Source organism: Diplotaxodon limnothrissa, linkage group LG12 (genome assembly GCF_057381915.1).
Source record: "Diplotaxodon limnothrissa isolate DT_005_m linkage group LG12, D_limnothrissa_male_GT1.1, whole genome shotgun sequence".
Lineage (NCBI taxonomy): Eukaryota > Metazoa > Chordata > Actinopteri > Cichliformes > Cichlidae > Diplotaxodon > Diplotaxodon limnothrissa.
This window is the reverse complement of record NC_140607.1, coordinates 34,702,401-34,843,904: the sequence shown is the minus strand read 5'-3', so window position 1 is coordinate 34,843,904 and position 141,504 is coordinate 34,702,401. Positions and strand designations below refer to the sequence as shown.

The window sequence follows — 141,504 nt, the reverse complement described above, 5'->3', positions numbered from 1 at the left end:
GTGAATGAGACATCGATTTACTCATCAACATCACTTGGACATAAAGCAATGACATCGGAATTTCATTCGGATTGGAGAAGTGTAGCTGGATGATAACAAAGAGAGGGAAGGTAATCAGAACTCAGGAGATTGAACTACCAGAAGGGAAAATTGCAGATATCAAGGACTGCTACAAGTACCTGGGAACAGCATCAGCAGGTCCATGCATGGCATGTACCACTGCCAGATACAAGAAGTGGCTGACATTGAGAAATCCTACCAGTTCCTGGACAAATGCAAGGCATAAAACTCCATAACCAAGTGGCTGGCATAGTATACAGGAACATGTGTGCCGTGTGTGGCCTGTAAGTCTCCATGTCAAAATGGGACACATTCCTTAGGGTGGTTAAGAATGACTGAACTAAGATCCTGTTGGACTTCCACAGACAGACAACAAACTGTTGGCTAACCGAGCAGTGGTGGACAAGCAGAGGAAAACGGTTCAAGAGACAGACCAAATGAAGTGCCCAAACCACATCCTTCACTTGTAGAGGAGCAGCAGCTCTATTCTGAACTAGTCCTGAATCACTAAATTCCACCCACAGAGTCCACCCACACTACAGAGGAAACTCATTTGTGCCTCTTCTGTGCAAGATCTCCCCTTTTTGGTAAATGACCTCAGCTCCAGTGGGGAAGTGAGGGTAGGAATATATGTCGCAGAGTAAGTCAACAGCTTCACTTTCCGCTCAGGGATCTCCTCACTACCAGACCGGCACAGCATTCGCACCACTTTTGGCTCTATCCATCTGTTAGTCTGTCCTGTTGCACTCTTTCCTCATTTGTAAACAACACCTTCCTCGACTGAGCAGAAACGTATTCCCAACCAAGAGTAGGTTGGATCTGAAAACTGCTGTTCACAAACGCTGTCCATCTAATCTGACTGGGCTGGAGCTGTTTTGCAAAGAAGAATGGGCAAGAATTTCAGTCGCTAGATGTGCAAAGCTGGTAGAGACATACCCTAAAAGACTGGCAGCTGTAATTGCAGCCACAGGTGGTTCTACAAAGTATTGACTCAGGGGGCTGAATAATTACGCACACCCCACTTTTCAGTTATTTATTTGTAAAAAATGTTTGGAATCATGTATGATTTTCGTTCCACTTCTCACGTGTGCACCACTTTGTGTTGGTCTTTCACATGGAATTCCAATAAAATTGATTCATGTTTGTGGCTGTGATGTGACAAAATGTGGGAAAGTTCAAGGGGGCCGAATACTTTTGCAAGACACTGTAGTTCTCATTCATATTCAGCTGCAAAAAAGTGAGGTGGAGATTGCTGGTCATTGAAGGCAAAAGGACGAGACCACCATCATACTGACTAGCCATTGGAAATTTATATCCAGTCCAGTCGACTATCCAGTCCAGAATTGGCGTAACTATTACAACTGATTTAGTTAAAACCACACTTTCTTAAGCCTAGGCTGTGTTTCCAGCTGAAAAATACAAATGTATAAAATATAAATGTTTGATGGGTTCTAGTGCTTCTCTCCACAAAAAATATGTTTTTTAAGCAAACAATTGTATGTACGAGTCTGCAAGCGATACAATGTTCAAATTCCTGCTGAAATTAAATGTTTTCTCTCCCTTAGTTTAAAATCCTAAAATTATATTTAACAAATGATGCAAATATATGTTAATTTATTTTGAATTTTGTAATCCTGAAAATCTTGTTTCTTTTGAGGCTAAATTTCAGGGAACCAATGTGAATCCACAGTAGCAGACGGAGTTAAATGAGCTCCGGAGACGCATATGCAGACGTATACGTTCATATACACATTGAGCTTCTAGGAAAGATCTCATAGTACATCCTGTCTCCTCAGGTCCAGTTAGGCAGCCTTGTTAAAATAAGCAAGCAGCTCGTCTCGCCCCTGTTTGCAGTCTGGCTTTCTCTGGCACTAAATATTGGTGACAGGTGTCTTAAAGCAGGCACAGCAGCACCTGGACTTCATTATCCAACCAGACGCAGCTGGAGCCCGGCCAGCTGCCAAACACACATACAGTCAGACACAGCCACACATGTGCATACACTCAGCCAGTTCGTGACTCTGTACACACACACTTAGACACATGCACACTGAGTATTGTGCACGTACAGGTATGCAGACATCATGGCATAAATGTACGCGCTCAAACACACACAGTCAATCACTTTCTCCAAATCTCCTTCTTTGCTGCTTACACATATTTGCACAATGATATTAACCTACACCCAAGTGTATTTTAATTTTAACCCTAATTGCTCTTTTGAGAAAGTGAACTCGCCAACATGTCAAAAGTTGGTGCTACTTTGGATGGTCTGCTATTGTAATTATCATGGTGTGAGCTATTAGCCATATCTGACACTTGTTGAGGAAATAATTTCAACTCCTTTTCCGAAGTTTCCAAGTGTGGCCCACAGTTTTCGATGAGCCACATCTGGGCTTAACAGACAGTGTTGAATTAGGAAGAGTTTGGCAGATTTAACTTAGCCACAGGTACGTGTTATATCACCGCAGGCCCCACCTAATGACGTCTGGGCCACAACATTTGCCAGTCTAATAATTGAGCTCTCAGTGTCAAAAGTAGCCTAGACTAGGCCCAGATGTTTCTATTAGCTGAGGTTGATCTGGAAGACTACGCCAGCACGGACAGAGTGTGACGTTTACACAGGAGGGAGGACAGCCTTAAGGTCTCCAGGCATTGCACAACTGACAAAGAGGCTGTTCATTCCCCAAATAATTTCGATTAAATAACAATAAGGCATTGATGTTTTTACTTATTGATCTGTCTGCTCCTCCTCACACCTGCCCAGCCGTCTAAAACACCATGTATTGGTAGTCGATGCTCCGCGACTCAAAAACGCTTAAAAAATATTATCACTCACTGTTAGAAGATTTAATGTTTCTGTAATTCTTCGTTATACAGTCGTGTGCAAAAGTTACAAATGTATTCACGAAGGTTTCATTAGCGACAGTATCCTCTTTTTTGTATCTTTCTTGGTCCTTACTACAAGTATATTACGTGCAGAAATGTTACCCTAAAATCCAGTTTAAATACACTGTAAACTGCATCATAAGTCATAGGCACTATTATAACTAAACACATCTGGTCCTGGTAGAAGGAATACCTTCTACCTGGAGTGAAATAAACACACACACACACACACACACACACACAATCCAGACACAGTCTTCCTCTTTCCTTCTTTCCTCCGCTGTCGTTTCCCAGGCGGCCAGGCATAAGACAAAAGTAAACAGTCCCTCATCCTCTCTGACTCTCCCTCCCTCACCCCTGAGCCGTCCCCACCCTGAAGGCCCCCTGGGGCCCCTCGCCTTGCCGTTTTGTTTATGTAGCACTGGCAGCCTCAGCAGATAGACAGACAGCAGTAGTCTGTCTGTCCCCTGAGAGGTTGGACTGAATAAGACCGGTCTGACATATCAAACAATATATCAGACCAATACTTGATTTTTATTATCTAATATTGGATGCTTTCCAGTCTCTGGTGGCCACATGTAATGGAGATGGATACAGTTATGCAGTTGGACAGAAAATAACCGAATAATTTACTACGTATTGTTTACATTGTGTTTGAAAGCTATTCTTCTGTTAACCCTTTAAGACCTACCATAGAACCAAGTCCGCCAGAGCTTATATTATATTTTTACATGTTGTAGTGCCATTTTTGGGAGCATTTCAAGTTGCTATACATCAATACAACCATTATAGCCCAAATTTTAATAATATGTATGCATTAAGTGCATAGAAATTACATAAATTGCAAGAAAGTGCAATAAACTAAAAAAAAATTGAAAATCGTTTTTGTGTTTTTAACATATATTTCTAGTTAGAGAAATGTAAGAGGCTTATCCCTCAAAACTGTGAATACAAAAAAGTTGCACAAAATAGTTTCCCACCACAGGAAATGTATTTTGAGTGTCTTCATAGTTTTCTTTTTGAAATACACCAATTTTTATACACTGCAGGAAAAACGAAAATAAATATTATAGTGTAAATTTGCAAAAAAGCAGAATATGCATCAAAATAAACTATTTCCAGCAGTGCAATTTTAGTTCTAAGCATCCCAGAAACGACACAGAAAGTCAGAAAGTCAAACATAACTTAGGCTCATGAGGCCCTGATGGTAAAAAACTACATTTTCGCGAAAATGACGTCACTTCCGGTTTCAGGCAGGTAATGGCGGACACGCGATAATTCACGCTGACGTCTATTCTAACGTAGGAAGTGTTACAAACAGCTGATGGCATAAGATGTAAGTACAACTCCTCCGGTTTCATATGCAAAAAAAATTATTGCGCTAGCTTACGTGGTTGCAGTTCTAAGGGATTTAAAAGTAGTTGCGCAAAACGGACCGTGCCCGCTCCGACTGGTTTTAAAGGGTTAATACCAATGAGATATATGTTACACACTGGCTTTAGGAGGACTCTGTCTATGATCTTCCATAAATGATAACGCTGTCTTCTGAAATACCGAATGAGCCTGTCAAACTCGCCCAACAATCTCCCTCTCTACTTTTAGGATTAGATTTCAAACTTTCTTTTTTGATAATGCTTATAGTTAGGATCAGATGACCTTGAAGTATCCTTTAGGTATTCTACTACAGTGCTGTGCAAATGCCTTAAGTCACCCCTCTTTTCTTTATATTTCGGTTCTTGAGCAATGGTTCTCCAGGCTTTCTGAAGGTTTTACAAAGTTGTTTTTGGACATTGTCTGCACTCTTTGTCAGCCCAGTTCTTGTTTCTGAACATCAGAGTAGACTCTTAACACTGACCCGTGAAGACACCTAACTCAAGGGATGAACCAGTGTCGAGTTCAAACTTGGCATAGTGTGTCCTTAAAAAATGTGAGGAAACTGGATCAGTGGAGGCAGGCCTAAAAAAGCAAAAGCTAGCTTTAGCAGGTAAACAGTATCTGAAAGTCACGTCCTTAATAAATAGGACAAAAATCCTGCAATCCAGTCATCAGTATGCATGAAAAGTGAAGGTCCCTGTCATCTGTAAAACACAGTGCAGGCTCTGCTATGGATGGGTGGTGAAAACGTGTCGCCCAACTGAAAATACTAAGTCCAGATGAACAGAATCTACTTTTTAGATATTTCCTTACCTGGACGATTGAGCATACATCAAAAAGGCTCTGTCATAGTTTGAGGTTACCTTTAGTTTTGGGGATTTTGTCAAAATTGATGGAATTATGAACAGAGAAAAGTACCATCAGATTTTGGTCCACCATGCAATATCATCCAGCTCCATTTTTCAGCATGATCCCAAACACGCTACCAATCCTGCAAAGTCATACTGAGACAGAAAAAAACCCCGAAGTGGAATCCTAGCAGTCATGGTTTGGCCTCTCCAGAGCCCAGATCCCAACATTATTGAAGCCGTGTGAGATCATCTTAACAGAGAATGGAACAGAAGGAAACAAACATCCAAAGACGAGTTTTGAATGTCCTTCAAGAATCCTGGAGAAGTATTCCTGAAGACTGCTTAACGAGCCTAATAGAGTTCAGGCTGTGTTGAAGAATAAAGGTGGTCATACTGAATATTGGCAGGCAAGCTCATTGTAATTGACTCTGTTTTGCATCTACACATACCGTATCAAAATTAGTTTTTGCATAGTACTTATATAGGCTCAGCCTACTGGTGGACTTCCCATGATGCAATGAGCACTTTTTCTCCCCTTGTATCATTCCTGATCTATTTCTTTGCCATTATTGCCTGTCGTCAGTTCGTATTGGACTGTGTGATTGTTGGAGCTCGCTCCAATATCTGTGGGTACTATATACAAAGATTTTTTTTCGGTAGCAAATTGGAGCCTGGTATTTCTGATACTCTTTCATCTGCTCTAGGAAGCAGATGAAGGAGTATCAGAAATACTGATATCATGTTCCCATTGTCTGAAGTCATCAGTGCTGTGGGCTGCAGTGGAACTTGTCTTGGTAATTTAAAATTCATTCTCACACAGCAAACTGCCATGAAAGGTGCCAGTCTGGCCATCAGGAGACATTCAGATTTCAGTGTCTTGAAGCACCAAATGTGCGATTAACAGTTCATTTTCTCTGCTGAGTCTGGAAAGTTTTGCAAATATTGTGTTTTTTCACAAGAAAGCAAACACAACTTATGACAATTGTGGCGCACTTTACAGCTAACTCATAAGAGTTAACAGGATAATGCTTCTCCAATATTTGAACCCAGAAAATTAGAGTTAATGGTAAATGCAATTTAGATGTAAACTGCATACTTTTGACATAAAAAGTGCAATGACACATAAGTGAGCAGAAAAATCCCAGTGCGTCATTGCTTCCCAAAATTCGGATAACGTCATGGAGGAGTATGAGGCGGTTGGGGATGTCTGCTTGTCTCCAGGAAGATTCATTCTCCTGCCTTTTACCCCTTGAGCCAAACTCTTTTCCTTTCTCAAGTGTGCATGCAAAGCTGAAACAGGATCCAGGCCCTTCCCTTGTATACAGAAAGGAAAAAAGCCACCAAGAGAGCCAACAATGATGGATAAGTGAGCAAAAGAAACAGAAAGGAGGGAAGACGCAAAGGATGAGTAAGAAAGGCAGTCTGAGAAGTTGAAGATGGGTCAGCAGAGTTCAGATGCCCCTGGGACAAACAGAGACTGGGTTAAATTGCTCACACTTGAACCCTGACCTATTTATTGATTCACTTTTCAGAGCTGGCTTACCCAGGAGAAGGACCACGCTCAATTCATCTTTATTAGACTCACTCACAGTGAAAAGAAGCAGGTCTTTTGAATGTGCTCGAACCAATCAGTAATCCACTTTGACCACAAGGCTAAATTGTGGTCAAAGGCTAAATCTTGGACTAAATCTGTGTGGACTGATAATCACATTGGTGAAGAGCAACAGTGCTTTGTTCACGAACTAAAGGTGAATTCTGTTGTTATTGTGAGCAGTTACAATCTGTGAAAAACCAGCATATTAACGTTATTAAGGGAACTCAACAATTGATTGGGTAATGCTAATCAGCAGCTCATTTATGTATTTATATATAAACACATACAGAACTGTGGATAACAGCCAACAAATCAGGCTGTCCGAAGTTGCTCTTCTGCATGTGGTTCACAGCAGGGAGCGGTCCACTTCAGACACATTTGCTCTACTCGCAATACTTGTTTTGGTTTCGGCAAGGGTGGAGCCTGGTACAGCGTGCAGGAAGCATGACACTCCAAACTGTGAATTCACTAGACAATTAACTCTGTTTCTCTATGAGCTCAGTCCAATTTATTGTAACGTGAACTCTTGTACTGTGGAGCTGGCTGGTTACAGACCTCTTTCATCTATTTGAACTGTATTCTGATAATGACCCCACCAGAATATGTCGTTCTTTGTGGTAAATGGCCTGTATTTGTATAGCGCTCTTACTAGTCCCCCCTAGGGACCCCAAAGCACTTTACACACCCAGTCATCCACCCATTTACACACTGGTGGAGGCAAGCTACAGTTGTAGCCACAGCTGCCCTGGGGCAGACTGACAGAAGCGAGGCTGCTATATCGCGCCATCGGCCCTTCTGGCCAACACCAGTAGGCGGTAGGTGAAGTGTCTTGCCCAAGGACACAACGACCGAGACTGTCCGAGCCGGGGCTCGAACCGGCAACCTTCCGATTACAAGGTGAACTCCCAGCTCTTGAGCCACGATCGCCCCATTGTGGACAGTTTCACTTTTATTTTAGACAGAATAGTAGAATAGACAGGAAAAGGGGGAGAGAGGGCAGAACTCAAACCCAGGCCTCCTGCAGTAGCTTTTGGAAATATAAGTCATTCACTCAGTCAGTGAGTTGCCTTTGTTTTTGAATACGCTCAGCAATCAGAGGACCAACAAAGTAATAATTCTTCCCAACAAAAGTCATTTAAATTTTCTAAAAAATTGGTTTTTGGTTAAATTTGGAAACTTGTGCTAAGATCATCAGCAATGGTGACTTGTATTTTAGAGTTACACAAAGAAAGCATATTTTAAGAAATTACAAAATATCACCCTACTGTGTATTTTTGTTTAAGTACATGGCCAATAGGTTAAAAAAAACTGTAGACATTGTATAAACCTAACATTTAATAGATCAGTGGCAGTTTGTTAGGTGTTATGAGTTTAAACAATGAACTATTCCAAACCTCTTCATCTGCATTTTTTTTAATGGCAAAACCATCAAGTCTGTGCTTTTTAGGCATTTTAAAGGCTGACACAGCAAAAAGCCTTGACATGTGACTTACTTTCTAAAGCGTTACTTTAATAATGACCTAAATGTAACTTTCCTAAACTATTAGGAGGACCTTTGGTGAGGGAAATGCAACAGGCAAGACGTGGGGAGATTTTTTTCTTCCAATTCTCTACAGCAGTTTAGAGCCACAAGAGAGAGAAAAAAACTACACTTTGACAAGTAGCACTGGCACGAATATTAGCCTCTACCTCACCAGTTTACACACACGCACACACATCTCCCAACAGCTGACAAGTTTCCAGACAGACTCGGGCCTCTCCAGGATCTCACACACAAACACACGCACACATGCATGCCTGCACAAAAACACACACTCCTCTGAAAGAGAGTCAGCATTATTTTGTGGATTTGTTTTGGTCTGGTGCAAAGCACAAGTCTCATTGGCTCTGGTGTGCCTCATAAACACACACACGCACGCGCGCACACTTAGATGCACACACACATTGTACACAAAGAGCAGAGGCCAGAGGCAAACCAGCACATGCAGACATGCAAACAATCACACACAAAAACACACAGGATGAAAAACACACAACTCAGAAAAACTCTCACACAGTATAAACACACTCACACACACACAATCATGCACACATAGAAGGAGGTTGCAAATATTTACCCACTCACCTCGCCTGCAGCAGTCCAAGGGCGTCTCAGTCTGTGTTGAGGATGCCGATTAATGTGTGTATGTGTGCGTGTGTGCATGTGTGTGTGTATGTGTATAGGTGTGTGTGTGTGTGTGTGTGTGTGTGTGTGTGTGTGTGTATGTGCGTGTGTGTGTGTGTGTGTGCGTGTGTGTGTGTGTGCAGGGATGTGTAAGTGTGTGTCAGCCTGCCAGAGACAGTGGTGGTGTGTTGTGGTGTTTTGGTGAGAGCTGCTGTGGAGTGAAGAGTGGGAGAGACAGAGAAAGGGAGGAAGAAAGTGAGGAAGGAAGGGAGGGAGGTAAGGTGTGCTCTCCCTGCATCCCTCTTCCTCCTCCTTCTCCTCCTCCTTAGTTAGCAGGAGCAGCAAGAGTGGTAGCAAAGGGAGAAGGTGGGAGGATCAGTAAAGTTAAAAAAGAAAAAAAAACAGGAGCACCCCTGGTTTGGTGCTCTGGCTTCTTTCTGTTTTCTTCCTGAGTTTATTAGAATCTCAAGTCCAAAAACATACAAACAAAAACTTCATATGTTTATATTCCATCCAAATGTCCCTTAACTTCAGTCTGCCTCCATCTTTCCTTCGGAGACTGCCGTTGGGATCAAGCGTGTCACTCTGAGAGGCAGACAAATGATTGAACAAAGACACAGACAGACAGGAACTGCCCATTTCCCACAGTGCTCTCCTCCCCTGGGTCCTCTGCCCTCCATACTGAGCTGAAACTTCACTTTCCGGAAGTTCTCAATCATTTTCTTGTGTTGCACTGATCTGGATTTTCTATGGAAGCAAAAATAGATGCTGATACACTTTTCTATGAGAACACACAGAGCAAGATGCTTCTGTCCTGCAATTTAAGGACAGCTGTAATCTCCCGAAATACAATCACAAACTTCTCAAGGTGGATGCGCTGAATTTATGATAGAGATGTGCCACTTCAAATTCAGTTACACTGAATATTTAGATATACGTGAAAGGAAGGCGCAGACATTTGACAAGGTTTTTTTTTTTTCTTTCTAATGATAAATTCTGGTGACGTCAACCGATGGCAAATGGAAGCACAAAAAAAGGTCAAGTTGCTTGTTTTTGTAGCAACTTTGAAAACCACCTAATTTGCATTGATCCCTCACACGCCACCAAGAGCACAGACCCAACAGGGGCATACCAGCACATCTCTTGCAGACACATTGGGTACTGTGGATCGTGGGGGGGATCTCTCAAGAAACAGGAAAGTTAAGAGTCTGGGTTAACACCTCGAGTTCTTTCTTCAGTTTGTTCCTGAGTAGATTTTGCAGCTTTTTGGGGAAAACTGTTGCTATAACAGGCTGATACAATCAAAGAGTGTAGCTGTCATTTGTAGGTTTGCTTGGAAATTGAAGTAAAAACAAAACCCTGAAAGAATGCTCCATAAATACAATAAAATATAATACAAATCTGCATGAAATGTCTTTGGCTTTGGTGTTTGTCAATTTATTGAAATTTGTAAGCACCCACAGGCTAAAAGGGCAATAATGCAAATGTTTACTGATCATGGGACGTCTATATGACAGCGACTGTGTGTTTGCATTTTTTTAATCGTATTATTGTACTGTTGTGAACTAATAATCCAAACTGAACAGTGAACTGAAAAGAACAAAAGCACTCTACCTGAAACGCACCTGAATTGAAAATAAAACATTTCAAATGAAATAAAAATAAAATTATAGCTGCAAATAAAATTTGGAGCTATAAGAGCGATGGCTTGCAACAAGGTATGTGTCAAGGTGACATCCACAGGACTGTCAGGATCTCACAGAGCATTACATAGTAACAAGGTGATCAATGCTGTGGCCGATCAATGAATATCTGTTGTGTTGAACAAAGTGGACATGGAGCTGTTTTGTGTTTAGTGTGAGGGGTTTGTCCTTTCATGCTGCGCTTTCTTTTTCAGGTGAACTAGTCCTTTAAGTGATCCGAAACACTCTGAGGAAGCCAACAACAGACGGGAGGACAGCGATTCAGACAGAGGAATGAGAGACGCTGTGGGAAGAGTGAACGATGAGGAGGACAAGCAGACATCTGAGGACCACCGTGTCTGCCCACCATGTCGTCTTCCCCTCTTTTCCCCCCATCTGTCTGCCTCACTCCCTCCTGTTCATTACGATTTCTGCTATTCTCACGTATGTTTTTCTCTATCGGCTTCTTATTTCTCACCCCTCCCTCTCCTCCTCTCCGTATGTGCCTCTCTCCTCTTTCAGTTTATTCGCTTCTCTGTTTCTACAGCTGTTTTTGCAGCGCTGCACTTGTTCTCTTTGTTACTGTCTTGTCTCTTTCCCCCCTTGATCTCTCATTTAATTCTGTCCATGTGTAACTTATGTCCTTATTTTAATCCAAATAAAATGTGTCAGTTACTTAATAATGCACTTGGTAATAACTTTAAATATATTTTTTGAATAGGGATACAGATGTTAATTTCCATTAATGATTACTTTTGTGTTGTATTGGCACATTGTGAAACCTAATGTGAGTCATTCAGGTGGGTGACTGTGTGGCGCCTTGGAAGAAATTATGTAAGGTGCATGTTGGGTTATTTGGTGATTTAAGTTGGCCATCAGTTGGAGGTAGGTAAAGTGTTTTAAGTGCATAGTATTAAACACTTTATGAATGTATGGTATGCAATGTATCCTATGTAAATGGCGCCCCATTTAAAGCATAATGCAACATTCTGTACTGTTCTTTTAACAAAGAAGTGAAATCTGGCCACCTGTGCAGCAAGTCCAGCTGTGAAAATTCTTTGGTCCTAAATATTCCATATTTAACTTTTAGTGGTGTTATGATGAAGTGGAAGCAATTAATAATGACAGCAACTAAGCCACAAAGTGGTAGGTGTCGCAAAATCACAGAGCAACCACTCTGGTTTTACGTGGTCCCTACTCTGACCTCACAATTTTCTGCAGACTCAATAGCTGCAGGCCTCCTGACTTCATTTGGCTTTAGATTAGCTCAAGGACAGTGCGTACAGAGCTTCATGGTTTCCATGGCTGTGAAGCTGCATCCGAGCCTTACATCACCAAGCGCAATGCAAAGTGTCAGATGCAGTGGTGTAAATCACGCCATAAATGGACTCTAGAACAGTGAAGATGTGTTCTCTGCAGTGGCAGATCACACTTCTCAGTCTGGTAATCCGAATGATGTGTATGGATTTGGTGGCCCCTCTTCTATGGAACCAACTTCCAGTTTGGATTCAGGAGACAGACACTATCTCTACTTTAGGACTGGATCAGGTGACCCTGAATCTTCCCTTAGTTATGCTGCAATAGGCGTAGGCTATTCCCATGATGCACTATTTCTTCTCCCATCACCTTTCTCGCTCACTATGTGTTAATAGACCTATTTGCATTGAATCAGCAGCACGATGGCACGGTGGTTAGCAATGTTGCTGCACAGCAAGAAGGTCCTGCGTTCAACTCCACCATCAGGCTGGGGTCTTTCTTTGTGGAGTTTGCATGTTTGGTACTCTGGCTTCCTCCCACAGTCCAAAGACATGCAGTCAGTGGGGATAGGTTACTTGATCAGTCTAAATTGCCCATAGGTGTGAATGTGAGTGTGAATGGTTGTTTCTCTCTGTGTGTTAGACTGGCGACCTGTCCAAGGTGTACCCTGCCTCTTGTAAGGACGAGAAATTAATTGTGGACAAAACATGACACCCCCCATCATCTTTAGTTACAATATTATAGTTAGTTAAATGGTCTGATTGTTCAAATATGTATTTTCTTTGATAGTTGTAAAATAATGTGTGCCCCAGTCTCCAAAAATGACATAGTGCAGGAAGGGTAGTTATTCCTCCGTTACACCACAAGAGGGAGTATCCCCTAAAATGAGCAGCTCCAGCGGGAGTAAATAAGCCCAGCCACTAACCATAAGGCAGTGCGCCTATAAGAGTTGTGTGAGACTGCAAAAGTGTGTAAGGTTGTGCTATGTCTACATATATATATATATATATTTGCAGATACAGTGAAGGCGAACTCACAAAGCCACACTGGTTTCAATTCATTTTAATCCAAGTGTGTAACACTCATCATGCCTGTTATTAATCTCTGTCTCTCTTCCACAGCATGTCTTTTATCCTGTCTTCCTTCTCTCACCCCAACCGGTCGCAGCAGATGGCTCCGCCCCTCCCTGAGCCTGGTTCTACCCAAAGTTTCTTCCTGTTAAAAGGGAGTTTTCCTTCCCACTGTCGCCAAAGTGCTTGCTCATAGGGGTCATACGATTGTTGTGGTTTTCTCTGTATGTATTATTGTAGGGTTTGCCTTCCAATATAAAGTACCTTGAGGCGACTGTTGTTGTGATTTGGCGCTGTATAAATAAAACTGAACTGAACTGGTTCCCAGGCGAACAGTACATAGCTGATGACATGTTGCCAAGTGTGAATTTTGGTGGAGGATCATGGTTTGGGGTTGTTTTTCAGGAGTTGGGCACAGCCCTTCAGCTCCACTGAAAGGAACTGTTAATTCTTCATAATATCAAGACATTTTGGACAATGTCATGCTCCTGACTTTGTGGGAACAGTTTAAGGTATAGCCCCATCCTGTTCCAACAGTGCTGCACACCAGTGCACAAAGCAAGGTCCATAAAGACACTTTTGGGATGAATTAGAGCGGTGACTGGGAAACAACATCAGTGTCTGACCTCACAAATGCGCTTCTGAAAGAATGATCAATGTGCACTGATAGCTCTTATGCTAATTATAGATGCAAAACAATATATTTTTAAGTTTTCAACAGATGTGCCTCACATTTATCCACTGGCTATCATTCTCCAATTCATTTACTTACTAAAAACTCAAAGGATGTGTGAGACTTTGTTTTAAACTTGCAACCCTCATTAGAGTAAAATGTTTTAGGGTTTTAACCAGTTCTCTGTTAGCTCCATTTCCTCGTGGTTGCATATTGTGCTTCAGCGCAGCTGCCATATTGTTACGGAGCAACCACGCCTCCTACTATTTACGACAGCAGGAGTTCTGTCCAGACTTGAAATTATCGAGTGGTTTGGTTTGGTGTATATTTCTGATATGGTTTTCTGATTCCTCATGAATTACCCTTCTTCTTGGTCCCTCCTTTTGACACCCCATTCAAAATATCCTCCAAACACCCTTGCTAGAGGCTGTTTGTGAATTCTTTTGGGCAGTTTCCTGCACAGAAAAGCCTTAATTCCAAAAATATTCTGTAGAGTTTCCGCAAACTCAACAAGCCAAATTTATTGCTTCTGTAATCAGCATGACACTTTAGCTGAGCTAAAGGGGTTAAAGTCTTTAATCCTTGAGAATTCTTGTTCATTTGTAGTTAGTTTAATCCACATCTTCTGCAGTGTTTCATTCAAGTGCAGGTGACAAATGTGCCTTTTATTATATTCTCCATCATTTTGTGCTTTCTCTAACTTTCCACTGATCCTCCTCCATCCATTTTTCTTCTTCCTCTAAGCCTGCTGCCGGTGTGTCTGCTGGCTCTCCGCTCCAATGCTAGATTTACAAGCTGATAGAGGGAGTTTATGGAGGCTGCCAAACCAGAGGAATATGCCCCGTCAACCACTAGCAACACCAATTAAAGCTACCCTCCCTCCGCATGACAACAAAATAAAAGCTATTATGAAAATGTGTTGTGCGAGGGCATACAACACTCCCATGGGTGTGATTTGTGTGTGCGTGTGTGAGAGTGTGACCATTTGCAGCATGCCAAACAAAGTCTGGAGTCATTAGGGTTGGCGCATGCAGACAAAAAAAGCAATTAAAGCAGTTATAAACACAACCACAGAGAGAAGAGGAGAAATTAGGAGAAAAAAAAGTTGCCAGTTTCAGCCTCGGCCTTAAATGTGTGAAACAAAACCCACTTGTACTTTCAGGAAGAAGGAAAGGCAAAAGTAGATGAGCATTTGAGAAGGTGACAACTAAATATCTGAAAAACTAAAAGTAAGAGTCAAAATACATTAGTCTGGGGTGAACATTAGCTCTCAAAGTAAAACAACACGAGCAGCGTGTTGAAGAAATCTCTCGAAGTTGCTTTCCATTTGTCCTCGGTGACTGGGCTCACTAAAACTCAAGCACCTCCAGTTATTTGGAAAAGAAGGCCCAGGGGTCAGAGGTCGCAGCTATTCCTTACTGAATCAAAAAGAAGCCTGTTGTTTTTTCAGATGCGTTCAGGAAGTCTGGCCTGCATTCCCACACTAACCCGCCGTGTTTAGACAGAGGGGTGCTGAAGTGAAAGTCACCACAGGCCACAAACTCTCCTCAACAAGAAGAACTAATGGTCCTCACACTGAGCTGCCAAAAACTGTGCATTCATGGGCATGTAAGTCTCAAACCTGCATTAGAAGGGCTTTTTCAGCTCTTCCTAATTCCTATTGACATTACATGGAGGACAGAAACCGCCAAAATTAAAAAATAAATGCAAATTTGACTCAGTAGAAATTCGACTAAACCACTTCAATTAGTTTTTTGGCATTCTCCTGACTTAGATATTTAATCAGCTGTTTGTGATGTGAGTGAGTCTGGTTAATGAATAAATCTATAGAGGGGAGTTCATGAAATGCAAATACATGCTGATTAGGAAGATGATCTATTTCAGTGCTTTTCAAGTGCAGCACAGTTTTGCCTCCTGGGAGAAATGATTACATCATTTAAACGACACATTCACATATCTGCAGTGATCAGCTCTCGGCCGTCAGCTCTTCATATGGAGTGGCCTCTTTGACCTTTTGACCGCTGTTTTGAGGGTGAGAGAGGGCTCAGTTCAGGGTCAGCTAAGGCCATCTGACTCTTTCTGCCACTGGCAGTGGTCATGATGAAAACTTGCTTTGCTGCCTCAGTTTAATCCAGTGCAGCGTTTTCAACTTTTCAACAAAGTGAGTTGAAGACACACATTGTTCTCCCTGAAAATGAAGCTGTGCTGGGTCCTGCAGTGGGAAGCCAAAGGTTACAAAGACTGACCCACATTTAATTTGCACCTAATTAAATAGGTACTCATTACTTCAACACTCATATGTTAGAGTGGCCACAAAGATTGCAGACACTTTTGGAAAAGAGTGTGCAGTTCCCGGCAGAGGGCGTGGTGAGGCGACTCGGGTTACTGAAGCACTCCGAGAATCTGAGGCGTGTGGTGAAAGCCCTCAGCAATACTGCACCCTTTGTGCCGTTCAGCAGGTGTAGCAGCTGACAGGAGAGCACCAGCTGCTGCCTTGCTGCTAAAGGGGAAACGTTCAGGCTGAAATTCTTTCTGGGAACAACAATGCCGAGAGAAGTCAAATATGGCTTCGCTTTGAGGAGGCAAACAGAAATCTGCCTTATTTGGTGCTCAAGTTTCTACACAGAGCTTTGACTCGGCTGAAACATTCATTAATCTGATTAGATCGTGTGCCGTAAAAATGACATGGCTGTGATCGATTACTGCGATCGTTCTGGGGATCTAGTTGTTCCCAGGTCAGATTGCAGTCTCTTCAGCTCAATTTCAAAAGAAATGTCTTTTATTTTTTATATATTTGGGAAGATGAGCTGTCAGGCATGTTTTCTACTGTGCATTTCAAGTCTTCTTTTAAAAACCATGAAAGCTTTTCTTTGGTTTCATTGTTTTCATTGTTACTTGTATTACACATTACGTTTTAAAAGTAGTGGAGTATGTTACTGAATTACTCACAGAAAGCAGTTGTTACATTACTTTTGGATTACTCCATTACATGACCTGGAATGCATAATCACTCCCACACTGACACAAATCCCTATCCTGGCACATGTGATCTTTCTTTTAGTGTTTTGTATGAACACAAAGACAACAACACAAAGCAACAGAAAACCAGCCAAAGTCACTTCAAAGCGATCGCCACAGTGATTCTACTTAAGAAGCATTTATAGGCAGAAGGTGGCTACAGTGGCACAAGCCGGCTCATCGCTGGCTTCGTTACCTGTTGAAGATCAGCCTGATAGGCTGAGATGATCATGCACTCTGCTGTAACCTATAATTTCCTTCGGGATTAATAAAGTATTTCTGATCCTGATTCTGAATATCCCTCTGAGCTCTTTGCTGGCTTTTTGTTGACATGCAAAGACGCAGTGTTGTGTATGATGCAGTTGTTTCTGTCCTGGACGTAGTTTGCACTTTACCATTGTGCTCTTGTTCTTTCATATAATAAAAACTGGTTGAGTTCTCTGCTGTTGTCCTGCTCGCTGCACAAAAACAAGAGCAGCACAAGTCTGAAGGATGTTTTTGTCTGCCAGGCAAACAGATAGCTGAAAAACCATCGTAATGTAATGTGATTACTGAATTTAGTACAATAAAATATTACATTACTGTATTAAAGAAAAATGTAATGTGATTACAGTAACGGGTTATTTTGGAAAGCATTACACCCAACCATCAAGCCAAAGTCTGTCAACAAGCAGAGCTCGACACTCAAATGCCATCTTTAAGATCTCCAGGTAGTTTCTCGGGCTGTTACTTTAGTTATGATCAAAATTAACTTTATTTCAGCGGAAGTAGAAGATGTTTATTTTCTCCTTGTTACTATGTGGAGAGGTATATTCTGATTGTAAATTTGTTGTTTGGTTTGGGTTAGGACCGGAGATAAATGTTAATATTAGTTTGTTCCCTGATTTTTGGTGCCCACTTGTAATATAAGTTGGAATGTAGATAGGGGGCAGGGTTTAATAAGAATATTTCCTTCTTCCTGCTCCTTTTCACACATGGTTGTAGTGCTTTATTGATAGAAAGTGTGGTTGGTTTGTTTGATCTGTTGTACTAAGTGTGAAATAAATAAATAAATGAAATGAAATGAAAACTGCATGCATAGAGTGACTGATGAATGGAAAAAAAGGAAAATGCTTAAAAATGTGTCAGATTTTTGTTCTAAAAAGGGCTTAAAAACTTGTTTTCACACTCCTGGTAATGACTTTACAGTCCTTAAAGTTTGCACAGTCTGCGGTCTGATTCCAGTAGGTTTCTTAGTCGCATATGACTCTCACAGTCTACAGACATGCCTTTTAGGTTAGTCAGGGATCCTAAATTGACTAAATGTTGAGTGAGAATGTGATTGTTGTCTAGCCCTCTGTGTTAATCCTGAGGTGAACTGGCAACCTGTCCAGAGTGTATCCTCCCTCTAACCCAGTAATCTATCCAGCTCAACCCCCCCGGTGACCCTTAACTGGGCGAGCGATGAAGAAAATGTATGGCTAGAAAAAGAGCTGATGTTTTTTTGTATATGCTTGGCTTCCTAACGATGCAGACTACCCCTGCTGAGTTTACTGCTATTGCAAGTTGTGAAATATTTGAATAAAGAGAGAGATTTTGAGCTAGAACTACCTGTTTTATATTACGAATGAATACATTTTATATCATTTTATTAGGTCAGACAAAAAAAAAAGATCGGCTGGCAGGAGAGCAGCAGCACAGTCAGTTGAGAGAAAAACTAAAAGTGAGTTTTATGTTTTGGTATTTGAGTCATGTTGAGATAATGACAATTCTCCAGAAAAACAGACGATTCTCCAGAGCAGCAGAAGTATTTACCACCATACACAGAGCCGGGTGAATGTCTTTACTTTAATGGGAGGACCTCAGCAGGGTCGGCTCAATGCCACATCGCACAGCCGCAACACGCTGAAACATATGACAGCTGTTTCTCAACAGATTTCATGTGTTGGTTTAGAGTGAGACTCCAGACTTGGTTAAAATCAAATTCAGAAAAAATGGTTGGTTTGTTTAAACCTCACTGAGCAACATATTCTTTGTAGTTTTTAATATGTTAGTGAGGTTAACTGCCAACTATTGCTATCGGATGCAATATTTCACTGGAGAAATATGGTCATCTAAAGAGACTAATTCACTAGGAAAGCAACCGCAGAGAAGAGCTGACTATGAAGTCTGCTCCCTCACAGTAAGGGACAAGAAAAAAATACAAACTGTCTGCAAACATGCTGTTTGAAGAGACCTGGACTCACCAAATGTACATATTTTCCAATCATCCCAGCTGATAGAAAGTACCAGACTGACCTCGAAGCACTTCTGAGAAAGTGCTTTTTGAAAGCAAAGCTGGATTGGAGATGGAAGTTAATCCGTTCTGGTAAGAAAGTCTCCTTCCCACGTGTCCTCTGTGGTACGGTTGTGTATGGATGCATTACTAGAGCTGGTTGCCATCTTCCCTTTGCAAGATAGCAATTTTGGAGTTATATTTAATGAATTTCAACTAAAAAACTGCAAAGATGTATGAGATTAAAGCAAATGGAAAACACACTTCACTCGGGATGCTGTTAACTGCACAAAAACTTATTAATAAAGCTTTATTAAAAAAAGAAAAGAAAAGACCCTAGCAAAAATGCTTTTGTGCCTAACTTGGACTCCTTCCAACAATGAAGGTTCAGAGGAGAGACATAGTCAGACATAGTGGTCTTTGAATGACATCACATAAAGATAGATGCAGTCCTGAATAATGCATTTAGCAAGATTGTTTCCAAGGCTTTTTAAAACGGTGTGACATAAGTACGTTTCTTTATATAGAGCCTTTCAAAATAAAATCACAGGGTTCCTCACATAAAATAAAAACAGCAAAATAAGGAATAGACACTAAGTTAAATTTGCAAAGTTAAGAAGGTGGTGATGGAGGGTAGCACGAGATGAGTCAGATTTCTAAAACTTGCATCATATTTAATCAAAAATGATCTGCAGTTAGCAAAAGAAGATGTTTACATGGATTTTTTTTTTTAAATCCAAGGGGGTTTAGATGCCATTCTTTCCACCAATAGTTATGTGAAGGCCTTGTGAGGGGAGGTGGTCACATTGTGCGAGAGTTGTGTTGGGATGATATCATTAGATAAAGTTGCACAAATGTGGATTCGACTCAGATCTTTGGAACAAGTTAACCACAATAAAGATTTTGGGATTGGTCTCTCAGCTGGACGTCTGCTCATTCCAGCCTAAACTTCAAGTTGACTCACAACCACTTAGTGTCCAGTCCTGGTTTCAAATAGTCCATAGATATGCTACATTATGTTATGATGGCTCTCACCCTGCCCACAGCCCCTCCCATGTTGCACTGGTATGCAAACAGCTGACCAGCGATGACACTGCACATACAGGCCTCAGTGGACCTGCCATCCACGCGGACATTTAAACTTTAAAGGGCCAAAGTGGACAGCTGGGTGTGTTCATGCTGCGTGGGAGTGTGTGCTGTATGAGCATCCTCATTCACTCACACACCGAAAGACATAAGACACTCAAGGACTATACCATCTGATCTCACACTTTATTGAACTTTGGATAACTTTAATTTTACCTGCCAAAGACTCAAGAACCTTTGAGGCTTAAAGGATAAACTATCATCTACAAGCTTTGAGTCGACCATCCCTTCAGGAGCCATGGGTGCATTTATTGCCAAGATGCTGCTCCCTACAGTCAGCAGCCTGGTGTTCCTGCCTACAGCCAGCGTGGCCGCCAAGAGGGGCTTCCACATGGAGGCCATGGTCTACTTTTTCACCATGTTCTTCACTGCGGTGAGAAACTGTTGCTGTTCTTTAATCTCAATGACCTGACAAGCAGTTAGCTGTGTTGAACTGTGAATAGGATGATGTGAGAGTGGTTAATAGACCTCCTGAATGCTGTATTCCTGCAGATCTACCATGCATGTGATGGGCCAGGTCTCTCCATCTTGTGTTTCATGAGATACGACATCCTGGAGTACTTCAGTGTTTACAGCACTGCACTCTCAATGTGGGTCACACTTATAGGTGAGTCCTGCTACACAGAAAGTGTTCTGGCTTGACTAGTTAATAGCAGTATTCAACATTTCTAGATGTATCTCTATACAGCAAATATGTTTTTTTGGATTGATCTTTTTCACTACAGTCTATTTCGGTACCAGATTTTTAAAGGACACAAGCAAGCGATGAAAAACAAGCTCGGTTTGCAGCAGTTGGTGATAACACATGTTCAGGCTTTGCACACAAGTGCTCATGAAGACTTGCACACACAGACATAAATACATTTGCTTCTTTTTTTTTTTTTTTTTTTTTTTTTTTTGGCCTGTCCCGTTTGGCTCTTTTGCCATCAGAATTGTTGTCTAAAGGCAAAGAAAGATGCCCAACGGATTTACTTTACCAAACTGACCATCCCAGCCTTGCCGTAATGGTCCATTTGATTCACCTTTTATTGTTTATTTTATTTTCACTTACTGAATACGGGACAGACTTGACTGGAGGAAAGAAGGGGAGAAAGAAAGAGGGAAAGAGAAACAGCTGAGAAGAGGGACGGGGGAGAAGGGCAAAAGACAAAAACCAACAGAATGAGCAGAGGAAAAAAAAATGCATATATCAATCACCTGGATCACCTGCTGAGAAAGAAAAAAGAAAGCAAGCAGAAGAGAACAAGAGTAATAGAATAAACAACATCACAATGATATATGGGAATATGACAGTAAATACTAAATGTTAAACATTATTGTGCAGCACATAAGATCAACAGAACACAGTGTGCTTTGAGGTAGGAGCCAAAAAGGGTGTAGTTTGTGGGTGTGATCACCCGTGTGTACACCTGTGAGCATGGACGCGCTTGTTTTTTGTTTTTTAAAAGGTTCCTTCATGTAATAATCTGCTAGAGGGTGTGGGGGGGCCACAGCCCCGTCCTCCAGGGCGTGAAGCAGGTGTGGAGGAGATCAAAACTCCAGACATCCAGAGGCCCCCAGAACACAAGAGACCAAGGAAGACCAACAGAGGGGCAGCTGCGCCACTGTCCCGGAAAGAGCTGAGGAGAGTCCCAGATGAGGGCTCACTCAGCAGCCGCGGAGCAGAAGCCAGGGGGAGTTGCAGTGACGCGCCCGTGAGCTCCGCCGGCAGCCAGCTGCGCCTGAGTGACCGAGCCCCAGGCCGAGAGGCCGGGGGCACCCCACCTCCGAAGTGGCCCGAGCGAGCCCCAGGCTCCAGGCCCCGATAAGCGGCCGCCAAGGAGTGAGCCGGTGTGTACCTGGACGCCCATCCCCGGACACAAAGAACCACCAACGCACCGATGTCTGAGGGGGTCCGCCACTGGCAGGGGAAGTGGTGGTAGGGGGAGATAGGCCTCCAAACCTTGGAGGGCCTGAGATGTCCCCAGAGAGGTGGCGCCTGACACCCAACCTGACATATAGACACAGACATACAGGCACACACAGATACAAACATCCATTCCCACCCTCATGCTCTCATATGCACTTACTCCACACTCAACCAACGTGGAGACATAAAGAGACGTTGTACACACGATCACACTCCCCAAGCGTACTCTACAAACCGGGTCTAGGTGCCCCCGCCCCTGGAGGGGGGAACTGCACCCAGACCCAGGTGGTGTTTCCCTTTTCCCTGCGGTGGGGGGAGGCAGACCGCCCCGACTCCGCAGCAGCAGGAAGGCTCCACACTCCAGACCGCAGTCGGACGGCCAACTCCTCCTCCTAGTCCTAGCCCCCCTGCTCCAGCAGGTCGCAGAGAATGGGGGTGAGAGAAGACTCCAAACCTCCCTCCACCCGCTCATTGTAATGTTGATGCATGTGTGTTCTAAGGTGCATTTAAAACCCAGGAGGGCTTGGAGCTACCTGCCAGAGAGCAGCAGGTAAGCGCATGGTCCCTCCTGCTAGCCCTCAATGTCTACGTGTATTTAAAATTGAGAGGTGGGCAACGATGCCAGGGGTGGGGTGTACACCCTGATGGTACTTTGGACTCCGTGTATCGTGCCCACCCCCAAGATCCTATATGTATGTGTAATGAGAGTGTGAGTAATGTGAATGTCTAAGTTGTGGGATAAAATTGAGGCAGAGGCAGCCAGAAGGGGACAGGGGGGGGGGGGGGGGGGGGTAGCCTCCTCTGCACCCTGGTGACATACCCCTACTCCAAGGCCCTGCATGTGTGGGTGGTTGTGGTGGAGCGGGAAGAGGGAGGCAGCTGGAGATGGGGAGGGAAGGAAGGGAGGGGCAAGTGACCCCTCCCTGGGGCCAGCTGCCCCGCTGACCCCAGTAGGCACCCCCATACTCCGCGACCCGCCAGGGAAAGGGGGCCCAGGCCCATCCAGACCGGGCCCAGTGCAGCAGCGCCGCCCGGCCCCACAGAGCCCGGGACAGTCCACCCAACCCCACCACAGAGAAAACTGCACCCACCCCACCATCCACTCATCTTCCAGACTACATAAGACAATAAACACCCAGGTTGAGATCTTCCTCCACCTCTCCTGTATCTCCCCCTCCTGCAGAGGGAGCTCCTGAGGAGAGGAAAGCTCCTGCATTTGCTTCTAACTCCCACCTGATCCCCCAGAGGTTTTGCAACAAGGGCTTTAAATCACATGCTGCTAAGAGCCAAATGCCCTGACAGCTGATTTAACTGATGGGGTCCTCCTGTGTCTGTGGGAAGGCTGCCAGTAAAATATTGATCCATTTTCATTTTGTCACCTTCATTTAATCAGGAAGGGAAATTCTTAAAATTAGAACTTCTTTTGCAAGATGGTCTTGAACCATGATAGGACGCATTCAGACTGTTTTCAATCTTGAAATTATTTATATAAAACCTTTAATGTTTAATAGTGCCGACAAACTGTGCTGTAGCTTTCCTTAGTTATTTTAAAATTGTGTACTTAACTGCATTTGCTGATGATTTCTTCTACTAATTTCAGAATTCTTAAAACCTTTTTTTCTTAGTTTAAGAAAATCAGGTCTGTTGTTAAATTCAAACAAAGTCTTTACAATGTTCCTGAAGAGTTTATGGACCTTATAGCTAATTTTAAGAAAGAATTTGTAATTTGCGGTCTCTATCAGAGTAAAAAAGTATGATAAAATGTAGCATGCTTCACAACAGGACTTCGTAAACCAAACTCTGTAGACAGTTGGTGGTAAAAACATTGCAGGAAATGTTCAGTTCAGCCTTTTTAGTCTTCTTTCCTTATACACTTCAATCTGAACATATTGTTCACACCTCACATCAGTGGTTTTATGAAATTTTGCAGTTCCTATCCATGTATTAGTGAAATTTTGGTCCTGAATTGATCAAATTTAGCCCAACAAGAGAATAAACTTAATCTGTAATCCCTACTTGGCAAACAGTGCAGCACCTCTGCAGTGTAATGATTTTATCCATGAGGGAAAGAGTTTGAAATCCTTCATCTGCTTGTCTCAGCTCTGGGTGACTTTGATGAACCCCAGCGCTCCACTATGACTATGTTTGGAGTGTTAACCATCGCTGTGAGGATCTACCAGGACCGCTGGGGCTACGGGATCTACTCCGGGCCAATCGGATCAGCTGTCTTCATCATTACTGTCAAATGGGTCAGTGGCAAAAAAAATGGCAACGTGTATTTCAAATATTTTTCAGTGTTTCTTCTACTCTATCTCCTCCTCTCCCTCTTTATTCATTATCTCCACCTTGAATAACTTCACCCTTGCTGTTATCTAATGTGTTCTTGTGTATTTCTTCTTCTTTTCAACTAATCCATCCATTCCTTGTACTCTTTCCTTTCTTTGCTATCCCCTGCACCTTTCTTCTTCGCCTTTTGCACTTTCTCTTTTTTCTTTTGTGTGAAGTCTGATGTGTGAATATGATTGTGATGAACTCCTGCTGTTGCAGCTGCAGAAGATGAAGCAGCTGAGGGCGGTTTATCCGGAGAAGACAGTGTACACGCAGCAGGTCGGTCCAGGCTGCTGCTTCGGTGCTCTCGCTCTAATGCTGCGCTTCTACTTTGAGGTGACTGCCGCCAAATCACAAACAGATATTTAATAAAAACATACAGAATACTAGAACATCTACTTAAAGAGTCTGAGGTTTTATCTTCTGTCACAACATTTTGTGTTGTTCATCGATATCCGGTTACATACTGAAAGAGTGTGATGTTTTCACTCCACAGGAGTGGGACTACGCCTATGTCCACAGCTTCTACCATCTGTCTCTGGCTGTTTCCTTCGTGCTGCTGCTGCCAAAGAAGAACCGCTATGCAGGGACGGGAGAGAATGCTGCTAAGCTCAGCTGCTTCACCCTCTGCTGCTGTGTACGTTCCATTTATATACACTATAGAAATCCTGTAGTAATGAGACTTTCAGTTATTTCATCTTAAAGTAAAATGAGCTTGTTCCGGTCTATCTTATACTGGGGTGCAATACAAAGGCGTTTTATGAGATGTGTTTCTCTACAATGGTAGAGAATGTGGGTGTGGCTCAGGAGGTACAGCAGGTCATCCAGCAATCGGATGGTTGGTGGTTTGATTCCTGGATGCTCCTGTCTGCATGCCACAGTATCTTTGTGCAAAACACTGAACCTCAAGTTGCTCCTAATATGTTCACTGGAGTGTGAATGTGTATGACAGAAAGCTCCTACACTTAGAAAAAGTGCTTCTTATGATTGCCTGTTTGAATGAGTCTTGTAGTATAACGCTCTTTGAGTGCTCAAGCAGAGCAGAAAACTATATAAGAACAGTCTATTTACCATTTATTTTGGCGGTGGTGCCACTGACGGGTTTTTAGGTTTCTGGTTGACTTTGACAGACCTGTCTGAATAATGCTATAAACAGAGCACCAGGCCACAGATGCCAAAATACAACTTCAGTGTAAGCGAGCAGCTTACGAGAGTAGGCTGATTCTTTCAATGACTTTATGTTCATTCCCGTAAATAAGGTCTGTGGTTAACACGACATTTTTATTCTATGTTGTTGTACAAAATAGAAATACGGCCATAAATACGCCACTGCTTTTATATGTCCCCAAGAAGGTGTTTGCTGAGCAGCTAAATGCAGGCTGTTTATCACCCGTGATTAGCATTTTACCTCTTGGGACGGTTTTTACGCTTCAAAAAATCATGTATTAGAAAGTAGTGACAGAATGGGGAGAATATACTGACGAGCAAAACCTGTAAGTATATACTTTTTTTTCCAATGAGCTTATTTTCTGGGATAATCCAAAAGCCTATAGTCATGAGAGTATGAAAAAAGAGGGAAACTGGACTTCCTTTGCTTTGCAACTTCTTCAAACACCTACAGAAGTCAATTTGCCTTTTATTTTAAGGCTCTCAAAACGACCTCAATGAATAAGAATGTACACAGACAAGTGTATCAGAGTATGTGTTATTGTTTTTTGACAAGGGGGCCGATGTGCCACTACCTTCGAAATAAATGCCACCCGCAAAAGCCTTTATTGAACACCAGCAAGAAAGCTGTATGTGTTTGACAGCCTTGGAGGTGATAATTTCAGCTTTTTTAAGATCATGTCCTTAATTTTGCTCTAATCCTGTTGCCTAATTATTCTTACTGCAGACCATGTCCCCCGGTTCTTCTAAAGAGAAGAAAGACAAGAAAGACAAACCGAAAAAGAAGTCATCTCGGACTGTGTGGACGGTCCCCACAGAAAAGCCGTGGGCACGAGGCTGTAGCACCCCCACCCTGCCTCTTTATAACCCCCCTCCATCCACACCTGTCAAAGGGACCAGTATCAGCAAGCTCAAAGAGATGAACGGCTGGAAGTGAACCCAAAAACATACCTACATGTCAGTGTGCGTAATTTCATGGAGAAGATCAGGCGTAGATAGAGGTCAACTGGAAAATCACCAAATAACTGACAGAATGCTGATAGACTCGTATATGGCTGGTAAGTTAATCTACTTCAGCAGGAAACCAACAATCATGTGGATGTTCCCTTCTACTCCAAGAAATCATTTTTGGCTGGTAGATTATTTAAGGTCAGCAGCGACTTTAGGAATCCACCAGCAGATAAAGAAAAAAAAAGTACAGAATTAGGTCTCTGGTGCCCTCAGAGACCCGATAAAAAACCCAGCTGTCTGAAGCTGAGGACAGGCAGCACGCTACTAAAGAACACACGCAGCACGAACAGGGAGACGGTGGCTGAGACAAGCCAGTAAAACTGACTGGAAAATTTATGAGAAGAACAAACAGGCAGATGGTTTATCTCTCCAAAATATATAAATTGTCTTTAGAAATGTTCCTCAGGGGAGACCCTTCGTCTGCTCGCCTCTGTCTGCCCTGTTCCCCTCCTCTTTTCTCTTTCCAGTCTCTCTCAAGGAAAGGAACCACGTGGCCTGTGAGAATTATAAGATTGTAAAGCACCTTTTAGCATTTTATGCATCTTTGAGGTGCCAAATACAGTGGGGCAAAAAAGTATTTAGTCAGCCACCGATTGTGCAAGTTCCCCCACTTAAAAAGATGACAGAGGTCAGTAATTTGCACCAGAGGTACACTTCAACTGTGAGAGACAGAATGTGAAAAAAAAATCCATGAATTCACATGGTAGGATTTGTAAAGAATTTATTCGTAAATTAGGGTGGAAAATAAGTATTTGGTCACCTCAAACAAGGAAAATCTCTGGCTCTCACAGACCTGTAACGTCTTCTCTAAGAAGCTTTTCTGTCCCCCACTCGTTACCTGTATGAATGGCACCTGTTTGAACTCATCATCTGTATAAAAGACACCTGTCCACAGCCTCAAACAGTCAGACTCCAAACTCCGCCATGGCCAAGACCAAAGAGCTTTCGAAGGACACCAGGAAAAGTATTGTAGACCTGCACCAGACTGGGAAGAGTGAATCTACAATAGGCAAGCAGCTTGGTGTGAAAAAATCAACTGTGGGAGCAATCATCAGAAAATGGAAGACATACAAGACCACTGATAATCTCCCCCGATCTGGGGCTCCACGCAAGATCTCATCCCGTGGGGTCAAAATGATCATGAGAACGGTGAGCAAAGATCCCAGAACCACACGGGGGGACCTGGTGAATGACCTGCAGAGAGCTGGGACCAAAGTAACAAAGGTCACCATCAGTAACACACTACAACGGCAGGGAATCAAATCCCGCAGTGCCAGACGTGTTCCGCTGCTGAAGCCAGTGCATGTCCAGGCCCGTCTGAAGTTTGCCAGAGAGCACATGGATGATACAGCAGAGGATTGGGAGAATGTCATGTGGTCAGATGAAACCAAAGTAGAACTTTTTGGTATAAACTCAACTCGTCGTGTTTGGAGGAAGAAGAATACTGAGTTGCATCCCAAGAACACCATACCTACTGTGAAGCATGGGGGTGGAAACATCATGCTATGGGGCTGTTTTTCTGCCAAGGGGACAGGACGACTGATCCGTGTCAAGGACAGAATGAATGGGGCCATGTATCGTGAGATTTTGAGCCAAAACCTCCTTCCATCAGTGAGAACTTTGAAGATGAAACGAGGCTGGGTCTTCCAACATGACAATGATCCAAAACACACCGCCCGGGCAACAAAGGAGTGGCTCCATAAGAAGCATTTGAAAGTCCTGGAGTGGCCTAGCCAGTCTCCAGACCTCAACCCCATAGAAAATCTGTGGCGGGAGTTGAAAGTCCGTGTTGCTCGGCGACAGCCCCAAAACATCACTGCTCTCGAGAAGATCTGCATGGAGGAATGGGCCAAAATACCAGCTACTGTGTGTGCAAACCTGGTAAAGACCTATAGTAAACGTTTGACCTCTGTTATTGCCAACAAAGGTTATGTTACAAAGTATTGAGTTGTATTTTTGTTATTGACCAAATACTTATTTTCCACCCTGATTTACGAATAAATTCTTTACAAATCCTACCATGTGGTTTCATGGATTTTTTTTCCACATTCTGTATCTCACAGTTGAAGTGTACCTCTGGTGCAAATTACTGACCTCTGTCATCATTTTAGGTGGGGGAACTTGCACAATCGGTGGCTGACTAAATACTTTTTTGCCCCACTGTATGTCATGTGGAGCATCAGTGACGCAAAGCAGAGGCCCAGACATCAGTCTGAAGTGCAATGTGTTTCTGGAGGTGCAGATGGACTCTGACTGGACAGCTTTGACTATATTTGAACATGTGTAATATACTGTTATTTATTATAATATGAAAAGTTCAATACTTCGTATGAAGAGTTTTTGTTTTATAATGTTTCTAAATGAAAATAAAAAGTCAGGACTCTGTAACTTGTCTTTATGAACCTGGTGGAACTTTAAGTCTCTTTCTCATAATGCAGTGATATGTACTTTACAGAAGCAAATCATTGACAAAGGCCCTGAATGGCACATACTTCAAGGATCTCTTCAGTCTAGCAGCACTAATCTAATTCCAGTCCCACATATCCCATTCTGCTTTCACTTCAGGAGTACAAGGAGCCATGCGTCCAAGCACGTCACCTGCCCCAAATACTACCCAAAGACTACAAACGTGCTCAGCGTATCTTAGACAAAACAGAGAATGTACCTCCCCTCCACCAGGGAATGTTTTGAGCTGGGGCCAAGCCGCCAGCTCCTGTGCCCAGAGAAAGGTGTTTTTGTCTGGACTCAGAAACCTGGCTGGCTGGGCCACCGGCACCTCCTGGCTGGCTGCACGTCCCGGCCCTGAGCGGAGAGTAACTTGAGCCTTTTATTGCACAAGCGTGAAGCACTTCTCGGCTCCTTTACAACCACTGTCTGTGCCACACTGCTCTGCAGAGAGCCCACACACATTCAAGACTGTATGACTACACTTGTGAATGCTTTACACTATTCACAATCCCTGATCCAGCTAACAAACTCTATACATTAAGTTACCACCTGAATTTTAATCTTTACAAGGCCTAACATTTACAGAATGCAAGTAAATCTGAGCTTTTTACAGACTCTCGGGTGATGTGGATCATACACACTCACATCGTCTGAACCTCAGTCCGCCAGCTCACGATCATGATCACAATCATCACTGTAAGCCTTGATTGACATTAGCGTGACCACACTCCACGGCAGAGTGGAATTTTAACGTCAGTTGGAATGTAATGACAAATGGAAATTAGCACTTTTAGGCCAGAAAGCACAACTTTTCCCAGAATTAAAAATGCTGACGAAAATAATAAGCATTATTAGTTTTTATTAGATCCAATTAAACACCAGAGTGGACGGCGTGAAGCGACTGTGACAGACTCTGGTATGTGTGGTATGTTTGTGATTTTAGCTATGCTGTACTTTCTGTGGTGTGACAGCAGCTTTTGTGCCACAGGTCCTTTCTCTGCGTCAGCTGTTGCCACAGCTGCTGTTAATGCCGCGAGGTCAGCTGCCTCGTAGAGACAACAACAGAGCTGCAGCCACAACAGATCTCCACTGCCGATCACCTGTGATACAATCAGATCTAATCCTTCTGTTGAAGTATGGCGTGGTTAGGCTAAATGGAAAATTAACCATCAAGATGTAACAAATAGTACTGTAAAAAAAAGTATTTGACTAGTGTGTAACTATGACTTCTTACAAACTGATGCATTCTCATAAATTTCTAATTAATTAATTAATTACATATAAGTGAGAGCCAGTGAATGCCACAGTGTTGCTTCTTGAATACATGGACACTGATGTTCCACCTAAGAGACCTCAGGTACACCAGAGGTATAGGAAAAGAGAACTGGTAGGCATATGTGTGCTGTGGAGGCAAATTTTGATTTGTGCCCTCACATTCAGACTCAAGATATGAAAGCTCATCCACATGTTCTATCACCTGAGAAGGGGTTCCCTTCACCAAGGAAGCAGAAAGGTGACGAAAAGCAGCAGGTACATAATTCCCACAACTACTTTCAAATTACTGGACAGCCTCGACAACTAGTCGTGTACATAATCACATGTCATGTAAGACAAAAAATTAGCAACGTCACCCCCATTATCTAAGACATCAGTATTATTGTTCTGCTTTTTAGAATAGCTTTCTGAACCAGCACAGACCACTCCATGTCCTCAGACAGCTGTCAGTCAACACATATGGCTCCCAAAGGGATTTTTGTGAGGAAATAATACCATATTAGATGTGCTGTGGCACATGTTTGGTCTTTGGATTAGAAAGGATCAGGTTTCAGACAGCGTGACTTCAAAGAGCAGGTGGTTTTACTGTATATGGGCAATAAATCAAGTTATTAATGCTCAATCAGAATGAGAAATAAGAGGAACTGAAACTAGTTTACTATTCATGTTAAGTCACATGATTCTGTGCAAATCTGTGGTTTGGCAGTGACATGTGGAACTAAACTCCTGACTGTGAACAGTGGCGCAGTTCAGCGTGGGTTCACTCATCAGTCGAGGAGACACTCACCAGCACTACCCTTTCACCAAAGCACCTGTTTGTTGTCGCATTAAGCGATCACACTGTATGTCAGGCAACCAATATCATCGTAAATCACACCTGAATTAGTTAAACAAATTACATTTATAAATGCAGAACTGTTGCTGGATTTAGAGAAACAGAAGCCTACATTTTGTGTAATGCCAAATATAAAAGAAGATATTACCAGTCCAACATCATGTGAAAATGCCATACTAGGATATTATGCCTCTGCTGCCACCTATTGCACCTACCTGCTACAGTACATGATCATTAAAGGACAATACCACTGTGCTTTAGATACATGTTGTTACCTTTGATTTAGAGTTTAAGTAACTGTTGTTGTATGATGCAATTTAAGACTATAAATCATTAGCAATATGTTTTCCATTGTCTGTCTCGTGAACATAATATTGAAGAAGGGCTTTAAACTAGTTTCTTGTCTTTCTCACAAAAATCTTCCTGGACTTACGAATGAACTGATTAGATTTTAGTAGTCAAAAATTAATGTCGGAGGCCACTTTGACCTAAACAAACACATTTCAGTCAGGTCCTCCTTTTTATCTGTAAGAATTTATTTTTGCCCGTATGCACTCCAGTTAAGCACAGAACAGAGCACATACCAGTGACAACACAAGTGACATTTATTAAGAGAGAAACAGCACAGCTGTAGGCAGACTAAGTTTAAACAGCACACCCATATCTGACTATATGACAGCTGTACTTTCAGCTATAAGCAGACCAATCACTCACTCTGGGCTAGAATTCACTTCAGCTGATCTTGCAGTTTGACTTTGTGGCCTCCCAAAACTAACCCCATTTTTGGTCATAACCCAATAACTTTTGCACTAAATATGAGAAAATTTCAAAATTTCTGTTTGTTGAACATTAATAACTTGACTGTGACATTTAATTATCAAAAGGTCTGGGACCAATTTTACAGTAACATCACGTTTTGCAAAATCATTTTTGCCACTCACTTGGAAGTAGAACAGGTGATCTACTAATTATTTTATAAAGATCCCTGGCTTCTCCAGTAAATTTGTCTTAGTGCCCTTGAGCAAGATACTGAAACCTAATTTAGACCTAAATGCATCCATTAGAGTGTAACTGTGGGCTTGATAGATACAAACTCCATAAAGGCATACAACAAAATGCTGTATGAACCACATTGAGTGCACAATTAGAGTATAACAATGTTAAGTACCAGTCCATGTAAAATTAAAAGGGGGAAACCACGTTACATTTCTGGTCAGATACTAAGCTGTGCAACATTAATCTTTAGAGCCTATCTCCAAACCGTAAATACTGTATAGAAGACCTGTGTAGAAACAGCATCTATAATTTAGAAATCATAGTTGTATTTGTAGCAGCAGCTATATGTATTAAACTTTAGGTTCATGTAAAGGTTTTATTCACAAAAAATAAACATGCCTAGTATCCTTTATGTTCTTCTCAACAGGCATGAAACTGCAGTTTTCTAATTTTTATTCAGCATCTTCATATGAAGGGTTTGTTGTGATGTATCCAGGTAAAAAAAATCCTAGAAAAGTGATCCTGTTCATCTGAATGCAGTATTTTCAGTGAGATAAACACTGACCCCTGCTGACCAACAAAAAGAATGTCGTCTCTGAGACCAAAGAAGTCATTTCAATGAGTGATGAAATGTTTCTCCTACTAATAAACGCTACATCTAGATGAACAGAAATACTTTTTCCTTAAGGCACATGAATTGTTGTACTTTTCTTGATTATAAGGAACACAGTTATACACAATTTTGTGCAGGGATGAACTGATACGTTGTTTGATATCAGCCTTGTTGACTGACATGACATTTACCTTTGCTGTGTCTCATAGATTTTGATAAAGCAGAAGGAACGACTAAAAGAAAAAGTACAAATACAAAAATATGCACTAGCTATCAGTGAAACTGGGATTTTAAACTCTGATATCAATCTACAGCCGATGTATCTGGAAGCACGTTTTCATCGGGCACTGTTAAAAATGATTCTCTCGATCATCAAACTCCTGTGTAATTCTAAATAACAGGAAAACACAGAGTTACAGCTGATGATGGTTGTTCCACTCTCTGTATTCCTGCTGTCATTTCTCAGATGTGGAACCCAAACAGGCCAACTCTGCAGCACTGCATCCTCTCATGTTTACAGACGCACTGATGGATGGTAGGTGGTGTGTAGTGAGACACGTCCCAGTGTGGTTTAGCGATGCAGTGTCAGGAATGAACGGCTGACCTGCTGCACAATAACACAGAACAGCTGTGAAGTCACTGCAAAAAAGATCAAAACTGATTTGTAGCTGAAAATTACTTAAATTATCTGAGTAGAATTTTTAAAGAACTGAACTTCTAAAATAAATGAAGTCCTGCTCGGTACCTGGAGGAGGCTCCTCACAGTTATCTGCATCTCCTCTTTGTTCACACACAGCTCCAGCTCCTTGCCTTCTTTACTTGGCTCTTTTGATTGGCTCGCTGTGCTCTCATTAGTGAGAGTCATGTTGCAGAGCTTCTCACTCAGTCTAAGAACAAAATTCAACACAAGACAACGAAAGACTGACTTTGTCAGCTACCTCAATGTCAGGTATCATCCAGCCTTCAAATTAACCTCCATGTTTCTGACCTTTGTGGATCAGAGGAGGAGCTACAGCTCTGCATGGTTTCCATCAGCTGAGCTCTGATCGCTTGTCCTTTTGGGCTGGACAATACATCAGAGACCCTGCAGCCAGGGAACAGACTCATAAGCATAGCAGCCACCTACACAAACAGACACACACAATTAACACAAGATTTTAAAATATTAAAATGAAATGCATCAGTAAAGTTTTACTGATAAAACTTTTGAAATTGTTTTCAGTAAATGTTTATCCCACAAGAGGTTTTAAAGTTTCTTGTTAATTGATTAGAAATTAACAGATGACCAGCCATTAACTTCCTTATTTTAGCTGTTAATTGGCTCCTTTAGTGTTGGGCTGGGATGACTGTTCACATTAAAACAACTTCCATTCAGGGTTATTTGAGTGTCATGTCTTCTCCTTATCTAAGGGCTCTGTCAGACATTGTGTTAATCTTATTGAATGAAATCTTTTGAAATGAAATGTGGCTTTACTGAAAACCACAAAAGATTAAAGAATTTGAGACCTCCTCGTGGGTGGGGTCCAGAATCAGCATGCAGATGAAGTCCTGCCTGGCCCCGCTCAGGTTCAGCAGCTTTCGAAAAGCCTTCGATCTGCTTTCGTAGTAATGGCTAGAGGCGGGGTTGTGCTGGATGGCCAGAGAAAACATATCGACTGCCTCCTGGAAACGCCTGCAGATCCAGACACACACATTCAACAGTATATCAGCTAAGTGACATTTGATAACTTGACTTTCTAAGTTTCTCTGTGTGGGTGTTAATGGGATGTTCTCCGTGTGGTTCTGACCCATCCTGGAAACACAAAGATCCCAGCGTGTTGTAAATGACAGCGAGGCGGAGGCGGACAGCAGGGTCTTTTGGCTGCATCATCTCCTCAGCCTGCCGGTAGTCAGCCAGAGCATAGTGCCAATAACTCTGCTTAAAGAAACAGTCTGACATACACATATAAGCATCAAAATGGTTCCTCAGTTAAGCATTTAGTGTCAATATTTCATTAACTTTACACACATTAACTCTGGTTTTAATTTTCATAATAGCTGCTTTGATGATGTAAAGACAGGTGAAAAACAAAACCCTAACACGATGAACGCCACTCTTCCTACAGATATTCCCATATTTGGTGTTTGATTGATGCTGAGAGAGTTGGGTCTCACATGTTGGTCCACAATCTCCCCACAGGCACTCAGCTGGGTAATTGTAGAGGCCAAGCAAATGATTCACATCATCTTCAAACCATTCAGTCTGGTCCAGCAGGATCAAAATGTTTCATCATATGATGACAGGAAACTATTTTTGTGTTGTTTTTCAGTGATGATTCTCTCTGAGGGAACACGTGTGGCCAAAACATATCAACAAAGTCCCCAACTCCAGCGCCTGGCATTATTGAACTGGCTTCATTTTCCAGTGCTGCTCGCCTCAGCCTCATTCCCCCTCCTCTCTGTGCCACCCCATTTAACAAAAATCCTGCAAATGCCCCTGGATATAACAATGAGAGGGAAAATGAAAGACAGGGTAGTGGGAGTGGGATGATGTTTAGCAAAGGGCTTGGGAATGAACTGAAATGCAAGAAGGATTCATGCGTAACTTATGCTCCCGTGGTTGTGTTAGCTTATGGAGGGATTTCCCTTTAGAAAGCCTACAGAGAGACGGAGAGGGGTTTTGAACAACTGCAAACGTGCTCCCATGCAGTCCTCCAAAATCCCAACTGCATGTTGCTTGACATGAATGACAGTGTGCATCAATCAAACGCTGATTAGCTGACAGTGGGCCAGAATAGGGAGAGGAGTCTCAGTGGAGATCACCAGGAATGGGAAAAGTATGAAACAACAAAAAAAAGAAAAAACATCACTGTTTTTAACATTTCACATCACCTTTTTGCATGTGATATGTCTGTTCTTCTCTGACACTGGTTAATGGACCAACAACAGCGTAAGCATAACTGGCCCACAGACCGGTTGTACAACATATTTTTTATACAGCCCGCATCTGACAGCAGATGCTCTCTGCAGTCTGAAGCTGCATATGTATTGCCAACAGACTCAACGCACTACTGTCGCTGAACCATTCATTTCCAATCCCCCTCGTGTTACATAGTAAGATGTGAGATACAGGGGCTATCCAAATACATGGCTATTAAATTGTGTTTTATCCCCATCCATTCCTGATGGAGAGTGTAGAGTGGTGAAACTCTAAAAACAGTGCATGATCTTCAGTTGGAGCAGCTCTTCAGTCTTGCTGCCTAAAAATCTGGTTTGTCAAGTTTCCCCTGTCACACTAGATGTTTTGCCTCTTTTACTGTGCAGGAAGTCACATGCTTCAACTCAAACACTTAGAAGGACACTCAGTGTAAGATCCTCTTTGACTAAATACCCTGATTCACAGTGCTGATGATCCATGACAAAAGCTCGTCAAGTTTAAGGTGTACTTTTGGCTTTAAAGCCTCACGTTCTGGCTGTCGCATTACTCAAACTTCCAAAGTGCTGAATATGAATGTGCGCTTGCACAGAAAGTAGAAATTTCCACACATTAATTCTCAAAAATGTCATAACAGGTTTTGAGATCATGCAAAGTTGTTGTCCAGGCAATCACTCGGAAGGGGACATCAAACATACTTTGCACACAACATTCGACATTAGTTTTCTTACATTCAACTCAAATCAATAATGTTTAGAGCAAGCAGCAATCTCTGGGGCTGAGTGCCAAAGCCAATGCTGAAGGGCCAAAAGCTGCAGTTCCTCCAATGGCCACTTGAGGCTGACTCCAAGAGTGAGTCAACTGCCATAAACTCCTATGTAAAATGGACAGTATCACAGCAGAAATAACAGAGTTTCCCCTTTCATAAGAACTGTACATGGGATGTATATAATAAATATATAATGCATTTAAAAAAAGAGAGCACAAACATGAGCATTTCAGTAGGTAATGAATATTAATTATTAAAATCATGCTATGAGATTGCAGTTATGTGTATATGTTAAAAAACTGGTGTCTATCAGACAGTCAAAGAAAAGTTGTTGATGTGAATCAACAACAACAAGGAACAAGGAAATCAACAGAAAAAGAAAACAAAAAGCAGGAAATAATTTATCTAAGTTTTACATTTCCATCAGAGATCTGATTAAAGGTTGAGGTGAGTCAAAGAAGATGTTCAGTATTTTGGGGGGTGCTCGATCTAAGAACATTTGGGGTTTCATTGCATGGGTGAAAAGAGCAGAGGACTCACACACAGACAGGTCAGGTGTCACAGCCTCACCTCCTCGGTTCACGTACAGGCCTGCCTGGCCCTTCTCTTCCTCAATGGCTTTGTTGAGAAGCAGAGTCGCCTCTGCGTAGAGACCTTTGCAAAAGCACTGAACGGCAAAATCATTGTAGATGAGAGCCAGCTGAAACTGCGCCTCCTCCTGCACAGAGCAACTCTCAGCCTTATCATCTCTGACCTCCACCTTCTGACTCCTGATTTCCTGCTGTCCCTCCTTCTCCTCTTCTCCACTCAGCTCCACAGCCTGGATTATATCCTCAATGGCTGGTATGAAGTTCTTCATCCGTCTATACAGAGTCCCTCTGCAAATGCAAGGGAATAGCATTCAGCTGAATTAAATACATGTCAGCAAGTCAACATTCCGCTGTGTAACAGTCCCAAAACAGATTTTGTTAAGGTCTACACATTGGCTGGAAACACCTGAACAGGTAGAGGCCTCCGTCCTCTGGGCTGTTGGCTAGAGCGATATTAATCATGCAAAGGGCTTCAGGCAACTCTCCACACAAAGCTTTGTCCACAGCCCTTTGTCTCGCCTGTTCACTCGCTTCCCGCAGCTGGAGTTGCAGAGCTCCAGCCACCGGACAGGTCGGGTTCAACGCCAACGCCAACTGCACGTCATGATAACAAACTGATGTCTGGATAGAAGAAGAAAGTTTCTGCTGGTTTAATCATAAATGTTAAACAGTAGACAAAGTATACTTAGAACTTTGAACTGATGAGATCTTCAGAAGTAAAAAAAAAAACAGACTAAAGGAAATTTTTGAGAATTAAAGCACATTTCATTTCAAGAAAGTTTGCAGGTTATATCTGATATGAAACTTAAACACTTAAAGATTGAGCAAATAGGAAATAGCAGCAACTGCAAATCTGGCCAAATCTGGCTGTTTTATTGCAGCAGTCATTATGATAGCAACATTAGTGTATACTGTTTGTAGACACTAATCTACAACATCACTTAGCATTTACACAAACATTTCATATGACTTTTTTCCGCTTGGCTGAACACTAACTGAGACCACATGATATCTTTGTGGTTACAATGTGATGACAGACAAGATCTTACATGAGAGGCATCCATGGATCCACAACCTCAGCACTTTGTTCTCTTATTGCTGATTTATTCTTGCCAAAATCAGTTTGTGGAAGCCTCAGTTCCCAATTTCAACTGTTTTTTACAGCCTATGTTTTGTAATGCTGCATGTTCTGTCCTGCTCTGTAGCTATAGTTAGTACATTGGGCCATTACACAGAGATCAGTCAAAGAATCTTGGTATTAAAATATCGTGAACATGAATGCAAAACGCAAAATGTTGAGATTTTTACATAGGTTATACAGAGAGGTGTAAGAGATGTGACCTTGTTAAGCTCTTTGTGCAGTCGGGCTCTGAGGATGTATAGGTCGGAGGTGGGACCTTCTGATGCCATCCAGTCATTTACCAGCTTCAGACAGTCAGTGTGGCGACCTAAAGCTGTCAGACAGGCCAAGCTGGGATGCAAAGTATATGTATGTTTGTTAATTTCACATTTGAACTCTTGGGGACTTGTTATTAATCTTTTACCTTCTGTACACGAATAACAAATGCTCAAATCAATTATAAGGGAACTATAAGGTAACTTAGACACTAAACATATATTGTACTTCAGTCTAGATGTTATGGCTCAGGCTCCTGACCTTCTGACCTTGTGAGCTCTGCAACCCGGTTTCACCTCAGCAGCTTTGCTGAAAGCCTCCAGTGCATCTACAAAAAAACCTTGGTCGAACAAACACTGACCCTGGGACAACAAGAGGCAGAGGGATCTATGTTAGGATAGTTCTCTAATGCCCACTTAAATTAAGATAGGATTCTTATTTCAACTGTAGTAATTAATGTTTGGTTGCTCTGCTCTGCAGCAGTATACATCCCCGCCTTTCCATGGAGGCTAAAGGCAAGGAAAACCGCTACAAAAACCCTTCTCATAGAACAGAACAGGCATTAATGACAACAAATATAACCTTGATTATTTCATAAACAGAAGGAAACAGAGAACCTGGATGGTAGGTGGGTTGCAAGGAGGCATACATTGGCAGCAGTAGGTAAATTAGTGCATGCTATATGAGATTTGCAACTTGGGTGTGTAGTTTGGCACTAAGATCAGCTGATCTGCCAGGCCTGTGGCTGAGTTTGACTCAGCCACTAGAACTAAGTATAAGCTCAGTTCTATGTAGAATAAACTTAGATTCCAAGGAGATATATGATATAATGAACGTATATTTGAGAGAAACACTGTCAAACAATATGCAATATTTTTCATGTCAACAACTTTAAATCAAACAGAAAATAACATGTTTTTTTCTTTTCAATTATTTTTTACTTAAGAGGTGCTCACAGCTAGAGTCGTGTCCTGAGATGACCCGAATAAAAATCCTCAAATAGAAAAAAAACTTTCTGAAACTGAGTGTTCAGACCTTGTATCCAGCATTGTAGCAGTATATTCATGACAGAAAATAAGAAACGACATGACAAGTCTTCATCATTGGACCCTGCGAATACTTCTACCTGCAGATAGTAAATGAAGGCCAAACGATCCTCGAAGGCTCCAGGCTCCAAGAGCCAGGCCTGTTTGTAACAGGCTGCTGCTGACTGGAAGTCACACAGCTGTAGGTAGGCCTCTGCCTGGCTCACATATAGCTGAACCTAGAACATGTAATATCACAGGATATAACAATATAGAGAGGATAAGACGCAGGCCAGAAAAGAGATGCATACATAATATCCAGAAAGCATAACTAACGGTTATGTTAAAAAAAAAGCCTCATCTGATCTATTTTACAGGAAAATCAGCAACATCTTGTGTGACCACTGTGGAAGGTGACCTGTTGTGGCTGCAGAGTGATGGCTTTGGAGAAGCAGATGACAGCCCTCTCATACTGAGACTTCCCCATTGCCTCTTCCCCATTTATATAACTGCAATAACAAAAACAAAAACAAATATTACTTAACAATGAAAATACTTAAAATTCAATAAACTGTCTATATATAAGTGGAAGGTAATCAGACACAATTTGGTTTTAAAGGAAGTGGAAGGGAGCTAAAACAACTTATTCCACACAGAGGATGAACTTAGATGAAGCACAAAGGCCCAATATAACATAAATAATGACTATAATAAGAAGTATAACACCATTTTAAATGTACTGCTGTACGTATTCAAGACACATAGGTATCAGTCACTGTTGATTCTCACTGCTCAGCGGCCTTGCTCTGAATGATGAGGCTGCCCTGCAGGTCTGGTCTTTGACAGGATTTTTCTGTGTGAAGAAATATTTTACTGGAGCCAAACAGCCGTTTTAGGCTGTTTTTTCTTTTGGCCTCAACCAGCTCCTCTTCTGATACAGCAGTGGGGAAAAAACTCTGCTCTGCATCCTGGAGGTGGACAATCAAAAGATTTCAGTTCACTTTTTCTGAGGTGGCACACTGTTTTATCTCGACAACATCACATAACAGTTTATTAGTGAGGCTATTATTAAGGTAGTGGAAAACATTTATTGTGTGCTGTTATGCATTTAAAATTTTTAAATTACAAGTCTTACTCCAACCTAAAAACACTTTGCGTCACTTTCAATGTTCACTCAGTAGCCGTAACGTTATTTAACCTGGGTTTGTGCTAGTTAACTAGCTCAGGCATCATAAATGAAACAAACATATTTTATACACAACCAACAGGCTGGGCCTGTCTACATTTTCACTGTTGCTTTTCAGTCACTTTTTACCGTTTGGTCATCTGTCTCCTCAGATGTGTCCATTGCGTCACTGAAATTGCTGTTTCGAGCTGTTTTACACTTACGCAGTCACTTTTACGACCTTTATTTTTTGCTTTGCTTGTATAAAGTTGTTGCCTAATGTTGAAAATCCGAGGGTCGCCATGGAAACCAACTTCAACACTCCTAGAAGCTCTTATTTTGGAAACAAATCGTAAGCGAGAGATCGCTTCCTTCCTGTTTTTTCGCCATGTTAAAATGCAAAATAAATAACATTAACGTCTTTTAATAAGCTGTAGCTATAAAGTAAAATTAAAACACATGCAAAAATTAATGAACTGTGTAACGCTACGTATCTGCTAGCTTAAAGGAATGAGTTTTAACTAATTCTGAAGGAATGACCGCGATTAACCAGAATATCTGCCCGTCTTCGTAAAACGTTAAAAATTAAAGTGAGTTTAATTTTTAGAGTAAAGGTGTCTGTTACTCTATCTTTGCTTTAATAAAGATAGGAGACTGCAGTCTGTTTTGGGCGATAGACCTCATACTAGGAGTTTTACTGTGAAACTACTTACACGCAGGGAAACAGGAAATAAGAGGAACACAGGACGATCAGCTGACTTCAATGTTGACAAAGCAAGTTAACCGCCGGTGAGAAGCAAATGTTCTCGGTAATGGTCACATTGTTTTTTCCAGCTGAATTGTCCGATATTTTCTTCACGGATATCTCAGATGGTCTAACTTCTTCTTTTTTCTGATTCCGTCCTGGTGGTTTTTCGCTTTCTTCGACTGCTTTTCTAGCTTTTGTTCGGGGATTTTTAAATTACTTTCTGACATGTGATCATTGTCAAAGGTGAACAGAGGTAAAAACCAGGAAAGATTGCTACTACTGCTGTCGGTATGGACATCCAAGATGAGAGGAGAAGGCTGCTGGATGCCGAGGGTGGAGATCCAACAGGACTCATGTCTGAACAAGATGCTTATCTGAGGTCAGTGTAGCTCTACCACAGCAGATCATTTCAGAGGGTTTACGTATCATCTAAATATACAGAGTTATCTAGACCATGCAGATTATGTTTCCGACTTGTAGTTTTTACTCTCCCCTTGCTGTTTTAGGGAAACCAGTTTAATTACGGATATTATTGCTTTGTTTAGTTTTAACGGTGTAGCATAATTTATTGGTGTGTGTGTGTGTGTGTGTGTGTGTGTGTGTGTGTGTGTGTGTGTGTGTGTGTACTAAATTTAAAGATTATGGCATACTGAACAAGCAGTTGATCTTTGCTTAGCTTCTTTTTGCTTGCTTATTTGGAACCTGAAAGGGCCACAGAGGAGAATCTGGAGTTTGCTTGATAACAACTGTTTTATGTTGACCTAGACCAAAGTCAATGGCTACTAGAAGAATTACACAGATGAGTGACAAATTAAAGGAAAACACTGAGCCCTTCACCTCTGCATTGGGGGGATGTGGTATGCTGTCATGGATGGGTTTTTCAATACAATACAATATTCTTCTGAGTGATCGCCTTTATCCTACAGTGACACATTTCTGTCCTGCACGGAGAAGTTTGATGAGGATGAAAATGATGTAAACCATGTTGCTATGAACAAATATAGGGATTTTAGACTCGCATACATCATCAGCAGAGAGAGTGACTGAATATCTTTTGGAAAAACGTCACTACAATGAAGTAAAGCGAGTACATCAGCATTCTGAGAACTAGATTTTAGCATGTGATTTGATGCAGAGTTTCCTGCTTCAGAAAGCTTATACTGATCTACACTGCAGTAACAGTTGTAGGAGGGCCCCTTCCTGTCCCAACAGTACTGCCCACCATGGCTCAAAGAAAGGTCCATGAAGACATGGATGAGCAAGTTTGGTGTGGAAGAACTTGACTGGCCTGACCTCAACACCTTTAGTATGAATTATAGTGATGATTGCAAAACCAGCTTTCGTTTCCAACAGTCCAAGGGTGACTTGAACATATGGTCATGTGGTACACCACATACTGGTGTTGTAGCTGTAAAGTGGGGGGTGGGGGCAAAAAAGCTTTTATTTTTATATTCTTAAGTTTTAATAACATTAATATAATTACATTTTTTATATATTAATGTAAATCTGCAAAATAATGTTACAAACCCTGAAAAAATTATCATTTAGTACACCCAATGCTCCCTTTAAACTCACTGGAGCTTACAGACAATCTCATGTCCTATTAAAGCTGCTTTATTCTTCCTGCATTCAGTCTAAAGCTGCAAAGTACTGTGCAGCACCGTGATCCTAGCTCTGCTTTTTCATTCTTAGTCCGAGTTAATCACAGTCATATCTGCTAGTTTTTGTAATACTTGCTCTATTCTGTACTGGATTCCTATTGTTGCTGGTGCTCTCCCAGTTTAAATACAAATCAGTATTCTCTTGATTACAGTGTTCCTGACTGAACAGCCGTTAGAAATGATGCATGTCACCCATGCCATGATATTATAGGCTTAAAAGAAGAAGCAGAAATTATTCTCTCTTTTGTCCCTGAAGCATATTAATGAGGCTGAGCTTCTTTCTATCATATGTGAGACCTGACCTTTACCTCCTACACTCATCTGTGTTCCTCTTTCTCTCCACAGCAAAGTGAACAATCGAAAGTTGTACCTTGCGACACTTGCCTCTGTTCTGGGTCCCATGAGCTTCGGGTTCGTGCTGGGATACAGCTCTCCCGCCATCCCCGAACTCACCAAGATTGAGGACTCTCGGCTGAGACTGGACGATAACCAGGCTTCCTGGTTTGGGGTATGATGACAGCCAGGCAATTTTAACAGCAGATTTGTGTGACATCTCATTTCATCCAACACATCCTGTAAAAAAGACACACAAGAAAGAGCCGGATGAAATTAAAATGTGTTCACTGTATGTTTAAAATTAATCATTTTAGCACATTTTAAGAGCTTCAATAATCATGGTCATAACAGTTTATGACATAAAACGGTGGAAGAGTCACTGAAGGAACAACTTAATATACTGATCAGCCACAACACTGAAGCCATGTGCCTAGTGGTTTGTAGGTTCCCTTCTTGGTAACCCAGTGGTAACATTTTGGCCGCCTCCATGTTTGTGTTTTGTTTTGTTGTTTTTTTTTTTTGGGGGGGGGGGTTTGAGCCAGAAGTGACCACACTTGGACGAGAGGCTGCATTGTTTAGTCTAATTGTTTAAAATAATAGAAGCTGGCATCCATAACAGTCACAACTCTAACGCTAAGCCTTAGGACAATCACACCGTTGAGTAGCTATAAAAGAAGTCACCTCCTGTATAGTAGCTGATAAATGGGGAAACTAGCCATAGAGACCCCAAAAGGTTGATTCTTTTCATCCGGACGTAGCAATTTCAATGGGAGAATCTTTTCATCACTCCTTCAGTCTCAGCTGACTGCAGGTTTCCCCAACCTGCAGTCAGCTTTGTGTGTATACGTGTTAAAGGTAACATCTTCATGAATGGCAGTACCTAAGGTTTGCCTCCAGTATACTGTAATCTTCTTCTTCTTTTCACTGCTTCCTTTATGGGTTGCCACAGTAGTTCATCTGCCTCCATCTCACCCTATCACATCCTCTTCTGTCACATCAACCGTCTGCATGTTCTCCTTTACTATGTTCATGAATCTTCCTTATTTTTCTCCTGCCTGGGAGCCTAATCCTCAACATCATTTGCTCAGTTTATCTACTATCCCTCCTCTGCAAATGCCCAAATTATCGTAGCGTTGCCTCTTGAACTTTGTCTCCAAAACACTTAACCTGAGGTTTCCCACTGATGCACTCATTTCAAGTCCCGTCCACTGTAATGAGAGGATCTGTGTAATTTTTGCCCTTTTAATGTTGGGTATAAAGAGTATATGCACCCTTTAAAGCCAAGCTGTCTGTTTTAAAATACGTTGAAAGTATTTCACTTAAACATATGGTCATGTGTTACATGGCATACTGGTGTAAAGTTGGTCTATATACTGCAAGCGCCGGAGCTTTGGCCTTTTTCAAAATAGGCACTAATGCAAAATAGAAAATATAGTCCAGATGTTAACTCAACAGAAATAGTTAAACCCTGTTTAATTATTCTTTTAAAATAATAAAATTGATCAAATGCAACATAAAGTTCAAATAATTCATTAACGTTTATTGCTGACGATCTGTTCTGTGTTTCAGTCCATAGTGACGGTGGGAGCAGCGTTGGGCGGGCTGATTGGTGGCTGGATGGTGGAGAAGATTGGCAGGAAGGTCAGTCTGATGTTATGCGCGCTGCCATTTGTCTCCGGCTTCACCATCATCATCGCGGCGCAGAACGTGTGGATGTTTTACGTTGGCAGAATTCTGACAGGCCTCGCCAGCGGCATCACCTCGCTGGTTGTCCCGGTATGTCATTTAAAAGCAGATTAAAGGCCTCTTTAATATTTGACCCGGCATCTGTTGATGTGAAGATTAGACAGTTTGATTCCAGAAGAAAAAAATCCATCTCCAAAAAACTTGGTTGTTAGACAGTAAATTGAAATGTCAGGCAGAAAAAACAAGGTATGCTTTCATTTTGTGGGATTAAGAAGTAGCTGCACAGTATCACTTGAACACTGATTAAAAATTAGAGAGTATAATCTGACACATGGCCTTAAATGGTGTGAAAGCCAGACACCGAATGACCTGATGGGCGGCACCTACACTCAGTGAGATAAATAAGGATTGTTTTGAACAGTGAATCATGCAAAGCCATTGTAGAATAAAAATATGGAGCTAGAAATGAACAGAATAAGACCACCTTTGCTTCAATAACATAAATGATTGTTAGTGTGGATCAGTCCATTCAAACGCCAAACATTTGTTGGCTTTGGCTTCTCAAATGTGAATCATAAATGTGCTCTTAACTTTATATAAACAAAATTATATGTGTTTGCTTTATAAACCATTAAGAGAACAGTTCTGTATACTAAAGGTTTGAATTTTTGATGTTCTCCCTTGTCTCCCCTCAAACAGGTGTATATTTCTGAGATGGCACATGAAAAGGTCCGTGGGACTTTAGGCTCCTGTGTGCAGCTCATGGTGGTGATAGGCATCATGGGAGCTTATCTTGGAGGTATGAAACTGATGTTTAAAGTTTTTATGGCATCTTTAAAACTCCCTTTGCAAAGTCTACATGGCTACAAGAACTGCAGTGTCAGATACAAGAAAAAGTGTCAGATAACAACAACGTTTTACAACCTACAAATCATTGAAAGATGATGTAACAAATGTGGCATTCACATGATCATCGTCATATATGATCCGATTCCTCTGCTGCCTCTTAGACAACAGCCTCACTGCTTGACCTGTGTGAAAATGGCTGCTTCTGGCTAATCTTGTTAGCTGTGTGCTGTGCATGATTTCCTAATAAAAGCTGGTATGTTTTGAGAGGTGGATTTGTCTCGTGGTGCTCTGGAGGTTAGTTGCTGTGCAAACACAGCAACTGTGTCACACTGCAGTCAAACAGCTGTTTGGTTGTGGGTAGATATGGTTTTTGAATTGTATCAAAGGTCTATCAGAGTTTGCAGTGATAACTTGCGGAATAACATCATGAGGTTAAAAATAGAATAATTTATTTATGAATCAGTTGATCAGTAAACTGGTTTAGAACCTGTTTCTCTGTGTGAGCCTTGTGACTGAATTTTGACGTGACCATAATCCCTCTGTGTGCCCCCCAAAGCTAAAATTACTCAAATAAAAAAAAAAAAACTGAAACTCAGTTTTCTGCGTATCAATTTAGAGTGTGCGCTTGAGTTTTATAACTAATCAAAAAAAGACAAGCCCAAACCTCTTTTTATTCAACGCTCTGAACAAATGGTTCCTGTGCAAAAGGTGCTCTGTTCTCATTCTTGGCAGACTGGCTTAATCGAGAACTGTATTCACTAAATTACTGAAAACATCGAAAGAGAGGCACACACACTCACACGCACACACTTGTTTTCAAGTGTGAAGACATTGAGACATGTCATTGACATAATGCTTTTCCTAGCTGCTTACCATAACCCTAACCATGAAAAATGAATACCTAACCCTAACCCTCAGTCTAAACCTAACCACAACCTAACTGTAACCCTGACCCTAAAACCACATTATGAGCCTCAAAAATGCCTTCAGACTGGTGGGGACGGTCATTTTGTCCCCATAAGTGACTGTTGGTCCCCACAGGTATAGTAGCATCCCAATTTTCTGTCCTTACAAAGACGTCTAAACGTGTGTATACACACACACACAGTATTATGTTAACTGTGTATCATAGACAATCTGGTAACTTGGGTAACATTTGACAAATAGAACTTATGGATAAAGTTTGAGAAACAGGAAAATGCTAAGGAATAAGGCAATTGTATAAGAATGCAGGAAAAACCTGAAGTAAAAAGCACGTGTTGGAACTGCGACATTTTACATTGGTCTATAGCAGGGGTGGGCAACTCCAGGCCTCGAGGGCCAGTGTCCTGCAGGTTTTAGATATCGCCCTGGGTCAACACACACACATCAAATGATTAGTTCATTACCAGGCCTCTGGAGAATTATAAGACATGTTGAGGAGGTAATTTAGCCATTTGAATCAGCTGTGTTGGATCAAGGACACATCTAAAACCTGCAGGACACCGGCCCTCGAGGCCTGGAGTTGCCCACCTCTGGTCTAGTCTCCAGGTTTGAAAAATAAAGCTAAACCTTTAATGCTTTTAATGGCCAGCAGGGGCTCACTACTCAGTTGCAAAGATAGCTTATTGCTCATTTGATTTATAACCTCAGTAAACAGGTTCCTAATTAGTTTATTGTATCAGTCACTAGCCTCCTCAAGTCTTCCTCAATATAACATGATGTTCATTGAATAAATTATTGTCTCATTAGCATACAGAAGGATCATAAGAGTACACATTAGGACAGGCTCACCTTAATATTGACACGTTGCTGCCCAGTGAGCATGCATTGCCTTTCTCACTTAAATCCGCCCCTCACTTGTAATGTTTGGTGTTAAACACTTAGATATGGGGGCAGTATAAATGCTAACCTTGAGGCTTCAGTAAAAACTAAAAGTGTCAGTTCAAATGGTTCTCACTGTTAAGACAAAGTTGTTTCAAAACAGCTGCATGGTTTGATGCGATGGATCACATCATGGAATTTGTTAAAAGGCCATATGAATCAAATTGTCTTTCATATGTACAAGAAATGTTGCTTATTTCTATTGAGGCTTTTTTTTTGTTTTGTTTTGGGTTTTTTTGGTAAAGGGGGAAATGTCTCTGTTAGACATTTTTTAACTCATTCAGTGATTTAGTGATTACCTGTTTGGCCAAAATTAACAACCTTCTCTGAGCACATATAACACTTTAGATGCCGATTTTGAAATATAATAAATATCCTTGTTCCTGTTATTGTAAAATTAAAATGAATGGCTTCTAAAACTTCTTTTCCACATCTCTTTAAACAAAAGATGAGGAATAGCTGTAGAAATGGCTCATCCTGAGTGTGTGTGAACCTGTCCTGCAGGTCTCTTTATGGACTGGCGTTGGTTGGCGATCTGCTGCTCCATCCCACCGACGCTGCTGATGGTCTTTATGTCCTTCATGCCTGAAACGCCCCGCTTCCTGCTGTCACAGGGCAAGCGAAGGGAGGCTGTGGAGTCACTGCGCTTCTTACGTGGACCAGACGCTCCTGTTGAATGGGAGTGCGCCCGCATTGAGGAAGCATGTGATGAGCAGGTGATATAAGACAAGAATTTCTGGCCACAGTGCCTTTGCCCTCCTCAATTGTAATTCAACCACTGTGGGAAAATGTTGGCAGTTTGGCTTGATGATTGACAACGTTATTCTGTTTTCCTCCTAGGGCTCTAAATTCCAGCTGTCTGACCTGAAGGATCCTGGTGTCTACAAGCCTCTGGTGATTGGCATCATGCTGATGATCTTCCAGCAGATGAGCGGGATCAACGCCATCATGTTCTATGCTGAGAATATATTTGAACAGGCACATTTTAAGGTAGCTCATTCACAGGCGCTACTGCTCTTTCTATCACTCACTAAACAAAGCAGATGAAGGAGCAGAAGAGCAAGACTTCACAGGACAGTGCTGGCACCTTTTTATCAAAAATGGATTTGTCGCGTTGCACTTTTCCCAAAAAGGCTTTTTTGGGAAATAGGAGTAGGGCTAAAAACAAAAGTCACAAGTTAGTGTAACAAAATGCGAAACATTTCAGTGAACACACTAATAGAAAGCTCTCCCCTTGGAGGTGAAAATTGAATTCAACAGCAAAATTATCAATTTACAAGTTTTCAGTGAAAACATAAATTCATTATAGACCTGTCTTTCTCGTTATTCTGCAGCAAAGTGACCTGGCGTCAGTGATCGTGGGTCTCATTCAGGTCGTCTTTACTGGAGTAGCAGCGCTTATCATGGACAAAGCTGGAAGGAAAGTCCTTCTCATTATCTCAGGTAGCCAGAATCTTTAAATGTAATTATTAACCATAATTCCTGAGATCTCTCTGTGACACCTCCTTGATTGTAATTTCATAACACAGGTGTTGCCATGGCCATCAGCACCACAGCATTTGGAGTTTACTTCTACCTGATGTCCTTACTTCCAGAACCCCATGGTGACCTGGCCTGGATGGCTCTGGCCAGCATAGCGGTGTTCATCACAGGTCAGTTTTCCAGCATATAAAAATGGGTCAATCAGCTCCACTTCAAGATGCAAAAATGATTTAGTCCTCACACCTTTTCCTTACCTTATACTTAATACAAATAACTTTGGATATTTAATGGCTTTGGCTATTCCATCACAAATTCAAAGATAAATTTGTCAGTCATCTGCAAAACATTTAATTAGGGCTGTGCGAAATGACCAAAATCTCATATCCTATATCCTATATTTATCGTCCCAAACGACGATATTTATCACAAAAGTTTTACATTTTCTGTAAATTCTGTGAATCTCGGGCAACTTGCGTGAAGTGTTTTCAGCTGGGAGTGCTGTACCTGGAGTCGAGTGTTAAATAAGTTGAAACGGCCGCAATTTTCACAATTTTGTGAGTATTTATTACACGGCATGCTGAGGGTAAAAGCCTGTCCTAAGGTTTATGTTTTTAAGCACCCATCGGCTCTTTTTAGTTTCTCATCCGTAAACACTCCACATACAATTTCACCTGATTCAGTTTATTTTGAAAAATCTCAACAGGATCTTCAGCTTTTTTTGTGAAAGGTTTACGTGGAAAATAAACAAGCGGAAGGCGGAGCCACACGATGGTTTTACCGTCGTTGTTGCTAACGACAACGCAAACAAACAGTCGCTTGTCCGTCAGTAGTGTGGTTATTTTATATATAAGAGAAAGAGAGAACTTTAAGAAATCCTGGAGTGACCATCAAAACGATGAAAAACTATTTCCGTAAACAGTTTATTTTGCGACACCACGAAACAAGCGATAGCGTAAAATGAAACATTAGACGTTATATCGTTATATCGAACAGCCCTACATTTAATACTCCAAAACCCAAACAAATTAGTGCTGCTGATGGGGATTTTTTTTGTTAAACTTGTGGGTGTATTCCCCCAACAGACCATGCCACTTTAATAACTGTTGCTGTCCTGTTCAGGTTTTGCTCTCGGCTGGGGTCCGATCCCGTGGCTCGTCATGTCAGAGATCTTCCCAGTGAAAGTGAGGGGGGTTGCCAGCGCTGTCTGCGTCCTCACCAACTGGAGCATGGCATTCGTCGTCACCAAAAATTTCCAGGATATGATGGTGAGTGTTGAACAGAATACCAAATCTGTTAAAGATCCATAAAACCACATTTCAACCAGGATTGTAAACAGAAGTGAAATTTAATTAAACAGAAGTGAAATTTTATCTTACATCTGGGATCCTTTTTTTAGTGAACACATGAGCATACAGAATGTTTACTTAAGATGCCATAAAAAGACTTCACTGCAAATTTTGCACTTTGCAGCACCATCCGAGGGACAAAGTAGAGCCCTTTGCTGGGCTGGTTCTGGCACATAGGCCGCATGTTTACCACAAATGGTTCAATGGATGTGGAATAAGATCCTGTTGGAACAGTTAGCATAACGTAACTCACCAGAAAGTCAAAATGATGTCACACAGTAATCATTATTGTTTGTTATTATGGTTGTGATGAGATAGCAGAACACATTGGAAACACATCATCACTGACTTATGGCAAAATGTTGATGACTCGCCCCCATCAAACATAGTTTATTCCCAGAAAGCTTCCCTGCCAACACCAGACGAGCTGCAGAGAAGTGCATTCCTACTTAACGAGCATATTAAGGGAAGCATTTAGTCCAGTATACACATAGTTGTTGTAACGGCCCTAATTTGCCATCAGTCATAACAGACTTAACTGGCCATTTATGCTCACCATTGTTGCTCTCACAAATGCTGCATGACTCCTGACTTAGTCAGGCTGGAAAAATGAGTGTTTGAAAAGCTTAATGTCTATTGCTGTTTCAGTGATGGGTCAGTACAGGCACATTGAGATAACCAGGGTACAAAGGCGAAAAGCTGTAACAGCTGGAGCAAAAAAAGATGAGATTTTGTGGAGAAAACTTTCAAACCACCATAATTATTTTGTTTCCTCTTTGGACTTGTTCTAGTATAATTTTTTTTCCGCTGAGTTGCAAAACATGTTGTTTACGAGAAGACTTCACCACGTCCAGTGTGCCACAAGCACCCTTATGAATAGTTATGGGTCTGATGTCACATTTAGACTGAGCAGTGACCAACATGCCAACCATAACAGCAGCTTAAGTAGTCAGTAGTCACTCCATAGCCTGCTTAGGTTCGCTGTATTGTCTCAAAGCGCTGTCACTTTTAGATTGGATATTCTCAGCTCAAAGGATAATGGGTTTCATTTTTTTGTACAGGATTATAGTTTTGTTTGTTTTTTTTAACCATCTGTATTTGTGAATTTAAAAAACAAAGTTTACTCTACACCAACATCTAGATTACTGTACAGCGATATCTTTGTATAACTTCCTCCTGGAGGTCAAAAAACTGCATGTTACATTAATTGGTCATTCTAAATTGGCTTTGGATGTTGGATTGTGTAGCTGTCTGTCTCATTGCTGAAGGCCACCTCTGCTACCTGGAGAAGCCTCTCCAACATACTGAGGATGGAAAAATAACAGTTAAATCCATATGAGTGACAATTTGTGAAGCTGTGAAAACATATTTTGATGCAGGGATGAAAATTTGAATTGAATTTGCGCTGCAGTCGGGATATTTTGAGTGTTTTTGACATAGTTCTCTGTGGCCTTTCCCCCCTCTCTCTCTCTCGCTCGCTCTCTCTTGCTCCCCCCCCCCCCCGATACCTATTTGCCTTGCAGAATCTTCTAACCAGTGCAGGAACTTTCTGGCTATTTGCTTCTATGTGCATCCTGAATGTCATCTTCACCATGGTCTTCGTCCCAGAAACCAAGGGCAAGACACTGGAGCAAATCGAAGCAACTTTCAGAGGGATGTCAGGTCCCTGAAGATGCCACATGTAAAGACTAAAAGACAAAACTGCTCATTTCTGAACTCACTGCTCTACCTGGGGCACTGTGTGGGTATTCTTTGTTGTTGTTATTATTAACACTTTATCACCTTTGGATATTACAGAAACTGCTGAAAGAAGTAATCCTTCGTGAAGGTTATGATTTTCAGTATTTGTGTACGAGGCATTGATTTGTCTGTTGTTCATGATGCCATTGAACTGTAATGCATCAGTAAGGTTCTGCCAAATTTGAGCTGTTTTCATGTGAAATCTGTCCAGAATCCTTTAATGTAAGATAATCTGATAAGGCAATTAAGTGCAGTCCTTTCAGTTTTGTGATACTGACAGTCTACAGAGGGGACCAGATTCAGGCTAAAGGGGGGCTGACTCTATACTGCCCCCAGGTGTACTCTTTCTTGCAGTTCTGATCAGTAAAGACAATTTTGGCAAGTTTTCCTCAGGACAGCAGTTTAGCATGAAGTTGGAAAACACTGAGGGTTGTAGTAATGGACTCCAGTGTTGCCTTCCCTATAAAATGAAATGCCAAAAATACATATAAGCTACTGTTTTTCCCTCTGTTTGTTTAAACAGAGCTTCTAAATTGAGCAGGCAGACACGTGCAGTGACTTCTTCCGGGTCATTTACATTTTTTTTCCGTTGCTGGATAAGAATATTTCCTATTGTTCTGACTCTTTTTAAGGACTCTAGCAAAAGACAGAACAAAAGTGTAACATTTTGGTAGAAGTGAGTAAGCTGTTTACACTAATTTACCTGTGTGTAATTTACACCATCAGGGAAGATTTATGTGATGGCATTGTTCTTTTGGGGGTTTTTTTTAGCTGTGAACTGTAAAAATGTGTTTTTTCTTTAAAGTTTTATAATCATTTTTCTTTTGGGATACACTTGAAAAATGTTTTAAACACACATTATATGACTTATACACCCTTGAGGTTATGATAATAGTCACGTAAGTCACATTGTGAAGTAGTGAGTTATGTTAATTAAATATCACCTTTTCTTAAACATATTGTTTTTGTTGATCACTCTACTGGAAAAGAATAATAATCATGTTGTTGTTGTTGTTTTTTATTTAGTTTGTGATCAATAAAGATGTTTCTATTGTGTCTGTGTATTCTTTACAAATTCATTGTGAATTTCACCTGAACAGAATAAAGTCATGGTTATTTCCCTAGTTTCTCCTCTATGACTCTGGTATGACACAGAATTATTACCTACACTCGTAACATTTTTTGATGAAACATCTAAGTTCCAGGTGATAAATGTTTCAATCTTATCATAAAGACCCCTTAAGATGTTTTTGACTGCCACTTAACGGTAACATTAACAAGTAGGAAATTTAAGTCACTTTAAGTGTTGTTGTTGGTGCCAGGTCTTAAAGATGCCACTGACTGCATGTAGCTGGATCCTGGCAGAAATTAGGTTCTGAGGTAGCCCAACCTTCCTCGGGATGTATACACATTGTTGAGCCTTGCCAGTGACAGTAAAGATGTGAGTGGTCCAGGTCAGGTACTCTGAGAGGTGGACAGAGACAAATTTAATCTCCACATCCTGACCACTGATTTATATTTGGGGGGTGGGTCTGTTCTCTTGGACCTTCAGGAATCCACTACTATGTTATTTGTCAATTGGCGCTCTCTCATCATTGTTGGTAATCAGCCCCATGCCTGTTGTGTATCTGGTGAATTTGAGCCACATACACCTGGGGTTGTTGTTCAAATCACCTTCTATCATCAGCCTTAATACAATGGTTGAGACTAGTAACTCAAATAACCACTCATTATGACCAAGGTAAGCAGAAGAGAATAAACTGTTTATGCTGAGTCTGAGTCTGCAGAGGGTCCCGGTGATGTGGAAGACATCATGCCTCGTCCCTGTACCAAAGACGCCTCGTCCCAGTGGCCCCCAGGATTATAGGCCCGTGGCACTGACCTCCCACATCATGAAGACCCTGGAAAGGCTCATCCTGGACCAGCTGCGACCCATAGTAAGACCACATCTGGATCCCCTTCAGTTTGCTTATCAGCCTCGTCTCGGAACAGAGGACGCCATCATCTACCTGCTCAATCGTGTCTACACCCATCTGGACCAGCCGGCGAGCACTGTGAGGGTCATGTTTTTTGACTTTTCCAGTGCTTTCAACACCATCAGGCCGACCCTCCTGGGTGATAAGTTAGCAGCGATGCAGGTGGATGCTTCTCTGGTGTCCTGGATTGTTGATTACCTGACAGGAAGACCACAATATGTACGTCTCCCACAGTGTGTGTCTGACAAGGTGATTAGCAACACAGGGGCACCACAGGGGACTGTCCTCTCCCCCTTCCTCTTCACCCTCTACACCACAGACTTCAGCCACTGCACAGAGACCTGCCATCTTCAGAAGTTTTCTGATGACTCTGCGGTGGTTGGATGCATCAGCAGGGATGATGAGACAGAGTACCGGGCTGTGGTCGACTCCTTTGTCACGTGGTGTGAGCAGAATCATCTGCAGCTCAACGTGGCAAAGACCAAGGAACTGATCGTGGACTTCAGGAAGACCAGGAAACACTTGACCCCTGTTTCAATTCAGGGGGTCAGTGTTGACATTGTGGAGGACTATAAATACCTTGGAGTACACATTGACAATAAACTGGACTGGGCTAAAAACACCACAGCACTTTACAGGAAGGGCCAGAGTCGTCTCTATTTTTTGAGGCGACTGAGGTCCTTCAACATCTGCCAGAAAATGCTGAGGATTTTCTATGAGTCTGTTGTGGCCAGTGCGATCCTCTATGCTGTTGCATGCTGGGGGAGCAGGCTGAGGGTCGCAGATGCCAACAGACTTAATAAACTGATCCGTAAGGCCAGCAATGTTGTGGGGATGGAGCTGGACTCCCTCAAGGTGGTGTCGGAGAGGCGGATGCTGTCCAAGATAAAGACAATGTTGGATAACACCTCCCACCCACTCCATGACATGTTGGTCAGTCACAGGAGCGAGCTCAGTGAGAGACTGAGATTACCGAAAAGCACCACTGAACGACACAGGAAATCATTCCTGCCTGTGGCCATCTCCCTGTACAACGCATCCACTTAACACACTGTTTGCTGCTACAACTACACATGTTTCTTTTCCAAATATTTATTTATAAGTGACTTATGTATGTATGTATGTATATATATGTATATATTGTACTATTCTTAGTTAGCGTATTGTCTGTCTTGTCTTAATGTTGGTTTAAAATGGAGCACTGTAACAAAAAATAATTTCCCCCAGGGATCAATAAAGTATTCTGATTCTGATTCTGATTCTGAAGAGGATCTCTGAATGTACAGATGACCATACCCGGTGTCATTCCTGTCAGGTAAAAACCATAAACTGAGGCTGAGTATTCATTTCTGCTTCAATATTCAAATTACAGATTCAGCATTTGGCATAAATAACATATATGCATGGCTCCATCCTCTATGCATACATACTTGTTTCAACAATTTAAGCTGCTGCTGGTATAATGTGAGAGGTTACTTTTGTGCAAAATTTGGGACCCTCCTGAGTCTACTTGGCCTACTCAGTCTACCTGTGTATTGTTGACCATATGCATCCTTTTACACATTTTCGCAAAAGCAAAGACTGTGATAAGGATGTGTGCAGTTTTTTGTTTGCTTGTTTTACCTTTCTGCTTAATTTTTCTGCAAATTTCAGTGACTTGAAATAAAGGACAAAGTTTTGTATAAACACACTGTAAACAGGATTAGATTGCCACCACACAAGCATCCAAAACAATATCTGAATTTTATTATATTTGTTTTTCCAGCTCTAAGGGGTGAAGCAAAAACAAATTAGAAGTTGGCCAGAAACTTCTCAGCTCCAATATAAAAACATATTTTAACTGTTCTTAGTGTATGTTTAATGTTTTATTTTCAAGAATATTTAAAAGACATTTTAAATTGTGCTAAATTGTCGAAAAGAAACTCCGAGTTTGCGCACTAATCTGCCATTTGGCCTTTCAAAATAAAAGCCGCGTCAGATCCAATCGACACAAACGGTGTGAATTTGAGTTGATTTTCGGGTTTAACATTTGAGTATTTGCACTCGAAAAAATTAATAAGTAAAAAATCACAAATAATTATCTTTTGGTAGTTGTCTTCTATTTTAACTCTCCCCGTGGGTGTATTATGATATGTTGCCTGCACCCTCTTCCTGTCCGCGGTCAAAACTTACGGAAACACTTCCTGAGCTGCCTGGTGTTCGCCCGTTTGTCATCCGGGGCCGCCTGTCTGTTGCTGTCCGTTGGTCGACTCGGGGACTCGGGGATGCTGCGAGATGGGAGTTGAATCGCGCAATCAACAAAGTGTCGGACGGAGTTTGAGACAATAGGAGGGAGCTTTTCGTTAGTTTTCCCATGAACCGAAAGTGAGCGCTGGATGGATTTTTGTTTCGAAGGGATTTAAAATAAAATACCCGGGGTGAAAATGAAGCTGCTGAAGCCGAGCTGGGTGAGCCACAACGGTAAGCTTGTGCAGGAATCTGTTGGATCAAGTTGGGCTTTTGTTGTCGGAGGGGGGCGACTTGATAAGGACGCATGATGATGATGATGGTTATGGTGCTGGTGCACACTTGTTTGACTTGTTAGTCACTTAAAAGTCACTCACATGCTAAATCTAAGCCAACGTTTGGGCACTTGCATTTGGTGTTTGTGCCGTTGTCAGTGTCTCTGTGCTCAAAGTATATTTGTTTGCTAACCTTAGCTAGCTAGCTAGTTAGCCCCCCCGGCTAGTTCTGGTGTCCTGACGTTAGCTAACTTACCTGGCAGATGACCCGTGTCGAAGTTACTGCCTCGCAGTGACTTTTTGGGGTCAGATTTACTCACATCCCGTGGGATTTTTAACATTTTATTTGTGTGACGGCTTCACAGAAAGCTTAAAAAATAAACAAGTGTCTGCTGGGATAATTTTTAAGCTGTCAGTTTGGAAAGTTAACCGCCAGGGAAATGGCCTGAATTTAGGGTGCAGCTAACGACTGTTGTTAGTAGAGCACATTTTGCCCGTGAAATATTTGACATTTGGAAGACTCCAACAAAATTGCACAACAGCATCAATATAGAATGAAACCAAATGTATAATTATATTAGCAGATGGATTCCAGCTGCTGATATGTTTACAAAGAAAACTGAGGAAATAATACTTTGTTTTTTTGTTTGTTTGTTTGTTTTTTAATTCAGCACTCAACGGGAGTTTCTTTGTAATCTTTAGACATACATTTTTGCACTGTTGCTAAAATAAAGCACGTACTCAGGGGTGCATACAGAGTGCACGGTTAGGTATGAACTTCAGCTTTAGTCACGTAGTACACAGTACTGTATCTTTTATAAATATCACTTTAAGTAATGAGAAGCTTGTAATAAGTCACAGTTTTTTATTGTACAGTAGCTTTTTTCAAATATATTCTAGCAATTATAACCTTATTTCAAATTGTGGTTTCTTAGGCAAAAAAGGCACCGAGTGTTAAGTAAGGGTGTATTGCATAGACTGTACACAGAAGGATGGATATGCCACACACTGGTTCTGTTCTGAAGCCTCACTATTAGTTCTTCGAAGAAGCTCAATGCATTGGCTTGACCATATCTGAATTAACAAGATAATTATCTAAAGAAAAAAAATTATCCCCAAGAGCCTCTATTGACTCGAACTTCGAGGAACAGCAATGACCCTGCTGCTTACTTTAATGTAATTTGGATTTCACTTTGAAATATAGGAAGATACTGCCATATTTGTCTCTTGTATTTAATTGCTCATTTCATTCAACTGATCCTAAAGAAACAGTGTGTGCATAACTTCACAGCAAGTCACATTATTTTTTTAGCTAAAAATAAAAAAGTATAAATTACATAGAAACCAGCTAATGATGATGTTTTTGAAATACTGTGTAATGTATAGGGATGGGTATCGTTTAGGTTTTATCCGGTACCGGTGCCAAACCGGTACTTTTGAAACGGTGCCGGTGCTTAAACCGGTGCTTAAAGAATGGAGAACGCAAAATTGGTCCAAAAACCTCTCATGTTCAGCTGTTTTTTTGTAAAAAGATAACAATGTTAGCCTTTTCTGCAGCTATGGGGCATATATGGTATCACTCTTGGCTGGAAGCAGTGCTTAAAAAAAACATAAACTTTGTCCAAAAACCTCTCATGTTTAACTGTTTTCCACTTTTTCTTTGGTCATTTTAGCCTTTTTGGCCAGGGTGAAGGGAGTATCTGCCATCAAACAAGAAGACAGCCGCATGTAGCTATGATGATGTTTGCTAGTTCACCTTACCTGCATTAATGTAATAACGTGGTTAGCCTACTCAACGTAAATTACACACGAACAACATTAAGCTACTCACGCAGAGAAGAACGGCTGCTGCTGCCATCATCATCCGTCATCATTTCTGCTACACTGGCAGGGCTAGGGGCCAGGACTCTCCTCTTCGTGTTTTTGGGGGATGTTGCTAACTCCGGGTCCGATAACAGGCACCACACCCGCAGTAGATGTGCTCGGTGTGAGGTCTCACAGCAAGCTATCAAATACGGCGCATTTCTCGGCTTTTAAAAAAAACGCTATGCGTCGCCAGGTGTTTCATCAGATTCGAGGTGTTACCTCCTTTGCACAGTATCACAGTATCAGCTTAAAGCACTTGTTGCAGGCTGCTGAGTTTGCATATTTTGCTGTGAAGTACAGCCAGACTTTTGACCGCTTCGCCTTGGTCATTTTTAATCTGTAGCTCTGCTCTAAAAGAACGTACGTACCTGGCCCCGCCTACTATCCTCGGAAACGTAAAATGATTGGCTAGAATCTAAAGTGTATCACAGCTCAGGAAAATAAAGCACCGAAATGTGCGCTGCTTTTCGGTCTGGTTACTACCGTTTATGTCAGAACCGGTGCCATCGTGGCACCGGATACCGGTACCCATCCCTAGTAATGTATCTCCATGGCTTAAAGGAAGAGTTAGGGAATTAGGTTATACTACCAAAGAGATTTTGGAGGATTTACCAGAAAGGTTTCCTTTCAGGAAAATCCTCGAGTGCATGTCGATTGTAAACCTGACAAGACACTGAAATACAGTCTCGGGTGTGGGCATGTACTAACATACTTGTGGAAAATCACAGAACAGTTGAGTAACTTTCCATAAGGCAGACTAAACAAAGCCTGGTAAAAAACAAACAGCTGAGGTCAATGCCATGTTCCTGTGTTATGTTGAAATGTGTCCAACATGCAGTGTGCTTGGAAAGTTTTCATTTACATGCTTTTTTGCATTTCAGGCGGATCTGTGCACAATACTTTGCAGCAACAAAGCAAAATAAGATTCAATGATGCAAAAAACCATCAATGTATTTTCACTTAAACAAGCAGCTGTTTTTTATGTGCATTAAAATTATATAAAAATTTAACAGTGCAAATGCAAATTCCTTGCTGACAGTTTAACCAAAAGGCATTTCCAGTGGAAATTGGCCGACATATCCTCAACATAACCATGTAGAATATCTACAAAACTTAAAAAGAGGTTATACACACACAATACGGTAATATTATGTTGAAGCACAGTATGTATCACTCCACGAGGCTCCTGCCTACGATAGCCGTAATGCTCTGACAATCCATCAAGCGGTGCGGCTTCGTAGCTTAGCAAAGTTGTACTAAAACATTTGACAGATTTTCGAGCGCCGTGTACCACATACAATCATTTCGAGGTCAGTAAACACAACCAGAATTCATACATAAGGCACACGGGATTATAAGGGGCACTGTAGATTTTTCCAAAAAACACAGTAATAACGACGGCCTGCTAGCATGCTCTACCAAAAATAGTGCTTTGTTTTGTATCTGACGGACGAAAGCTAAACCAGTTCCACACCACTGAAGTTGCAGCATTTTTACAAACCAATACTGGTTCATCTTTTTCATTCAATGATCCGCTTTTGCCCTTCTCATTCTCCGTCGCCGCCATGCTTTTTCCACCATGTGCATATGAAAACAAAGGCACTGTGAATGCACGTTTTACTAGAGCAGGGCGATATGGCCAAAAATATTTATCACGATATATATTTTAAAATTTAATAACGATATAACTGACGATATAATTGATGCGAGACAAAATACAACTCCACAACATTACTAGCGCAAAAAGACAACCTTCCATTTATTTTCACTTAAACAAGAAGCTGGTTTTTATGTGCATTAAAGCTTTATAAAAATTTAACAGTGCAAATGCAAATTCCTTGCTGAAAGTTTAACCAAAAGGCATTTCCAGTAGAAATGGGCTGACATATCCTGAGCATAACCATGTATAATATCCACTGAAGTAAAAAAGAGGTGCTTTGCAACATTAAACTGCAGTGTGCAGTACGTATTTTTCGGACCATAAGGTGCACGGGATTATAAGGCACATTAAGCGAAACAAAGCAGTCAGATAAATCAAACTTTATTAAACTCATTCTTCTTGCTTCATCCACTTCTGTACCATTGATTCATTAATGTTGAATTCTCTGGCAGCTGCTTTATTCCCATGTTGTTGCAGTATATTAATGACTAACCTCGTATTGTGGATGGATTATCTCAGTTGTTCTCCTGACTGAAGTTTGCTCCGTTTACAGCATCCTGCCATGCGATTGCATTTGTCTCTAACTATCAGGAACTTTAGCGTTAACTTTTATAAGTGGAAAAGTGTTAAGTGTTCGTCCTCCAGCTTCACTGTTTATGTTATGCTAACATAGCTGTGTCGCTAGCGATCACGTAGCACATCATTATGTACCAGCTAGCCCAACTTCAGTAACCCTACAAACGTCACTGCTGTTTAGTTTCCTGTCTTCATTTATGTTGGAAGTGATAGCAGAGCTGTACGTTTGAATTTTTTCAGAAATCTCTCAGTCAGAACATGCTATATCATGCTTGGGTAACTAGCGAAACTAGCGAGCTAACTTCCGCTAGCTTCCTGCTAACTTCTAACTCCGTTAAATGTAATAAATTTTGTTTTCATGGATGCCTGGAAGTCAAACTTCATAGTTACACCTGGTAAAGCAGCAATGCTGATCGTTTTATTAAAGATGAAAGAATTTAGACAGTTTTTAACTCTCAGTGATGCTGCAGTGTTCGTTTGACCTGAAGCATACGGCGTTTAGGACCCAGATTACTCCCAGATTTAAGAGCATCTTAGTCTGACAATGATAACGACGGCCGCTTGCATGTTCTGCAAAAAAATGTGCTTTGTCGTGTATCTGACGGACAAACACCAAACCAGTTCCACATCACTGAAGTTGCACCTTTTTTACAAACCAATTCTGGTTCATCTGTTTCACTCAACAATCGGCCATGTGCGTATGAAAACAAAGGCACTGCGCATGCGCGTTTTACTCATATTCTATCGCGATATTTCATTTTCCTATCGTTGCCTAACATTATACCGGTATTACCGTGAACGGTATAATATGGCCCAGCCCTACGTTTTACCCATACTCTATCGCGATATTTCATTTTCTTATCGTTGCCAAACATTATACCGGTATTACCGTGAACGGTATGATATGGCCCAGCCCTAGCCTCCATAACTTAAAATATAAGAAGTTTGCCGTGATCAGCAGTCTTCTTAGAGCTGCCTACCCAACCAAACTGAGTAACTGAGGATGAAAGGCCTTTGTCAGACCAGATATTCAAGAGCCCAGCTGTCACAATCAATTAGGATCTAGATTTCCTTTGTAGAGCTTGCAGGGTACTAATCAGGCCTCTGGGGTGAAGTGTCAATTAACCAGCAACCATAGACGCCATTAGTTTTTAAAGGTAATCAGAAGTCATCTCATTAGTGCCATCACTACAACATGGTGTGGTGCAGCATCATTCTGTGGGCATATTAGTGAGACAATTTAGGAGAGAGTGTAGCAGTGTTAAGCTTCAGATGTCAACCCAAAGCATATCGCCAAGAAAGTATTTCCAGGAAGTCGTTGTTATCAGATGTGCTTTAGCCATGTACTGAGCAAACGCTCTGAATACCCTTGTCAATGGAAAATGTCAGTGCTGTCATTTAACACACTAGAAAACCTGTTTTGGCTTGTGACTGTGGGACATGTGTGTGCTGTATGGATTGGTGTAAAAATTATGAGTTTGGATCAGCAAAATGCGGAAAACTTAAAAGGTTTTGTAAACTTTCCAGATGCACTCTGGTGTCTTTCCTTTTAGTTACTCCTTTATTTCCTCCAGTTTTCTCAGTATCTCTAGGTTACCTGTGTACAATATCAGTCTGCAGTTTTTGTGTTCTTTAGATCTATTAAAATTGAGATGACTGATATTAAATGTTGATTTTTGTGTTTCTCAGGTAAACCCATATTTTCAGTTGACATCCACCCCGATGGAACAAAATTTGCAACTGGTGGCCAAGGTAAAACCAACAACTGCTAAAATGAAAGTTTCTCCCTTTAGGATCATTTTTAAGCAACAGCTTAGTATTCTAACTGATGGAAAGTTACAGCTGGGTTCAGGTTTACTTTCCAGCTTAGAAAAATTCTCCCTGTTGCTCCTTGTGAAGGTGTTTCATGTTTAAAATACTTGGATTGTTTCCAGGGGAGGATTCGGGGAAGGTGATGATCTGGAACATGGCGCCGGTCCTCAGAGAGGAGGATGAGAAGAACGAGAATATTTCCAAAATGCTTTGCCAGATGGACAATCACTTAGGTAATCCAAGTCTGTATATATGGTTGGTTAATGAGTGTATTTGTTCTCTAGGTCATTTTTTTCCCCTTAATTAAACTTAAGGGTTACTTATGGTCTCTAACGATAGCTCCACACTGTGTGTATATGTAATTTTCTTTAATTAATTAGTTTTTTAACAGTTATTGAAAGCTGCACAAATAAACATCTGATGCATGTAGACTGTACTGCAATACCAACATGCACAGCTGTTATCATTTCCTTGACAAGAGGTCATTTAAATTGATGAAATAGAGTAAAAAAATAAAAATGCTCATTAAGTAAAAATGTAAATCAGATACAACAAATCCGACGTATAAAGCTGAATATAACACAACAAGGGGGTCAGTGAGTAAAAATGTTAGTCAAATACTATAAGATAAGTCTGAAAGAGTTCAAGATGTATTCAGAATGTGATTTGAATAAAAAAGAACTAAGGAAAAGTAACTATTTAAAAAAATAAGTAGACCTTTTACACTATGAAAAAAGAAAGAAAGGAAATCTATAACTATAAACCCATCTGACTAAAACGTTCGGAAACGTTGACCTTGGATGGATGGAGATAACAGCGGCAGGAAATTAAAATCACTTCGCCTTCCATGAACTGCCACTGACACTGTGTTCAGTGACCTAATAACAAGCAGCCATATTTAATAATGAGAGCATCTTGATCTGCAGGTGCTGTTATTGTCCACCCTACCAGCCTCCTCAGCACTAATCCATACAAACTGTATTTATAGCCTCAGTGAGCAGAAGTGTTTGTGTGTGTCTCTGCAGCCTGTGTGAACTGTGTGCGCTGGTCCAACAATGGGCTGTATCTGGCCTCTGGAGGAGACGACAAGCTGGTCATGGTGTGGAAGAGAGCTGCGTATGTATACACACAGTCACTCGCTCAATATGATAAACAGCATTCACTATCTGTCAAGAAACGTCTGGAAAGACAGCCAAACAAGGACGTTTCCATGGTGACTGAGCTGAAAGCAGAATGGGAAACTTTTTGTGTCAGCGTGAACGCACACTAGATTGTGTGTGTGTGTGTGTGATAGGCGGCAATTTTACGGCTTTCCACAGTGCATTATATTACAACGATCTACACTTTAATAAACTTGCATCAATATTATTTATTTATCCTATTCTATTTTTTTGTTCTAGTAACACCAGCATGCTGTTCAATGGTCAATCATATGAGTCACTGTTGTAAACTAGGGCTGTTTAATTAAGCCAAAAAACCAAAAATCTACTATTTTTGCAACCTTAATAATTCTGCAGCACCATGATCCAAAAATTGCCAGTGGTATGCTACTGCTGGAGTTGGGGCATATGCAGATTCTACAGCTGTCAGCTACTGTTGGATGATGTGCTGCTGCTGATGGATGGTATACAGCTATAATCGGTGTATTCCACAGCTCCAGGAGAGGCATGCCACTGGCCACTTTTGGATCTTGACACACTGTTTCCTACACATATACTTTACTTGGGTGGGCCACCGACGGCAGAACGGTCACATAAATATATCTAAATATATTTTGGACCTAATTTTAGCTTTTATTTATTTATTTTGCTGCATGAATAAAAATAACACCAGAGTGTAACTAAGACTGCCAGAGGGGGTTTTTGGACAGACTTCGACATCCTATACTGCAGCTGGTAGCTCTTCTCTGGAAATTTGCTTCCAAGCTGGACAACCAGAATAACCAGAACTTGCAGTAGGTTGATACCTCGTTCAGTTGCTGGTATATGTTACTCACACGAAGTGCTCTTGTTGCCAAAAGCCATAAAAGATGATTATTACACAAGTATTTTTTGTAACAAAGTCTATATTTATTATTCTTTGCTGCTTTAAAGTATGTCCCAGTTCTTTCTCTGTGTATGAACTGACTGGATGCATGCTATCCCTTTCCTGCTAGTTCAAGCTAACTTCCTCTCACTGATGTTTTCTGGTGAATCTCCATTGTTGATAATTATGTCAGCATTCACATTTGCTGCTTTTTAATTTTGTCTGTCTGTGTGTTTCTTTTCCCTGTAGGTTCATCGGTCCCAGCACAGTGTTTGGGTCAAGCAGCAAGTTGGCCAATGTGGAGCAGTGGAGGTGTGTCACAATCCTGAGGAACCACACTGGAGGTAATAGACTCAGAAAATGCACAGAGAAGTTGCAGATGTTCACAGATACTGAACATCTGCACACATCCACCAACCTGGCTAGTTAAAGAGCCTCTGTTCATTGTGTGTGTTCTCGAGGTCTAACAGCTGTGTGGTTAAATTTTTAAAAACAAAAGAATTTCCTGAAACAAGACGATGAATAAATCATAAAAACAAAAATAAAGTGGAAAAATATTTCAGATAATAGCCAGATTTTTTCCCCTTCAACATTCAGTACATTACTTGGTAAATTTCTTTCTTTAAATCCCCTTTGACATATTAATGTCAAAAAAAGAAAAGTGTCACACCATTGTCATCATTTGTTATCATTGTGCTGTGTTTGCAGATGTGATGGACGTGGCGTGGTCTCCTCGTGACGTGTGGCTGGCCTCCTGCAGTGTGGATAACACCATTGTGATCTGGAACGCTCGCAAATTTCCAGGTAAAGTTTAACCACAGCTCAGCCTCTGGAAAATAGAAAATGCTCATATTTACAAAAGTCTTTTGTTTTTAACTGAGAGGGAAAAAACACTTTCTGCACACTCTGCAACTGTCTTAATGATCTATTCAGAGATGATCACTACTCTGCGAGGACACACTGGCCTGGTGAAAGGCCTCACATGGGATCCAGTGGGGAAATACATCGCCTCCCAGGCTGACGACCACAGTCTGAAAGTGTGGCGGACGGTGGACTGGCAGATGGATGCAAACATCACCAAACCTTTCAGTGAGGTACAGAAACACTCACTCTCGCTTTGATTGGAACCCACTGAATACATTGTGTGTTTCCACTAATTGATTTAGGTTTTGATTTTATTTTGTCATCACAGTTTAAGGGATTTTTCTCTTTCTGTCTCACTCTCAGTGCGGTGGGACGACCCACGTCCTGCGTCTGTCCTGGTCTCCAGACGGTCAGTATCTTGTGTCGGCTCATGCAATGAACAACTCCGGCCCCACCGCTCAGATTGTGGAGAGAGATGGCTGGAAGACTAATATGGACTTTGTGGGCCACCGTAAAGCTGTCACTGTGGTGGTGAGGATGTGCTAGCAACATGTTCAGCCAGTAAATCTATATTTAAACAAAAGAAAAGCTACTTATTGATGCGTCTGGTTTCTGTTCCTACAGAAATTCAACCCAAAGATTTTCAAGAAGAAGCAGAAGAACGGCAGCTCTCCGAAGCCCAGCTGTCCGTACTGCTGCTGCGCTGTTGGCAGCAAAGACCGATCGCTCTCCGTCTGGGTCAGTAAAAAACCCACAGTTTTAAAGTTTAAAATAATGATAGTAAAACATAAAAGTTAGTACTCTCATTCCTTAGTCAAGCTGCAGTTTTCATGGCTTATTGATGTGATGACATGTACATTAATAACCAAGTGAGGGCAGTTTTTCCAGTTCAGTGGTTTCTCACCAGGAATCGCCAAACCCAGTTTTAGTAGCTGTTTGGGAGGATATAAAAAAATAAAGTCTCTCTCGCTCTCTCTGCTCCAGCTCACCTCACTGAAGCGCCCTCTTGTGGTCATCCATGATCTTTTCGATAAATCCATTATGGACATTTCCTGGTGAGTGAAGACATTGTGGGCTGTCACATTCTGCAGTCTCTCTTATTCTAAGTCCACCGCCCTGACATCAGATATCTGACTTCAGATATCATTTTTAATGTCTCAGTGTGTGGATGCTTTTTTACCTGCACCCTTCTCTGTTTGCATACAGGTGTTTTGTGTAGGCTTATTAAACATTACTGGTGGTGATAAATGTCTGAGTTTGATATGTATGTGTGTATCAGGACATTGACGGGTCTGGGGATGTTGGTTTGTTCGATGGATGGCACAGTCGCCTATTTGGACTTCTCCCTGGATGAACTGGGAGACCCGCTGAATGAAGAGGAGAAGGTAAGAAGCATCAAGGCATCACTGAAATTGTGACTGTATGTTTACAACTAGTCCTGTGTACACTTAAGACCTGTGTCATATATATTCTACTACAATGGTAGATGCTCATGTTAAACATAGCTAGAGTTTCAAATAATGAGGTCAGCTTGTGTACAAGGATATCATGTAGGTCAAGTCTCAAGCTTTGAATGCTTGGTTTCAGATGGTGTTTTCCGCTCTTGGCTGTGTTTTATGACATATGGGGGATATCCCAAATGTGGTCATCTCAGGCACATGGCTCTGCCGGTGTGTGGAGAAATCTGCCCCACTTACTGTTTAATTTTGGTTGTGAGTTGCAGCCAATCAGGAGAAAGTAGGTTTAGAGAATAAGGAGCTAAGACGGCTTGTTTCAAACAGAAGATGAACTGAGGGATAGAGACCAAGGCCCTGTGTAAGATTAGTAAGGTTTATTTTAAGTGCAGACTATGCAAAGCTATTCCAGTAGACTATAACAATAAATATATGGAGCTGGAAAAAACGAGGTCCAATTTAAACATTTTTTTGGAGCCTGAGTAAGTGCCCAGGGGTGTTGACCATCTGAGCAGCTTGCCTTATGTACTGTCTTTCTTTACTTGTGGGGAGTAATTTAGGAGCCCAGTAAGATAAATAAAGATTATTTGAACTGTGCCTCATCTACTCTAGTAGAGTGCAGCAATGAAAACGTAGAGCTGAAAATATGTACTGCTGATATATTTAAAGTCAAAGTCTTCTCCTGATCTTTTATTTATTTAGCTAATAATAAACTCTAAACCAGCTAACAAATACAAAGTTTTATTTAAACCACATAACAAAGTTGTCCCTTCTCATCTTGTTTTTCATTCTTAGAAGTAGAGAAAAGTAATCAGTGAATGAAAAATGCACCACATGAGGCCCAGACTCTGCTTTATGTATAATTATTGGTTGACATCTTTATATTCCAGGTTTTTATTGCTAAGCAGTTTAACAGATTTTTTAAATTTTGTTGGTGGTTCTTGCTTAAATAAGGTTTCTTCCCTCCTAGAAAACTTTTCTTTTTCTTCTTGTGACAAATAGAACAGTATCCATCAGAACATCTACGGTAAGAGTCTGGCTATAACCAGCACCGAGGCTCAGCTCTCCACCACCATCATCGAGAACCCAGAGATTCTCAAATACCAACAGGAGCGGCAGAACTCTGCCCAGGCCAACTCAGGACCAGGTGCTGCTGCACCTGAATCCTCAGCACCCAAACTCAACAGTGTGATGAACGGGGAGTCTCTGGAGGACATCAGGAAGGTAGATGGAGCAGCCATCTATAATAAATGAAATTAAGGGGGGAAAAAATGCTTACATAGTTCTGGGAGGTGCTTCCTGGAAGCATATCAGAAACCTGATAATTATATTTTCATTGGGTTTTTGGAAAACTGTTAGAGTAGAGACAAAATACATTAGAAATCAAAGTCCAACACAGTTTAAAATATACTAATACTTATGTTTTTTATATATATATTAATGTTTTAAACTTTTAATTTTCCAAAGCTGTCAAAACATCCTTTTTATATCTGTGCAGCGTAAATTTCTTGGATGCTTTATTCTCTCATCTGGCAGAATCTTTTGAAGAAGCAGGTGGAGACGAGAACAGCAGATGGCAGAAGAAGAATCACACCGCTCTGCATTGCTCAGCTGGACACGGGGTAGGAAGGCATGAAACACACTCCGGTGAACAAGATGGCTGATCTCACAAAAATAGCTGGTAGATCATGTTTGGACTCCAAAGATGGCGGCTGGACTGATTACAGGTTTCTTCTGTGCCATCAAAGCTACAGCAACACAATAAGAGAAGAGCTTGAAGTGTCAAATCTTTGGTTTTGAGTCCACACAAGTTCAAAGACTCCTCTCAGTCTGAACCGGATCTAGATTTAATTAACAGTTGAAACAGGGGGCTATTGTTGCGTGTTTTAACAACATAGAAGCCACGTGGTGCAAACTGAAGATGATTCTGGTCCACAGAGCTAATGCAATGTAGAAAAAGTGATGGTTAAAGTTAGTTATTGTTGTATAAAAGTAATAATAATGTTAACCAGATGAAGAGTAGAAGATCACAGGCCCTTTTCTCTCTGCAGGGATTTCTCTCCGGCTTTGTTCAACAGTGTTCCCATCCTGCCCTCGGGCTCATCCATGTCCAGCCAGCTCACCCCCCAGCTCAGCTCCGACTCCAGCCCAGGACAGGCCTCTTCTATGGGGCTTAAGCCCACACACGACCCCATGCTTACCTCACCTCCTCCCAACAACACTGCTAAGCCAATGGAGGACAACAATGATGGGTATGGAGATCACAGATAGGGAATTTTTGCTGTTGTTTTCTGTTTTACCCTCTCTGTGTTGTCTTTTTCATACTTTAAATTCCCAAACCTCCCACTTCCTCTTCCCAGTCGTTTACATGGCGCTTGGTTTTCTCATTCCCGCCTTCACTTGTCTTTCTCATTATCTTCGTCCTAGTGTCAAATCCAGTCTGCTGCTCACCTCTGCCTCCAAGATTGAGCCAATGAAAGCTTTGGACTCCAGGTTTACAGAGAGGTCAAAGGCCACACCAGGCGTGACAGCCGCCATTTCGTCCACAGCTGGACTCACACCGTTAGACGGGTGAGTAACTGTGCAAGTGAAGAACATCAAACACAAAAACAGAACACAGAGACATATCTGATGTCCTGTTCTAGCAACAGGCCGAAAGACGGCGTCACCGCCCAGAAGGAGGCAAAAACCAAAGAAGAGACCAGCAGTGACAGCGAGGATAAGATGGCTGCCATCAACAAGAACCTGACATTTGGCAAGAGGAAACCAGAGCTGCTGCTGGATGGAAGAGAGGTGCTGGAGAAGAGGAAGAAGGGACGGCCCAGGAAAGACAAGATGGCTGCTTCCATGGCCCAGCCTTTCACTCAGGTAGAGGGACATGTGGATGATCTGAAGCCTGAAAATCTGTTATTTTAAGCTCTTTGGGTGCAGCTAAAATAGGTTAACCAAGTGTGCTTTTCTACTTATCTCGTCATAACAGATAACTCCTCCCGCGGAACAGGAGCCCAGCAGGGTTGTAGCTCCTCCAGCTCCTGTCGCTGTTCTCAAACTACCAACACCAAGTACACAGAAGGCCTTCAGTCTGCAGGTAACACACCGTCTGTCATCTCTTTGGTTTGGACTTTAAGTGTTTAGTGTGTTTATCCAGCTGGAAGATGTATTGTACTTTTATAACCACCTTAATTGACAGTTTTTCACCTCGAATTATATCTGTTTGCATCCCCCGTCTGATCTCTCACAAGCTCTACGGTTTGGCTTTGGGTCTTTCTTTTTATTTCTTTGCTAAGTTTGTTCTCTTGTTCTTCTAGCTAAGGTCGTCGTTGTTCTCTGCCTGCTTTTTTTTTTTTGTCTTTTTCTTCTTTTTAGTGTTTCCACTGTGTGGCTACTCATTTTGTAGCTTTTTTTTCTTAAGCCCACGTCTCAGAGGTAGAAATTCTTATTTTAGTTCAAGCCTGTTTGTTTGTTTTGTTTATATCTATTAATAAATAGCCATCAGCACTTTAGAAAGCCTTCTCTGGCTTCCTCCTTGGACACTTATCGTTTCAGTTTCTTCAGTTAGAAATTCTCCCTTTTCTGTTTGAGCAGTGTCGTCTTCTCCCTTGTCTTGAAACATCAGCTTTGGTGGATTTGTAATTGATGAAGGCGATGCTCCATACATTATCGAGAGTGTTTGTTGTGCAGCTTATGCTTCTTCCTGCTCGTTTTTGAACATGAAAGTTGTTGTTGTTGTTTTTTTGTTTTTGTATTTGTGGTCGCTTGTTTTCCTTTGTTTCTCTTTTGATTTCTATGTTGTTGTACTTTTTTAACATGTTCAAAATAAAGATTAAATTCAAATTCAATTCAGGTGAGCATGGAGCCCTCAGTGTTCCTGGAGGTGGAGAATGAGGTGTCCATGGTTGCAGGTTCGAAGCTCAGCCAGCTGCGATGCTCCAGAGACGGACGAGACTGGAACACGCTCCTGCCCAGCTCTGTGGTCGTTGCTGCAGGCAGCAGGTAGGAGGCGCTGCTGAGTTTTCATACAGACAGAATCTCTGTTTATACTTGAATTGATTTACTTTCACTTTTTGATGTGACTTGGAAAAAAAACTAGTAGCTTCAGAACTTAAAAGGTCAGGGACTAAAGCTAAAATAGACATTTAAGTAAAGTAACGCAGATTCATTGCCGAAATTACATGCAGAATATTTTTTATGTGTGCAGTCATCCTCTAAACTCCCAGTTGGAGGAGGGAAAGTCTTCGAGGTATCACTGAAAAGTGGAGGATATTCCCACACAGTGCTACTGATTTTAATTTAGGCCACACTGTTATGAAATGAAAACATCAGCAGGTCTACCAAAGACAGAAAATGTAAAAAAAAAAAATGAATTAACAGCACAAAATCTGGTCTTCCTAATTCTCCTCCACTCCCTCAGTGACATCCTTGCAGTCGCCTGTGAGGACAGGATGTTGTCAGTCTTCTCTTCCTGTGGGCGGCGACTCCTTCCTGCCATTCAGCTAGGCACGCCTGCGTCTGCCTTACACTGCTCTGCCCACTACGTCATGGTTCTGACCGCTGGAGCGACTTTGTCCGTGTGGTCAGTGTTCAGCTGCTCTGTTTGATTTGAATTGCTTGGGAGCTTTTGTTGCATTTTTTTATCTTTGATCTCTGAGGTAAAACTAGTTTTACAGAGATGCCTACGCATTTAGAAAGTGCATTAATTTACGCTGGTAGTATTTAATGAATATTTGTCTTTATTCTAAAATCTTTGCTCTTTGTAATAATTCATTTTTTGTTTCTGCAGGGATGTTCAGAAACAGAAGGCTCTGGTCAAGAACGAGTCTCTGCTGACTGTTTTGTCTGGTGAGTCATCGCTACAGCTGATATCTACTCACATCAAAACAAGCTTGACCGATAAAACAGCAGAGAGATGTAGTGAGGTGCACTGTGTAGCGAGACTAATGTGTTAATGGGTATATTTAGAGTTAAAGCTGCTTATCTAACGCTAAACTGACTAATGCTGAACACATAACCTGCTCCAGAGAAGTCATATTCAGAGTTTTGTTTAGAATGTATACTTTCATTGATATTTATTTTAAATGTGCAGTCTGTTGAGCTGTGCCTTACTGACGAAATTTGCATGCACCCAGTTGGTTATGAGGAAAACAAATATTATGCTTGATTCTAATCTGCTGCCAATTCTGTTTTACACTGCTGGCCTTGCAGCTAGTGGAACAAAAGTATTTAAAAATGAGTTCATTAGTAGGCCATTTTACACTGAGAATATAAAATCAGTAGCGTTTCACCAAAAGCTGAAAGTATTAGCCCATGACCACCATGAAGCTGTGGGACAGAGGCAGACCCACCTGTTATCTCTCACTGGGGTTTTTAGGGTTTGTAGCGCCGGCTAACAGAGGGAACGTGTGGTTATGTCCAACTTGCTTCACTGCACTCTCCAGGCCAGATTTGATTTGATTATATAATGACTCAGGTGATTATTAATAAGTGAATCGAGCCGTGTTATTCTCCATGAAAACTACTTTGTTTGTGTCTTCAGGTGCTGACACTACAGTGTCCCAGTCTCTGCTGACTCAGCAGGGAGTTCCAGTCATTGGACTGTCCAACGGGAAGTCGTACTGCTTCAGCTCCTCTCTGGAGACATGGTGAGAAACACTATGGAAGTACTCACTGTACTCACAGATGAATAATGAACCAATGGATTTGACAGCTGTGATTAAACCATCTCTCTCAGGACTCTGATAGCAGATAAAAGTGACTCTCTGGTTCAGTGTGCTGACTTCAGGAGCTGCCTGCCTAGCCACGATACACCGGTGTCCTCTGGGCCTCTGGCTGTCATGCAGGGACGCAACCTCAAGTATGTCTTTAATATTAATCTGCACTTCTCATCTTCAGTAATATAAAATGTAATAAAGAAAGTCAATAAAAAAGTCTCGGTGCTCCCCGCAGTGCCGGTCGGCTGGCTTCCCGCCTCTCCTCCACCCCTCACCACCTGCAGCAGAGCATGACGCTGGCCTTCCTGGAGAATCAGCTGGCGTCTGCTTTGACTCTGCAGTCAGCACAGGAGTATCGCTACTGGCTGCTCATCTATGCCCGTTTCCTCGTCAATGAAGGTACCAAACTTTCAGCTGAAGGGACAAACATCAGTTTTGAGTATTGCAGATGTGTTCTGATAGAAAATGAGAAATGGTGGAAACTAAAACAACCTAGGTGCTTTCAGAAAATTTGGACTCAATTGTCTGATTGAACAGGCGGCAACTGTAGAAAAGCAAGCTTGCACAGTGTCATATGTAGTACACAAGCCTTATATAAACAACTCTTATATTTCATATATTTTTCTGTTTTTCCTTCCAGGCTCAGAGTATCGCCTCAGAGAACTCTGCAAGGAGCTCCTGGGTCCTGTCCACAAATCAGCGGCTACATCCTGGGAGCCCACCACACTGGTACGACAACAAAAATCAGTCTCTTCCTCTTGATTTTGTCTTTTCAAATCAAATCAAATCACTTTTATTGTCACATCACATGTGCAGGTACATTGGTACAGTACATGTGAGTGAAATTCTTGTGTGCGAGCTTCACAAGCAACAGAGTTGTGCAAAATACAATAATGTAAACAAGCAAAATACAAGAATGGCTACATCTGAAACTAATAAATATATGTACAATATATAATAGTATATGCATTTCTGGATGTGTATACTAAATATTTTTCTACGTACGTGTGTGTGTGTGTGTGTGTGTGTGTGTGTGTGTGTGTGTGTGTGTACATATTTTACAAATTAAATAGAGTAAACAATAAATAAAATATATAAAATATACAGAGTGAGACATGTGCAAAACAGTGGCATTACTGTACAGTATGGAGTGCATAATGTTAAAGTTCCAGTAGTGAAGCTGAGGTGTCTATGACGTGTTCAGCAGTCTGATGGCCTGATGGAAAAAGCTGTCTCTCAGTCTGCTGGTACGGGACCGGATGCTGCAGAACCTCCTTCCTGATGGAAGCAGTCTGAACAGTTTATGGCTGGGGTGACTGGAGTCCTTGATGATCCTCCCCGCTTTCCTCAGGCAGCGCTTCCTGTAGATGTCTTGGAGGGAGGGAAGCTCACCTCCAATTATCCGTTCAGAGCACCGCACTACTCGCTGGAGAGCTTTGCAGTTGTAGGCGGTGCTGTTGCCATACCAGGTGGTGATGCATCCAGTGAGGATGCTCTCAATGGCACAGCGATAGAAGGTCCTGAGGATGCGGGGGCTCATGCCGAATCTTTTCAGTCTCCTGAGAAAGAAGAGGCGCTGCTGCGCCTTCTTCACTGTTTTGTTTGTGTGTACTGACCACGTAAGATCCTCAGCCAGATGTACACCAAGGAACCGGAAGCTGCTCACTCTCTCCACAGCAGCGCCGCTGATGGTGATGGGGGTGTGTACTTCTCTGCACCTCCGGAAGTCCACTATCAACTCCTTTGTCTTTGCGACGTTGAGGGTGAGATGGTTGTCTTGACACCAGTGGGTCAGGGCGCTGACCTCCTCCCTGTAAGCCGTCTCATCACCATTGGTGATAAGACCCACCACTGTAGTGTCGTCCGCAAACTTCACAATGATGTTGGAGCTGTTAGTGGCTGTGCAGTCGTAGGTGTAGAGTGAGTACAGGAGAGGGCTCAGTACACACCCCTGTGGAGCACCAGTGTTCAGTGTGATGGGGGATGAGGTGATGCTGCCCAGTCTGACCACTTGGCGTCTGTCAGACAGGAAGCTAAGGATCCAGCTGCAGAGGGAGCTGCTCAGTCCTAGATCCTGCAGTTTCCTGTCCAGCTTCAAGGGAACGATGGTATTGAATGCTGAGCTGTAATCTACAAACAGCATTCTCACATACGTGTCTCTCTTCTCCAGGTGTGACAGGGCAGTGTGTAGTGTCAGGGCTATGGCATCATCAGTGGACCTGTTGTGGCGGTATGCGAACTGTAGAGGGTCCAGTGAGTCGGGTAGTGCAGAGCAGATGAAGTCCCTGACCAGCTTCTCGAAGCATTTGCTTACGATGGGGGTCAGGGCTACAGGTCGCCAGTCGTTCAATGAGGAGATGGTGGAGGATTTGGGTACAGGGACGACGGTGGCCATTTTGAAGCAGGCTGGGACTACAGACAGAGAGAGGGAAAGGTTGAAGATGTGTGTGAACACTCCAGCCAGCTGAGCCGCGCATGACTTGACTTTTAACATGATCCAAAGTCCACTGAATATTAACAGCTTTTATTAGTATAGTCACTACAAAATGTGACATGAAACACAGCTTTTACTAAATAGTAAGTGAAGCACAGAACAGCTCAGTTGTCTTTAAAGGGTTTATTTAGATGTTTGAGACAAGTTAGCCGAGGTGCAGTTTGGACGTGGGCTAAATGTCAGATTAGTTGAAAGTTTGCACTTATAAACTGCACCAGGATCTGTTTCTGACAGCCTAATATTTTATCTTTGGTTGTGAGAAACAATTTCAGAGATTTGATTGGTATTAGTGGAGTCAAACTGAAAATAGTGAAAATACTACAAATACGGTAGTGAGGTGATCAGCAGATGTTCAGACAGTGGAAGCTGGAGCTGATCAGCATCTGCTGTCTCTCATTAGACTGTATTGCTTCACTGTGTCTGTGCTGTTGGTGTCTTTTGAACTTTTTTGATGGACTGCCTCATTAATATTATGTCTTGCTGTGTGGTACCGACCGTCTAGGAAATGTCTGCTTCAATTTGCAAATCTAATATTTTATTAGTCTGGTCCTAATTAGCACTACTTAGGATGTCTGTGTCTCTGTGTTACACCTGGACAGTTTATGCAGCTTGCGCCACCCCATTGTCAAGGTGGTGAATGATTTCGAATGTAGAATTTTGAAATTGATACCATAGGTGTGTCTGCTCGGAGGCTGAGGGGTAACACTGGCAGCCGCTCGTATTTTTTATTTTATTTTAGTATTTGAGATTGCTACTTTGTTTTGATCATTTACTCATTTCCCAGAATCTCTGATACACATTACTGGTAAGTATGCTTGGATGATATAAACCAAAATTATCTGAACTAAAGAACACTTTGTAACGACTGCGCACACGCTGTAAACAATGTCACTTCTGCAAGATGACAGTTCTGATTTCTTCCATATTTTTGCTTCTTTTTGCACACAAAGAGGAAAAGATGAGTCGCTTCGTCCTCACACGTTCACTGTTTGACTTGTGTGTTTTTAGGGTCTACGTAAGCGTGAGCTGCTGCGGGAGGTCTTACCCGTCATCGGTGAAAACCTTCGGTTCCAGAGACTGTTCACTGAGTACCAGGATCAGCTGGAGTTGCTGCGCAACAAATAGCACGCGCTGCTACGCAGACAGAAACTGACACAAACACACACGGACTTAAAACAGTTCGGTTTGCCTCGGCTCAGCTCCGGTAAACTTTGACTGCTTTCTTCAACTTGAAACGCTGCTCTGGCTCAGACCTGAAAAACACGACCTGGGTGTCTTCTGAGAACTTTAACATCAGCCGGTCCTCAGCTTTTTGAGCGCTGGGACTTTTCAGTGCTGTCGTTCACCAGACAGTTTTTTTTTTTCTTTCTGGTTTTCAGTTTCAATTCTCCTCTCCTGTCTTTATTCCTTCTAAATGTGATCTTTTTGACCTATGCACCTCTTGCCCTCCTAATCATGAACCTAGAAAAGGTAACTCAAGGGAGATGGTGATAGAAACGGTCGTCAGGTGCAGCATCAGCAGCTGTATGGAATCATTCTCAGAGGTCTTGGAGAGAGATCAGAGGTAAAATGTAAAGAGAAATGTAAATTAGAACAGATTTATAGGAGCAATATGCTTGCACCAAAGTGATGCCAATTTAGTGAGAAATAGTCTCTCACCTGCATCTGCCAGGTGAAGGAAATGAAGGGCATCCAGACTACGGATCAGCTGGGTTTTTACAGGTTGGTATTCCCGAGTGTACCGTTATCTTTAAAATCAGCAGTTCTCATACCAAAATGCGAAAAGGGTGGTAAAATGCAAGGCCATGACTGAAATGCAGGATTGTTGTCTGTGAAATAAAATTGGAAAATTGAAAAAAGAATTTGTGCACAAACATTAAGCAGAAATTTATGTAAGCACTAAACTAGGGCTATCTGTGAGTCTGCACCTTCGATTGGTGCATTCGCCATTCCTTGGTCCTCCCTCGACTGAATGAGCTTTTACATTCTGTAATCTCTCCACAGTGTAGCTCCATTCTTAGCTATTTAAAATAGATTTTGTTTGTAAAAGGATAATCCTTCACTTCTGCAGAGATGGGCTGGCGCATCTAGATGAAGGTGATTTTAAAAAAGTCATCGCCCTACAGAGAATAGGATCTGGTGCAACTGGGAAACAACGTCTGACACTACGACTGATCATTAGGCTAAACCAGTATCACATCTCAGAATCTCTGGCTGCACTAAAATCATCGTAAACACAAATTCAGACAAAATAAAGTTCTTAAAAAATGAACGAGACACCAGATGGTTTAGGGCATTGCAGGAATCCCTGGTAGATGTGCAATAGTTGTACATCGGTACAAGCTCTTGGTGCTAGACATTGTTTGTAAACTGTTAGTGCCGAGTGTTACAGGTTGAGAGAAAGAATCAGCTTATGGAATCAAAATTTCTTCATTATTTTTTAACTGTTTTCTCAACACAAGACACGTTTTAGAGTGTTGAGAAAATGGTTCTGTTTTCAGGCCGGCCTTAGTCATTGCACGGTGTTATACGGTGGCTGCATGAATCATAATGCACAATATTAAATTAACCCAACAGTAGGCCTTTCAGACATGGGTAACATGGCTGACTTACCAGTCTGTTACAGTAATGGCACTCTGTCATTCGTAGGGCACTTTTACACTTTAACTGTGGCGTCAGACAGACTTACTGACAGCGGTGAAAAAATGCAAAGTGATGGGATGTGCAAGAAATTTGTCATAGTTGCAAAAGTCTTGACGCACATGTGGTAACAAGTATTTTTGGTATTATCTCCAAATCTAACCCACAGACCGTATAAAAGATGTATGCCGTTAAAGCTGCAGTCTAATATTGGCCACCAGAGGGCGATAAAGAGTTCTAGTCCTTTGGGAAAGCTTCCCTTATACTTGACCTCTGTAAAAACTTTGCTGGTGAGTTAAAGGTCTCAGTCAATCATTTCAGGTCTTCGTCAACATCAAGATTATTTTGTAAGTTTAGCTTATGATTTCACAGTTGTTTGGTTTTTGCTCGTCATACCCAGTTTCAAAACACCAAGATGGCAACAGCGAAAAAGCTTCTCTCGAATCTTCAAATTGTGACCACAGAAGAATGTTTTCATGTAGAAAACTGTAATAATGAAGCCACATGCTGTCATACAAGTTCTACTTTTTTTGTTTGTTTAGTTTGTTTTGTTTTCTGTCATGTGTGATCTGTCCAAACTTTGCAGTGACAAATTTTTCCTCTGTCCAGGCGAGCAACATTGCTGGCCCACTTCAGTCTAAAAGTGACCAGTTTGCGGGCTCAGAATGATGGAAATGGATAGAGGCTAATCACAGATAAAAAATCTCTTAACTCGCATGTCCAGAGTAGCTGCAGGGTTTTATTTTTCTGAACTCCACCAAAAATGGTTCTGGATTTGTCAGATAATTATGTCTTATATTTGAAATCATGTGGACATTTCAGGAGACCAGACTCGGTGAAATGTTCTGTATATGTGGGGGTTTTTTTCCACTTGGTTTGTAAATAAGCTGAACTCAGAAACACAACCAGAGCCGATAAAGGCTCCGATTTCTCTCGATTTCTCTTCACATTTCTCTGCTGCTGTGCAAGAATCACTGCTTTCAATTCAGGATTAAGGAGGGAAAATTGTTTTCTGATATCCATTAACTTGACATTTGACCCAAAGGTCAAGAAACCCAGTGACACATTAATGAAGTTCATTTACCTTAATAGTATGTGTGTTTAGCCTTTTGTTAGTCTGCAGCAACATTAATGCACTCCTCTGCCTGCTCTGTGTGATCACACAGGAAGCTTGTTTAGTGTTATATTTCACTTCTGAGTGTGGTAAGCAGCACAGAGGAATCCCTTTTACTTAACACCCCCCTTTTTATTTTTTCTTCTTCTTCTTTTTTTTTTTTTATCTGTACAGAACTTCCTTCCTTATTTGTTTCATTTCTTTTTGTTGTTGTTTTTTCGGGGGGTTTTCGCTGTCAGTCATTTTTAAATGTTTCTACAAGACGTTTTGTTTGATTTGTTTTCAATTTGTATAAGAAAAAGAAAAAATAACCAGAGACAAGCTGAAGTTTTTGCTTTGGAAAAAAAAGAGGAAAGATTAAACAAATGAGGAACAGTTGTGGCTTGTTAATTTCCTGTGTGGTATTGCTTCATTTTGTGTTCGTGTGTGTTACTGGCTCTCAAGTAATGGGTCCTGATGCTGATAATTCCCAACCAGATTTCAGCTAATGTTCCCCCACAGCTCGGAATCCCATCATCAACACCACTTTCTATGATAACATTTTTTTAAACTTGTTTGAAATTCACTTGGGCCTTTTTTTTTTTTTTTTAACCCATTTCCTCTCCTTCTTTATAGCAATTCTGGCCACTACTTTGTAAACACACAGCGCCTATTTATTTGTTGTATGTATTCATTATGCTACCATTATTTAAAAGTAATGTTAGCTAGCAATAACTTAAATATCGTTAGCTAACAGTAGCAGCGTAGCCATTCTGTCCATCAAGTTTGCTTCTTTTGTACCGTTTCCTTTAAATTCTTGAAACTATCAATATTTTCTTCTGTATCTCTGGCAGTTTATCCTCTAACAGTTTAATAATTCGTTTTTTCATTAGACTGGCTCAACAGGTGGCTGTTTTGATGAACAAATAACATTTAAAAAATTTACAGCCTATGGCTGCTAACCAACATGTACAAATGTATATTTAGCTAACGCTTTTGTTTTTGTGATTGGTAGCTCACTACATGAGTCAAATAGCTGTACACAGTTTATCCACCAGAGTGCGCTGAAAGTTACCGTAATCCTACTAAACTTTATAGACATATAATCCTCTACATACAAGTGAAGCATAAACATACTTTCACAAGTTTGTCGCTTGATTACATGAGTGGAGCAATTTCCTGAGCGAGCTCAGAGCTGAGCAGAGGCGTCTTCCTCCTTCCTCCCGCACACACCAGAGACGTTCTCTGTGGGGTTTGAACCTTTTTTTAAAGACCATACAGATTAAGTGCGGATGTCCTTGGATGTTTAGATGAAAATCATTTTTACCGTTAAGATGGATGTTTGGGTTCTTAAAGTGCACTTCTGTACCTGGACAGTGATGAGTCTCCTGATTGGTGTGTTTTCTTATGGTAAGTTATCCACAAATGTTTCATGTTAAAAGTCAGATTTTGCATTTTAATGTTACTAAAGTGTTTTCTGGACTGGAAGTGTTTGGCTTGTGAGGGAGCCAAACTGAATTCGCTAAATTCCTGAAGAAAAATTTCAGGACTTTTTTTTTTTTTTTCTGATCAAGGTCTTTTATTGATCCGTTCAGTTGTGTGTGTGTGTGTGTGTGTGTGTGTGTGTGTGTGTGTGTGTGTGTGTGTTTGAACTGTAGCTCTTGTTGACGTGTTTTTTTTTTTTTTTTTTTAAGGGAACACACTTTCTGATTGAAGTACAGCTTTTTTTTTTTTTTTTTTCAAATTTATTTTATTGAATCATTTTAAAACAGAGCGTCAGAATTACGCGGGCATTTTTTCACCTTTCTATCGGTGTAGAGAAGTTATAAACTATAATGCAAAAAGCATTTGTTCACATTCATCCCAAAGGCGTCTAGCAGGTTGAGGTCAGGACTGTGAAAGCGAGTCCTTTCCACACCAAACTCGCTCATCCATGTTGTTATTGACCTGTCATGTTGAAACAGGAAGGGGCCATCCCCAAACTGTTCCCACAAAGTTTATAGCATGAAATTGTTCATGCTCTTTACACTGCACAACACAGTCAGACAAGTTCTGTAATTTTAGTCAAATCATTTCCACTTTGTTATAACCACTTAGAGTCGACTGTGGAATATTTAGTAGTGAGGAAATGGATGTGTTGCACGGGTTGCATCCCATCACGGGACCATGCTGGAATTCACAGAGCTCCTGAAAGCAACCAGTTCTTTCACAAATGTTTGTAGAAGCAGTCTGTGTTTGATGTAGTACACCTGTGGCCATGCAAATGATTGGAACACCTGAATTCAGTGACTGGGTTAGGTTAGTGAATACTTTTGACAATATAGTCTTTGTCTTTAGTGAATAAACATTGTCTCACTTTCCATTTCACACTTTACAAAAACATCCAGGGCACCAAAATCATTAAAATCTTTAATGATCTTTATTCTTTTTTCATTGACTTTCTCTGTTTCCCTGTTTCTTCGCGTCAGGAGTGACAGTTAGAGACTTTCAGCTGGAGATCTGCAAAGAAAACACACGGGTGTGTGTCACCACCCCTGCAGACTGTGACCCTCGCCCACCCTCATCCACACAGAGTGAGCACACATGTTTGCTTATTGTTTTTTATCATCTGATTTAAAAAATAGAAACATGAAGTAAAGCTGCCTGTTTCTAAAAGGACCTCAGCAGAAGGATAAGGATCTATGAGAAATCGGATCTGTTTAAACATGACTGAGAAGGGTTTTTTTATGTAAATAGAAGCTAAAAAATATATCTGGTTATATGTTTCTGGATGTTAGTTTTTTTTGGTCTCAGTGACTGGTTTGAAGTTTTCATTTAATCATGTTAATTTTGTAAAACATTAAATGTAGGCCCAGTAGAAGAACGTATTCAGTTAACCCGCTCTGATGTGTAGACATGTCGTTCACATGACCCAAAACTAAAGTCTTCAGCTTTTTGGAGTGACGTGTTATTTAAACGTCTTTTCCTGCAGGTACTCTGAACATGTCGTGTTACTACCAAAAGTCTGCAGACAGACAAGTATCCATGACATGTGAGTGGAGTCTAGACTCAAACAGCGACACTGAGACTACCGCCTCCCTGATTTTCAGCAGGTATAAAACTTGATGATTTCGTTACGATGATAATTACAAAGTGATCTTGTGGAATCTTCTCAGATGTTTTATCTTTTCTATTTAGGGACCACGAAATTATATCCTGTCAGGGCATCTTCAACTCAGCATCCGTTGTCAATGTGACAGCAAGGATTAAAAACCACATGACAGAGATCTGGTCTGAGCCTCACAGTATCTTTCTTTTTGAAGCAGGTTAGACACCCACACGTTTTGTGACTGTCACCTGTAATCCACCTGGCTTCTTCCTCTGCTGTCCGCTCATATAAAATGATGATGAAGTAATTTGCTCTTTGTCTCCTCCTCTCAGTCAAGCCCCCTACACCTGTATTAACTGTGCTCAGCTCTACTGAGGACTCACTTGTCGTGTCTTGGACAAGCAGCGGTGATGGCAGATGTCAGCTTCGTTACAGACTCGACAGCGAGGACATATGGACCAAGGTTAGCATCATGCCAACACTCTGTAGGCTCTGTAGGCGATTGTGGTCGTTAGATGTGAACTTCTTTTGTTTTTGTTTAGTTTCTTTTGGAACAGGGTTTGTAGCTTAATAAGCTTTGGAAAATGTAAAAACGACCAAAAAGGGAATCACAATATGAACATGTAGGTCATCCATGTCATAGTAATCTAAGGAGAAGCTTCTCGGATGAGACATGAAACGTCTTAAAGAAACTTAAAGAAGTCCAGTCGCTTTTCTTTCCAAGCTCCTTAAATCACAAATGTATTTTAATTGTTTAATAAAGTTTTAATAGAGGCAACATTTTGATCCCAAAATAAAAATGGCTGAAACCTGATCTTTTGACTTACAGTGATTCTTGTACATGCACTAACCTCATTATTCCTTCGGCCATCCAGCACTGTGACAGAGTAGACAGGATAGAAGTATAGAAGAGCATAGTACGTCCACTTACAGTCAGCTTTGTCCCATAGGTTTGGTTGTGTGCTTTTGTGTCCAGGTTCCAGATTTATCTGCAAACCTGACGTTGAATTACACCATCAAAGACCTCCTGCCGTTTACAGTCTACAGAGCTGCTGTGGCCTGCAGGGAACAGATCTTCTGGAGTAACTGGAGCTCTGAAATCAGAGGAAGAACACTGGACAGAGGTAACAGGCATGCACATCAGGGACAGAATACCAGGAGCTACAACACTGACATATATAAAATAAATTAATAAATTTTTAAAAAGAAGCTCAATTTTTTTTTCTTTTAGTTCCTTCCAGGCCACCAGAGGTGTTTTACAGACTGGAGAAAAAAGGTGGATCTCTGGAAGTTCATCTCATTATGTTGAAGGTATAGTGTCTCACTTACCTATGATGATGAGTTCTCATATAAATGCAGAAAAATACCGTTCTGATTTACTAAAATGAATCTTTTATTATTTTTCTTTTTTCCATCTTAGGCTCCTGAGTCTCTTGAAACTGAAGGTCGAATCCTTGGATACCAAATGAGCTATAAAGAAGGTGGACTGATTCAAAGCACCACTGATGTGACACGCCTAGTGGTGAAGGAGGGGAACTGCAGCATCACAGTCAGAGCCTTCAACACAGCTGGCTACGGCCCTGCTGCCCATCTCAGCTTCAGCACAAAAAGACAGAAGATCCTGGTTATGACATGTAATTATTGTTATTGTTATATTAATGTTCTGAGTGATATGCTGGGGTATTTGTAGAATATTGATCCCCACAGACATCACAATTTTAACATGAGTTGCTTTAAATAATGCATTTCTTCCTAAAGCTACTGAACTCTTTCCTCCATAAAGGGAATATTTGACAGCAGCTCTAAAAGCATCCAAGAGGAGAAGAATTAATTAATGCATTTTAGGCCTCAGTCTTACGGGTGTAGAGGCAGTCAGCAACCCACTGATAATATCTGGTCGCTACAAACATATATACACCCAGGCTAGCTCGTCAGTCACCTGGTCAAAATTTAGATATGTAATAAAAACCCAACTATATTAACTGCCAAAAATAGCAGAGGCCAAAAGCATCCTTGTTCTGTATGTATATGTCTCCAACAACATTTCATTTCCAGTTAATACTTGTACAGCTGCTGTTATTGTGTATATATTTATTTATATTTAGATTTCTTCATACATTCTTATATAGTTCTATATTGTGTATTGTGTATTTTGTTGTACAGTTATTTTATTTTCAACTTTAATTTATATATTTTATCTTATTCTTCCCAGTTAAATTTACCCTTCATTCTAATTTGTGTTGTACAGTTATTTCATTTTTAACCTTAATTTATATTTTATTCCTTCCTAGTTAAATTTACCCTTTTTAATTTTGCATATTTATTTCCTATCTTATTCATAGCCTTTCCTTTTTTTGTTTTCTTTAGGTCACGAGTAGTTGTCCAAGCATTTCACTACATATCGTACTGTGTATGACTGTGTACGTGACAAATAAAATTTGAATTTGAATTTTGAATTTGAATTTTAAAAAAGACATTTGCAGTATCTTACACAATCGTGACTATTGGCTTCCAGCTCTAGATATTAGATACGATACGCGTGCTACTCACTTTTGCAACATCCTGCATGTTATTTTTTCATCGAAGGAAGCAGCAGACCAGTGACATGCTGTTTTTACAAAACCTATTGCAAAATCTTTCCAAGATCTCGTCTGTTTTTTCTTAAAAACTTGCCTCATATGTTTAACAAGAAGAGAAATTTCAAAAATGCACAGTGCATTGGAACAAGTGCGGATCTCAAAAATAGGAGACTTAAAAATGGTAGCTTATTTTACTGTTGATGATGAGCGTTGTCTTCTTCATCTTAATCTATGTAATAATGTGGGCCCTGTTTTCGCAGCTCTTCCCTCTGTCAGAAACATGTGGATTTCCACCTCTTACCCAGAAAAAAATGAGCTTCTGGTCCAGTGGAAGATCCCCATCAACCAAGGTCACACCCTGCCTGTCAGTTATTTCCTGATTCAGTGGCACCCTGAGACGAGTCCATCCACCAGCCACTGGTCTCGAGTTGACGGCTTCATCACCTCCACCGTCATACGAGGTGAAAAGGGGGAAAAAACCCCAAAACAAAAGTCATTTTATTTTTTAATGAATATGATATATTGGCTTCACCTTGAATTCTGTGTCCTGCAGTCACTTCAGAATAAAAGCATACTGCTCAGGCATCATCTTCTTTTTCGTGAAGCTGTACCATACAACAAGCCATATTATTGTTAGATAACTCCATTAAAAATGCTCAAAAAGCCACCAACAAGACAAACGTCAGTTCACTAAATTGGATTCCAATTAGCAGAGGTGGGGGCCAAGCAGTCAGCCACTCTAGAACTGAGCATTTTAACCAGAGACTTTATATAGACAAACCCGCTGTGACATCACAGATGCCTTATTAGCCTTAATATGAGTGTTTTTGCCATAGCATTGTTAGTAAACTGCATTATTTGTCAGATAATATCATTAAAATGCTCCAGAAGGCACAGACGGCACAGAGAAGTCCAGTTCAGTGACTCAAATTCATGGAAGTGAAGCAAAGCTGAGAGGCAGCAGCTACAGCAGCCAGCAGTGGTGCAAAACATGATCAGATCTAATAATGCATATCTTTAATTGGTTACTTTTAAACAGGTTTCTTTTTTTTAAAAAAAGCCATATTAAGTGTTTCTGGTGTAAAGGAGTGCATTTTCACATCTATGGGGTTTGACTCACTGTTGGGGCAAACCGCTTTCTGCCACTTGTTCTTTGGCTTTATCTTTGAATCCTTAAGGCTGCTACGTGCTGCTGAGTAAATTTCTCCACTAGCAGGCTTTTACTGTAAAGCTGATGCAAAATAGCAAGTGCAGTTGTGCTGATAGGACCTCATCACCACAATCTAGATGGTGTTAGATAACAGAGCCCAACATGGGGGAAAAAGCTATCATCTTGTGTGTATTTGATTTGCATTTGATTAGTGGGGATTTTTTTAAAATGGAGATTTCCAGATAAATCTCTGTCAGTGCGCCCCAGGGCAGCTGTGGCTACAATGTAGCTTGCCGTCGCCAGTGTGTGAATGTGTGTGTGACTGGGTGAATGACTGAATGTAGTGTAAAGCGCTTTGGGGTTCTTAGGGGACTGAGTAAAGCGCTATACAAATGCAGGCCATTTACCATTTTTACCATAAAGAAACAGGTAAATGTCATAATTATGTTGTGTTTTAATAAGATCTACAACAAAAATGTGATAAATTTTACAGCAGTTTCCTCAAACAGCTCTTCATTAAGTCTTTAAAAATATGTTTGGGCATTTGTTAGCGACTAATTTTTTCTACACACACTCTCACACTTTCACACTTTGTTGCTGAGTTTTGAGGAAGCAGAGCAGTTTATGTATACTGCTGAATGCTGGGGGGCGCTGTGCGGGGATGTATTACTGCTGGAGACTGTCCATGTGGATTTAAATAGTGCAGATGGAAATTAGCTAGTAGGTGCATCTTTTCTCTTAGGAGAAGTTTTATGTTAGCTTTTTTTTTTCTTTGTACATTTTTCCTGACAAATCAAGTCTAAATTCATTCATTTCAGATTTGTTTTATATAGCACCAAATCACAACAACCATTGTGGCCCTCTATATTGTAAGGTAAAGACCCCATAATAATACAGAGAAAAAGCAATCTAAGAGCAAGCACATGGAGAAAGTGGGAAGAAAAAAACCCTTTTAACAGGAAGAAACCTCTAGCAGAACCAGGCTCAGGGAGGGGCACCCGTCTGCTGCAACCTGTTGGGGGTGAGGGGAAATAAATCAAACTGAAAGAGTGACTTATATATGGTATTTTAGTCTATAACAGACATTGTATTTTATACAGCTGTTCTGTTTACTGTGCATGTTTCCAGATGTTGACCCTAATAAGGAGTACCTGATCAGTGTGTTTCCCGTTTACAACCAGCAGTATGGGTCTCGTCAGTCTCTGCCGGCAAGTCTGCAGTACGGAGGTAAATATGAGCTCAGATAGAAATGTGTGGGGGTGATAACATCTGCATCTGCACCGGATGACTCGGTAATGTGAATCATCAGCTCTCAGTATTAGTATTCTCAGTTAGTATTGTTTCTGTGAGTAGAAAATGAGAAAAGTCTTATCTAAGAGTCAATTAATAGTGATGCTAATGCAGTAAAATGGGCGAATAATATGCAAAGTAATTTACAGCAGAACAGAAGTTATTTGCATTGAACTAAATGCAGGGGAAAAATGAGGAATCTATATCTGACTTTCTATCTGTGTGTGTTCGTCTTCTCAGCTTTGATGGAGGTGGTCAATCTGAGTGTCAGTGTGACTAAGACATCAGTGACCATTATGTGGGAGTGGCAGAGGAAGTCTGAGCCAGTCAGAGTGAGCAGATATGAAGCAGTTCTGAGGAAAGACTCAGACAAACAATGTATGTGGGTTAATGAGCCTTTTAACATAAAATCTCACTCCACGGTAAAAAAAAAAAAAAGTTTGTCTTTTTTTCATTAGATTTGTCCATGTATATTTTCTCACTTGCAGAGGTGTTACACAAAACTGTTATGCATATTTTATCACCTTTTTGCAAATGCAACATACAGTCTCCCATTTGCAGCTTTACCTTTGTGGCCAGATGACCAGCAGCACACTTTCTATGACCTGATGCCCAACGCTCAGTATTCTGTTACGCTGTTGGCTGATAATGTTTCTAAAAGCATCGTTCAAATGACGACAGATTTCGGTGAGTTTCACTGGACCCAAAACCAGATTCCTTTCTGTGGTTTTTTTGCATTGCAGCGTTGGCTACATTTCTTTGTAGTAGATTTCTACTCAATATACTTAGAATCAATCATTGAAGCCATATCTGCAGCGCCCCCTGGTGTGTGGACTGCAGCATTTGTTCACCTGTGAAACCAGTTGTATATCCTCCTAAGAGCCAGCAATTAATTTTGATTCTCTGTCTGAGTCTGAGATCTCTATATCAAGCACTGCTTATGTATCTCTTTCTGTTGATGTCTCATTTGTTGGGGCTGGGCTAAGAGAGCACATGGACTTTCATTTAAAATGGACAAAAATTGCAGCTTCCACATTTCAAAGCCGCAAGGGAGGTTAAGCGACAACTTATTTTCAGATATTATCACTTTATTGCCAAAACTGAAATGGTCCAATTTGACAGTCTTGACTTTGATTTTGCAGGATTTCAGAAATGTTCAGTAACTTTACCCCTTTCAAAACAAAACAGCATCGTTTGTAGTGGACAGCACGACTTGCTACCTCACATTTTCAACCCATGTCAACCCAAGAGACAAACAAAAATACACTTAAACTATCTTAAAAAAATCAAAACATGTTTCTGCTGTATTTCTGGAGGATTTCCCCCCCAAAAAATGAAAGTCTATATCATACAAATGCAAACAAGAACTTTTCACATGTTACAAGACACAATTATGTGAAACACACTTTGCAATTAAGATATTTTCTATTATAATTATAAATGAGTGCACTGCCTACATCAAAGCCAGCTTGATGGCTTTTCTTTCAGCATCAAAAATTGAATAACTCTTATAGCACAATAAGAGAAATAACAGAATAGAGAGCAATAAAATGTTGAATTTGTTATATAGGCTTTTAATTTGAAAAGCACGGATGGATGGATAAAGTGCAGGTGGCTATTACAGAAAATGCTCGACAGTGAGGTACACAACTGACCCAGATGATGGACATAAGTACAGGCGATAGAAACATACTGCTGTGACTGCAGGAAAGTGATTTATTTATTCTGTTTTTTGAAACAAAGAGAATCTGATATTCTTCTTTCCAGATGATGTAACGGTGGTGGCTACAGCGATTCCTCTGCTGCTGGTTGCTGCCACTGTGTTAATCCTCTCCATCCTGTCCAGGAATCTGTGAGTGCTGGGCAATCTGTTCTTTTAGTAATACTAATGCGTTTGTTTTTCATGTATGTCATGTGATCTTTGGCCCAAAGACTGTATGCAAGGCATGGCATGAAGGGAAAAAATGTACGTTAAATGTTATTTGCTACTAACTAGTCATATTTTGCAGTAGCATTACCAAAACTTGTCTGAGAACAGCTTCCTAAATGTGAATATTTACCAGTATTTCACAAACATTTATGGGATTTAACAGCGGTTATCTTTTTTTATCTGACCTCAAGTCATTGGCCCATGAACCTGCTTTTTCTGGTCAATCTGGCTCTGAAAGATTAAACATGCTGCAAAAATGCGAACAATTTCCTGAAGATTCTCCTGGTTTCTTGGACTTACAGGAACAGTTTCCAAAAATCAGAAGTGAATGCTCTGATAGTACGCGGTTAGTCCTTGTCACTGATAATGACTTTAATCAACATTACTTTTTAGGTACAAGTCGTACTTCTTCCCGCTAATCTCTAGCCCTCGACTAAGCAAAACAGGCCAGTGGCTGATGGACCCAAACCACGAGGTAACCTGTTTTTTTACAGCTTTCATAGTTGGGTTAATTACTTACAGCTCATATATCTGTGCATGGGAGACTTCGTGCCCATCGTCAGACTCAGATTTACAATATTAGTCCAACTAATTATAACAAAAACACCTGTTAATGATATCTACCATCACACAAAATTTGAACATGATATCTTGAAAACTGTGGATGCTAATAAACAGACAACAAGGGGGGAATGGCAAAGACACCATACAGAAACGGGAACAAGAAAACTTCTAAGACTGACAAAATGACCCGTTAGGGTTTGCACAGCTAAAAAAAAAGAGAAACAATAAACACAAATATATGTAAAGCTACAGCAGCCAGCCACAAAATGACCACTCATTCATTCTTTTCAACAGAAATTTGCAGAGAGGAGCATCCTTAATATTGAAGACTTCCAGGTGACTGATGTCCTCAGAGACAAAAGTCTCATCATAGTTGAGCGAACCTCTCAGCTCTTACCAGATGATGACCAGCGTGAGGATACCTCTCTGCTGTTGATTGGCTGCCTCACTCTAGACTCTGAGTATGTTTCTTATAGTGCACAACCCACAGAGAACCAGTCCCGTCCTCCTATCAAGGTTTTCATATCAGAAGAAAATCAAGAGGCTGCCGGCGCTCCGCTACACGAAACCAAGCTCTGGCTTCCTCAGAGCGACAAGGACAGAAATCAGGCTGACATCTCCGAGATATCACATCAGACCGAGGCTGCTGTGAGAAGTCACTTTCCTAGTTTGTTGACTGAAAGTCAGCCTGTTTATCCGATGACCTGTGAGACAGAGCACGTGTTGAATTGGGGCAGGCAGAGTGACTGCTCTTATCTGATCTGTGATGCAGGTTACATTTCTAACAGTGACACAGGGTGAAAACACATTGAGACAGACTCAGCAACTTCAGCAACAAATGAGCTCAGATAAGATGTGGCCCAAAGGTTTATTACAGCAAGGAAAACAATGGCCTGTCTTGTGGGGCAGACTCATCGGCTCTGCATTTTTGGTATTTTTGTATAAAGAAAATATGGAAAGTTCCACAGCAGCATAATAAGCAAGGAGGGCCTCCTTTTTTATCTTAAGATCATTGTTACTCCATGTTTGACATGCTCATCTTGGTGTCTGCATTTAATACGCTGTATATTACATGTATTTCATAATGTGAACGTATGTCATCGTTGTAAGATGTGGGTGCCACCAGACACTCTGAAATATGATAACATTCAGCCAAATACTTAACTGAAGTACATGTTCTTCTCTCTACTTCACTATGTTTTGGTTATGAACATTATACTTTTATTCTGTACCAATTATTGTAAAGATCTGGTTACTAATTATTTTGCAAATTTGAAAATGTTAATCTACTATTGCATTATGCTGCACTAATATAGATAAAGCAACCCAGCAGTGTACAGTACAAGTAATTCAAATCATTAACAGACACTTATACGCTATGTTCAAAAATATCCTATATTGTGCAAAAGAGTTATAACTTGGACTTTTCACCATTTCACACCACAAAATGTTGCAGGAAGTCAGTGGAACTTTAATTTAACCAGACAAGTCATTAGAAAGACCTTATATGCGCGGACAGCCAAGATACAGACAAAGTCACAGGCAAAGTAATGCTTCTGTGGAGTCTTATTTATTACAAAATATCATAATAGGGACCCATGTGAGACTGAAAATAGTGCCCAGTTTTTTTTTTAGCCCCTGTCCAGCTACAACCAAGTCTTCTAGAAAGATACTGAGGCATCCTCAGTGCCACCAGGCGGCATCTTAGTCAGATATTGAACCACTTCTACTCCCTGCAAGACCATATAATCTGCAAAACACCTTCCACTCCTTGAACACATCTAGAAATTCTCTTTATGAGTTCAAGTTATTAAATGAATTATTGAAAAGCGACGCTTTTCTCATAAAGCAAACCATGCTCTCTATGAATGCACAGGAGACAGATGGATCATTGAAGCATTGAAGACAATCAGACAAAATCGCTGTCTGTTTTAGAAGGAACCTTGTTTGTGAATTAACTCTGGGAATATATAACTGAGTCATTGGGGTAACCTTTATATATTTAGGGATGGGCTTCAGACTTCTTGCAACCCGGAATGCTAAGATTCTCATAGGAAGTGAGCAGAAAGGTCAGGATTCGAAATGAGCTGTCGCGCCAGCATAATTTGACCATTTTGAAGAAAGTAATCGAGGCAAGGCTGAGATGGTTTGGACAAGTGTAGAAGAGTGATAGTGGATACGATGCACAAAGGATGCTCAGTATGGAGCTTCTAGGCAGGAGGAAAAGAGGAAGACCACAGAGAAGAGTCACTGATGTGGTCATATAGGGTTGGTGTGACAGAAGGATGCAAAGGATAGGCTTTAATTTATTTAATACTTGAAGTTTATTTTGGCTCCTAGAAATAATCCAGCAATCATCAGAATCTCTTGTGCAATTTTACTGAAATATTTAGATTTAATGAACTTATTAAAGTAAATGAAAACAAATTAAACATAAACAAAAGGCCCCCCACCCTGAGGACTCTGAATGGTTTGGCAGATGAAATGGATGTTTGAGAATTAATTTCTTGTCAAAAATGTTTTGTTTAATCCAAGGAAAGTTGAATATAGTTTATTATAAAACACGCGAGGAGAATACTACTTTACATTTTTTAAAATACATTTATTTTAAATAATTACAGTTTCTGACAACTACTTCTGGACTGAATCTGGACAGAGCATGCTTCTTCTTCCATATTTCATCATCGTACTGCAGATATTTCCGAGGTGAAATGTCAAACCTGAGATTGTTGTACATGCGTAAAGTCACTTTGCAGTAAACTAATATTAAAGCACAACATGAACAATCTGAGGAATGTGGTGAGTTAATCTACTGGGGACAAACTCGTTCCTATCCATCTGACCTCCTCAGCTGGGCAGGTGGTCGAGTGATGAAGGTGTTCTGTCAGAGGTTAGCGTTTATGCCGATCCAATGTCTGATCATCTGGTGGGCGATGGTCTGCCTGGGGGGGATGTTAAAAGCTGGAGATGCTCCTCTGAACAAGGAGTCGATTACCTGAGCAAGCAGAGAAGTTGGATTACTGTCTCATTAATGTCTAGAATTGTTCATTATTAAGCATTAGAAGAATTGGCCATGGGATATGCATGAAAGCTCTGGAGAATTTCTAGTTGATACAGCTGATGCTAACAGTTTCCAAGTTGTTGTTATAAAATTATCTTCAGTAGACTTATTATTAACTCTTAACATCATGATCCCTGTTAGCAGTTCCACTAATAGTCGCACTGTTACTTACCTGTTGCCGTGTGAACCACTGAGCTTCTTCTATCTCATTCTCATCCACTTTGATGTCTGTTGATATGGCGACAGCAAGGCAGCCAAACATGAGGTTGGATGGCATCGGCCAGGGCTGGCAGGAGACATACTGAACCGGTCCGACCTTTACGCCGCTCTCCTCCTCCACCTCCCGCCTTACTGCATCCTCAATCGTTTCCCCTGCGGGGTAGGACAGGGAGAAGCTGTCACCCTAATTTTTATAGCTGAGACTTGATTTATGGTTAATATTCCTGTGAGGATGAGCTTCAGGCTCACATCAGTTGTTTAACAGCTGAGCAGTTTTTCTGTTTTTCTGTGTGTGTGAGTGTGTGGTATACCAGGCTCTACAAATCCCGCTAAACAGGAAAACATCCCAGCTGGGAAGACCTTCTTCCTTCCCAGTAAACATTGGTTTCCATCTGGGTGGATCACCAGCATGATGACCACTGGGTCTGAAATCACAAACATATGCAAACTTTGTTACTTTGGACATTTTTGAATTTATCTGACATTGCAACAATAAAGAATAGACAACAAAAAGGGGGAAGAGAGCAGGAAAGGGCTACAGGTCAGGATCATGCCCAGGCTGCTGCATACGGCCGTGCCTTCAACCAGCATAACAGGCACCCACGTTGGGCTTTTTTAATATGGGGGTCTGCAGGACTTGACTTAGAGCCAGCCTCAAGAAGCCACTGGAGAAACTACAGTTTTCTGTTCTTTTTAGCTTTTACGTTTTTTGGTAATGTTTTTTGTGCACAGCATGATGCTACACAGTATTAACTACAGTGGAGATGAGCTGATAGATGAGCAGATTCATACCAACTCGTGGATAGCAGGTATTGTGGACCCCCTTTAGACTCCTGCATTCAGAGTTCAGACAGCTTCTCTTGTGTCCTCCATCCTCCAGTTTGGTGCTGCTGCCACATGTCGGACAGAAGCTGTAGCGACTGTTCCAGGCCAACACCGATCGAGCCTGAGCCACGATTCCTTGCAGACAAGGAGAGCAGGAAGAAGTATTATACTGTGACACAAGAGAGGCAGGTGATCAAACAACAACACACGTTTTGTGTGTCTCACCGGCCTCTTCCTCGTTTAGTTTCAGCAGGTCTCTGTTTGGCATCTTTGAAAAGGAGCAGTTCTTCTCCCTGCACCGTTTAACAAGGTCAGCAGCATCTTCATCAGTGCTGAAAGCAAACCAAGCAGGAGCCTCCCGGATACCCTCCTCAGGAGAGCAAGGGGAGGGATTTTTCCTCTTCTCCACTCCGAGGAAAATGAGCACAGTTGCAGGTTTCTGCAGAAGATCCTTAACTGCCTCATATCTGAACCGGCACAGTTTGCTCTCAACCTGTTGCAATCAGATTCACAATTCACATGACTTTCATCTTTGTCATGTAAACTAGCCGTAGGCTGTAGGTCATAAACATACCACTGCGCCGTCGTCTTCCTGGGATGTGCTGAGCATGGGGCTGAGGTTCGAGAATATGAGGTAGACAGTATCTGGTTCTCTTTGTTTGGCCTCCAACCAGGCCTTGTCAGTCCTCTTCCCACTCAGGCGGTCCAGCGTCTCCCTGCTGAAGTAGTTTTCCTGCGGACTGATGTCGGAGCCCGGCAGGACTCGCCGGCAGCCATCGTCTGTCTGGCAGAGTAGGTTAGCGATGTGTTTGTGACCCCAGAACTTGGCAACATCGTAGGCGGTCTGTGATGAACTGTTTACTATGAACTTATCACAGCTAAAAGACAGAAGAAAAAAGAGGTTTTAGAGAAGTCAGGAATCCATTTATACATTCAAGGCTACAACACATTAAAGTCTGGGGCTTTTACAACTTAGACTTTTAAGTTTTTAGATGTTTTCATTTAAATTGCACCAATATTTTTTCCGTACCTGCTTATTATAGCCTCTTTGAGGATGTTTTTCTATACTAAATGGGTTTTTTTTTGCTACTAGTTTTTGTCTCTTCAGCTTTTATATTGATTTATTTCAGTAAAGGTTTTTGCCTCATCACGCATGCAGGTTTATTATTTTTTGTCTTGTTTGGTTTTCTTGCAACTCCTAATTTTACTGTATTTTCACCACTAGTTTTATCCCTATTTTGCCTTGTTTTATACTTTAAAATATCATTTTAGCATATAGCTCCTATATGCTAAAAAAATTTAGCTACAGTTTTATCTCTCTCTGACTTTCAGTCTACTCCTATTTAATTTTTAATACGTTTTAATTTAACGTACCTGTGTGTAGCCAAGTTTTGTTCTAGCTACATCTTTTGTTTCAGAATGAGAATAAATTTTTTTGGCCAAGTTTGTGCACACAAATAAGGAACTTCTGTTGAAAAACAAACAAACACAGACTTCTGTTTACTTTGCTCTTTCAGGTTCAGTTTCTTTAAATATTTGAAAACCTCACTTTAGCCTCTTTTCATAATGCTTTCCAGTTCCTATGTTTCTGCCAATCAAGTCTGCAAATATTTACCTAAACATAACATATGTGGAATAGACGCATCCCCTAAATGCTAAAAATTATTAATGCAGCTTTGAATAAATATTCCACAATATATCTCTTTAGTATTGTTCAAAGCAAATGGTACATTAATAACATTACAAATTAAGAGAAATGCAGTGATGTACCCATGTGACAGCAGCTTCTCCACCACATGAGAATGTCCATTGCGAGCTGCAAGCATTAGTGCGGTCCAGCCGCTGTATCCTGTCTGGTTTATGAGCGAGGGCACATGGGACAGCAAGGTGGACACCTGGGACATATCTCCTCTTGCTGCAGCATCCAGAAACTTCTCCACCATGTCCTCCTTCGCGCTCAGTTGATAGCTCGTCATCCTGGATCCCGAGACAAAGACAATGAAACCTGGGGTAATATATGATCTGGCAAAATGTCAGAGGAGATATTATGAACAGATGAAGCAGCTACTTACAAAAAAATGATAAAAGTATTTTAAAAGTATTCATTTGACACATAAGAGCTAAAGCTAAATCATAGATAAAAAGGTAAAACGTTTTGAATAATTGATTGATGATTAATGTCAAGAAATGGGAATTTGGGTTTAACAACCTCAAAATATAGCTCAGAGTTTAAAATGCTGAAAAAACTAAAAGTACTACAGCAAAATTGACCCAAATAAATACTGATATCTCACTAGAATGCTATCTATTCTTCCTATTGAGTGGTTTGATATAACATCCAGAGAAAGACTAAAATATGGAAAACAAATACATTTTGCTCTTGTTTACTAACAGTTAGACCCAAGAATATTTGGTTCCAATTATTCTAATTACAATGTTTCCAATTTAATTAAAGTTACTAACTAACTGTGCCATCTTGTGGCACTCACTGGTATTACTGTAAAGAACAGCTTGACCCTTGTTCACTTCAGTTGATATCGCTGTGCTCTTTATGATTTAGACAAAATATTTTTTATTCGCATTCACTTGACAGCTGCACTTAATTTTGAAATATTTTTAACTATTTCAAAATAGTTATTTTGAAAAAAAATTCCATGACAATTTTTTTTTTTTATCAAATTTTGTAATTTTCTGGCAACAAAAATGGCAAATGCATAAGTTAATAAACTTATAATTTAGTAAAAAAAACAAAAACAAACCTACAGCATCAATTCTACACTGTCCCTTTAATTAGTCCTCCCTGTCTCATTAGCGCATCGAGCTGTCAATCACTGAACCCTTTGACCTCGACAATGGTTGCGAAATAAACTTACAGGAACCACCTTGAATTGCAGGTTTGCTTTTACAAATCCCACAGTGTTGAAGATTAAGCTTGGACACAGTGTTTGTTTGTCATGTGGTTTTAAAAGGCCTCTGAATCGGCTCTGTTTCACTAACAGTTCAGGAAACGAAAACACGAACGAACAGGAGCGCCTTTCGCCGGTTAAGCTTCGTTTAAACGAGACCAAGCATCACATTTCACTTTGAGTTTCATGTGAAAGATTATTAATGCGTCATATCTTGCCTTTCGCTCGGCGTTCACTTCCCCTCCGTCTCCTGTTGGAGAAAATGTTACGAGGTGTGTTCAAGAGCAACAACCACGCTGATTAGGGGTGGTGCTGCCTTCAGGTCCTCCCGGCGCTGTAGTATTTCCGACTTGTAAAGGCTTGTCATAGAAGAATGAAGCTGTGTTAGAGTTCTTTACATAGTAAAATTGCTTCCTCCTATATGCTCTCACCTGCTACTATATTAAGTATTACTGCTAACTGAGTCCTCTAATTATTACATAGAAGAAATCTGTTGCAATTAGGCATAATGCCATTGATAAGTTGACCCTTTGAAGTTCAAACTGAGCATCAGAATCTCACTGAAAGGTAATTAAAATGAGTTTGAACATTGCATAGTTGCTGGTGTCAGAGAGACTGATTTGACTTTTTAGAAACAGAAAGGTTCCCAATAATCATCAGAAAGTAGCCATCAGTTTTCTGTGTGAAAATAGGAAGGAAACAATAATTTAAATAACCAGTCATTACAAAAGAAGTTATGCAGAAGAGCATCTCTGAATACACAACACAATGTGCTGCTTCCAGAACAGAAAACTGAGGCTATAATTAAAATGAACAATTTGGTGTAAACAGCATGAAAGCATCAGGTATTGTCACTGACCATGTCCATCCCATTATAACCACAGTATGCTTCTCTTCTGATGGCTGGGACAGGATATTCTCATCATGGATGTGCAGCTGACAAATGTGAAGCGATCATGTCAACATGGACAAAATTCTCTGAGGATTGTTTTCATCATCTTGTTAAATCTATGTCATGAAAAATGAAGATCGTTCTGAAGTCGAAAGCTGGTCCAACTAGCAAGGTATACTTAATAAAGTGGCTATTGAGTGTATATGTCATTGTTCTACTCTAATGCCACTATCTTACGGAGTTCATACAAATAAAAAAGAGTTTATGTGAATTGTTTTTTTCAGCCCTTCACTAAAGAATTGTGTCATCAGATTAAAGTTACATTGCTGAGGATGAGATTATTTTCTGATTTTGACTTTAAGTACTTCACTAATACAGGAACAGGAATAAAGCTGACAAAAACCAAACTTCAATAAAGCATATGTTTTAGTTAATCCTTTATTAAAATAAAGTACAAAATAAAGTTAACAAAGATGGAGCATCTGTCTTTGTGAACCCAGTGGGGAAAAACCATAAAAACGTCATTTTATAATCACAGAAGCTTACATTCTCAAATCCAAACTTTTATCCTTATAAATAAACTTTTACATGAATTTACCTGTAGTTACTCTCATTCACATAAAACTCACAGAGGAAACGGAACAAGCAACCTGTTAGTGTTATGGTCAAATCTGTTGACTGAGTTTAATTAACATGTTAAAAACAATCGATTTAAGACAAGTGGAAAAAGATATTAGTCCTAATAATTTTTCCCTTCACAGCTGGACAGTTTCACAAGCTTAAAGCACGACGACGTTTCTGTTTTTGTGCAGACGGAGGCTTTCTCATACTGTAATAAATATGGAGAGCAGGACACACTGTATGTTTGTGCGTGAGCAGAGTAGGTATATGACTCTGTGTGTGTGTGTGTGTGTGTGTGTGTGTGTTAGGAGTAAAAGGTGAGGACGCTCTGGTGGTTTCCTCGCACCAGCAGCAGTGGTGGGAGGTCTTTGGACAGAGTTTCCAGCCAGCACATGTAGAGGGCGCTCGACACTGTGCCCTTTCTTGCCAAAGGCATGCTCCTAGCCACACACAGAGAGAGAAAGAAAAATTTAATTTTTATGATATTTATATATATCAAAATCAAACCCAGAGCAGCGTTAGAAAGAAGACTGCATGATCTTGTAATTATGAGTTATGAGCAGTTAATGTCATTAAATTAATATGTAAGCTTAAAGGTCAAATTATTTTGACGTGTTAAGTTCAATGTGAGAGGTCTAATTAACTTTATATGTAACACCTGTGATGAGTCACACTTTATGTCTCATTATTTTAACTATATTTGCTTGTTTTTCAATTAACTGCACTGAATTAACCGTGAACAGCTTATAAAATATTAACTATAAATTCTGGAGCTCAGAGCATTATGGATCATCCACTTTAATGCTTCTGAAGTTCCCTGAGTGTCATCAGTGTCTTAAGATTTCTTCAGTATCAAAGTTTAAGATATAGTCAAAATTTCAGACTCTCAACTTTAAATCCGCGGGATAGCTAACTGTTTTTTGGGTTCCAGTTTAGTTGGACAAGTTAACACAATCACATATAAAATGCCTTTTTTAATACTGTGATGGAACATGTTTCACAATCTGCTGCACACATGGATGGAAGCCATGCATGCCCTTGCGTCACACCAGCTCTGCTGCTGCTGATGTTTTATGCTTCGGCTCCGAAGCATAAAACATGGTTCCAGGACTTCTCCACACTGTTGTCGCTTTGTTACAGGTTGACTTGAACAGATAGAATGCTGCTTCAGAATTGGTGAAGGTTTTTTCGGTGAAGTTTAACTTGTTGTTCTTGAGTTTGATAAATGGTTGTGGTGAATCCTCTGTATTTTCTGTCATTGGCGTCTTCTCTTTATGGTTGAACTTGGAACTTATGGCTTTCTCCTGGAGATTGTTCTTCTTTAACATCCCCCTGGTGCATTTGCTAAATGTCCAAAGCTTTTGTAAGTTCACTGGTGTTCTTTTTCATTGTTATAAGAATTTAATCTGGCCTCTTATGGTTTTATTTCATTTTGCAGAAAGTGGTGTCCATACAAGCAGTGATTGGCTTGTCATGCATTATTTTGTCAATTAATGATTGTTTTGGTAGTGAGTATTCCAGGATCCAAAGACACTGTTGTGCACACTGGACACTGGACAAGTCACCACTTCAACACAGACAGCTGTATGCTCATATTCACACCCACGGTGTATTTAGAATCACCAGTTAACATGACACGCATGTATTTAGAGTGTGGGAAGAAGCTGGAGTACCCAGAGGGAACCCACACAGGCACAGGGAGAAGATGCAAGCTCACACAGAAACACCTGATTCATGGAAATGAGCAGCCGGGTTAACCAGGTTTTTTAAATGCGAGTTTGTCTGTAAATTAAAACAAATGATGACACGATGATGACAAAGTTATTACGAAGTTCTTACATGACGATGAGTTTGGCAGTGCTGGAGTGTTCCTTCAGCAGCTCGTTCAGTCTGATCTGACGATTGGTCTGAAAGTAACACACAGTATAGTTACATAAACCACTTGAACAGAGCACTGTGATTGGTCTGAGTGTGTCTGCAACATGAGGGCAGACCTTGGCCTTGTAGAGCTCCAGTTCGTTGTCAGTGATCCTCCAGGGCTCCTGGGCCTTCAGCCTCTCAGCAGCCTCCTGCTCCATGTCGTCTTCCTTCAGCCTGTACGGCTCGATCAGCTCCTTAAAGGTCAGCTTACTGTAAAAACAAAACACATACATTAGGTTTTTAGAGTAGCGCTATCAGTTTCATCCTCCCCACGTGATGCTTCATTCTAAAGAACATTTAAAAAAAATATTTCAAAGCACTTAAACTTTTAGTATTACAAACTTTCTACATGTTGACTTTCACAGTCATCAAGTAATCGATAAATTAAAAAAGAGGATTCATGAACAAATCATTCACCTTTTGACTTTGGCTTTCCAACACTTTGTAAGCAATTTACACACGTAACACAGACGCTAAAGACATTAAAAACAATAGTGTTTAGTGCAAATCCATAGTGATCAAGCTGCTGAGCTCAGGAAGTTTCAGAGGACTTACTTGTGTTTCTTGGGTTTGGTGTTGATGTCACCGAGGACGTTTATGTCAGAGAAGTCGATTCTGAACCTGCTGAGCAGCGTGGCCATCCTGACGTGACACAAAAACACAATAATAAATGTATGTGGATATAAAGTCAAGTTTGTAGTAAAGTAAAGTTTATTGCTTGGCATAGGTGGATAAGCAGCTGTTGACTCACGCTCGGCGGTCGTGGTCGATGCGGTTAATCTTTCCGCCGATGAACACGCGGATCCTGCAGTCGCCCCACTTACTCCTGTTGGTCAGCAAGTAGGGGATCAGCAGAGTCAGGCCTGCAAACCAACACATCAGAGATTATACAGGTCATTAAAAACCCCAAACTGAACAAAAATCTGTTTTCCAGTATACACAGCAAAATCTCCAGTGTTAATTTAACACTGGAGATTTTGCTGTGTAGATCAGGGAACCACAGATTTGAATGTTTTTTAAGTCTATTCATTTTTCACCTTACTTTTTACGACAGTGACACGTATGAATCGAAAAGCACAACCAACAGTTAGCTATGTTTAGACTTTTTGACAGAATCATAGGACCCAAAGTCAGTTCACCAGATATGTTTTTATTTTCATATAACAATGAGAACACTAACCTCCATCATCAAAGAGCCACCAAACATCAATGGTTCCTTTGCCCTGTTTCTTCTTAAACTGCTGACTGCTCTCCAACAGACGCTGGTCGGTCAGGCTCAGAGGAGACTTGGTCTCTGGTAGGCCACGTCACATGGAAGAGCACAAGACGAGGTAAAGTCAAAGAAACACAAAAGCTCCTGAGCTGTATCACCAGGGTTCACAACAGTACAGTATAGTAAAACAGAGCCTTAGCTGTTCAAATAATTAATTCTTTATATACTTTTGCTGCTAAAAAAATGCTAGAAACATAAATCAATGGAATATTTCACAAGCTTAGCCGTGAGACTGTGCAGGGATTGTGCCAAATGTTTTTTGGACGAGAAGTCAGTCAATTTCAATCATTGCTGATTTTAAATAATTTCCATAGCATAGCACATGGCTAGAAAAGAAAAAGAGATCAATTTAATTTCTTCCTTTTTGTTCACCGCTAACGATGAGCTGCCTTAAAATGGAAATACTTGAATAAAATATAAGAACAACAAGTCCTGTGACAGTGAGAGTTGTATAAAAAGTAAACATTAGAGCAATAGGCTAAGCTGAGGTATAATTTTAATTCTTCCTCACTGTTTACCTCTCGTGATGAGCGGGCTGCTCTGGTTGCTGGTGGTTTTTGAAGGACAGGAGTCAGAATCTGAGTCTTTAGCCGGAATGACAGAAATCAACACATCCTTAGTGATGACTGGAGGCTTCTCATGGGATGATAGCAGTTCGTCTGCAGGAGTACAAACACAGTATAAACAGAAGGTAGACAAAGTGATGGATATGAAGAAAAAGACAGACGTACCTTGTCCCTGGATGTGAGAAATATCCAGTCCTTCCTGCAGCCGCAGGATTACCACACCGAACAAAAGGTCGAAGGCATCACTGGAATTAAAAATAAATAAATAAATGAAACGCTATACAAAAATGACTCCAAGTGTGATGCAGAACCTCAGCTGCAAAATTGCATCAAAGACAAAGATTAGTCCACTTTTTTAACCTTAACTTTTAACATTACAATCTGATAGAGGGAGCCTACATGGCGTTAACGTCATTTTAACACAATTAATGATAACAGCACTACAAAAAACAGTATGATTGTAAAATTGGTTGTTGGTAGCTCTTTAAAAAGACGCATTAGCCCTTACTGTATAGTGTTGATGTAATTCTCCACATCTCTCATGTTTCCATCACTCCAGTTGTTCTTGAAACCCATGACCAGCGTGTTGGGTTTCAGACGACCTAAACCAACAGCCTAGCATGGGGAGGAAACACATATTTGTAAATGGTGACTTTAATATAAGATGAAGGGTGCAAAAAGAAGGCTTCTTCTGTACCTGCAGGAGTAACTGAGCTCCGTGCCTCAAGTTGTCTGAAAAAACAGGAGCATAAAAAGCCTTGATGCGTTTTTTGTTGAGGTAGCGCTGACAGCGGGCATAATCCTGATATAGCTCCCTAAAGTTCGACCGACGGGACACCTGGAGCAGGAGTGGGAGGAGATGAAGCACAAAACGTTTCAGCCGTGTGAAAGAAAGCGTAACATGCAGACCTAACAGACGACATTTGGTACGTACAGTTCTGACGTGGCCGGAGACCATGAGGCTGACGTTCTTGGTGAAAGAATTCACCAACTGAAGCAGAGCGGGTCGAGCGTTTGGATAACCCGCCAACACCAAACACTGCGGCCTGTCAATATACATTTTATACAGAAGGTCAAGTTATGGTAGTTTTAAAACAAGAAGTCAGGTTATTTTGGTTTAAATAATTACTTTTAAAATTGGATTACATTTTGATCATTTAAATTCAGTTAGAGCCAAGTTTCCACTGTTACTACTGAATGCCTTTGTGTTGGTAACGAGTGCCGAGAATTAAGCATGTCTAGAGTTAAAGGTAGGGTTTGGTTTTTGTTTCAGTCACTTTTAGTCCATGAGTTCAGCTCCACTCAAAGCTTCATGCTGACCTGAAGTTTTTAACGTGGTCCTCGACTCCGGTGAGGTTCAGGCAGTGAGTCAGAGCCTGGTTGTAGATCAGAGCCTGAGTGGATGAACCCCAGTTCACATCTAGAGGAAACAGCAGTTTGAATTTGAGTAGATTGGTCAGCTCATGGAGTTCAATTATCCACAATATAATAATGATAGTCATCATCATCATCATCATGGTCGTTATTATTAATTGCAGCATATAAAAGATGAATTTGTAATTAGATAAAGCAAGATAAACATTAAAGAAAGTAAAAGTGGATAATACAGTATATGCAATATTAATATGTTAATACAGTAAGTATTGTTGCAGGTCGTGCAGGTGGGACTAATGTTAACTGCTTTGCATTATATGTTTTAAATAATACATCACAGTTTATTAAGTGATTATATTTAGTTTGTTTTCCATGAGCTGCTTGAATTCCTCAGATAGCTCGTAAAAGCCAAGATGCAGAACCTATACAGAGTCAAAACTGAAGTAGGCCAGAAAACTTTCATTTATAAGATTATGATTATTATTCTGTTCATTGCACCGTTTAAATTAACACACAGATCTCTTTTAAAATGTTGGGAGAAATCAAACATATTGATTAAAAAGCCAAAAAATTCCTACTGGAGCAAAAGTTTAAAGTGGATAAACATGGAAACGCTCAAGTAAAGAATGGGCACAACTAAGAGTTACATACATTAAATATGTCCGCCGTCCTGAGCTCAGGTATCAGTACCATGCATTTTTTTATTTATTTGTATTTATTTATTTATTATTTTTTGCTGCAGTTGCTCTATTTTTATTTAATTTCCCAGTGACTGGAGGATGACACCAGTGCATTCATTCTCTCAAGAAGTCAGACATCCAGAGAATGGGAGGTGTTGAGTATTTAGATGTTCTTTGGTGACACCCAGCATTTAGTAGCCATTAAAGAAACGGCCACTAAATGGTGCCGTGTGAAATCAGCTGGAAGTACCTGACCCAGAGCTTCATATTGGCGAGCAGGTCGTTGTTAGAAGTTTGGAAAGGATAAAATATTGTGCCATTGTCTTCTTACCAGGTTTCTTGTAACTGACGTAGATGTAGAGTGCGAGGACAATGAGCAGCGTAACGAGGGCCGCCCACCAGTTAATGACAAACATCACCACGCAGCACAGGATCGCCCCGGCAAGGGATACCCACATGTTGTAGTATTTGAAGCTGGGGCGCCACCCTGTAGTGGAGGGGCGAGAGTAGATCAGATGTTAACAGGCCAAACAGAGGGATTTCTTTTGATGTTTTTAATAGAAATTATGTTTAGTTCAGTGAAAAAACAACAACAAAGAACTTTTTGTACTATAAACATCATTCACCAATTTGTATACTAGCTAAAATGCCATTAAGAGATGAGTCAAGACAAGGAAGATTGAGAAAACTTTCAGAAATACCAGCATAACACTATGGTAATTTTCATATAATCTATAATCTAGTCATAATTCCTTTACAGTTCCACAGATTACCTGGAGAGCTGGCCAGGGAGGCATGGAAAACTGAGAAGTTGATGAGAGCATACGAGGCCAGAAAAAAGTTGGAGATGATTGGAGCAATGATGTTCAACTCCGCTAGTGGACAAAAGACAGGTTTAACTTTTTTTTGTAGATATTTTTATTCTTTATGTTTCTTATGCAGGAGCTGAAGGTTTACTTAAACAGCTTACCAACCAGGATGAAGGCAAGACCAATGCAGAAGGTCAGAACGTAACCACGGAGCGGCTCATTGTTCCTGCCATAACCCTTTGCAAACACACTAAGTCCAGGATAGATGTTGTCCTTACAGAGAGCCTAGAATAAATACAGCTTTTATTAACTTAGAAATCACTCAGTTTAATAAATATAGAAGTAATGTTGGCAGGTTCGTCAAGCAACTTTGAAACAATCAGGAGCAGGCAGATGAGGAAATAAGTCAGAAAACAGCTGAAACAGAAGTAAATTGGAGCTTTATGGTTCTGACCTGGAAGACTTTGGGTGCACTGACGAGCGAGGCCAGAGCTGACGACAGAGTGGCTGAGAAAATCCCCGCGGTGATCAGAGGACCGAAGGAAGACACCAGACTCATAACCTGCACGACATAGGAGCATCTTTAAAAGTCACACTGACCAATAAACATCTAGAGTATATAAAAAGTCACATGATTCAGGTATTTTGAGAGATAGATTATATACATTGGCCAATGTTAGTGGAGTTTTAAAGTCTCTGATTTTTTTGTAGATAATTGATGGTGTGCAGTGTGACCTTAATTTCTTCTATTTTCAATAATTCATTAATTATTATTATTATTATAATAATAGTTCACTCAATATTCCACCTGTGTGACTGTGTTTCTTCTGTTTATGTCACTCGTGTGCCATTTCCACAGAGGTGTTTTCTGTAAATTTGCTTCTAAATGAACTCTGTTCAGTATTGAGGTTTCTGTCAGACGATTTAAATATCTGTTATTAAAATGTAATGTTCTGTCATTTTGTGACAGCACAAGTACTCAAGCTTAACCTAAACTAAAATGAAGCAGCAATTGAAGCATTTTAAAGATATTTCCATTGACAGTTTTTTGTGAGTTTTTGCCACAAGCCACGATGTTACTGTCGCTGCACTTGTGCTGCCTTACACATCCCCAGCATTGCCGCCACATCTGCGATAACACTGAAACGCAAGTACAGTACCGTCACAGTTCCTAAATTTATGCAACAAACTGCGATCTCAGTACTGGTTCTGTTTACATTCTTATAAACATTTGCTTGTACAACCTGATATTTGAGATTGAATATTGCTTTTTCTGCTCTGATAATATTGATATGTCTGGGACAGAGGTTCTGACAGGTGTGCACGGCAAAGTGACACAACTGTCCCCCTCTGAATTTTAGTTACTTTTCTATAAAATCAAACACATCTGAAAAATCTTCCCACCATTTTAGCACAAATATTATAGTTCATGAAAGCACGCATACCTGCATAATACAATGTTTTCCAAGTTATAGGCTGCAGATATAGTTTTGTCGGTCATAGCTGACCCCTCACAGAAGATCTCAGAATCAGTGGATGCTTGTTTTGCATTTTGTTACTTTGTTGCCTTTAACTCGTGAAAGTTTTCTTTTGGCGCATGATGTCATAACACTTTTACTTATATTACTAAAGTTTTAATTAACTACTGTGACACATATGTTCAGTTGAGCACCCCTAACTGATTGATACTTTAGTGCCCTCCGCCCTTCTGCTGCAAGAAAAATATTCTATAGTTCTAAGATCAAATGGTGGGGAGTCCCAGATTTAAACCTGCCATCTATAATCCAGTTTTGAGTTCCCTCCCCAGACACCTTAACGCCCACTCACATCCTGGGCCATCTGACCTCAGGAATTCGTATGATAAGGTGGGGCCAGGTTTCACAATGAACCCACCCGAAACTCTGGCTGATTGGGACCCACACCCAGTTTCACACCTTGGCTCAGGCGATTAGAGGATCATCAGGGGGTCTTTTGTCCCTCTGCGGGGGTCACTCCCACTAGGTTTAAATCTGGGACTCCCCACCTTTTGACCTTAGAACTGAAGAAGCTTCTCGGATGAGAGGTGAAACGTCTTCAAGCAACTTAAAGAAGTCCAGACGCTTTTCTTTGTAAGCTCCTTTGACTACGAGGACCTGGATGACTGAGAACCTTCACAGATATATTTGAAACATTATATTGAAAGTCTGAATACCAATGTTGTTTTTAAATTTCACACCCATTGTATTCAGTCATGACTTTATTAGAAATTTTATTTAATACAGTTGAAATAATGCTTAGAAGATGGTCCTGGTAGCAAAAGTTAGCTAAAAACGGCTGGAAACAGCTTGTTCTTACACGGTCGGGTAGGAGGTCCTGAACGTTTTTTGTGTGTTTTTGGTGAAAATCACAATCCACATGAACATTTCTGCACATGAGAAAGCAACTCTGAGATTTTAAAAGTGTATTCTGAAGCAGGACTGACTCAACTCACTGGGACGAGGTGCATCATTATGAAGCAGTGACGTAGATATTTGGTGCAAAAACATCACCCATTCAACTGAGTTTGTTCCTAAAGGAGCCGATTGTATAAATCATCTCAAGAGAGAATATTTTCATATCTGATGGAAGTGAAGGAGGGAGGACAGCTCTACACAGTCACCTACGAACAATGTATGATGTCGAAGACCAAACCCATCAAAAAAATTTCCAGAAAATTCAGATTTTCTGAGATGTTCATTAACCCTTATAACAAAATCCACAATTTTTTTTGCTATATCATGTTGTGTGTGATATATTTTTATTATATTTTTTTGTATCGCAATTGATACCTTGGGTGTTAATTTTAGACAAAAAAAGAGTTTTGTCCATAACATTTAGACATTATGGCAAGTATTGATCATGTTGATGAGACAGAGGTCTCAGAAACTCATGTAGCAAATATGATTCAAAGGCATTATCGGGTCAAAGACGATCAGATTCATTCAGATCTGCTTTTCTCCTTCAACAACAGTAATAATGAAACTCGAGCAGCTGCTTCGGTCTGTAGTGCTGCAACATGTCAGCGCTATCAGTGTCAGTGAGCTCTGTGTGCGCATGTGTATGTGTGTGTGTGTAGGTGGATGTTTTCAATGCTCTCATTCAGCACTGAGCCACGAGAACCTTGTGACTCAAAACAACAGTCGCTATTATTTCTGCTGCACTTTGTTTGAGAACAGCTTCATCTCTCTCTCTCTCTCTTGTTCACACACACACACACACACACGCACACACACACACACACACACACACACACACACACACACACACACACACTCCAGCCATCTACATTACATGCACATACAGTGAAAGAGGGTCAGAGCAGCAGTCTTGCTCATCCATTTTTTAAGTATGACTTATATAAACGAGTTATAATCACAGCAGAAATGTGCACCCAGTGCCTGTGCAGACACCCAGACTGTCAAACATATACATAGACAGTTTACTGACATTTAATTTAATCCATTAAATGAAAATATCTTGGATTAGATTGTTGCATGTCTCAAAAAGTCCTCTGAGATACAGTTTGGTCCACATAAAACGCATACAGAGATTTCAGTTGTCTTGCCATATATGCCATCATATTGCTCAGTCAAGAAAATCAATACATTTATCATAGTTTGTTGAATTTGGATTGTTGCTTTATGCTACAGAGAGATTTGGTTCCACAGAAGTTGGACTGTGGTGATATTTGTTTTTTAATTTTAATTATTGTTTTTTTGTCTCCTGGTGTTTCCTGGTCTGTATGCTCATCTTTACTGTTTACGGTCAGTCTTGTCCTGCTGAGTGTATAGTTAGTTTTAACTTGTGTCTTTTTTGGCTTTATGTCTTTCAGTCTTCACTTGTCTTGACTACTTTCACCTGTGTGTCTGTGTCTTCGAGTACCCACTGCTCACACAATTTTTGTGTAAAAACGCTGTCAGTCTGATTAAACAGCTGTTTTTGTGGAGGTGTGTGGACGACAGGAAATGGGACAGTTTTGCATCCTGACACAGCACTGACGCCAGTGTGTAGGCTTCCACTGGAAACAATAGAAGTGGGTGATTCAATTCACGTCAAGCTGCCTGTGTGCGAACGACTTTATGTAATACAACTTCCTAGGATTGTCTGGAATTTTTGACTGAAGTAAACAATAAATATCTCTTAATGTGTCTTAATATCAGCTGAAAGCATCAATTTCCATACGGTGGTGGCGTCCTGGTCACCTCACCCACCTTGCTGCGAACACACATTTTCCTCATCGTTTCTTTTGATGCTCTCCTTTTCTTACTTTGCTTTCCCTGCAGACCCTAACCAGTCATGGCACATTGCTCCCCCTCGCTGAGTCTGTTTCAGCTGGAGGACTCTTCCTGTTAAAAGTGAGTTCTTCCTTCCAACTGTTGCCATGTGCAGCTCATAGAGGTCATTTGTATCTTGGTGTTTTCTCTTTTGTAGGTTCTTTATTATATAAAAAAAACCCCAAAACTTTTGTTGTGAGTTGGCGCTATGCAAAATAAAACTGAACTAAATTTTTAAATGTAAATTTAAAGCAGTTCTATTCTGGCTTGGTTGTACTTTAGACATTACTTACTTTACTAATGTTTTCTGCTTTACTTACTACAGTTTAATTGTATTTGTTTATGTGTACTCATCTGTGATGTTCTCCTTTTAATCCAATTTATCCAGTATTATATTATTTAATCTCTTTTTATTTTATTTCTTTCATTGTAGTGTAATTGTAGTCTACTGAAACTTTATTTTACTTTCGGTGTTTTTACAATTAGTTTTGCTCCGGCCTATAAACAGCTTGTCAGTGATCTGACTGACCTGCATGAAAAGGTGCTATACAAATTAAGTTTGACTTTTTTCTCTGCTTGTATCCCGACGCATCTTTCTGCCGGGGTGAAATCATCGGTACCCTAGTTGAGCATAAAGTACTTTTAATATTTCATAGCAGCAGGAAGAAACGGACCAATTTCAGCCCCTGACCTTTAGCAGCGTCACCAAGCAATCATCTGATTAGCATTTAAGCAAAGAGCCCAAACATCCAGCTGAGTCAAAATAAACTGCCTTTAGCCACAAGAGGAAGAAGGGATGCTGCACCAGGTGGTGCTCCAGACTCTCATTTACTTGAACTTAATCTTAAGATCCTTCCCAGTGGTGTGCACACACTTGATCCATAAAAGATGCTCATCATAAAAATAAATAAATAAATAAAAAACTTAAATAGTCTCACATGTGCAGCTGGGAGCCAAAAAATCTACTTACACAGATAGTAACAGCTTTGATATTTACTCACAGATAATAGCGCATGAATGAAGGTTTAGTCATTAATGGCCGTGAACCAAAAGAGAAACAAAATATATTTTCCTCTCTCCCTCCTAAAAGCACAATTTTGTCTTTTATTAATGCAACTTCTTGCTAATTTAACCCACTGTTTGTGGAACATGACATCCTGTTTATAATTCAAGCACCTTGCATCTTGCACTTAATTGATTAGATCTCATAATTCCTATCACAGTGGTCATAAAGTAAACGCGCAGTATCCCCACATCAAAGCAGGGTTTTATAAATAACTTATTTTACACAGTTTTATGCCAAAGTTATACTCAAACTCAAAACTGGTCATTGTCACAATTATGATATGAATTATGAATTGTGATATATTCGCCATAATCTTTGGAACAATCAACACAGTAAGTACCAAGAAAACAGGTAGTGTTAAGATCATCTGCTTCAGTGTTACCTGGAAGTCATTCATCAAGCCAAATGGACAGCCTCCCTCCTTACAGATGGAAAAATCATAGCCGAGCGTGCAGGCCGCATCGGTGCAGTTCACTGTGGGGCTCACTGTGTCATTGTGGTCACCAGTTGCATCTCTCACAATACAGGAGCCTGCAGGAGGCACAACCAGGACACAAATGTAGATCAGTAATCGGTAAAGTGACATGTATACAAAGCTTTTACTTCTAAATCAATCAATCAATCAATCAATCAATCTATCTATCTATCTATCTATCTATCTATCTATCTATCTATCTATCTATCTATCTATCTATCTATCTATCTATCTATCTATCTATCTATCTATCTATCTATCTATCTATCTATCTATCTATCTATCTATCTATCTATCTATCTCAGGTTCACAACTGTTAAAGTGTATCTACCTGCAGAGATGGCGACAGCGACATAGGTAAGCCCTGTAATGAGGATTGCCAACAGAGTGCCTTTAGGGATTGCAGACTGAGGATCCTAAAGAGAGAATGGGATACATTTTTAATTTATTGGAAAGGATGAATTATGTTATACATCTCAAACATCAGGTGCATGAAGTATGAGCAACAACTAAACTCAAAAATGATAAACTAATAAAAAAGATTCTATGTAAAAAAAAAAAAAAAACTTTGGAAGGTGAGTTTTCTTTTCTCACAAGTCTCTGTGTGATCTGGTTACTGTGTAAACAAAAAGCAATACTGTCACAACATATGACCAAAATCATCACGTGAATTTATATAAATGTACAAAGATGAAAAACCCACGGTTAGGTCTCCAGAGATGTTGGCTCCAGCCAGAATTCCAGTAGCTGCGGGGAAGAAAATGGCAAATACAGAGAAAAACGTCTCCCCATCTCTGAATTCTGGACCAAAGTTCTCTAAAAGGATGGCCGCTAAAAGAGAGAAGAATCAAGAGAGAAGATTATGTAAGATAGATTATCAACATGAATCCTAACACTGAATTTAGAGGATGCAAATCCCCGTGTGAAGAAATGACAAGAATGCAGACTGACTGCGGTATCCGAAAAATCCTTTAGGCTCTTTGCTTTCTGATGGCATGAAGGATCCAAAGAAGAAGTTAACAATGGCTGCCAGCAGAATCACCAGGAGGACAATCTGAGCCTGATGGACAGTAGAAGAAAACACATGAGTAAGAAAGAAGAGAGATTTGCTCCAGTTTCTCAGTTAAAATCACCCTGTTACAAACATGTATGTTGCTTTGTCTGTGCAGAGACTCAAATCACCAATGTATACAGAGGTAGGTAGAGGCAGAGGTGGAGGGATCGATCCAGATATCAATTGTATCAGTACTTTATATCCTCTAAATGAAGTACATGCTTAATTCTGGTGCTAACGCACCAAAAATTTTTCTTTTTTTAATTTATATTTAGTTTGATTGCAGATTTGCATTCAGAAATGAACACATACACTGGCAGACTTTTTCTTAAAAGCTCCAAATCCCAAAGTTAACTCAGCAGCTTTGACGAGAAATACATAATCAACATTTTTAAGGACACAAATGATTTATGCCCTTTTATTGAAATCTCACTGAAGCCTTTGGTTTTGACGTTTTTTTCCGGGACATTGTTGTAATTATACCTTGGCTTCCCACTCCATCCCAGCTACAGAGATTCCCAACAACAAGATGATGGTCAAAGTCCCAACGATACGAATGTCATTGAGCTCATCAGTCATCAAGGCATCAACGTCCTGCAACCAATTAACAGGTTGATTCGAAATGAGAATCTTTTGCATATCACAGAGAGATTTCCATAAGTACACCAGAGCATTTCTTACATTGAGCAACTCAACGACTGTCTCTGCAAAGCCTACGACATACATGGCCACAGCTACGGCATTGGCGAAGGCAAAGATAAGACCGATGGAGCCTCCAAATTCAGGCCCCAGACTTCTGGAGATCAGATAGTATGCTCCTCCTGGATGGCATGACATTCAGATGTTAAGTGATATAAATTATTGCTGCTGTCATACATTTTGAGCAGTTTCTAGTCCATTTGTAGGTTTAGTTTTAAAATTCTAGATGTTAAAGACCTTTTGTAAAAGTAAAATGTCTTATATGGGTCTCACCTCCTCGTACAAAGCCGTTGGTCGCTATAGCAGATGTAGACAGACCGGTGATGGTGGTGACCACAGTGGCCATCAAGATGATACCAATGGTCAGTCCTGTTTTACAAAAACATGAAAAATATGTGAAGTTACAGGCAACTGAGCAAAAATCAGCAGTCTTCAATAAAATAACACGATAATGTTATCCAAGTTCAAATCAGTACAGTTGAAAACAAAATATAAAACATGCATATGGGCCGAATGGGCTTCCTCGCAGGTTATTTATTTATTTATTTTTAGATTCAGTTCATCATCACAGGTAAGATTAAATAAAGTTCTAAGAAAAAACTATTGTAGTACACTAACTAGCTAGAGCTAGTGCCTGCTATATTTGTACACGAGCTTATGTGGTCAATAAGCAGTCTGCAAAACATAGAGGAGCTATTTTTAATGACTTATCAGTAGAAATGAGCAGTAATGTATAATGTAATTGATCTGAAATCTTGTCAGTGTGTAGCCAGCACACCATTTCCTAGCTGGTTCTACTGTACCTTTATGCACAACTTAAAGATAGTATGCATTCCATTTAAGTGTTTTACTGTGTGGGTGGAGGACTGTTTAATACTTTTATCTCTACTTAAATTTAAAAGAGACCTTTTCTGCTTATTTCAGACTCCGTGATTTTATGCTTAGACTTTATTAGAGGAGCTTGAACAAAATCAGACCTTAAAAGCAGCCTCCCTCCTTACGCATGCATGAATAACATGAATCAGTTCAAAACAATCCTCATTTATCTTGGTTCAGCCTCTCAGCTCATCTTCTTTCTGCAAACAAGCTTTTTAATATTCTGATGGCTCGCAAAGCAACGTTTGTTTGCATGTAAGCCTGTCATATGAGCACTGGGTGATGAAGGGTGTCACACATTTCCCTGAGTCACTAATTGTTTGTACCCACCAATTCCAGCCTGTCCCACAATCCAGGACATTCTGATGAAGAGCATCACACCCCAGATATTCAGCATGCAGCGGATCTGCAACACACAAACAGAAGTCAGTTAAAACGTAAAGACAGACAACAGGTGTAGGTTGCTGGGGGGATTCCCATGATGCATTGAGTATTTCTTCTTCAGTCACCTTTCTCATTCACTCTGTGCTAATCGACCTCTCTGCACTCAATCACACTCATTATTAACCTCTGTCTCTTCCACAGCATGTCTTTATCCTGTCTTCCTTCTCAGCACATTTCCACCCCTGATCACCACTGTGTAGACTCTATGCAGAACCAGTTTCTGCAATATTTTAGCTTAGCTTACTGTAGCTATAGAGAGAAGAAGTGAGTGTCTCATTGTCTGTATAGGGATCTTTGAAGTTCGTTTACATTTCCTAAATCTAGAATTATTCTCAAATGATCCAACCTGACAGGAATATAACCAGAGAAAATACATTTTATACCTTAAGATGATGAGATTATGTATTTGATTGTCTAATTATGGGACACTAAAGTGTTTCATTCTTGCCCGCTCTGTGGGAAGAAAGTTGACTGTTTACAGTTTTGTTTAAGTAGTTCAACACATTTAAATACCACAAGAAGAAGCAGAGTGCACCTTGTGCTTTCATTCATGACATGAACACTAACCAGGACTCCTTTAACCCAACCAAATTTGACACTTCCTCCTTTGGCCTCCTTCGCTGCCAGTGCGGCCGCTTCCTCAGCTGCCGATGGTTCTTCTCCATTGGCCAGACCATCCTCAAAGGGCTCCTGATGGGAAAAAAAATCCAGACAAGTCAGGAAAGCAGAAACTTGAACAGAGGTGAAGCCTAACAATCAACAGGATAATTACAATCACTTAAAAGTTGAGAACTTGCGACTCTTGAGTTCTGATTAGACAGTCAGTGGTCTTAGTTTTGTGAGAGAGAAGTTTTTTAGTCAAATGATAAATATATATATATATGCTTTATGTAATGCTAATCCTAACAGAAAATCTGAAACTCTGGGTAGAAGTTAAATAAGTTGATTGACTGGTCAATAGTATACAGGAAAAAATAAAAGCAATAAAAGCAATGAATAAATGTGGTCTTATCTTATTTATTTCAATATATATTTGATTTAAAACATTTTACTATTTAATTATCTACTTATTAAGTGGATTCAAATTGAAATATGACATCTGAAAATGTAAAACTGTTTAGTTAACTAAACTTACCTGGGTTGGAAAACTTACATCTTTGGTTTAAAGGTGGCGTTTCACCACAATAAGGATAAAGATAGTGTGTTAATTAGTTTTCTGTGGCTTTGTTATATAATAAGTGAAATCATTTCATGTGCAGTATATCTCATGTTCCATGACCCCCACAGCAGCAAAGCAGTTAGTTATCCACAGCCTCGCTCAAGCAAACAAACTGATGTCCGTGTATGTGTATGCTGGTGATTCTGTGAGATGGCTAAATATCTGTGTATGTGCACATACAAGGAACGATTCCACTAAACACCCTAAAGTGCCTCCAGTTTGGCACTTTAGTCCATCAGGTTTGATTTTGAGTCCAGTCATAAAGGCATTTTATAGGCTTAACCACAGAAATTAGAACCAGTGAAATTTATGATTTTTGACGCATATAATCAAGAAAAACACATCTCATTTCTATGACAAATCAAACGAAAAATGTGAGTGAATCAGAGGCAAAGAGGACTTGATGATAAATGACACATAGCACTTCATGTGGCCTTCACTGTCACTGGATCCCAATCCACTGCCAGACTGGGAGAATTTGGAGAGATGTGTCAGACTGTCCAATTCCATCACCAAAACAATAACTTTGGATGTACTTTAGTGAACTTGTTCAACAAGAAGCACGACTGGAAGTAGGGCGACACCTTTACGAGATGCCTGATTTTCGTGTTTTTTCACTGTTTAAATGAAGGCACGCCTAAAGGTCCTGGTGGTGCTTTGCCCAGTTGGTGTTCTGGCTCACTGTTATTGTACAATGGTGGTCTGTTACCTTGAACTGTATGTAAGGAGTGGGAGCGCGGCTGGGGGTGCCTGCAGGGTCATGAGAAGCGGTATTGTGTAGAGGGAAGAGCGAAGGGAATCTTTTCTGTTTACTGAAAAATGAACTGACTTGTGTCCGGTGAACAGGGAAGTGCGTAGTGACGTGTTAGTTCTGTTTTTAAATCTGGGAAATAACCTTTCAACTCTCGGCGTCTAAACTGCCTTTTAAAGTTGACGATTTTACCATAACGTGACTCTTTCTTTACTGTCGCCTTCGTTGTGTTTGATGTGAAACTTGAGATCAACTATTTTAATAACAAATTTAATAGCATCATTTAATAACGAAGCCAATAAAAAAAAATGTTTTTGTTACCTTATCGAGTTCGTCGTGTAGCTCCGACAGCGACGGTCTGGTCAACTTCTCCCCAAATGGCGCGGCTGTCTGCCGATAGAAGTCAATGTTAGGCACGGCGTCTATAGTGTTGTGTCCGAAGGTCCTCATGTAGTAGGTGTTGGAGTGGGAGTCAGAGATGTGAGTGTGCCCCGTGCCAGTTGAATGGAGACTGACTGAGTCGCTTTTTGCCGTGTCCGGCTCATGGGAGACATCAGGTGGGAGTCCAATGTCCATCGCGCCCGAATCCATGAAGCCCACCACCCTGAACCGGCCTTTGGACTCCTCGGGAGGTCTGGATCCATCAGTGGATGCCGGAGCAGAAGGGGCAGCCGGACCGGGCGCTGCAGATGATGCCTCCATTACCACATCCACTTGAAAGCGGCTCTGCGCGGAGTCGTCGCTCTTCAACGACGGTTTCTGACCCGACATTTCTGTCAGTGATGCACCGAGAGACAAACGGTTAGCGGGAAAAAGCACCTGCTCCAAAACTACAGGGAAGCTGCCACATTTAATTCCAAACACGGATAAACTGAAATATAGTCATTTACTATTCCGCTGTACTTTGGAAACCTCTAATCACTGGATGCGCCAGGATGCACGACAAGCGTGTCTGAAAGTGCTCATAACATGCGTAAAGGACACGAAGTCGTTCTCACTCCCTCTGTCTCTCCCTCAGATGGTGACTCAGACGATTTATTGTCATCTCTGGCTTTGTCTCCTCCTCTCTCTGGACTCGGGAGACAGCCCAGCATGCCAGGAACACGGAGAACAATGAGGAGGAGGCAAGAGTAGAAAGGATGGATGGGTGTCCATTACGCACCAAACTCCGGCACGCGCTCCAGCGCGTTTCAGTCAAGAGGAAGAGACTAACACGACGCTTAGACAAAGGGTAGAGCAACAGAGTTCCTCCTCATAAAGTTTGTAAAGCATACGAGCATGTTTAGTTTTCATTGGCAGTCTTGCGCAGGGAAGAAAAACCACTGTTTTGGTGCCAGTTCATCCAGTAGGTGCAAAGTAAACTGTAAAATCATTATAAACACAAACACAATGACTTTAATTTACTATTCTGTTGCATCAAGGCTCACTGCCGTAAATAATATATGTAAAAGACACCAACTCCCTTTTTTTTACCACCCCCTCTCGCTCCGCTGCATGTGAGTGTGTGTTGGCATTAAACAATGACATTTGTAATCACTGCTGGTGACACACTGAGACATTCACACAGAGGCCTAGATACGCACGAAGCGAGGCAGCAGCAGCAGCATTAGCATGGGGAACAACAGCTGCTTTCTCTGTCGAAGCTCTTGATGCTGAAACCGAACACCGAACAATAAAAACAAAGAGTGACGGAAACCAGTTAACTCAACCTGACCATCTAATCTTTATTTAGGATGTGGTTTGTGAGTTAGTGGCAACACTTCATCATAACTCAGATACGTTTTTTAAACTTTGCAAAACTAATGAGAGATGTTTGACTGCTATTGCCTTGGTAACCCTGCTAACCCTGATTTTAAGGACTGCATTGGTTTAACAGCTTAACGTTCGAATATTAATGGAATGATGAAAAGTTTCAGAGTGAATCCTGAAAACTGGAGTATGAGAAATGAGTAACACCAGCATCAAATGTTGGTTGGCTTTTGTGAACTGTGAGTTGATGATCTGATGCATTTGCCTTTCCTGTAAATACAGAAGTTCTGATCTTGAAAATATTTAAAAGCAAAATGTGGTTTTCATAAAAAACCGTGCAGAACTGCTAATTGAGCAGTGTTTGCTTAAACCTGCAGTCTTGCTATCAGCTCATCACTGGTTTTGACAGGAAATAGCAGTGTGCCAGGATGTTCTGATAATGACTGAGGTGCAGGCGCAAAGCTGTCTTTACTATGTGAGTTGATGTTTATTATATAAACCTGGCTTTCCTTTGAGTGTCCCTGGGTGTTTCTCTCTTTTATTTTGTTTTACATGATTATGCTTTCAGAGCCCAACAAATTTTTTTACACTGTTTTTTTTTTTACTTTGTTTTAAAGACAATCGTCATCTTAGAAAATATACAAAAATAATCTTGATTTTATTTTACATAATACTCATAATACTTTATTTAGCTTTAACAACTGGGATAATTCGACTCCTGAAAGTAGATAAGACACAAATCATTCTAGATCAGGTGCCCAAGTGGGCTGGACCATGAAAAGTACAATGACTTATATAATGTTGATGATGGTGTATAGATATAATTCATATGGATAATATATTAAAACAAATTATCCATCCACTCTCTTTCACTTAACCAATTCAGAGTTACAGGAGGCCTGGAGTCTATCCCAGCTGCCACAGGGTGATAGGCAGGAAACACTCTAGACAGGTCATCAGTCTGTTGTCGGTCTAACAGACAGAGATTCACGCCTATGACCAGCTTAGAATGGCTTAACTTAACCTCACTAACCACTTTGGACTGTGGGAGGAAGCCAGAGCACCCAGAGAGATGTCATCAGGATTAAACTTTTTAGATTCCTGTAGACTTGCTGCTGTAGGCTGAAGCTACTGGTGGATTTCCCATGATGGACTGAGACCTTCTCCTTCACTCCCCATGTTTTATAGACCTTTGTTTAATACAATGAACTTTTTTTCTTGTCTCTTCTGTAGTTGTTTCTTATTTGTGGTCTCTCTATGCTCCTCTTTTGTCTCCTTCCATTTCCCTCATCCCATATCAGCCTTCCAAGGCTTCTTCCTGGTTCTCTTGGTGGTCTTCCTGTTAGAAGAGAATTCTTCCTTTACACTTTTTCCAAATGTTGCTCATAGGAGAACATCTGGTTGATGGTACTCTCACTGACAATGTACAGTCTTTACTTATGCAATTTAAAGGTAAAGATACCCCCACAAAATCTACACCAGTACTGGTGTAGATTGTCCTAAAATATAGACCCGAAACCACGTGGTTTCGGGTCTATATTTTAGGACACATTTCAAAAAAGTGACTGACTCCTCACAAAAAGTCCCATCATTATCACTTCAGGTTAAGCTTTGTTTAATCTGTTCAAACATCTCCTCCCTCCACAGACACAAATCATCAGCCAGTCACAGCTAAACCAGGGCACCAGGTCATCTGGCATTAAGACTGACCCTGAAACTGTTTGCAAGGCAAGAAAGTGCAACGAAACAGTTCTAGGAAATAACAAGTTAAGCTCAAACAAGGATAAGACTCACGGATGGGAAACAGTTGTGCAAACCATAGATGAGTAATGTTTAACACTTCTCAAAGAAAAACAAAATGATTGGCCGGGATTAACAAACATTCTTAGAGCTTTTAACTGAGCCTAAAATGTGATTTTATGGATTAAGGAAAGTTCGAGCAACTCTGAGCAGGGAAAGGAGCAAGAGTTTTATCTTCAACACAAAAAGTAGTGACAATGATCTAATAGTTAATGGTCATAAAAAATAACCTTATCATACAATCTCTGTTTACACTGCATACTGCAATTATCAAAACTTTCATGCAGTGAACATCTCTGTTGAATAAACTGGAAGCAAGACTCCGGCCTGTTAAAGGTTAGATTGTTGTAATGGAGTGAAGCAGAAAAAGAAAGCAGCATAACACAGAAATACTTAAACAGAGTACATTAAAACTGTACTTCAGTAAAGTACTTGAGCAAATGTACTAAGGTGCATTCCACCACTGCTCTGATCCATGCTCTCACTCAGAGTGTTGGGCACTCTCAGATTAACAGTTTATATTTCAGGGGAACTCAGGTTAAAAGGCTCTGAAAGATCCAAGTCATCATTCCTGTTCTGTTTGCATATTTCACATTTTCAGTCGTCCTTTCTTGTGGTGAGCGCCGCACTTTCTGCCCTGATTGAGACGTTGTATTCAGTGAGAGAGCTGATGAGACTGACCCGTGCACAATTTAATCTGTAGCATTTAACAGCATTGGAAAGCTGTTTCCCTTATTTTGTATTTACTGTTTGCCTAATACTAAATACTTTAATGTGAAAAAATACTTTTTCACAGTGTGTACATGTATACATTAAACAGTTGTTTCTTCATATTCTGTTGATAGATTTATTTAATACTGAAAGTTTTTGAGACATTTTAAATAACTAGTGCGACACCGACTCTGTCTGTCTTGGTTTCTTTCATATTACTGTTGTGAATTAATCACTACATGTTAAACATGAACATGCCAGCGTTGTCCATTCAGTTTGTTTTTTCATGTTGTATAATAATCGGAGCCTCTGAAGCAGCTCAAGCTAATTTTACACTGCAGGACACAAACAGTCCACTTTGATCTTAAGTGGCCTGGAGCAGTGAAACTCCCCTTTCTGCTAGTGTAAAACCATAATATGCATTTAATGAACTTAATATAAGGAAAAGAAGTACAATTACAAACAGAGGTCTCTTTTTTCTAATGTCATGCTGCTGTAGCAAATGTAAGAAATCCATCAGCATGACTCTTTGGACAAACAAACAGAAAACGCTCAGATTTCTGTAGTAAATAGTGGAAAAAAAGGGAGCTTTTCTGGAATTTTATCGTTTGTCTCTAAACATGATATTTTGGTGTTGAATGAATGGGGAAGGTGTTCATCAGTAGCCAAAGCTGTAAAACTTGTGAAAATACACTTAAAAGTCCAAAATTTATACCTTTCTTAACATTTTCCAAAGCCGTCCTGTTGACTGGAGTCTTTGCTGGGCTGACTGTGGCCCCCGGGCCTTATGTTTGACTCCCCTGCTCTAAAGCTTAAACAAGATAAATTTTATCAGATTGTGCAAATACTTTGTTTGCTCTCTTGGAGAGGAAACACTGGCAGCATGTTGTCTCCTCTGCTTAACAAAACTTTCAAAGCTCTTAAAATCCTTCCTACCTGCTCCTAACAGGTTTCCACCTGAACTCTTCTGGGGGCAAGGATGCTTTGGGAATAACATTTATCTTTACCAGGATTTACTATTCTAACTTTCGGGGGAAATTCTTAGAAAGGATCATGATTAATAGAGTTTTTCTTAGAATTTCATCAATAGGAAGCTTTGTGAGCCTCCCTGTCCCTGAGCACAACTTTACCACCTTAAAACCTGAAGTTAATGAAATCTGATAAGACAAGCAGAACAATGGGCCCATTAATGGACACTCAAGCCTGAGTAAGTGCGTGTTTTCTCTTCTCAGAAGGGGCGTTTAACACGTTTAAGGTCAAATTATCTGTTTTTTTTTATTTGTTTGCTTTTTTATTTGTTTTATTTTCACTTTTACTCCTGGTGCTCACAGTTCTTATGTCCTTCATTGACCCTGTCTCCACCTTTATTTCTACCTTTCTTTTTTTGTTTTTATGGAAGAAGCTTTAAAGTTGTTCAAGTCTTCTTACTCTTTACTAGCGGCTCAAGTTCAGCCAAAGAAATACTTAAACTCAAGCATTTCTGCTACATTTATATTTTGGATATTAGTACAAAACACACAGGATTCAGAGCTTTGTTTCTATATCAGATATGCATGTTTTATTGGTGTTTCTGTGATCTGTACTCAGGTTTGGAAAAGCCCTCTGGTCGTCACCGCAGAGCTGTTATACCTGTGAGGAGAAAAGTAGCAAAGATTTTATTTTATTTTAAGCAAATCGTCCAAAAATTTATTGTCATAGGTGGTTACAGCTGGCCTTTTCTCAGTCAGTCTCTGTGGGGTTTCACCTGGAGAAGTGGGAGGAGCAATGAGCGGGCAGTCCTGTCTGGCTGAACGGAGGTGAGGAGGAGGAAGAGGTGGTTCTGTAGGCGGAGTCCTGGCTGTGGCAGAGACGTTCTCGACCACAGAAACACAAAGACTCCTCAAGAGGAACCACGGGGATCCCCGCCAGAGCTGCGTTCTGAGCAATCGTACCATAGTTAACAAAAAGTGAGAAAATCAGTTTAGTTCACTGACATAAAAATACAAACCGACTTTTAGGAAAAGGGGAAATGAAACTGAATCAACGGGAAAAAGTTTTGGTTTTTTTTACATTTACATGACTTTCACAACAAGCCCAAGGAAGCTTTTTCTTAGTGAGACTGCACTATATACATGCCTGTGTTTATACTTTATACTTAATTAATTAAAACGATATATATATCTTAATACCAAAACAGCCAGTATTAAAAAAGATGACAATTTGAAAGCTAACGTGTAACAAGCTTCAACAGGAAAAAGAAAGCTATAAAGAGCAAACTTACTCTAAGTGAAACTTCATAATAGATCCTACTTTCCTGACATTCCTCATGTAATTTTTCTGTATTTAGGGTGTCATTTTCAACTTAATATGACTTGCACCTCTTAAGGTGGTGTGTGGACAAGAGGCATTGTAATGATTAGGCCTTTCCCATTCAAGCTGCTCTTGAATGCTCCTTTACTCACAGGGGTCACCTGAGTTTTACACCAGACGCCCTTCTTCATGCAATCCCAAATGGATTTGTCTCCTCCCAGGATAAAATCAGGGATCTTTCATTTGTTAGGTGAATGAGTAAACTACCACACTATGGAGCCGCTAGACCTTTGTCATAAAATGTTTTAATTGTTCACTACATTAAAAAAGCTTACATTTTCCTTTAAAGCATTAAGCTGTTAACCCTTCTACTGGTAAGCATTTTTGTGTAGAAAAGTTATGCAGTAAATGTTGGGAAATTACACAATATGTCACACACTTTATTATGAGAATATTTTTCTAAACTTCCACCCATGTACCCTATTCTGCTTATCTGGTTCAGCCAGCTGCCACAGGGCAAGAGACACACTCCACAGAGCCACATGATGGAGTCGTCCTACCCATCACACACCACGCTGTCCTTAGTTTAAACCCCCCCCAAAGCAAATATAAATTAAAAAAAAAAAATACAAACCAATAATAACATTGTTTCTGCCATAAAGAAATCTGATTGGATGTGTTCTCCTGACTGACACCTGCCTTCATCAGGAGTCTCTGGTTCTTCATGTCCTGCTTCCACGGCATCACGTAGAGTTTGGGGATCATTGGATGTCGGGCTGAAAATGTTGGGACGTGGCATGATGATCGTCTGGGAGTAAATAGAACAGGATATGAGGTGTGGCTTTTGGGCACTCTGGAGGATTCATGCAGTTTGGTTCAGTTTATCTGCTAGTTTGTAAAGTTTAGAGACAACTAAAGGAGCTGCAGTTTTGGTGTTGCTGTGCTGCAAAGACTGTGCCTCTTAGTGTTAGTAGATAAGCCTGAGGAAATGGAAGTGCAATGCAATCACGTTGGGTCATTTTTTTTTCTAAATTAGTCCCAGTAATCTCTATTGAATTAAAAAAAAAACTTGATTTAAAGTCAATAATGAACTGCCTGCTTCCTTGAATATAGTTTCCTTTGGTTCACAGACTCCACTCCACCCTAATACAGTCTGAAACACTGGGAGATGGTTGCAGTTACTCTCCATATCAGAAGAACTAAAATAGATTCTTGAAATAAGATAATGCATCTAAAATACATTCAGAAAAAAAGGGAACATTTTCTGATTTTACACATATTTTTGTACAGATTTTATTTTCGGTAACAAACCATTTAATGTACTAAATAAAACAGACGGTATTAACTTCTTGTATTATTTGCTGTTACACTGAAAAGCGGGACTCATTTGTTGAATCGGACTGTGCAGAATGCTGGTTGGAGAAAGGAAGTACGTCCGTGCATTTAATAACACTTTACAGCTCTGTGTTCAGTGTGAAATAATCAGAAAATGTACTTACTCGTGCTGGTCAGCGCTCCCTGTGTCAGCCATGTTTGTTGACTGTCAGAGTCACCATAGAAACCCTCATTCCCCCCAGTGCATTATGGGTCTTGGGTAGAATTACAAGTAGACACTTTGGGGCTGTTTGTGTAACTTCAGTCAGCGATGGAGAAGAGCAGCGAGTAATTTCTGTTTCCTACATCACATACACTGTAACTCAGGAAAAAAAATAAAACACCACCAACTGAAGCTGTGTAAAATGGATCTTTGAGGAAATAAATTAAGATTTAGCAACTGGACAACATACAGTAGGACTGATGGAAGAAAAAATATTAATGTGTTTCCCTCTTACAGCTCCACATCATGTGTTTCTTTGCTGTATGGTCATATCGTCATTTTTTAAACTTCACCTGAATGTTTTTGTCCTCACTGTTAGATTTTGGAAACCAGATACTCCAAGACAGGGATGAATCTGGATGATCATCACACTGCATGGCTGTCGTGTCTTTTTCATTTTAATAGGACCATAAATCACGAATTAAACATAATGCTGGTGTTTAATAAGACTGAGAACTAGTGACTGAGACCATAAACTAACCAGGAAACCGTTTACTGTGGTCACAGAACCAGGAAGCATAGGATTATTTCGCCATAGACCTCTATGTAATCTCATTGTAACCAGAGGTGTTTCCCTTAGGACACTTGAGCTTTGGCTTTACTTGTTTTAGACTCTAAAGTGACACTCAGCTTTTATTTACAGTTTTGCACAGAAGTTAATCCAGAGTAATACTGGCTAAAATTGGTAGCCTTTAACTCATCGGCCCTGCACCCGGCATGCTAAGGGATTGATTTTGGGACTAGCTATAAAAATATATGCACACAACAAATAAACCTTTCTAAATTTCTGTAAAAATGTGAGTAAAGTTTTCTGTAAGTTAAGTTTGTTTTTTAAAGGTTAAGCTAAGTAGCAAGTCGGGTAGCAATGTAGCGACAACCTCTAGAAGACAAGGAGCTGATTGGCTGATAGGTCAGAAGACAACTAGCTAGTTATGTCACAATCTTTCCCTAATATAATATAACCATACTGAAAGATATATCCTGCTCACTGTACATTTTCTCTCAATAATGTCCCATCCATGAGCATTTTATAATAGGCTTAGTTTCTTTGCCTACCGTGGCTAAAAAATCAGATTGCAATTCTGTTCCCTTAAAAACAGACTTCATGTGTATCCTTATATGTTGTAGGAAAAAGTGTTGTTTGGGAGTAATGCGATGTGCCAGGCTCACACTAAAATAGGCATGTCACACAACTGAAATATACAAATCATGGTGAGAGGAGGGGTTTTTACATAACTAGCCCTTTTCATTGCACCATTTTGTCAATTTAATTAATAGTAGCCTAAATGAAAAATAAATACCAATAATACCCATCATGACATCATAACACAGCAATTTATAGTGCAGCATTATCAAAAATCACAATTCTTATAACCAATTTCAGTTTAAAATGAATCTTCAAAATCGGTCTTATTTTGTGACTGACTGGAGTTCCTTCAGCTCCTCTTTTTGCACCTCTGATGGCAGGAAGAGTAAAACAGAGAAGAAGAGAAGCTATGCAAGCTGAGAAATGACAAATGTTTTTGCAGTAAATGTAGCTGTACATAATAACTGTATGCTAGTACTTTTCACTGTCATAAAGTTAGTATATAAAGAGTAACTGTGAAGTGTTAATGTTTGAGGCAAACCGCAACATTCTTTCTGACTTTGGCGCCATCCAGTGGTCATATTAAGAACAACACAGATGACGGCACATCCCACTGGAACTGTTTTAGATAGATAGATAGAACTTTATTAATCCCTCGGGTGGGTTCCTCTGGGAAATTCGATTTCCAAAAAAGCACAGCACCGACAGAAGTTACAGAGTTACAGAATATTACACACACATATATATAAATACAGAGACAATATAAATAAAATATACGAAGGGGATAAATAGAATAAATAGGAATAAATGAATTTTAATAAATGAATTTTGTTTCATAATTCACAAATTTAAAGATTATTTTCAACAGAAGATTTTTTTTCTGTGTGCAATTAATTTTTTTGTTAATTCTAACCACAGAAATGTTTTATTTTAGTTTGAACTATTTCAAGCTTACATGTAATTTATTTATCTTATTGATTTTACTAGGGATGAAGTAGTGGAAGTAAATGTGATTTTTCAGGAACATAACGCAAACAGAAAGGGGTATAAATTATATTAAGAGAGGAAGGTTCAGTTTCTAAGAAAAGTCTTAGAAATAAAAGAAATACAAATATTAGAAGCCTTGGTTTGTATGGCATTATAGCACTGAGTATTTTATGTTGTATTTTGTTAATTACACATGAGAAATGGCAGTGAGTACACCACTTAAAAGTTGGGCTTGCTTGGGGAGAAAACAGTTCCACGCCTGTCGCCAAAATGAACAACTTTGGGCTACAGAGACACTTGTGGAAGAATCTTGAAATACACAGTGATATTTATTTATAAAATTAGTGGTAATCCCAAAAAGTTGCATTTTGCAGCAACCAAATAAGGACAAATGCAGTCTGCATTACGATCGTGGCTCAAGAGTTGGCGGTTTGTCTTGTAACCGGAAGGTTACCGGTTCGAGCCCCGGCTCGGACAGTCTCGGTTGTTGTGTCCTTGGGCAAGACACTTCACCTACTGGTGATGGCCAGAGGGGCCGATGGCGCGATATGGCAGCCTCGCTTCTGTCGGTCTGCCCCAGGGCAGCTGTGGCTACAACTGTAGCTGCCTCCAACAGTGTGTGAATGTGAGAGTGAATGAATAGTGGAATTGTAAGGCGCTTTGGGTGCCTTGAAAAGCGCTATATAAATGCAATCCATTATTATTATTACAAATTTCACTTCATTTTGACCATTTAAAGATATCAAATTACCTTTATTTTTGGAAGAATCTATTTTACACTCAAGCGGCAAATTCTAGGACTGAAAAATTAAGAAACACTGAATTTTCCAGTAGCTGCAGTTGCTCAAGTGGCCAGATGAAACTAGTTCTAAAAGTGAGTCAATTCCAGTAGACTCATACTTTCCAGTCTTCCAATTCTGAAGCAAAAATAGACATTTAACACATTCTCCCTGGATAGCAGCTACAACTGATCCATGTGGATAGTGTGTCAGTGGCGTGCTGTGTTTTACAGGTGTCCTGACACAGGAAGTTGCACCTGATGTCTGTCTGCTGGGCTTTGTTCTTCACTAATTCAGTTCACTGAACTGGCCCTATCCTCTGTGTTTGTGCTGTTTGTTCCTAATTGCAGGTGCCTACATCTGATAACTTAGCACTCTACCATGTCATTCTAATGTGATCACTTCTGTCTAATAAAAACAAAAATGCTAAAGCTAAGGCTTCATAAAGTGGTCCAAAACCAATTGGTGACATCATCATCATAGTAATGTTCATAATAAATATACAGTCTGTGATTATAAAGTGCTTCACACGAGGCAAAACTTCATAACAGTGAGTAGCATAAGTCCATAGTTTGCCTGTGATGATATTTAATGCCATAAGTAGCAATGCTAGCAACTAATGGTATTAAATAGAAATGCTTCAAAAACAGTTAAATTATAGTATGCAACACTTTGTATCATGTGACGGGATTATCTCTCTGTTCCTTTGAAAATGGTTGGTCCAGTGTATCCTCTGCAAAATGAGGTAACATATACTTGTAAAGCAGCAAAGCACCTTTACTTTCCTTTTCTTTTTCTAGGAGAATTTGGCCATGGCCTCCAGCTATGGCCACCACCTGCGTTCTGGTGTTTTAATTTTTGAGCAGAATTCATTATTTGAATGTAAACTTTTTTGCTTTATTTTTGGTAAAATATCAGATTTAGACAGAAGTGTTGAGCTGGCTCAGACATCACTGTAACAAGTTTACTGAAACAAGTTCAGTAAACAGAAATGTTTCCACCTTTAAATCATCAAATGGTCATTTGAAATGCCAGAGGCTGGCACAGGTTTAGCAACTACTCAACAACAGCTAAAGATGGTTTAACTATGACCAAGTTGAACACCAAGGTGCACACCCATAGGTGGGTGGGGGTGCACATAAGTGGTCCGCAGGTGCGCATGCGCTTTCAAAATAAAAGACGCGCACCAGATAAGAAGTTGCAACGCGCGTTTGCGTACATAAGATTTTCTGGAGGAGGACAGACATTTATTCAGAACTCTTAAAGATGTTGAAGAAGCAAGCTCCTTTAAGCAATTACTTTGGTGTTTCTCCACCTCCAAAGAAATGTCAGGAGTCCGAACCGCAAAAGAAGAGACAGAAGAAAAGTGGTTCCTCTAGCGGACTAAAAACTCTGTTTTGGGATTTTCACTGCATATTCTGCACCACATCTCTGTGTGTTCATCATTTGTTTCATCATTTGTCCGGACTCCTTCTGTAATTGCTTAAAGGAGCTTGCTTCTTCGACATATTCCTAAACAAATTTCTGTCGTCCTCCAGAAAATCTTATGTACGCAAACGCTCGTTGCAACCTCGTATCTGGTGCGTGTCTTTTATTTTGAAAGCGCATGCGCACCTGCGGACCACTTATGTGCAGCCCTGCAAAACAGTTCAAATTTCACCAGAGGGGACCATTTTTAGCATTAATGTTTCTCTCTTTTAAAAGGATTTATTTTGTGTGTATCATTATAGTTGCTGCCCTACAAAGACAGACAATAGTACAGGAACTTGATACCAATGTCAGGGAGTTTCTGAAAAAACTAACATAGAATGCTGCTGTTAATGCTAGCTGTGACTTCACTTTCAATTACACATTTGGAGCACAAAAAGTCTTGAAATAATACAAAAGTATGTAAGTAACAAATATAAACCCAGACGTTGGGTATATTTGACCAAATATATACAGTAGTTACTGTATTTTGGCTTCATAGGGCAGAATACATTCCAGTAGTGTTATTTTTTTTAATAACAAACATACATATTTACACTATATTTACAAAAATAATATATATGACTTTCACTGTGCTTATACTGGTTTTCTGTACTTTCAGGCAGCTTCCTCCAGCAGTCTTTGCAGGTTCTTCTGCACCTGAAAGAACAAAGTTTGCTTTTGCTTAACTGTAAACTGTATTGGCAGAAAACTCGACTGCAGATAAGTGCATCTGATGATATTGCAAGTGTTTGTCTTGGTTAGTAAGTGTAGATTTCAAAATGAAGCCTGCTCCTGTTTATCTTGTTGTTAAGGTCATTTCCTTGTTCCTGTTGAAAGCTAGAGACTCAGACTTGAAGCAGTTGAAACAGCAGTTAGGGTCATGTCTACATGAATATCTGTTATAACACAGATGATGTGGAGAACAGTACCAACATCATTGACACGTTTATTATTCTGAAGCTGGCATAATTGCTGTGCAGTCAGTCTGCAGAGAGATCAAGTAGACCACTGCAGACACATGGAAACCATAGACTGTATATAAAAGATGGAGGTATCCATCACGACAACATTCGTGAGTTTTCACTAATTTTGATGACCACTTGATTTGAGTAAAAGATGAAGTTAAATAATGCTTATTTAACAAAGTAGTGCAATTAGCAGATTTCCATGAAGCCAATGGAAGTGCAGAAAACTGCAGTTCTTCCAAACATGAAGATTGATGTTTATTTCTAAAACATGTTTACAGGCCTAACTCTTTTTGGCAGCTGTGGATAGTTTCTCCCTTCCTAGCAATTTAAATTCAAATCATCTCTTTCAGTAGCAGGTTTAATGTGAAATAAATATTTCCAGTCAATTTCCAGTTTTCATTTCACTCAGGATCAAGATGGACTCTACAGTCTGACACAGCTCTGAGCCTTTACCACCTTTTTGCTGATGAAAATTTTCTTTATTCTCCGTCTAAAACACTGAGGCGGCTGTCACCTGCTGCTTTTTGTTTGTAAGGAGACGAATGTCAGCCTGAAATATAAATGGAGTGTAGACTGATGGAGCTCTTCTTACAAATGATGCTCTAAACTGATCACTGACTATAAATGTTTGATCAATGGCAACAGGCATCCAGTTACACTTTGCTCTTTGGAAACTGCTGAAGCCTTCCTGCTGTGTGCTTTCAGAGGCTCATGAAAGAAACTCCTGATAACACATTCACGCAATTTTTAAAGGTGACCTGTTATGCTTTTCCTTAGTTTTTTTGAAGTGCATACACTTGTAGTCATGGCCCAAACGTCAAATAATGAGATCTGTGTAATCCCAAAGTGAGTAACTCAGGGTTCAGACCTCTAACTGCTCAGATTTGAACATTTTTTTAAATTATCAATGGGGATTATAGCATATCCAGAGGGCTGTATCTATCAACACTTGATCTGAAAAAACAAAGACAGACCAACCTTCTCCAGCTTCATCAGGTTGATGGTTAGCAGTTCAGATAAAAGATTTGTGCCTACGTCAGCGGACCCACTCAGAAAATTGTTTCTGGTAATAAAACACAAAAATAATCACCATGAAAATGATTTAAAATCTTCACAAGGGTCAGATGTATCAGCAAAAATCTAATATGAATAAATCAGAGAAAAGTAAATCTTGTAGATTATTGTACCATAGTCCTTGAGACGAAATAAGGAAACCATTTCATGTCTGTGAATCCACTGTTACCTGTTTAGTTTGGATCATTAGTTTCATTATTTGGGCTATTTTTAAATTTGTTTTGTGAGGATGTGAATAAAATTCATCGTGATGCTTTTGCAGTTTTTGTTTCTCTTTCATCTGGTTATCATTTCCATGTCTAATTTCTCACTTTTTCAACCTTCTTTAGCTAAGTTTTCTAGAGCTTGTCAGAGTCTCAGACAGTTCGACGACTCACTCCGGGTGTGTGAACTCGGCCACAGCGCCGAGCGTTGTCAGTCTCTGCTCCAGTGAGATGATCTTAAACGCCAGGTAACATGAAGACAAGACCAGGGTGCACACTCTGAGGAAAAACACATGTAAAAGAGAAGATGAGCAAATTGAGGCTAAAATGCGCTACAAATGAAAATGTAATGATAAACTGAAATTAATGTGCATCCAATGAATGGATGGAATAAATCCGCAGATCATATAAGTGATCAGCTTAATTTCCAATTAGGACGAGTGACAGAAAAATCCTTTACTGAGGACATGAATGAATCAAAGGCAGCAAACTTACAGGAACATGTAGACCATCAGCAGAGTGTTGAGAGAAACTGGCTTCAGACACCTGCTGTCAATCACCACATCCGAGCCTGAAGAAAGATCAAACAAATATGTCTTTGTTTACGACAAAAAGACACAAAGTAAAATGCCCTACGCGTGTGAGAGCAGCGCTGCATTAAAAAGGTTGGAATAGACTGCTTCATCAACTCATAGAAATCAATATGAAAAGGAGTCATTATAAATATAAGCAAGAAAAGAAGTGGAGCTAAAGAGTTATGGTTGGATAAGCAGGAGAGAGCAGATGGAAGAATGGATCATATGGGCGTATTTTTCATTAATATGGAAGAAGCAGCACGGTGACACGATGGTTAGCACTATTGCCGCACAGCAAGAAAGTTCTGAGTTCAATTCCACCATCAGGCCAGGGTCTTTCTGTGTGGAGTTTGCATGTTCTCCCTGTGTTTGCATGGGTTCTCCCTGGGTCCTCCAGCTTCCTCCCACAGTCCAAAAACATGCCATTAGTGGGATAGGTTTTTTGGAAACTCTAAATTGCCCATAGGTATGAATGTGAGTGCGAATGGTTGTCTCTGTCTATGTGTTAGCCCTGCGACAGACTGGCGACCTGTCCAGGGTGTACCCTGCCTCTTGTCCCTACAGCTGGGATAAACTCCAGCGTTCCCCGTGACCCTGAAAAGGATAAGTTGAAGTGAATGGATGGATGGCAAATATGCAGGAAATTTGGGCAGCTGTGAGGGATTCTGGGTAGAAGATATCTAATGCATTTAGAAAAAATATTTATCCAGGTGACGTATTTCTTTATTTAGAAACTAATGTTTCGTGCAACCCATTTTGCCAAATCTCCTCTGCAAATGTGCAAAATTATGACCAATACAGACGCTGTTAATAACAAATAAAAAAATCAAGTTTACTGTTGGTACATGATAATATTATTATTTGACAGAAACAGAGTATTTTTTTTTTCAGTGATAAATATAGATCATTCAGGACTACATTTATTTATATTTGACAAGTTTGTGTTCTGGGAAATCCCCGCAGGTCAGTTTGCATACACGACACATATGAGATCACAATCGGTGCTTCTTTGCGCCTCAGCTCACCTCTCATGGCTTTTAGAGTTAAATGTTGTTGAATTGTGGCATTCTCAGACTGACTCCTTAATCCTGAGTACAGCTGAGGATATTTTCATTTTACCGCTTCTAAAAGCGATTTTTTATTTTACTGTTACAAAGTTAGCGGCAGTTTATATTTGGCTGTAAAAATAGAGGTGGGGAGAGCAGCAGTACAGGACAGTGCAGGCAGCAATGTCAACAGAAATAAGTCCAAACAGAAGGAGCTGAGTCAGCTAAACTTGAGCCAATGCTATGATGAATTTGACCAAAAAGAGAAATAAAATGTAGGGACTAAAATAATAAAATTATAAATTCATAGTCCCATGAGAGGTTCAGTGCCAGTGGTTTAAATAAAAGTGATGTTTAAACTAACACGACCCTGATTAAAGACTCATCCTACCTCGGTGGTGCTTGGAGTGCTGCTTGTTGTCTGGACCCTGCTGGTTCAGATGTGGGTTCTTCACTTTGTGCTGGTGGTCTGGAGATGATGCACTGTCTGTGCGCTTCAGCATATCCAGGAATGGAGGAACGGTGAACTCTATAGAAGCAAAAAGGCAAGCAAAGCATTCAAAACTGGAAACCCAGGGCCTGTTATGACTTGGGGCAGGTTTGTAATCCCGATTAAGTCCTCTTGAGAAAGACACACTAAGTATGTTTGAATAAACCCTGCACTACAAGCTGCTCATTTTCAACTTCATCACAGCTGTGTGTGTGTGTGTGTGTGTGTGTGTGTGTGTGTGTGTGTGTGTGTGTGTGTGTGTGTGTGTGTGTGTGTGTGGGGGGGGGGGGGGGGGGGGGTTAAACGTCAACAAAAAATAAAGAGTAAAGAAGGAAAATTATAGCAGCACTAAGTAGCACAGGTCAGATTCTACTACTGAAGTGCAAAAGTGGTTCAGGTTTTGTGAGTAAAACGTTGACAGCCACAGACGATGCATGCGACGATGCATGCGACGATGCATGCGACGATGCATGCGACGATGCATGCGACGATGCATGCGACGATGCATGCGACGATGCATGCGACGATGCATGCGACGATGCATGCGACGATGCATGCGACTGCTTCTAATTGGTCAGTTGGACAGCGATGCAGTACCTTCTACCTTCTCATAGTCTGGAACCTGAGAGTCAGAGCTGCTGCTCTCCTCCATCTCCTGCCTCCTGTGTCCCATCGCTCCATCCAGGTCGCTGAATTCACTCTGCAGAAATTCACAGACACAGAGAGAGTATAACTAGCAGGCACTAGCAGCTGCTTCACCCCCTCATCCAAACATGAGCATATCTATCATATCGATCGTATCTGTACTGAAAAAAACTTCACATTTTCCTACAAATGATATTTTGATTGGAGCAAACAAAAACAAAAGTGAATAATAATAATAAACATTTAAAAAATGGTTGAACCCAAGATTCCAGGGTGGAAATAGGAAATGACAATTCACTTTAGTTACATGAGAACTTAATGCTTTTAGAAAGCTGCAATTTAATTCAACTGATTTCTGTTGTAGTTCTGCTTTTATGAAGGTTGTAAATTTTCATTATTTGTGCAAAAGACTTCTAAAAAACCCTCAAACTATCTGAAACAATATTTTATACGTTAAAAACTAAAATAAAATCTAACATCCAGTTGCTGATGTTCTTGTTGCAGATGTTGCTGCAGAAACTTGACGTCGGCTTCGCTGTGTCAGCTAATTTTATCTTTTATCTTAACTTCCAAAATGTATCCCTTGGCAAATATCCCATGTAATATAATATTTAAAAAGTCTAAATCCAACAGCTAAACTAATATAAACTAAACTGTAATTCAAGACGTTCAAACAATAATAAGTAAAATGAAAGGAGCCAACACACATGGGAAATTAACTGAAAATAAACTGAACTTGAAGCAAAAACACAAAACATATCAATCAAAAGTAATTAAAATGATAAAACTACAATAACTCACCTACAACCTCAACATTAAAAGTAAATGATTATTTAAAACACATTTGCTTTGTGGAGTTTATGCAGTTGTATTAAATTGCACAGGCACTCTAAAAGCATCACTTTTAGAGATAAAGACTTTTGGGGTCAGAGAAAACACAAAATGAATTAAAATGGGAAAAAGTAACATTTCAAAGATCCTGTTTGGGATAAAGTGGCCAAAAATAAATAAATACATAAAGCTTTAGCCACAAGGACCTGGGGCGATTGATACTGACATCAGGAAGTGTCTCACAGGACAGCCTTCTCTCTTGGACACAGCTTTGTTGAATGCATAAACACAACATGCAACAAATATCCAGTTGGAACATATGCAAAATGTTACTAAACGATTTGCCAGCTGGCTCCGGCTCTCATGCAGGGAGTCTTTTTTTTCTGAACAGCTTCTGTCCCCATAGGTCGAAATGCTTAGTTGCCACGTTACAGCTCCAGCTCTCGAGGATATTGGTTTTATTTCACCTCAAGTTTGATGTGTTAAAATATCTTTCTGTCAGAAAAGAGACCAGAGAGACAAGTGCGAGGATGGACCCAAAAGCATGATGCTTTCTTATTCTTATATCTTTTATTATATGTAGGCAGGATGAAAACAGTATCCGTTGTATCAGGAAACTTTATGGCATTCGGCTGTTTGTGTTTTTGCTGTGTTTGACCCACCAGAGGAAAGCGAGGCGATAGCGGTGACCTCTGACTTCTAAAGCTGTTTTCAGCTGAGGAGGGAATGGGGCTGCTGCATGGACTCTTCCCCTATTTATATTCATGTAATACATAACCAAACATCATGTGTTTAAATGATCCTCAAGTCTTCAAACTTATTTAAAATGAATAACATAAGAAAGCGCAAGAGTAAAAAAGAAAATTATCTGAAACTGAGTGTTTAGTTTAAAGCCAGAGTTTTCGGCTCACAATGTCTACCTGTTGATCACGAGCAGTACATACATGACAGAAAACAAGGAAGCATAACACGTCTGTATGGATCTAAATAAAAAGCCTTTCCTACCTCCAGATGAGGACAGATCGACATCAAAAACTTGTAGGTGTTGTCTCTGGACAAGAAGGACACAAAGACGTACTGCAACACCAGAAATAGAAAAAATGTCTTTTGGATACTTTTCCACATGTGCAAAAATACTGTGTTTTTTTTCTTAATTCATCAAATCGTGGTGAGAAGCAGCGAGATTTCTCTCACCCTGTCATTTGTGGTGGCGATCACCAGAGCGTTTGGCAACAGGATGGCAGTTTTGGTCTTCTTGATGTTTTTGATGGACACCACTGGGATGGCGACCTGGGACACAGAGCAGTTCGATCCTTCATACCAGCTTTGAAACCAGAGAAAAAGATTCACGCACCTGTAGGCCGGCTTCACTGTGACAGAGCTGTTCACTGACCTCCGTCAGCTTTAATTATCACCATCTATACACATTAACTGCAATTACATTCTCAGCCTAGATTGATAGTTCCAGATGTTTCCCATACAGTAACAGATGTAAAACAATCCAGTCGTGACCACACAGCAGCAAGGTGTCATCTGCATGTGTTCATGCATGCAGCAAAATATTAGTCCCTCTGCAGACTGTACCTGCAGGCTGCGTGTGTGTAAACACAGCTGGCTTACAAAATAAAGAATAATGCGCTACAATGCCCGCACAATATCAATATCCACTTAGCATGTCCCTTCATGGAGGAAAAAGTCTTTTTTTTATTGCAGAAGCACTGCTTGGATCAAAATGTGGCAAAAGTATAGACATTATTTACTTAAGTGGAAGTCCAGATATTTAAAAAAAATACTCCTGCAAAACTGAAGTAAAAGTGAAAAAGCAAAGGCTCTCAAAAGTGCTCAAACGTCCTCTATTCATAAAGCAAAGCTCCATGATTGTGCTGCCAAAACAACGACACACTTATTATTCAATTAAATTGTGTTGATAAAAATCAAATTGAGGTTAAAAATCTTATTTTACATCACTGAGTTCTTCTTGGTCTCAAGTGTTGTGTAACGGATAAAACTGACTGTTTGCTGCTTTCTGAACGACAGCAAATTGTTCTGTTTTCTGTGAAACTTCTCCAGGTAACTGTTAAATAATTTAAACCGACATATCTCATCAAATCAAACGGCTGCTGCTGGCACCTCACTGTGTTCGCCACTTTAAACAGCATCAACACAACAAAGACTCTGACACTCGCGTGGAACCAAGAAACACCACTGAAAACATCTGTGTATTCTCCTGAAATCTCTTTCAGATTCTCAGCCTTTTCCTGTGAGCTGATACAAAACAGACATCAATGCATACCTTGGTATCTTTTCCAAACACCTTGGAGTGGAAGCAGATCCAGTGGTCGGAGACAAACATGCGTCCTTGGTAGAGGATGTCTTTCTGAAGAGCACAGGTGTAACCTAGCAAACAAATAAAGCACATTAAAAAAACACATTATTTTTAGATGTTTGTGAGGAAAAAAACAAGAAAAGACCAGTTCAGTGTTTGTATTGAACAAAAGAGTTTGATAAAGTTATTATTGGACTTTGAATTTACACTGTAGTCCTATCATAGGGATTCTATTATTATCAGGTGGTTAACAAGAGGCTCTGGTATCAAATGTTCAACTATGACCTAATCCTTCATTCAGTATTTAAGGTGGAGTGGATAGCTGTGATCATTAAAGACTTACTCTGTCTGAGCTGTTCTTCTTTGCTGATCTCCTTAAATATTTTATGGTACTGGCAGTTGGTCTTCGAAAGCTGAAATACAACACACACACACACACACACACACACACACACACGCACGCACGCACGCACGCACGCACACACACACACACACACACATATATCAGTTAAAGCTAAGGCTGACATTTGGATGAATTCTTATCAGAGAAAAGTAATAAATAAATGTGGCTTGTAAAACTTACGGTACTCTCAGGAGAACTACAGAGCATTTATTTATGGGATTGTTGTTTTGCAGCAGTGTATATCTATATGTTGTTAGACAGAGAAAAAGCTCTAGTTCCACTCCATCATAGAAACATCACCCATACACCAAAATAAGCTTGTGCGTGCGCAGGCAATCATGGTGTTTAAATCATGTGGATACCAGTTACAGTTTAGAATTTATATGACATTTTTGCAAGGGAATTGCAAAGGACATTTTAGAGAAATGCATTTTTAGACCAAATCAGGAAAACTTAACCAAATAACTGTGGTATTAAGTTAAACCAAACCGACTGGCTTAGGCATTTTCAACCATTTACAAAGTATAAAGATATTTTTTGTAATTAATCTCGAGCTAAAACGTTCACCTCTAGGGAGCAATATTTTACCCCTGGACATGTGACGCTGTTGTTTTAACACTCGTGTCCTTAAGACGTTTTGCCTTTTGCGCTGTGAAAAACAATGTGCTTTTAATGTTTTGCATGGTTAAATAAAGACCACATTGACTCACTGCACCATCATGTAGCATTACACGAATGTTTATTCGTGTTCTAGCTCTTCAATGCAATATGCAGATATTCTGGACATGAAAGCATAGCTTAAAATATAAAATCATTTTTAAATATACAAATTTAGACTAAGTATCTTTAATACTGGTGGAATCATTAACCACTTTATAAACACTATAAAGCTTTTCTTTTCTTTTCCTTTCCTTTGGACAAACACTGATGTATCGTAATCCTTGTGGTGTGTTAACTTTGTGTGTTACAATCCAGCTGATCAAGAAAATAGCTTTGAATAAGCTATAGCTAACAAGTCATTAGCCAATTAATCTATTTACTAACAAGTTATTAGAAAAAGTTATTTTAAAGTTTTAAATTCTTTCATTTGAAAGTGTACAAAAACCTCTTTGTGAAAACTGATTAGAAAAATAATTTTTGAATTCTTAATTGACTTTCAAATGCCTAAAAAGTACCAGATATTATTATTATTATTATTATTATTATTATTATTATTATTATTATTATTATTATTATTATTATTGTTATTATTATTGTTATTATTATTATTATTATTGTTATTATTATTGTTATTATTATTACCCATTGTCTTTGTGAACAAAATTTAAAGCAGCAATTTAGTGATGTTATTTGAACTTTCGTTCCTCACATTGGTTTGTGGTGCCATGTCAGAACACTGGATGTGTTAATGTTGGCGTCATGAAGTAAAGGAAGGACCAACCAGAAGGAGGCCTGACCCACAAACTGTTTATAACCTGATACATTTCTAAGATAATAAGGTTGCTTGGAAAAAAGCGAGTCAGCAGAAATTTTATCTGATATTACTCATTTGGAAACCAAGTGACCGAGAATGGCCTACATGTAACATTTATAGGTGTAATAAAATATGTATCAGAGTTTACTTAATGACCTCTCACCTGGCTGTAGTGAGACTTCTTCCTCTCAATCTTGGAGTCTGGGTCTGTCTGCACCTGAGTCAGGAGAGAATGGTCGAAGGTCTTTGACCTGAGGACAGAGAGAAATTTCAGAGAGAGGATTTAACATATTACATAGCCAATAAGACAGAAGATAAACAGAAGTCAGCAACCTTTGGTAAACTAATTTTAGTGTATTTAAGAACAATAGCAGCCTGCTGTCGATTCCTGACATCATACTTTTATGAAAACCAGGAAATATTCAAATAATTCGAGGCTGGAGAAAAAAATGTTCTAATCAAAATCTGAAGGTGAAATGATTAAGATTATGCTCTTTTTTAGGACAGCATTATAATTAAAGCTGAAGCATATTAGCACCATCATATGACTCCTTCGTTCAAAAAATTGGATTTTCTTTGAATTTATGCTTTAAAAAAACCACAATTCAGAAGTCAATTTGTTCAAATGGTTCAAAACAACCTGCAGTCATTGTTCCACTGTTACACATTTTGAGGTTAGGGAAGATTGCTGCCTAAGATAGTGGGAAAGAGTCAAAGGTCAGATTATTATTCTGAACAATGAGGAACCTTCTGAGAGTCAGATCATGGTGAGATTAAAGGTTTCTGTGGGTGCTGAGCATGAAGTCAAACAACACTTTGTGGAAAACTGATCATTCATCAATCCATCAGTGCATTTTCTTGTTGTGGTTGCAGCAGGTGGTCTCGTCTCCAGCAACATTTTCCACTTCCTCCTGTGGGATCCCGAGAAGCTCTCAGGACAGATTAGATTATCGTTCTGGGTCCACCGCCACACCAACTTATTTCAGTCGTATCATTTATTCAGTCATTACCCAGAAGTCATGATCATACGTGAAAGTTGTAACATGAAATGATTGGTAAGGCAAAACCTTAATTTTCACACTTAACTGACTCATCACCACAATGATCTGGTACAACGCCTGCATTGCTGTATATGCAGCAACATTCAGCATCTGACGCTCTGCTGTCCCATCACTCTTGTATAAGAGCCAGAATAATTAAACTCCCCGAATGGGGCAGCAAGTTCCTCCCGATCCAGAGTGAGAAATCTACTATTTACTTGATCAGCTGGATTGTAACACACAAAGTTAACACACCACAAGGATTACGATACATCAGTGTTTGTCCAAAGGAAAGGAAAAGAAACGAAAAGAAAAGAAAAGAAAAGAAAAGAAAAGAAAAGCTTTAAAGAAAACATCACACAAGATATAGAATTTACTCTAATCAGCAAAAGTCCCGTTTACATTCAGAGGATAGAAAGTGTCTTGGAATTGCTTCTCAGGAGAGAACAAGGAGTGGACTGAGATATAACAGCATTGCAGAGGTCAAGAATGGAAAATGTGTTGTTTTCTGGTGAATCCCAGTTAACGAATAAGACCAAAAGGAGCAAATATTATACCATAATGTACCTTTAGTCGTATTATGGCTTGTCACAAGGTTATTTAACTCAACCTTGGAAGTGGGTAACTATTTGTACTGTGGTTGTTTGAACCTTACAGACTTTGAACGTCTGGTGACCAAAGGGCAAGCTAAAATTTCAAGGTAAACCTATATTCTTAACTGGGCATATTTGGACCTAGCATGACGTCTGAATTTCATATGCAACAATCTAAACAATACAAAGATATTTATGGATAAAAACCAGAGAAAAACGTTTGTAACTTACCTGACTAACACTGGCTTTCTCCTCCCTGTTAGCTCCGGCTGCTCCTGATCAGCAGCCTGCAGTGGTTCACTGCACATCCTGCTCAATCTTTGCTGCTCCTCTGCCACAGCTTCTGTATCTGAACTACACACGAAAGGGAAAAGTGAAATGAAACCCAAAATCATACTGTCCAAGAAAAGTGGGAATCAACACAACATGCAAAGATTTTTTTTGTTTGGTATTTTGTTTTGTTTTGTAACTCTCTGGAGTTTTACGTAAGGAAAATCCTGCAATAGCACATCTTACTTTCTTGTCCAGCTGCAATGCAAAAGCCAAGTTTCCCAACTTTCTGTTGTGACATTGCAAAACAATAGATAACACCTTAGATATCGCTCAAGGTGAAAATTTCCAAGCGATTAATAGATAAAGCAGAATTTTTACAAGTCAAGAAACCCACCATGGTGCCAGTCAATCACGAATCCAACAGTTTGGTAAGTAAACATAAAGAATCCAGACAGCTAATTATGAATAAAAGTCAACCTTCATAAAATGTGCATCCCTCATTATGCATTTTCTTTCTTTGCAGTGAAGGTTGTGTGATGAATATCTAAGTCTCCTGGGGACCTAAAGACTCCATATTCACCATGTGGTAAATTCACGACTGAATCATTTTAATTCATGCAATTCCAAAAGCTGACAAGCCAAGAAGATCTGTCAGTTAATCAGTCAATAATCTGAGTGATTGTTCTGCTATTCAAAAAGACATGAGTACTGCTATAACTTTTAGTAATGCAACCAAAACAGCTAACACAAATATCTGTGTGACACTGCCTTTTGTACTCTAGAGATGTTTTTGTTTTTACAGCCACAGACTCACTGAGAATCCCTTTTTTCATGCTTTGCAGCTCCTCTGCTACATTTCCTGGCATCCTCCTGCGACGTCTGCTGGTTCCCACACTGTTCTGTCATTATGCTCAGCAGATATTTTCCAAGCAAACGCTCAGCTAGACGTCCTGACTGCTGCCGTGAGAACTGCAGCCTGATCCGCTGCTCCCTACGCCTACCTGCTAGCCTGTCTGTGGGAGTGTCCTTTGGGCCCCTCGGTTTCACATGTCACAGCCAACCAGATCACAAAAGGGTGAAGTGTGTGTTTGTGTGTGTTCGAGATGTGCGCATTTGAACCTTTGATCAGTGACATTTTACTCGGCTTTGTTTGTGTTCCTAAACTTAAAATGGTCTCATAATCAATCTAGTTTTATTTGCACAGGAACAATACTTCTACCTTCCACTTCTGTCTAAACAGGGTGAAATCTGATCTGGTTCCCTTTGCTGAGGGGAAATGATTTCACGTGTTCAGCCTGTTGTATCCCCGTATCCCTGCCGACTTTCTTCATGTTGAAATGTGTATGTTTGTTTTCCAGTGGGGAATTAGAACGCTGCACGGAGAAGCCCCTTAAAGATTTAAGAAAAAGCTGGATTGGATTGCAATAAATAGACCCACATCTTAATTTCTATAATTTATAATCCCATTTTTATCTCAGAAAATGTCCCTCCTGTTGGCATGATTTACAGCATTCAATCTTTAAAACATCTGTAGTTGCACGACGAAAAATTTATGTAAGTAGTATTTACACGGGCTGCATGCAGCCTGCACTCAAAACTACATGTTGTTGCACAAAAC

General features: G+C 40.4%; 9 protein-coding genes across 10 annotated transcripts; 4 read left to right on the top strand and 5 right to left on the bottom strand.

Annotated features, from left to right (window-relative positions):
* The first annotated feature begins 20,270 nt into the window (after window positions 1-20,270).
* On the top strand, window positions 20,271-26,373 carry mymk (myomaker, myoblast fusion factor). The gene is made up of 6 exons (XM_085366872.1): window positions 20,271-20,405; window positions 20,525-20,639; window positions 24,042-24,190; window positions 24,489-24,605; window positions 24,766-24,906; window positions 26,164-26,373. Exons 1-6 carry the CDS (start codon window positions 20,271-20,273, stop codon window positions 26,371-26,373), a joined length of 867 nt encoding a protein of 288 aa, XP_085222998.1.
* A 6,590-nt stretch (window positions 26,374-32,963) lies between these two features.
* LOC146621755 (tetratricopeptide repeat protein 16-like) lies at window positions 32,964-40,728 on the bottom strand. The gene is made up of 13 exons (XM_085366870.1): window positions 40,624-40,728; window positions 40,098-40,276; window positions 39,727-39,817; window positions 39,410-39,547; window positions 38,545-38,645; window positions 38,229-38,358; window positions 37,294-37,508; window positions 36,838-37,175; window positions 34,402-34,546; window positions 34,121-34,286; window positions 33,603-33,736; window positions 33,360-33,501; window positions 32,964-33,221 (listed from the first exon to the last, which is right to left on the bottom strand). The coding sequence occupies exons 1-13, from the start codon at window positions 40,654-40,656 to the stop codon at window positions 33,186-33,188; spliced, it is 1,848 nt and encodes a 615-aa protein (XP_085222996.1). The 5' UTR covers window positions 40,657-40,728; the 3' UTR covers window positions 32,964-33,185.
* Window positions 40,729-41,221: 493 nt separating this feature from the next.
* On the top strand, window positions 41,222-53,001 carry slc2a8 (solute carrier family 2 member 8). The gene is made up of 10 exons (XM_085366871.1): window positions 41,222-41,600; window positions 43,228-43,390; window positions 44,788-44,994; window positions 45,604-45,703; window positions 48,121-48,332; window positions 48,457-48,606; window positions 48,951-49,059; window positions 49,146-49,268; window positions 50,218-50,363; window positions 51,968-53,001. Exons 1-10 carry the CDS (start codon window positions 41,512-41,514, stop codon window positions 52,112-52,114), a joined length of 1,446 nt encoding a protein of 481 aa, XP_085222997.1. The 5' UTR covers window positions 41,222-41,511; the 3' UTR covers window positions 52,115-53,001.
* A 3,377-nt stretch (window positions 53,002-56,378) lies between these two features.
* Window positions 56,379-79,091, top strand: hira (histone cell cycle regulator a). The gene is made up of 25 exons (XM_085367526.1): window positions 56,379-56,620; window positions 62,453-62,515; window positions 62,698-62,808; window positions 63,601-63,691; window positions 64,850-64,944; window positions 65,309-65,404; window positions 65,534-65,694; window positions 65,828-65,995; window positions 66,089-66,202; window positions 66,449-66,519; window positions 66,744-66,849; window positions 67,921-68,142; window positions 68,455-68,540; window positions 68,970-69,170; window positions 69,346-69,489; window positions 69,564-69,786; window positions 69,899-70,006; window positions 70,763-70,911; window positions 71,330-71,491; window positions 71,699-71,757; window positions 72,452-72,557; window positions 72,647-72,769; window positions 72,862-73,025; window positions 73,267-73,355; window positions 76,129-79,091. The coding sequence occupies exons 1-25, from the start codon at window positions 56,584-56,586 to the stop codon at window positions 76,243-76,245; spliced, it is 3,066 nt and encodes a 1,021-aa protein (XP_085223652.1). The 5' UTR covers window positions 56,379-56,583; the 3' UTR covers window positions 76,246-79,091.
* A 1,060-nt stretch (window positions 79,092-80,151) lies between these two features.
* On the top strand, window positions 80,152-90,341 carry LOC146621752 (interleukin-6 receptor subunit beta). Its single transcript, XM_085366869.1, has 16 exons — window positions 80,152-80,263; window positions 81,322-81,426; window positions 81,825-81,945; window positions 82,031-82,158; window positions 82,274-82,404; window positions 82,918-83,065; window positions 83,173-83,252; window positions 83,362-83,575; window positions 84,781-84,981; window positions 86,799-86,897; window positions 87,201-87,342; window positions 87,400-87,402; window positions 87,508-87,647; window positions 88,728-88,812; window positions 89,284-89,365; window positions 89,749-90,341. The coding sequence occupies exons 1-16, from the start codon at window positions 80,164-80,166 to the stop codon at window positions 90,253-90,255; spliced, it is 2,286 nt and encodes a 761-aa protein (XP_085222995.1). The 5' UTR covers window positions 80,152-80,163; the 3' UTR covers window positions 90,256-90,341.
* A 1,392-nt stretch (window positions 90,342-91,733) lies between these two features.
* nudt12 (nudix (nucleoside diphosphate linked moiety X)-type motif 12) lies at window positions 91,734-96,768 on the bottom strand. Of its 2 annotated transcripts, none has more exons than XM_085366868.1 (8): window positions 96,684-96,768; window positions 95,330-95,581; window positions 94,134-94,437; window positions 93,785-94,052; window positions 93,527-93,694; window positions 93,046-93,159; window positions 92,688-92,887; window positions 91,734-92,449 (listed from the first exon to the last, which is right to left on the bottom strand). In XM_085366868.1, exons 2-8 carry the CDS (start codon window positions 95,533-95,535, stop codon window positions 92,339-92,341), a joined length of 1,371 nt encoding a protein of 456 aa, XP_085222994.1. In that variant the 5' UTR covers window positions 95,536-95,581; window positions 96,684-96,768; the 3' UTR covers window positions 91,734-92,338. The 2 variants fall into 2 exon arrangements, with proteins under 2 accessions (XP_085222994.1, XP_085222993.1); XM_085366867.1 differs by having other exon boundaries at window positions 95,330-95,536.
* A 1,388-nt stretch (window positions 96,769-98,156) lies between these two features.
* slc12a2l (solute carrier family 12 member 2-like) lies at window positions 98,157-116,470 on the bottom strand. Its single transcript, XM_085366866.1, has 26 exons — window positions 115,798-116,470; window positions 114,074-114,196; window positions 113,393-113,468; window positions 112,460-112,555; window positions 112,169-112,308; window positions 111,971-112,081; window positions 111,385-111,493; window positions 111,137-111,264; window positions 110,765-110,849; window positions 110,341-110,489; window positions 105,055-105,162; window positions 104,762-104,885; window positions 104,565-104,666; window positions 104,123-104,278; window positions 103,058-103,157; window positions 102,672-102,783; window positions 102,435-102,575; window positions 102,246-102,352; window positions 101,903-101,982; window positions 101,690-101,830; window positions 101,079-101,192; window positions 100,650-100,761; window positions 100,454-100,540; window positions 99,973-100,108; window positions 99,818-99,885; window positions 98,157-98,418 (listed from the first exon to the last, which is right to left on the bottom strand). The coding sequence occupies exons 1-26, from the start codon at window positions 116,245-116,247 to the stop codon at window positions 98,283-98,285; spliced, it is 3,291 nt and encodes a 1,096-aa protein (XP_085222992.1). The 5' UTR covers window positions 116,248-116,470; the 3' UTR covers window positions 98,157-98,282.
* A 4,832-nt stretch (window positions 116,471-121,302) lies between these two features.
* On the bottom strand, window positions 121,303-124,647 carry LOC146621749 (sperm-associated microtubule inner protein 10-like). Its single transcript, XM_085366865.1, has 4 exons — window positions 123,525-124,647; window positions 122,725-122,833; window positions 121,481-121,653; window positions 121,303-121,365 (listed from the first exon to the last, which is right to left on the bottom strand). The coding sequence occupies exons 1-4, from the start codon at window positions 123,554-123,556 to the stop codon at window positions 121,320-121,322; spliced, it is 360 nt and encodes a 119-aa protein (XP_085222991.1). The 5' UTR covers window positions 123,557-124,647; the 3' UTR covers window positions 121,303-121,319.
* Window positions 124,648-125,683: 1,036 nt separating this feature from the next.
* Window positions 125,684-140,923, bottom strand: gramd2b (GRAM domain containing 2B). The gene is made up of 14 exons (XM_085367525.1): window positions 140,701-140,923; window positions 139,845-139,967; window positions 138,144-138,231; window positions 136,447-136,516; window positions 136,071-136,174; window positions 134,972-135,067; window positions 134,783-134,854; window positions 134,440-134,529; window positions 132,899-133,001; window positions 132,203-132,340; window positions 130,686-130,761; window positions 130,365-130,469; window positions 129,892-129,976; window positions 125,684-128,602 (listed from the first exon to the last, which is right to left on the bottom strand). The coding sequence occupies exons 1-14, from the start codon at window positions 140,790-140,792 to the stop codon at window positions 128,561-128,563; spliced, it is 1,284 nt and encodes a 427-aa protein (XP_085223651.1). The 5' UTR covers window positions 140,793-140,923; the 3' UTR covers window positions 125,684-128,560.
* Window positions 140,924-141,504: the final 581 nt, after the last annotated feature.

What these genes read in the sequence shown, in the direction of transcription:
- mymk (XM_085366872.1), top strand. Translation starts at nt 20,271, where the DNA reads ATGGGTGCATTTATTGCCAAGATGCTGCTCCCTACAGTCAGCAGCCTG. An exon ending in TCATCATTACTGTCAAATGG is followed by an intron (nt 24,191 to 24,488) that starts GTCAGTGGCAAA and finishes CTGCTGTTGCAG; the next exon opens with CTGCAGAAGATGAAGCAGCT. An exon ending in TGCTGCGCTTCTACTTTGAG is followed by an intron (nt 24,606 to 24,765) that starts GTGACTGCCGCC and finishes TTCACTCCACAG; the next exon opens with GAGTGGGACTACGCCTATGT.
- LOC146621755 (XM_085366870.1), bottom strand. Translation starts at nt 40,656, where the DNA reads ATGGACACATCTGAGGAGACAGATGACCAAACG. An exon ending in AGAGCTCACAAGGTCAGAAG is followed by an intron (nt 38,359 to 38,544) that starts GTCAGGAGCCTG and finishes TTTGCATCCCAG; the next exon opens with CTTGGCCTGTCTGACAGCTT. An exon ending in CTGTGAGGAGCCTCCTCCAG is followed by an intron (nt 33,222 to 33,359) that starts GTACCGAGCAGG and finishes GTTATTGTGCAG; the next exon opens with CAGGTCAGCCGTTCATTCCT.
- slc2a8 (XM_085366871.1), top strand. Translation starts at nt 41,512, where the DNA reads ATGGACATCCAAGATGAGAGGAGAAGGCTGCTGGATGCCGAGGGTGGA. An exon ending in GAACAAGATGCTTATCTGAG is followed by an intron (nt 41,601 to 43,227) that starts GTCAGTGTAGCT and finishes TTCTCTCCACAG; the next exon opens with CAAAGTGAACAATCGAAAGT. An exon ending in ACCAGGCTTCCTGGTTTGGG is followed by an intron (nt 43,391 to 44,787) that starts GTATGATGACAG and finishes TCTGTGTTTCAG; the next exon opens with TCCATAGTGACGGTGGGAGC.
- hira (XM_085367526.1), top strand. Translation starts at nt 56,584, where the DNA reads ATGAAGCTGCTGAAGCCGAGCTGGGTGAGCCACAACG. An exon ending in GGAGCGACTTTGTCCGTGTG is followed by an intron (nt 71,492 to 71,698) that starts GTCAGTGTTCAG and finishes TTGTTTCTGCAG; the next exon opens with GGATGTTCAGAAACAGAAGG. An exon ending in TCTGCTGACTGTTTTGTCTG is followed by an intron (nt 71,758 to 72,451) that starts GTGAGTCATCGC and finishes TTGTGTCTTCAG; the next exon opens with GTGCTGACACTACAGTGTCC.
- LOC146621752 (XM_085366869.1), top strand. Translation starts at nt 80,164, where the DNA reads ATGAAAATCATTTTTACCGTTAAGATGGATGTTTGGGTTCTTAAAGTG. An exon ending in GATTGGTGTGTTTTCTTATG is followed by an intron (nt 80,264 to 81,321) that starts GTAAGTTATCCA and finishes TCTTCGCGTCAG; the next exon opens with GAGTGACAGTTAGAGACTTT. An exon ending in GCCTCCCTGATTTTCAGCAG is followed by an intron (nt 81,946 to 82,030) that starts GTATAAAACTTG and finishes TTTTCTATTTAG; the next exon opens with GGACCACGAAATTATATCCT.
- nudt12 (XM_085366868.1), bottom strand. Translation starts at nt 95,535, where the DNA reads ATGACGAGCTATCAACTGAGCGCGAAGGAGGACATGGTGGAGAAGTTT. An exon ending in ACTAAACGAGGAAGAGGCCG is followed by an intron (nt 93,695 to 93,784) that starts GTGAGACACACA and finishes CTTGTCTGCAAG; the next exon opens with GAATCGTGGCTCAGGCTCGA. An exon ending in AGCGGGATTTGTAGAGCCTG is followed by an intron (nt 92,888 to 93,045) that starts GTATACCACACA and finishes CCTACCCCGCAG; the next exon opens with GGGAAACGATTGAGGATGCA.
- slc12a2l (XM_085366866.1), bottom strand. Translation starts at nt 116,247, where the DNA reads ATGTCGGGTCAGAAACCGTCGTTGAAGAGCGACGACTCCGCGCAGAGC. An exon ending in TCTCCGGCCACGTCAGAACT is followed by an intron (nt 102,576 to 102,671) that starts GTACGTACCAAA and finishes CTCCTGCTCCAG; the next exon opens with GTGTCCCGTCGGTCGAACTT. An exon ending in ACTGCCAAACTCATCGTCAT is followed by an intron (nt 98,419 to 99,817) that starts GTAAGAACTTCG and finishes GTGTGTGGCTAG; the next exon opens with GAGCATGCCTTTGGCAAGAA.
- LOC146621749 (XM_085366865.1), bottom strand. Translation starts at nt 123,556, where the DNA reads ATGGCTGACACAGGGAGCGCTGACCAGCACGA. An exon ending in GGGAGCGCTGACCAGCACGA is followed by an intron (nt 122,834 to 123,524) that starts GTAAGTACATTT and finishes ATTTACTCCCAG; the next exon opens with ACGATCATCATGCCACGTCC. An exon ending in ACCAGAGACTCCTGATGAAG is followed by an intron (nt 121,654 to 122,724) that starts GCAGGTGTCAGT and finishes ACGATTGCTCAG; the next exon opens with AACGCAGCTCTGGCGGGGAT.
- gramd2b (XM_085367525.1), bottom strand. Translation starts at nt 140,792, where the DNA reads ATGACAGAACAGTGTGGGAACCAGCAGACGTCGCAGGAGGATGCCAGG. An exon ending in AGAAGAACAGCTCAGACAGA is followed by an intron (nt 136,175 to 136,446) that starts GTAAGTCTTTAA and finishes TTTGTTTGCTAG; the next exon opens with GTTACACCTGTGCTCTTCAG. An exon ending in CGATCTGTCCTCATCTGGAG is followed by an intron (nt 134,530 to 134,782) that starts GTAGGAAAGGCT and finishes GAATATAAATAG; the next exon opens with GGGAAGAGTCCATGCAGCAG.